General features: G+C 44.2%; 1 pseudogene; it reads left to right on the top strand.

Annotated features, from left to right (window-relative positions):
* The first annotated feature begins 40630 nt into the window (after window positions 1–40630).
* LOC147959645 (uncharacterized) lies at window positions 40631–112015 on the top strand (annotated as a pseudogene).
* Window positions 112016–144179: the final 32164 nt, after the last annotated feature.

Genomic DNA, 144179 nt, shown 5'->3' with positions numbered 1-144179 from the left:
CCAGAGTCCTCATGAAGAAATCATTGTAGTTGATTGGAACTCCATGGATGATATTGAAAAGCAGATTCTTCATGATGCCAACAACCTCTTCTTCATTAGAGTTGTGGCCTTTGATTGGACTCAACGTCTTGGTCAGAATGCGATAGATAGTTTGTGGCACATACAACAATTCCTTCACGAGGAATTTGGTCCTTGGGGATTGACCAGGCTTCAGCGGTTTCATCAGCACTTCCATGTAGTGACCAGAAAGCTCAGGTTCATGATAAATCAGTTGCGCACCTTCAAGGGGAGGACTGACAGGCAGGGCATGAAGCAATTCAGAGGCCGGTGATTTGAAGTGAGTGTTATCGGTCATTCAGTCCAACACCCAAGAATTCACATCTTCAGCATTTCCTGTGATGTGCAGCGTCGCGTAGAATTAAAGAATTAGTTTTTCATTCCAATCTATGATGTCGGTGCAGAAGTTGAGCAGCCCAACTTCATGAAGAACACTAAGGACTGGTGTGAAGCAAGGCAGTGGTTCCATGTCCACATGAGGAATATGTGCATGATCAAACACTTTGTCCTTGTCGAAAAGCGGTGAAGAATAGAAGTTGGCTTGGCTTGCGGTCCAGAAGCGCTTCCTTCGCAGATGACCTGAGTCATACGGATTGTAATCTGTGAAGAATATGTGCTCATGGAAGAAGTCATCAGCCTTGAACTTTTGCTTCTTGGAGAAGGGATTCTTCGGCTTGGGCTGAGGAATGTCAGTCAAAGTCATCACAACCTCAGGAATCACAATCTCCGGAATCACAGACAGAGGAATTTCAGTTTCTGCTTCAGTAGCAGCCTGGGTCTTCAATTCTTCATCAACATTAACATCAGCACTAGTGGCTGGAATTTCTTCATGAATGGAAGGAGTGGAGTGATGATCTGCAGAGCCCATTTGAACTTCAATGTGCACTGGGACTGAGGGATTTGTTGCAGAGGCGTGAAGAGCGGAGAGTTGGGGTGCTGACTATCCCAATAATCATCATTCAACACTGGAGTGGAGCACCCAATGTCCGCGTCTTCATCTTTCTCATTAAATTCTTCAACACATGCCTCTTTAGCTGTGAATTGAGGCATAGGCGGTGACATAACTGGGGTTGAAGGGATATTATCCACTTCAATTTCTTCGTCCAACTGCTCTGAAGAAGCAGCAGAAGGAACATCTTCATGAGATCCGCTTGGGATCTCATAATCTTCACCAAAGGGAACGAGTTCCTTTGATGGCATGCTTGAAACGGGAACAACATCTATGGGATTCTCAAAAGAGCTTCTCAATATCTTCATCTTCTTCGGTGCTGAAGAATTTGATGAAGCAGATGCCTTCCTCCTTTTCACTGCTGCTCGCTCTGTAGCTCTGGTTTTCTTCGCTTCTGTTGCAGAAGGAAGAACTGTACTTGGTGTTGGTGCAGGAGGAGCAGAGGAAATTGGTTTAGTTTCTTCAGGCACAACTGTTTCAGTTTTCCTGGTTGGTTCAGATTCTTCAGGCTCAGCAGTTGATGCCTTAGCTGGCCTGGCTTGTTCTTCAGGCGCAACACGAGTGGTTGCCCTGGCAATGTCATCAGCGGTTGGAATGCAGTCATCAGCCCTGGTACTCTCATTTTCTTCAGCAGCCTGATTTTCATCAGCGGTGTTGGCATGTTCTTCAGTCGGATGAGCAGATGCTTCAGCTTGAGGAATTTCAATGTGCGTTTGAGTAGCAACATTGGAGGTGAATGTCTTTGCCAATTTCAAAAATCTGACTTTGGCTCACTTCCAATCTGCATGATAGGCATCAAATTCATCACTGATGTTTTTGATTTCAGGTTGAACAGCCACAAGTTCATAAGTTGTCATCTTGACAACGTTCTTCTTCAGATAGCGCTCTTTCTTGTACCACGCTTTCTTCAATTTTCTGGCATTTTCAAATTTCCATTTTCCTCGCCTATGAAGGCGGTCAACATGTGACTTTGGCCAGGAGTGAGGTTGAGGTCAGGCATAGGAGTGTTGGGATCCTTGTGCCAGACTTCAATGAAGTTGAGGATCAACTTTGGAACCAAAAGCAGAGGCACGTTTGTGCCTTTGGCTCTAGCGGTCCTTTCTTGCCTGTCTCTAATGATTTCGGCGAGTTCATCAACATCAGCTTCGTCATCAGAGGACGGTACTTGGAAGGCGACCTGTTTCTTTTGAGGACTTGGTCTAGTGCCTCGTCCAGCAATGGCCTTGGTCTTCAGCAATGTGGGGCCTGTTGAGGAATGAAGAGGAGCTGAAGAACTTGCAGAGGCTCCTGAGGCAATTGATTTGCCTGTGGTCCTTTAACACAAGGCGATATGCACAGGTGCTGAGGACTTTGCCGGAGGAGCTGAGGGTTTTGGAGCTTGAGGAACTGGGGCAGTTGTGGAATTGGCCGTGAGGGCTTAACTGAACTGGGTCGTGAGGGCATTAAAGCAAAAGCACTGGGCTTATGTGTGGTCTTCTTAGGCATAGCCTTCTTGGGCTTGCTAGCAGAGACCTCATCAGTGGCAGCAGCAACAGCAAAGTCTTCATCGAATTTCTTCACTGCCTCTGTTGCCATTTTGGCCAGTTTAGCTTGACGCTTTGCCCATTCAGCAGGAAATTCCTCACCTCTCCTGATGCTAGAGGAATCAGCAACTTGGCCTACTTCCAATGGAGGTCTTGGGCATGGAGGGTGTACAGTGAATCTCTTCATGTACTTGGGAGTCACATATCTGTACTCCCTCCATTATCTGGCCCATCTCCTCTCTATCTTCTGAATGCGCACTTTGCGCTCATTCTTCGTTTCATGAGGAGGAGTGCAATATCCTGCATAGATGTCATCAGGAATCTCAAACGTAGTGTTGACTTCCAGTTTCTTTCCTCCCTTCTGAGGTTTCTTGGTATCTATCATTTTCTTCAGCTGAGGATTTTGAACTATCAAGTTATCTGAAGAGGTATGCAGTCTTTCTTCGAGGAACGCTACAAATGAGTTAAGTTGATGAGAACCTAGTGATTCAGTAGCAGACATGAGTACCTGTGAACAAAGTATATGTGCGAAGAATTTGGAGAGGTCATATGCGTTCTCAGAAGTTTTTGCAAATAAGAGCAAGTTTGAGGAATTTCACTAAGCGTTGTTTGACTTAGGTTCCAAAGTTCTATAGATTGAAAATCCACACAACTGAGGAATCTTGAAGAAAAATGTTGCTTAGGGAAAAAATCAAGAACAAATGTGTGTACGAGGTGTTTAGAGTGTGAAGATTGAAGAATAAACACCTTTTGAAGGTTTTGAAGAAATCACTGGAATCACTAAGGGCAGAAAAAGTAGCTTTTAATTACCCTTGATGAAGAACATGACGAACTGGGAATGTAGATTGGAAGTTTGTCAGTCCAGATCTTCCACACCCTAACTTGGCAGAGGAAGACAACTACGGCGGTGACAAAGTGAAGAAATCCATGGCTGGCGTGAGTACGACGACGACGAGGTTGAGGCAGCGAAGCTCTTCCTCACCAGCGACGATGGAAGTAGCGGCTGTGCTCGGTTTTGAGAGCTCGAGTGAGGGAGTGAGGTCGAGCGGAGTAAAAACAGTATCAGGAGGGTGAGGGGTATTTATAGCCATGGTGAAAAACTGCTCGTCCGAAGAAAATGGACGAACGTGCCCGTGACCTTTCTCATCCTTGTGACATGTGTCACCCACGTACAGAGAGGTGGAGATCGTGTGAGATCATGGGTGAATAGATAAGTATTATCGTGGGATGTGGAACGGTTTAGGCGGCAACAGCCGAAAATTCAGATTAGAATGTTTTGAAGTTTCGTTCGCAGATTCTTCAGCTGACAAGGACACGGTGAAGATTTTGAACGGGTTTGAAATAGAATGCACATGAAGAATTTGTGAACAGACTGGGTTGAGTATATCATAGAGGGGGAAGGGTCCGATCACATTCACTTAGCAAAAAGATCAACTTGAAGAAATAACTATAAGTGAATGCCGTAGAGGACATAAACTCATATATATATATAGTATATATATATAGTGTTACTATTCATCACCCAGGGTGCAGAATAAGTTATTCTTCACCGGAGGTAATCTTACGATCATTTCATAATTAAATTACGTTTGGAATTCAAATAGTTACATTTCTATTGATTCACTACGTAAAATTTGATATAAGAAAATAAAAATATAGGTCATAAGACAAGAAAATTTGCAGTTTATGTGTATTTTATACTATGTTTTTAAGTTTGTAATTTTACATCACATAAAATATTTTTTACGCCGATTATATATTTTCTTACGATCTCTTTTTGCATCGGAAATAAGACAAAAACTTACGAAACGTAAAATTACGATGCATTGATGGTAAAATAGAGGGGGTGAAGAATAACTATTCCTCACCCAGGGTGTTACTATTTATCACCCAGGGTGCAGAATAAGTTATTCTTCATCCGAGATAATCTTATGATCATTTCATAATTAAATTACGTTTGGAATTCAAATAGTTACATTTCTATTGATTCACTATGTAAAATTTGACATAAGAAAATAAAAAATATAGGTCATAAGACAAGAAAATTTGCAGTTTATGTGTATTTTAGACTATGGTTTTACGTTTGTAATTTTACATAACATAAAATATTTTTTACGACGATTATATATTTTCTTACCGTCCCTTTTTTCATCGAAATAAGACAAAACTTACAGAATGTAAAATTACGGTGCATTGATGGTAAAATCGAGGGGGGTGAAGAATAACTATTTCTCACCCAGAGTGACGAATAGCGCGACCCTATATATATATATATATACATTGCAAAGTTGAAGAAATCAACTAAGGAAATTCAAGATGAAGAAATACTCAAATTGAAGATTTTCAACTTTTGTTGGTGGCGTGACCCATCGTATATGAATGATGATTTCGGAGGCCGCGTAAAATTGTCGTAGGGCTCTGAGAATCAAATTCTTTGTTAATTTATTCACACTTAGAGGGTTAGTCTTCATTGATTGAAGAAAAACATTACTTCGTGTGTTGCACATCTACGTCATCAATTTTGCATAGGTGTTAGGATGTGTGTCCTTCTCAAAGGAAATTCAAAGATTCTAAGATATTTAGCTCACAACGCAACTTGCTAAATCTCTTCTCATCCAAGGGCTTTGTGAAGATATCAGCTAGCCGTTCTTCAGTCTTCACGTGCTCGATGGAGATGTCGCCCTTTAACACATGATCACGAAGACAATGATGACGAATCTGAATGTGCTTTGTCTTTGAGTGCTGAATTGGGTTATGAGCAATCTTGATGGCACTCTCATTGTCACAATAGAGTGGCACTCTGACAGCCTGGGTTTTGCCCTTTCTCATTTGCTTGATTTTTCATTTGAAAGTTTTTGAAACTTGGAGTTTCTGAATCTTTTCATATGGACTTAAACACTTGGGCATCCTTGGCTTTCACCCAAGTGCTTCACTTCCCTCCTAAATCATCATTTCACTTCTGACCCACCCAAAAATAATCTTTGGAATATTTTTCTTAAATGAAAAATATTCATTTTCTTTCCAAAAACCCTAAGCCAGATCTATTTGCTTCAAAGAAACCCCAATTTTTATGGCTCAGAAAAATCTGAGATAATTCACAAATATTCTGTGAACCCTAGTGCACCTTCCTGAGCAAAAATATATCATCACTTTTTGGAATATTTTTGCTACAGAAAATCTTTTCTATTTTGGACAGAAATTGTAGTTTCTACAGCAACTACCATTTTACTTGCTCCATTTGACCTGAACTTTCTTGTGCATCTTTACCTTAGTAACTTATCACTAGCCTCCAAAGCACAGCTTCAAACTCCAAGCCATTTGACCACAGTAACATCACCAAGTTACTGACCAGAAACTTACTTGGTGTGTGAAAACTTCTCTACTGCACCTGGATCCAAACCAAATCATGGTAACACTCAAAACTACCACGAACAACATGCCAGACATTGAGTTTTTGCTTAGATCGACCTGATGTCATAGTTCACATGGTGACCGCGTTCGTCCAGGCGTGCTGGCATGCAGCCGACGCGCTCTGCGATGCGCCCGAGCCTCTGTTGCTCGCGTTCTCGCTTCCCCGCCTGCCCAACCATGCCAACTCTCGCCACCACCATCGTCTCAACATTCTCAACTCCTCCTTGGCGCTCACCGACGCCAGAGCTCACCGCAGCGAGCACGGGCAAGGTCCGGCCAGCCCAACAGTGCGGAGCGCACTGTGCTCGTCGCCATCCTCTTGATCCTGTGCTCGTCTCCGCCCGCCCATAGTGGCCGCGTGACCTCCGTCGCCTTCTCCCCCTCTCACTGACGCCGCTCGTCACCGGGCACCGTGGACAGGTGTCCACCGGCGGAGCCCGGAGCACCCTCGCTGCTCGCCTATAAATAGAGCCCTCCCCAGCCTCCTCGAGCACCATCCAGCACTCACACACACCCCACGATCGAGTAGGAAGCCGGAGCCCGGCCGGGCAGGCCTCGGGCCGCCGTCCCCGAGCTTGAGCTCGCCGGCGATCCCCTCTGGTCGCTATAGTAGCTCCAGGCCTGGGCGACCCCTCCAGGGCCTCCGCCTCTCTCCGGTGAGGCCGTCTCGCCCGCTTGGAGCCCCTGGAGGGGCCTCTGCTCGCCGTCTTCCTCAACTCCGGCGACCTCCATGTTCTGCCTCCGCTTGCGAGGTTGATTCCGACGCCGTCCGACCGCCCCTAGCTACGCTACAGGTACGGGCAGGTGCGCCTCAACCCCCTCTTGCCATCCCTCCCTCTCTTTTGGGCCAAGGAGCCCTAGTCGTCGGCGAGAGCTCCGGCGAAGCCGCGGCCCCCTCTGTTTCCTTCTCCCTCTTCCCCCACCTGACTAGCGGGGCCCTCTAGTCAGCCACTCAGTATGCGCGTGAAGCGGTATGAGTGGTGGCGCCCCTGGGCTTTACGCCTTCGATGTCACCCCCCAATCTATTTCTTTTATTCAAATTCATTTGAATTTACAGAACATTTCAAACATTTATAACTTTTCAACCATAAGTCCAAATGAATTGATTCTTTTTGCGTTGTGTTCTTTGATAAGAAATCTAGCAGCTCACCAAATATGAGATTTTTCTGAGCTGTCTAGAATTTCTGGTGATTTTCATAAGTGTTCTTGATATTTCATTTTTGTGTTTAAAACTATTTTTAGAAGGTGAAGCTTGTCTTGAGGATGACCAGGAGGCTTGTGAACCTCATCTGCACTAAGGCAAGCCACAACAACATTTTCATGGTGTCACTTCAATATTTGTGATTATCTTACTTGAATGAAATGATTAATCCATGCATTCAAATGATTATGGAGTTATTTATATTCTGTTAAACATTGGTTAGTTGTTATGCTTGATCTACAGAATGGGTGAAACTAGTTTAGCGGATAAAGCAAGATAAGATTTATTTGAGGTGATTTAGAAATAATTTTGTTACGCATGTTAGCAATTATTTAAAGCTATGTTTTTGCCCTCTTAGATTGATAAAAATTTGTTAGAAAATGTCCTTTTAAATACTTTTTGATGAGGACATCAATACCATTGTTACACCCACAGCCCCTACTGTTACATATACTGGACCAATTACTAGAGCTCGCGCACGCCAATTAAATTACCAGGTACTTTCGTTTCTTGGTAATGATTCTAATGTTCATGAGATTATGATGCTGCCTAAATTGGATACATTTGTTTTGCTTTCAAATGAAGGGCCTAGCTTGGAGAAGGATGAACATTGGAGCAAGAACACGCATGAAGTTGATGGCATGCGCAAGGGGATCAAGAACGGAGTTACAAGTGATGATTTCAGGACTTTGAAGCCGCCATAAGGAGTGCATGAAGCCATGGACGAAATATACAAGATGCCACTTCATAATATTCGTCCATAGGCTATTCTAGGTGCTGCGTCACCTTATTAATGGGCCAGGCCCATGTAATTTCGAAATACTTAAGTATAGGCTATTTTTAGAGTCCGTATGTGTGGGGAAACAAGAGTTAGGGTTGGTTTCGGACCCCACCCTCAAGGGCCACGAAATTCCCCTCTCTTCCTCCATATATACAGCCATTAGGGCGTCGTTTAGACTTTGGGTTTTTGTTTAGATTAAAAGTTCGCCATAGCTGCAACTTCGCGTACTTCGTTTGTGTCCAACGACCAGACCAAGACGTCACAGAACCCCACCTTGATCAATAAAGCTTTCATCTTATATTCGCAATATCCAGATTGCAATCTCAGTTTCTTGCTTGTTCTTCGTTTGCTCGCAGGAAACAGGCCCTCGTGGTCAGGTTGATCGTGCTCCGGCGTGGTCAATAACCCCTCGGAAGTTGGTTTAGCGATTGCTAAGGCGCGACGTCTCGCACGTTCGTAGTCGGATCGTCAAGGTTGACTCCCACAGAAAACGAAAGCCACCATCTCATCGAAACATCGGGACACCTTTGCCTCTATCAAGTGGTATCAGATTTCCAGGTTGCTCGGTGAGATTTTACAGTTTTTCGTAGATTAGATCGAGTCTGTTCTTCATACCTACAGTCCACGAAAAAGCCACACAAAAAAATTAGGGTTAGTTCATCATATCCGAACCAATCTGAGCCTTTGCATAATCTTTTTAGGGTTTTTGCTTTGTTGAATTTGCGGTTGCATCGTCGTGTCAAGTTGCTGGTCTTAGAGTCTAGTCTTTTAGAGTTTCGAGTTCTGGTCATAAGTTGTCACGCCGCCGCCGCACCATCATCATCGCCCATCTACCAGTTTTGCTTATCCGCCACCGCTCTGAATCCTTATCCATATACCACTACCAATCCGTATCCATATACCACCATCAATCTCTATCCATATACCACCACCGCTACCATATACCACCACCGCTGCCATATACCACAACCATATATCCACCACCAATCCGAGTTCTTCTCATATTAGGTTTGTTCTTGAGATCAATCTCAATTCCTGATGAGGACATCAATACCATTGTTACACCCACAGCCCCTACTGTTACATATACTGGACCAATTACTAGAGCTCGCGCACGCCAATTAAATTACCAGGTACTTTCGTTTCTTGGTAATGATTCTAATGTTCATGAGATTATGATGCTGCCTAAATTGGATACATTTGTTTTGCTTTCAAATGAAGGGCCTAGCTTGGAGAAGGATGAACATTGGAGCAAGAACACGCATGAAGTTGATGGCATGCGCAAGGGGATCAAGAACGGAGTTACAAGTGATGATTTCAGGACTTTGAAGCCGCCATAAGGAGTGCATGAAGCCATGGACGAAATATACAAGATGCCACTTCATAATATTCGTCCATAGGCTATTCTAGGTGCCGCGTCACCTTATTAATGGGCCAGGCCCATGTAATTTCGAAATACTTAAGTATAGGCTATTTTTAGAGTCCGTATGTGTGGGGAAACAAGAGTTAGGGTTGGTTTCGGACCCCACCCTCAAGGGCCACGAAATTCCCCTCTCTTCCTCCATATATACAGCCCTTAGGGCGTCGTTTAGACTTTGGGTTTTGTTTAGATTAAAAGTTCGCCATAGCTGCAACTTCGCGTACTTCGTTTGTGTCCAACGACCAGACCAAGACGTCACAGAACCCCACCTTGATCAATAAAGCTTTCATCTTATATTCGCAATATCCAGATTGCAATCTCAGTTTCTTGCTTGTTCTTCGTTTGCTCGCAGGAAACAGGCCCTCGTGGTCAGGTTGATCGTGCTCCGGCGTGGTCAATAACCCCTCGGAAGTTGGTTTAGCGATTGCTAAGGCGCGACGTCTCGCACGTTCATAGTCGGATCGTCAAGGTCGACTCCCACAGAAAACGATAGCCACCATCTCATCGAAACATCGGGACACCTTTGCCTCTATCAAGTGGTATCAGATTTCCAGGTTGCTCGGTGAGATTTTACAGTTTTTCGTAGATTAGATCGAGTCTGTTCTTCATACCTACAGTCCACGAAAAAGCCACACAAAAAAAAAATTAGGGTTAGTTCATCATATCCGAACCAATCTGAGCCTTTGCATAATCTTTTTAGGGTTTTTGCTTTGTTGAATTTGCGGTTGCATCGTCGTGTCAAGTTGCTGGTCTTAGAGTCTAGTCTTTTAGAGTTTCGAGTTCTGGTCATAAGTTGTCACGCCGCCGCCACACCATCATCATCGCGCATCTACCACTTTTGCTTATCCGCCACCGCTCTGAATCCTTATCCATATACCACTACCAATCCGTATCCATATACCACCATCAATCTCTATCCATATACCACCACCGCTACCATATACCACCACCGCTGCCATATACCACAACCATATATCCACCACCAATCCGAGTTCTTCTCATATTAGGTTTGTTCTTGAGATCAATCTCAATTCCTGATGAGGACATCAATACCATTGTTACACCCACAGCCCCTACTGTTACATATACTGGACCAATTACTAGAGCTCGCGCACGCCAATTAAATTACCAGGTACTTTCGTTTCTTGGTAATGATTCTAATGTTCATGAGATTATGATGCTGCCTAAATTGGATACATTTGTTTTGCTTTCAAATGAAGGGCCTAGCTTGGAGAAGGATGAACATTGGAGCAAGAACACGCATGAAGTTGATGGCATGCGCAAGGGGATCAAGAACGGAGTTACAAGTGATGATTTCAGGACTTTGAAGCCACCATAAGGACTGCATGAAGCCATGGACGAAATATACAAGATGCCACTTCATAATATTCGTCCATAGGCTATTCTAGGTGCTGCGTCACCTTATTAATGGGCCAGGCCCATGTAATTTCGAAATACTTAAGTATAGGCTACTTTTAGAGTCCGTATGTGTGGGGAAACAAGAGTTAGGGTTGGTTTCGGACCCCACCCTCAAGGGCCACGAAATTCCCCTCTCTTCCTCCATATATACAGCCCTTAGGGCGTCGTTTAGACTTTGGGTTTTGTTTAGATTAAAAGTTCGCCATAGCTGCAACTTCGCGTACTTCGTTTGTGTCCAACGACCAGACCAAGACGTCACAGAACCCCACCTTGATCAATAAAGCTTTCATCTTATATTCGCAATATCCAGATTGCAATCTCAGTTTCTTGCTTGTTCTTCGTTTGCTCGCAGGAAACAGGCCCTCGTGGTCAGGTTGATCGTGCTCCGGCGTGGTCAATAACCCCTCGGAAGTTGGTCTAGCGATTGCTAAGGCGCGACGTCTCGCACGTTCGTAGTCGGATCGTCAAGGTCGACTCCCACAGAAAACGATAGCCACCATCTCATCGAAACATCGGGACACCTTTGCCTCTATCAAGTGGTATCAGATTTCCAGGTTGCTCGGTGAGATTTTACAGTTTTTCGTAGATTAGATCGAGTCTGTTCTTCATACCTACAGTCCACGAAAAAGCCACACAAAAAAAATTAGGGTTAGTTCATCATATCCGAACCAATTTGAGCCTTTGCATAATCTTTTTAGGGTTTTTGCTTTGTTGAATTTGCGGTTGCATCGTCGTGTCAAGTTGCTGGTCTTAGAGTCTAGTCTTTTAGAGTTTCGAGTTCTGGTCATAAGTTGTCACGCCGCCGCCGCACCATCATCATCGCCCATCTACCACTTTTTCTTATCCGCCACCGCTCTGAATCCTTATCCATATACCACTACCAATCCGTATCCATATACCACCATCAATCTCTATCCATATACCACCACCGCTACCATATACCACCACCGCTGCCATATACCACAACCATATATCCACCACCAATCCGAGTTCTTCTCATATTAGGTTTGTTCTTGAGATCAATCTCAATTCCTGATGAGGACATCAATACCATTGTTACACCCACAGCCCCTACTGTTACATATACTGGACCAATTACTAGAGCTCGCGCACGCCAATTAAATTACCAGGTACTTTCGTTTCTTGGTAATGATTCTAATGTTCATGAGATTATGATGCTGCCTAAATTGGATACATTTGTTTTGCTTTCAAATGAAGGGCCTAGCTTGGAGAAGGATGAACATTGGAGCAAGAACACGCATGAAGTTGATGGCATGCGCAAGGGGATCAAGAACGGAGTTACAAGTGATGATTTCAGGACTTTGAAGCCGCCATAAGGAGTGCATGAAGCCATGGACGAAATATACAAGATGCCACTTCATAATATTCGTCCATAGGCTATTCTGGGTGCTGCGTCACCTTATTAATGGGCCAGGCCCATGTAATTTCGAAATACTTAAGTATAGGCTACTTTTAGAGTCCGTATGTGTGGGGAAACAAGAGTTAGGGTTGGTTTCGGACCCCACCCTCAAGGGCCACGAAATTCCCCTCTCTTCCTCCATATATACAGCCCTTAGGGCGTCGTTTAGACTTTGGGTTTTGTTTAGATTAAAAGTTCGCCATAGCTGCAACTTCGCGTACTTCGTTTGTGTCCAACGACCAGACCAAGACGTCACAGAACCCCACCTTGATCAATAAAGCTTTCATCTTATATTCGCAATATCCAGATTGCAATCTCAGTTTCTTGCTTGTTCTTCGTTTGCTCGCAGGAAACAGGCCCTCGTGGTCAGGTTGATCGTGCTCCGGCGTGGTCAATAACCCCTCGGAAGTTGGTTTAGCGATTGCTAAGGCGCGACGTCTCGCACGTTCGTAGTCGGATCGTCAAGGTCGACTCCCACAGAAAACGATAGCCACCATCTCATCGAAACATCGGGACACCTTTGCCTCTATCAAGTGGTATCAGATTTCCAGGTTGCTCGGTGAGATTTTACAGTTTTTCGTAGATTAGATCGAGTCTGTTCTTCATACCTACAGTCCACGAAAAAGCCACACAAAAAAAAATTAGGGTTAGTTCATCATATCCGAACCAATCTGAGCCTTTGCATAATCTTTTTAGGGTTTTTGCTTTGTTGAATTTGCGGTTGCATCGTCGTGTCAAGTTGCTGGTCTTAGAGTCTAGTCTTTTAGAGTTTCGAGTTCTGGTCATAAGTTGTCACGCCGCCGCCGCACCATCATCATCGCCCATCTACCACTTTTGCTTATCCGCCACCGCTCTGAATCCTTATCCATATACCACTACCAATCCGTATCCATATACCACCATCAATCTCTATCCATATACCACCACCGCTACCATATACCACCACCGCTGCCATATACCACAACCATATATCCACCACCAATCCGAGTTCTTCTCATATTAGGTTTGTTCTTGAGATCAATCTCAATTCCTGATGAGGACATCAATACCATTGTTACACCCACAGCCCCTACTGTTACATATACTGGACCAATTACTAGAGCTCGCGCACGCCAATTAAATTACCAGGTACTTTCGTTTCTTGGTAATGATTCTAATGTTCATGAGATTATGATGCTGCCTAAATTGGATACATTTGTTTTGCTTACAAATGAAGGGCCTAGCTTGGAGAAGGATGAATATTGGAGCAAGAACACGCATGGAGTTGATGGCATGCGCAAGGGGATCAAGAACGGAGTTACAAGTGATGATTTCAGGACTTTGAAGCCGCCATAAGGAGTGCATGAAGCCATGGACGAAATATACAAGATGCCACTTCATAATATTCGTCCATAGGCTATTCTAGGTGCTGCGTCACCTTATTAATGGGCCAGGCCCATGTAATTTCGAAATACTTAAGTATAGGCTACTTTTAGAGTCCGTATGTGTGGGGAAACAAGAGTTAGGGTTGGTTTCGGACCCCACCCTCAAGGGCCACGAAATTCCCCTCTCTTCCTCCATATATACAGCCCTTAGGGCGTCGTTTAGACTTTGGGTTTTGTTTAGATTAAAAGTTCGCCATAGCTGCAACTTCGCGTACTTCGTTTGTGTCCAACGACCAGACCAAGACGTCACAGAACCCCACCTTGATCAATAAAGCTTTCATCTTATATTCGCAATATCCAGATTGCAATCTCAGTTTCTTGCTTGTTCTTCGTTTGCTCGCAGGAAACAGGCCCTCGTGGTCAGGTTGATCGTGCTCCGGCGTGGTCAATAACCCCTCGGAAGTTGGTTTAGCGATTGCTAAGGCGCGACGTCTCGCACGTTCGTAGTCGGATCGTCAAGGTCGACTCCCACAGAAAACGATAGCCACCATCTCATCGAAACATCGGGACACCTTTGCCTCTATCAAGTGGTATCAGATTTCCAGGTTGCTCGGTGAGATTTTACAGTTTTTCGTAGATTAGATCGAGTCTGTTCTTCATACCTACAGTCCACGAAAAAGCCACACAAAAAAAAATTAGGGTTAGTTCATCATATCCGAACCAATCTGAGCCTTTGCATAATCTTTTTAGGGTTTTTGCTTTGTTGAATTTGCGGTTGCATCGTCGTGTCAAGTTGCTGGTCTTAGAGTCTAGTCTTTAAGAGTTTCGAGTTCTGGTCATAAGTTGTCACGCCACCGCCGCACCATCATCATCGCCCATCTACCACTTTTGCTTATCCGCCACCGCTCTGAATCCTTATCCATATACCACTACCAATCCGTATCCATATACCACCATCAATCTCTATCCATATACCACCACCGCTACCATATACCACCACCGCTGCCATATACCACAACCATATATCCACCACCAATCCGAGTTCTTCTCATATTAGGTTTGTTCTTGAGATCAATCTCAATTCCTGATGAGGACATCAATACCATTGTTACACCCACAGCCCCTACTGTTACATATACTGGACCAATTACTAGAGCTCGCGCACGCCAATTAAATTACCAGGTACTTTCGTTTCTTGGTAATGATTCTAATGTTCATGAGATTATGATGCTGCCTAAATTGGATACATTTGTTTTGCTTACAAATGAAGGGCCTAGCTTGGAGAAGGATGAATATTGGAGCAAGAACACGCATGGAGTTGATGGCATGCGCAAGGGGATCAAGAACGGAGTTACAAGTGATGATTTCAGGACTTTGAAGCCGCCATAAGGAGTGCATGAAGCCATGGACGAAATATACAAGATGCCACTTCATAATATTCGTCCATAGGCTATTCTAGGTGCTGCGTCACCTTATTAATGGGCCAGGCCCATGTAATTTCGAAATACTTAAGTATAGGCTACTTTTAGAGTCCGTATGTGTGGGGAAACAAGAGTTAGGGTTGGTTTCGGACCCCACCCTCAAGGGCCACGAAATTCCCCTCTCTTCCTCCATATATACAGCCCTTAGGGCGTCGTTTAGACTTTGGGTTTTGTTTAGATTAAAAGTTCGCCATAGCTGCAACTTCGCGTACTTCGTTTGTGTCCAACGACCAGACCAAGACGTCACAGAACCCCACCTTGATCAATAAAGCTTTCATCTTATATTCGCAATATCCAGATTGCAATCTCAGTTTCTTGCTTGTTCTTCGTTTGCTCGCAGGAAACAGGCCCTCGTGGTCAGGTTGATCGTGCTCCGGCGTGGTCAATAACCCCTCGGAAGTTGGTTTAGCGATTGCTAAGGCGCGACGTCTCGCACGTTCGTAGTCGGATCATCAAGGTCGACTCCCACAGAAAACGATAGCCACCATCTCATCGAAACATCGGGACACCTTTGCCTCTATCAATTCCGATTCGTGTTTCCTTGCCTGCGTAGGTCTCGGAAAAAAAGAGTCTGGAGACCCCCGGGCAGTTTTTAGGCCAAAATTTTCACGGGCAAAAATATTTTTTCCCTATGCTATTTTTAGGCTTTTCTGAGTCTTTTGAGCCACGTGCCATCATAGTGATTTTTTGTCGCACTTTTTCGTCGTCGCTGCCCTGATTTCCGAAAAAAAAGTGAAAAAAAAAATTTCGTGCCCATCCTATCAGTTTGACGAGGGAAGAGTTTTGAGACACTCGCCATTATAGTAATTTTTCGCAAAAAAAAGAGCGCAAAAAAAAGAGGAGCGCAAAAAAAAAAGAGGAGCGCAAAAAAAAAGCGAAAAAAAAAGTTCCAGAGTGTGCTTTTCCCTTATTTACGTGCAGCGCCGTGATTTTGTTAGTGTTCTAGGCTCGCGTCTCTAGCACGGTCTAGCCTAGGACCAGCACAGTACCGTCGTTGAGCGTTTATTCAACTTTGCATCTCTGAATTGATTATTGCTGACCCTTTTTGCTACCATACTATAAGCCTTCCCAGCTCCACATACCTCTACGTCGTGCGTTTGACTCTCCCTGGCAATCGCTCTATCCAAGCTTTTGAGAGTTTTGACTACAACGGTTGCCGATCACCGCCTGCTGCTGGGTAAGAACTGGTAAGAATTTGAGATTTGCTTGACGGATTTGTGACACCCGCCACCACCACCTCTTGTTAGTATTCTGTAGGATCATATTCTTGTGTGTTTTCTATTGTTGCTAACCATGGCAGGATCACAAGCCGACGAGACTGACTGGGAGAACATGACGAATCAGGAGTTGCATGATAAATTTCAGCAAATGATGAATGGACAGGTGCAGGATGTGCTAAACAGATTTGAAGAGGCCATGGAGAAGATAGATGACATGGAGAAGACGTTCGAAACAAAGCTCGATAACAGGTTTAATGAATTGCTCGCGCGTCTTCCACCACCACCACCGGCTGCACCTAACGCACCTCTACAACAACAACAACGACGACTACCTACACATCGTGAAACAGCCCTCCGCCGAGCGAGCCGTCTCCCTCTTGCACCTGGCCAAACTGTTGGTGCTCCTGTTGCTACTTCTGTGGCTCCTGCTGCTGATGCGGAGGAGGATGATTTTTCTGGCGATTACGAGGATGAGGTTGATCAAAATCGGAACTACGTGCCACCACCAGCACAGCAACCATCAGGTCGTCCACATGCAAATAATGACAATGGTAGGGCTCACCCTCAGGTACGAGATCATGACCATCTCCCTAAACTAAAATTGAATATTCCACCATTTGAGGGTAGATATGTTCCTGATATATATCTTACTTGGGAGTTAGAAACTGAACAACGATTTACATGTTTACAATATCCCGAGGAGAGACGTGTTCCTGCTGCTGCTTGTGCATTCACTAGTTTTGCATGTGTTTGGTGGTCTGAGCATTGTAGATTATATCCCATTCCTGCTACTTGGGCTGCTTTGAAAACTGCTATGCGTACTCATTGGGTTCCACCATATTATCAACGTGAATTCCTTCAAAAATTGCAGCGCTTAAGACAGGGAAAAAATTCTGTAGAAGAATATTATCAGGAATTACAAACTGGCATGATTAGATGTGGTATTGTTGAGGAGAATGAAGCTATGCTTGCACATTTTATGGGTGGATTAAATAGAGAGATTTAGACGATTCTAGAGTATAAGGAGTATACTAATATCACTCGTTTATTCCATCTTGCTTGTAAAGCTGAACGTGAAGTGCAGGATCGACAGGCATTGGCGCGGACTAACTTTTCTGCAGGTCGACCTTCTTCATGGACACCACGTGCATCATCTACTTCCACACGTTCTGCTTCACCGGCGCCTCCGTCGGCTGCCACCTCCAACCGTGATACAATAAAGCAGGCACAATCACCACTATCTGCCAAGAGCACACCTTCTGGGCCTGCAAAGAGCTCTTCTTCATCCATGGCATCAACAGGGCAGACACATGATATTATTTGTCGACGTTGCAAGGGTGGAGGTCATTATGCGAGAGAATGCCCATCTAAGCGTGTGATGATTGTTACTGAGGATGGTGGGTATGAGTCCGCTAGTGACTATGATGAGGAGACTTTGGCTCTTATTACACGTGACGAACACGGTGGAGACGATTCTGATCATGAGACGCAATACATGGCTCCTGAAGATGCTGACAGGTATGAATGTTTAGTTGCTCAACGTGTTTTGAGTGTGCAGGTTACACAAGCTGAGCAAAATCAGAGGCATAATTTGTTCCATACAAAGGGAGTTGTGAAGGAACGTTCTGTTCGCGTGATCATAGATGGAGGGAGTTGCAACAACTTGGCTAGCATCGAGATGGTGGAGAAGCTATCTCTCACCACAAGACCACATCCACATCCTTACTACATCCAATGGTTCAACAACAGCGGCAAGGTTAAGGTAACACGTACTGTTCGTGTGCATTTTAGTATCTCTACATATGCTGATTATGTTGATTGTGATGTGGTACCTATGCAAGCATGTTCCTTATTACTTGGTAGACCATGGCAATTTGATAAAAATTCTATTCACCATGGTAGAAACAATCAGTATACTCTTGTTCATAAGGATAAAAATATTACTTTGCTTCCTATGACTCCTGATTCCATTTTGAAAGATGATATTAATAGAGCTAATAAAGCAAAACAGGAGAAAACTAAGAGTGAAAATCAGATTGTGGCAAAAGAATTTGAGCAACAAATGCAGCCTAATAATAATAAACAATCTAGTGTTGCTTCTGAAATTAAATTGAAAAGTGCATGTTTACTTGCCACCAAATCTGATATTGATGATCTAGATTTTAGCAAATCTGTTTGCTATGCTTTTGTGTGCAAAGAGGCATTATTTTCATTCGAGGACGTGCCTTCCTCTTTGCCTCCTGCTGTCACTAACATTTTGCAGGAGTTCGCCGACGTCTTTCCACAAGACGTGCCACCGGGATTACCACCTATTCGCGGGATTGAGCATCAAATTGACTTAATTCCCGGTGCATCATTACCCAACCGGGCACCATACCGTACCAATCCAGAGGAGACGAAGGAGATTATGCGTCAAGGACAAGAACTGCTCGACAAAGGTTATATACGCGAATCCCTTAGTCCTTGTGCTGTTCCTATCATTTTAGTGCCGAAAAAGGATGGTACGTCGCGTATGTGCGTTGATTGTAGAGGCATTAATAATATTACTATTCATTATCGTCATCCTATTCCTAGGCTAGATGATATGCTTGATGAATTGAGTGGCTCTACAATATTCTCCAAAGTTGATTTGCGTAGTGGTTACCATCAAATTCGTATGAAATTGGGAGATGAATGGAAAACAGCATTTAAAACTAAGTTTGGATTATATGAGTGGTTAGTCATGCCTTTTGGGTTAACTAATGCACCTAGTACTTTCATGAGGTTAATGAACAAAGTTTTACGTGCTTTCATTGGACGATTTGTGGTAGTTTACTTTGATGACATATTGATTTATAGCAAATCTTTGGAGGAACATTTGGAACATTTACGTGCTGTTTTTATTGCTCTACGTGATGCACGTTTGTTTGGTAACCTTGGAAAGTGCACCTTTTGCGCCGACCGAGTATCTTTTCTTGGCTATGTTGTTACTCCACAGGGAATTGAAGTTGATAAAGCCAAGATTGAAGCTATTGAGAGTTGGCCGCAGCCCAAAACGGTCACCTAAGTGAGGAGTTTCCTTGGCCTCGCTGGTTTCTATAGGCGTTTTGTGAGAGATTTCAGCACCATTGCTGCACCTCTCAACGAGCTTACAAAGAAGGATGTACCTTTTGTTTGGGGTACCGCACAGGAAGAAGCCTTCACGGTATTGAAAGATAAGTTGACACATGCTCCTTTACTCCAACTTCCTAATTTCAATAAGACTTTTGAGCTTGAATGTGATGCTAGTGGAATTGGATTAGGAGGTGTGTTATTACAAGATGGAAAACCTGTTGCATACTTGTCTGAAAAATTGAGTGGGCCTAGTCTGAACTATTCTACTTATGATAAAGAATTATATGCTCTTGTTCGGACCTTAGAAACATGGCAACATTATTTATGGCCCAAGGAATTTGTTATACATTCTGATCATGAATCTTTGAAACACAATTAAAGTCAAGCAAAACTGAACCGTCGACATGCTAAATGGGTTGAATTCATTGAGACTTTCCCTTATGTGATTAAACACAAGACGGGTAAAGAAAATGTTATTGCTGATGCCTTGTCTCGTCGTTATACTATGCTTTCACAACTTGACTTTAAAATATTTGGTTTGGAGACCATCAAAGATCAATGTGTTAATGATGCTGAATTTAAAGATGTATTGCAGAATTGTAAGGAAGGGAGAACTTGGAACAAGTTCGTTCTTAACGATGGATTTGTGTTTCGTGCTAACAAGCTATGCATTCCAGCTAGCTCCGTTCGTCTTTTGTTGTTGCAGGAGGCGCATGGAGGAGGATTAATGGGACACTTTGGCGTCAAGAAGATGGAGGATATACTTGCTACACATTTCTTTTGGCCAAAGATGAGACAGGATGTTGAGCGTTTTGTTGCTCGCTGCACTACATGTCAAAGAGCTAAGTCACGACTCAATCCTCATGGTTTATATATGCCTTTGCCTGTACCTAGTGTTCCTTGGGAGGATATATCTATGGACTTTGTTTTAGGTTTACCTAGAACAAAGAAGGGGAGGGATAGCATATTTGTTGTCGTGGATAGGTTCTCGAAAATGGCACACTTTATACCATGTCATAAAAGCGATGATTCTGTAATGTTGCTGATTTGTTCTTTCGTGAAATTATTCGCTTACATGGTGTGCCAAATACTATTGTTTCAGATCATGATACTAAATTTCTTAGCCACTTTTGGAGATGTTTATGGGCTAAGTTGGGGACTAAGCTGCTTTTTAGTACTACTTGTCACCCCCAAACTGATGGACAAACTGAAGTAGTCAATAGAACATTGTCTACTATGCTTAGGGCTGTTTTGAAGAATAACAAGAAAATGTGGGAAGAATGCTTGCCTCATATTGAATTTGCTTATAATCGTTCATTGCATTCTACTACTAAGATGTGCCCTTTTGAAATTGTGTATGGTTTCCTACCTCGTGCACCTATTGATTTGTTGCCTCTTCCATCTTCGGAGAAGGTTAATTTTGATGCTAAAGAACGTTCTGAATTGATTTTAAAAATGCATGAGTTAACTAAGGAAAACATTGAGCGTATGAATGCTAAATATAAACTTGCTGGAGATAAGGGTAGAAAACATGTTGTGTTTGCACCTGGAGATCTTGTTTGGTTACATTTGCGTAAAGATAGATTTCCTAATCTGCGCAAGTCAAAGCTAATGCCACGTGCTGATGGTCCTTTTAAGGTTTTAGAGAAAATAAATGATAATGCATATAAACTTGAGCTACCTGCAGATTTTGGGGTTAGTCCCACTTTTAATATTGCAGATTTGAAGCCTTATTTGGGTGAGGAAGATGAGCTTCCGTCGAGGACGACTTCATTTCAAGAAGGGGAGGATGATGAGGACATCAATACCATTGTTACACCCACAGCCCCTACTGTTACATATACTGGACCAATTACTAGAGCTCGCGCACGCCAATTAAATTACCAGGTACTTTCGTTTCTTGGTAATGATTCTAATGTTCATGAGATTATGATGCTGCCTAAATTGGATACATTTGTTTTGCTTTCAAATGAAGGGCCTAGCTTGGAGAAGGATGACCATTGGAGCAAGAACACGCATGAAGTTGATGGCATGCGCAAGGGGATCAAGAACGGAGTTACAAGTGATGATTTCAGGACTTTGAAGCCGCCATAAGGAGTGCATGAAGCCATGGACGAAATATACAAGATGCCACTTCATAATATTCGTCCATAGGCTATTCTAGGTGCTGCGTCACCTTATTAATGGGCCAGGCCCATGTAATTTCGAAATACTTAAGTATAGGCTATTTTTAGAGTCCGTATGTGTGGGGAAACAAGAGTTAGGGTTGGTTTCGGACCCCACCCTCAAGGGCCACGAAATTCCCCTCTCTTCCTCCATATATACAGCCCTTAGGGCGTCGTTTAGACTTTGGGTTTTTGTTTAGATTAAAAGTTCGCCATGGTTGCAACTTCGCGTACTTCGTTTGTGTCCAACGACCAGACCAAGACGTCACAGAACCCCACCTTGATCAATATAGCTTTCATCTTATATTCGCAATATCCAGATTGCAATCTCAGTTTCTTGCTTGTTTTTCGTTTGCTCGCAGGAAACAGGCCCTCGTGGTCAGGTTGATCGTGCTCCGGCGTGGTCAATAACCCCTCGGAAGTTGGTTTAGCGATTGCTAAGGCGCGACGTCTCGCACGTTCGTAGTCGGATCGTCAAGGTCGACTCCCACAGAAAATGAAAGCCACCATCTCATCGAAACATCGGGACACCTTTGCCTCTATCACTTTTTTAATAATATTACTTGTCTTATAGAATGTTTGAACCCAACTTAGTGATAAAGAAAGTAAGAGTTGTCGATAGTGAAATCTTTTTGACAAGCATAAGAGAAATTTATCGGAGTTACTTTCTTGCGTAAGAAATCAATAAAACTTGTTGCAAAATATTTTGGTTAAGTTGTGAGTTATTTGAGCAAGTAGAGTAATTTGAGTTGTTGACGTTATGCTTGGTGTGTATAAGGATGACATCGGTCATTTTTATCACTATATGATGCATGTGTTGCATTTCATGGCATGCTATGACACCGGTCAATTTTAGTTTAAGGTTAAACCTGAATATAACTCAACTTGAATATACTGTTGACTGGGTCATGGTGCCGCTGAATCGAGTTTCTTTCCAGTGCAAGCACATTTGCCTTTGTGGGAAGGCCTTGATTCGGTCCATTGACACGGCCTCTGGTCGGTGCCTCCATCTAGGGAAGGTTATGTCGTGCTTGCCCTGGCCCGGTAAGAAGACATAATCTTGCGTGCTCGTTGACGAGATTATGGTACCGAGTCCCCAAGTGGGAGTATTTTGACCACGACGGTGGTTGGGGTGTCTTTGGTAGACACGGGGCCACCCAGGACCAGCCCGTTGGGGATTTGGTTCGGAGTGGCCAGGAGAGTGCTGTGGCAATGGAGGGGTTTTGACGGAATGCCGTTGGTCCACCCATAATCTTGTGTGCTCGTTGATGAGATTATGGTACCAAGTCCCCGAGTGGGAGTGTCCCTGTGTGGGAGTATTTTGACCACGACGGTGGTTGGGGTCTCTTTGGTAGACACGGGGCCACCCAGGACCAGCCCGTTGGGGATTTGGGTCGGAGTGGCCGGGAGAGCGCTGTGGCAATGGAGGGGTTTTGACGGAATGCCGTTGGTCCACCCGAATGGGAGTGCGAGGCCATGGGTTCTGTGGTGTGGGTATGGTGTGCTACCTCTGCAGAGTGTGTAATCTATCGATAGTTGAGTCCACGGTTACGGACACCTCGTAGTAAGTCCCACCATGAGTCAACGTTTAATAAAAATTGCACACTAAGCTATGAACTTTGCATTATTGATGGATGGCAGAAAGGCCATCGAGGCATTTGGGACCAAATGATGGTCGTGGTTGTGATCTCCGTAAGGATCACGAGTTGTTCTTGAGAAAGACCACTTTGGTGGTGTGTTTGTAATCTGACCACTTTGGGGGTGTGTTTGTAATCTGACCACTTTGGTGGTGTGTTTGTGATCTAGAGATGATCACGGTTGGTAAGCTGTCCCGAGGGACGTTCGAGCATGATCACAGCATGTTGACATATAGTGTTGCATTTTTAATAATTGGTTAAATATCATGATATTGTTTGTCATTATGATTATGCCTGTTGTGAGCTTGCAAGTACATTCAATGTACTGACCTGGCGTGTCATGCCAGATTTCAGGAAAGTATCGTTGGAGAGGAGCGCTGTTCGAGTCTAGATCGTGTCCACATCGGTGTCCCTGTGATATGGAGCTTCTGCCAGGACGTTATTCCGCTGCCACGTAGTTGTTCTGATCGAGGCCCCTTTATGTTCACTAAATAATGTACATATTGTTCAGCCGCACTGAGTGTGCCGCTTGGCCTCGACAGCTGTTGTAATGTAACTCTGTTCCGCTAGCATCAATAAAGCGGTTGTTATTCTGTACCAAGATATTGTGTGTTGCCAGAAGACATGGTCTCTGGGCTGGCAATGCATGGTAAACCGGTCGCTCTGAGCCGGGGTGCCACAATGCTTGGTATCAGAGCCGCGCTGACTGTAGGCCATGCTAGACTACGACGCGCTAGATACGAGTTTTAGTTGAGTACCGGTAGTAATTTGTGCTGATTATTGAGTTGCATGCATTCGGTTTATATATTTATGCTAACCTGCTAATGGTTGTGGGTGTAGATGGCTCCGGTGCCGTATCCGTTCTAGTTGCAGCTAATTCCGTACATGTCACCGCACCTCCTTCGCAATGTGTGGCGTCGGCTGTACCCTCTCGGAGATGACCCAGTCTATCGTGTGTACCGGGAGCATCTAGCTGATTCAGTATATGAGTATCACGCAGTGGTCACTCTGCGCACTAGTTCCGATTCCAGCTCTTACACTCGCACTTCTCAGAGCGGTTATGCCTGCACCGCTTCGCAGGCTGTCTAGTTTGCTGCATTTGAGGTCCTTGTCGAACTTCGCTACAACGAGGTACGAATGCAGAACCACCCAGGTTTCTACTACTACCCATCTCTGCACGACAACGGTCGTGTCCGTTTCCCTCTCATTGATCCGGAGTTTGATAGTGTTGCTAGCCACCTTGCTCGTTATATCACTGCTAGCTATCTCATGATCCAGGAGCTGGCTCGAGAGCTGACTCGTACTCGTACTGCTTTAGCCACTACTTTGGCCACTTCTAGATCTGCCACTACTCCGTCTTCACTGGGATTTACCCCTTATGTCCCAGTCAGTTCTAGCTCCCCTATTTCGCCGGTTACTCCCCCGAGTAGCACGGGCGTCTCGGCCGCGAACCCTCTCAGTACTCCTTCCGAGTGGGTCTCACTTCTCGCTACTCCTGTAGCCCCGATGCTTCATCCTACCCCTACCCCTGAGGGAGAGCTCTCCAGGCAGCACCGTCGTGTTACCTTTAACCCGGAGGTTTCCGTTAACCACGTCAGTTCGGGATCCGAGACCACTTCAGGGGAGGACGCCGCAGCACCAGCAGAGCAGTAGTATATTTGAGTATTCGCAGTTGTCTGGATGATGTATGGATGTAGTCGTACGAGTCATGATGTTTCATTGCGTGTATGAGAGTAGTGAACCAGTCATGTTGTTTACTTTTCATGTATGAGTCTATGTATAATTATGTTGGGACTTTATTCGCCGCATTTTTCGCTCCTCTGCTTTCTTCCGGGATTTGTCGCTGGCTTTTCCCCAATTTATTTTTGGGTGTTTCTCATCTCGATTGTGTTGTCTTGGGAAAAATCACAATAGGATGACGCGGGGAGGCAGCAGTAGAAACGTTCGTGAGGGAACTCATGTTCGTCGTTTCGCACGACAGGCAGGACATTCTCCCGAGCCGTACGTTCGGCCACCACATCCACCGCCTGATCCTCCCTCCACCGAGCAAATTCTGCGTATGTTTGAAGAAAAAAAGGAACAATGATCTGATTGAAATATTGAGAAGTGTTCAAGCTATGGTTGGACAGAATGGAAATCAAAATGGTCATCACTCAAAGCTGTCAGACTTTTAGAGGACCAATCCACCCAGTTTCAGTGAGATTGTTGACCCAATGGATGCAGATGATTGGTTACGCACAATGGAGAAAAAGCTTGAGATTGCCCGTACTGAAGGAAATGATAAAGTTCCATTTGTAACTCATTACCTTGAAGGCGCAGCTACCATATGGTAGGAAAATACAAAGGCCATGTGGCCGATTGATGAGGAAATCACCTGGGAGAAATTTAAGGATAAGTTTCAAAAATATCATATCCCTACTGGAGTTATGAAGGCCAAGCAGCGTGAATTTCTTGCGCTCGTCCAAGGAAATCAGTCTGTGGCTGAATATCTGCAAAAATTCAATCATTTGGCCCGTTACTCTCGGTATGACGTGGCCACCGAAGAAAGGAAGATTGACAGATTTCTTGGAGGTTTAAATCCGCAACTTCAGTGTGCTCTCAGTATGTTTGATTTCACGGACTTACAAACTCTGGTGGACAAGGCGTTCATTGCTGAACGGGAGCACATGCTTATCTCCGATAATAGGCCTGCTAACGACAACAAGCGCAAGTTTGAGCCAAAGAAGGATGGGCCACCTGTGCAAAAGGCTCGTACCTGGCACCAGACTCAGGTGGAATACATGCCAAATTGGCAGCAGAATGTCAACAAGACCACCACTCAAGTCAAGAATATTGTGACCAATCCAATGCATGAGGAGCGTCAGCGCAATAATTCTTGTTTCATTTGCGGGCAGCATGGACATTATGCCAAGCAGTGCCCCAAGAACAACAAGACGAATGCCCTAAGCCGGCCGCAAGTCAATTTTATGGAGTCGCGGCCAAACCAGCAAAACTTCACCGGGCACGTGCATCATATCTCCGCCGATGAAGCCCAACAAAAGCCAGAAGTCGTCATTGGTATGTTTTCTGTTAATGACATACCTGCCATAATTTTATTTGACTCTGGGCTTCCCATTCTTTTATTTCTCGGAGTTTTGCCGCCCAAAACAATTTTCCTTGCACCATTTTGGGCAAAAATATGATGGTACAAACCCCGGGATCCATAATCAAGAGCAATCTGGTCTGCCGTGATCTGGAGATCAATATCAACAGGGTCCGCTTTCCAACATCTCTGATAATCCTTGAGTCTGAAAGGTTGGATATTATATTGGACATGAATTGGTTGACCAAATATCAAGTTTGCATAAACTGTGCAACCCGAGAAGTCAATCTGACCAGTCTGGATGGACAGCTCACCAAATTCTATGCTCGCAAGAATATACCCAAGCCAGAATTAGTGTGCACTGCTGTGGTTGAATTGGAATTTATTCATGTGGTCAGTGAGTACCCTGATGTGTTTCTAGAAGAACTGCCAGGCATGCCACCAGATCGGGAACTGGAGTTTGCCATAGATCTTGTGCCCGGAACCGCACCATTATACAAGAAGTATTACCGGATGCCCTCATCAGAATTAGTGGAGCTAAAGAAAGAGCTTGATGAATTACTCCAGAAAGGTTATATTCGTACCAGCTCCTCACCGTGGGGATCACTTGCAATTTTCGTGGGCAAAAAGGATGGTAGTCTCCGTATGTGCGTAGATTACCGCCAGCTGAATGAGGTCACCATCAAAAATAAATACCCGCTGCCAAGGATTGACGATCTGTTTGATTAGCTAAGTGGGGCCAAGGTATTCTCTAAAATCGATTTACAGACCGGATATCATCAGCTCAAGATTAAAAAGGAAGATATTCCTAAGACCGCATTCACTACTCGGTACGGTCTTTACGAATATACCGTGATGTCCTTTGGTCTCACCAATGCCCCTGCTTTCTTCATGCGTATGGTGAACAACGTATCTATGGATTTCCTCGACAAATTCATGGTAGTCTTCATCGATGACATCCTCATTTACTCCAAAGGTGAAGAAGAACACAAGGATCACCTCCGAGCAGTACTACAACGGCTCCGCGATCATCAGCTATACGCCAAGTTCAGTAAGTGCGAATTTTGGCTCAAGAAGGTTGGATTTCTCGGACATGTACTATCCGCCGAAGGTATAGCCGTGGACCCGAGCAAATTAAAGGATGTGCTCGATTGGGTACCACCCACGACCTTGACACAGATCCGGAGTTTCCTCAGATTAGCTGGATACTATCGTCGTTTTATTGAAGGGTTTTCCAAAATTGCTAAACCCATGACGGAGCTGCTCAAAAAGGATACAAAGTTTAAATGGACAAAGGATTGTGAGAAGAGTTTTAATGAGCTGAAGATACGACTGACAACCGCACCTGTATTGACTCTTCCAGACATTTATCGTAGCTTTGATGTGTACTGCGATGCCTCCAGACAAGGTATTGGTTGCATGTTGATGCAAGACAGCAAGGTAGTAGCATATGCATCGCGACAGTGGTGCATGCATTAAAAATTTGGAGACACTACCTCATTGGAAAAAGGTGCCAAATTTTTACCGACCACAAAAGCCTCAAGTACATTTTCACTCAGCCAGATTTGAATCTCCGTCAGTGAAAATGGTTAGAGTTGGTCAAGGATTATGACCTTGGAATAAATTACCATCCAGGCAAGGCCAACGTCATTGCTGATGCGCTCAGTCGAAAGCCCGTCAGCTTAAATGTCATGTTAAAATCAGTGCCCACTAAACTCCAAGAGGAGATCGCTCAGCTCAACTTGGTCATCATAGAGGCTGACCTCGCTAATATTTTGGAAGTTACCCCCACACTTGAGATGGAGATCTTCCAGGCACAGCCAGCTGACACCAACGTATAGAGACGTGCCAAGGGCCAGATGGCAAAGCAGGCCTCTGACTTCTCCAAGGACAACTTCGGTACCCTCCGATTCCGTGGACGCATTTGTGTGCCAAATCAACTGGACTTGAAGAAGAAAATCATGTCAGAAGCCCATGAATCCGTATATTCCATTCACCCGGGAGGTACGAAAATGTATGAGGACCTTAGACAAATATTCTGGTGGGATGGAATGAAGAAAGACATTGCTTATTTTGTAGCCTGTTGCGACATATGCAACAAGGTGAAAGCAGATCATCAGAAACCAGCCGGACTTCTCCAACCGCTGCCAGTTTCATAGTGGAAATGGGATGATGTTTGCATGGATTTCATCACAGGATTGCCTAGGACTCAGCGAGGCAAGGATGCAATCTGGGTTATAATAGACACCCTGACCAAGGTTGCTCAGTTCATTCCGATCAGCACCAGATATAGAGCAAATGAACTTGCACAACTGTATGTATCCCGGATCGTCAGTCTGCATGGAGTACCCCGAAGTATCACTTCCGACCGAGGTTCTTTGTTTACCTCTGCTTTTTGGTCCCGTCTCCATCAAGCCTTGGGGACAGCACTGAAATATAGTACTGCCTATCACCCTCAGACAGATGGACAGACAGAGCGGGTAAACCAAATACTCGAAGATATGTTGCGAGCCTGTGTGCTAGCCAAAGGTGTTAAATGGGAAGACTGTTTGCCGTATGCCGAGTTCTCGTATGACAACAATTTCCAGACCAGTCTAAAGATGTCAACATACGAAGCTCTGTATGGCCGTAAGTGCTGCACTCCTCTAAATTGGTCTCAGATTGGAGATAGTCGTATCTTCGGAACGGATCTCATGCTGGAAGCTGAGAAACAAGTTAGGGAAATCCGAGACAGACTGCAATTGGCCAAATCTCGACAGAAGAGTTATTATGATGCCAAACATCGGCAGGTCAGTTTTGAACCCGAAGAACACGCATACCTCCGAGTCACTCCTATGAAAGGAGTCAAGAGATTTCAGACTCATGGAAAGCTGGCACCCAGATTCATTGGTCCATTCCCGATTATGTCTCGAGTGGGAACAGTTGCATATCAATTGGAACTACCCCCGGAATTGGCAGACATACACAACGTGTTCCATGTTTCGCAATTGAGACGATGCATATCCCCGCCTGAGAAAAGAACTACACAGCTGAGATAGAATTGGCAAAAGATTTAACTTATGAAGAGAGACCGTTCAAAATTTTGGATCAGATGAAAAGGGTCACTCACAGTAAAGTCAGAAAATTTTACAAGGTTTAGTGGGAGCATCACACAGAGTCAGAAGCAACTTGGGAGCAGGAAGAATTCCTTAGGGATCAGTATCCAGAGTGGTTTTCCCAAGCAACCGAATCTCGAGGACGAGATTCATTCTAAGTGGGGGAGGTTTGTGACAGCCTGGGTTTTGCCCTTTCTTATTTTCTTGAATTTTCATTTGAAAGTTTTTGAAACTTGGAGTTTTTGAATCTTTTCATATGGACTTAAACACTTGGGCATCCTTGGCTTTCACCCAAGTGCTTCACTTCCCTCCTAAATCATCATTTCACTTCTGACCCACCCAAAAATAATCTTTGGAATATTTTTCTTAAATGAAAAATATTCATTTTCTTTCCAAAAACCCTAAGCCAGACTTGTTTGCTTCAAAGCAACCCCAATTTTTATGGCTCAGAAAAATCTGAGATAATTCACAAATATTCTGTGAACCCTAGTGCAACTTCCTGAGCAAAAATATTTCATCACTTTTTGGAATATTTTTGCTACAGAAAATCTTTTCTATTCTGGACAGAAATGGTAGTTTCTACAGCAACTACCATTTTACTTGCTCCATTTGACCTGAACTTTCTTGTGCATCTTTACCTTAGTAACTTATCACTAGCCTCCAAAGCACAACTTCAAACTCCAAGCCATTTGACCACAGTAACATCACCAAGTTACTGACCAGAAACTTACTTGGTGTGTGAAAACTTCTCTACTGCACCTAGATCCAAACCAAATCGTGGTAACACTCAAAACTACCACGAACAACATGCCAGACATTGAGTTTTTGCTTAGATTGACATGATGTCATAGTTCACGCGGTGATCGCGTATGTCCAGGCATGCTGGCATGCAGCCGACGCGCTCTGCGACGCGCCCGAGCCTCTGTTGCTCGCGTGCTCGCTTCCCCGCCTGCCCAACCATGCCAACTCTCGCCACCATCATCGTCTCAATGTTCTTAACTCCTCCCTGGCGCTCGCCGACGCCGGAGCTCGCCGTAGCAAGCACGAGCAAGGTCCGGCCAGCCCAATAGTGCAGTGCGCACTATGCTCGTCGCCATCCTCTTGATCCTGTGCTTGTCTCCGCCCGCCCACAGTGGCCGCATGACCTCCGTCGCCTTCTCCCCCTCTCACTGACGCCGCTCGTCGCCAGGCGCCGTGGACAGGGGTCCACCGACGAAGCCCGGAGCACCCTCGCTGCTCGCCTATAAATAGAGCCCTCCCCAGCCTCCTCGAGCACCATCCATCACTCACACACACCCCACATTCGAGTAGGAAGCCGGAGCCCGGCCGGGCAGGCCTCGGGCCGCCGTCCCTGAGCTTGAGCTCGCCGACGATCCGCTCTGGTCGCCGTAGTAGCTCCAGCCCCTCCTAGGCCTGGGCGACCCCTCCAAGGCCTCCGCCTCTCTCCGGTGAGGTCGTCTCGCCCGCTTGGAGCCCCTGGAGTGGCCTCTGCTCACCGTCTTCCTCAACTCCGGCGACCTCCATGTTCTGCCTCCACTTGCGAGGTTGATTCCGACGCCGTCCGACGGCCCCTAGCTATGCTACGGGTACGGGCAGGTGCGCCTCAACCCCCTCTTGCCATCCCTCCCTCTCGTTTGGGCCAAGGAGCCCTCATCGCCGGCGAGAGATCCGGCGAAGCCGCGGCCCCCTCTGTTTCCTTCTCCCTCTTCCCCCACCTGACTAGCGGGGCCTGCTAGTCAGCCACTCAGTACGCGCGCGAAGCGGTACGAGTGGTGGCGCCCCTGGGATTTACGCCTTCGACGTCACCCCCAGTCTATTTCTTTTATTCAAATTCATTTGAATTTACAGAACACTTCAAACAGTTATAAATTTTCAACCATAAGTCAAAATGAATTGATTCTTGTCTTGAGAAGGTGAAGCTTCTCTTGAGGATCACCAGGAGGCTTGTGAACCTCATCTGCACTAAGGCAAGCAACAACAACATTTTCATGGTGTCACTTCAATATTTGTGATTTTCTTACTTGAATGAAATGATTAATCCATACATTTAAATGATTATGGAGTTATTTATATTCTGTTAAACATTGTTTAGTTGTTATGCTTGATCTACAGAATGGGTGAAATTAGTTTAATGGATAAAGCAAGATAAGATTTATTTGAGGTGATGTTAGAAACAATTTTGTTACGCATGTTAGCAATTATTTAAAGCTATGTTTTTGCCCTCTTAGATTGATAAAAATTTGTTAGAAAATGTCCTGTTAAATACTTGTTTAATCATATTACTTTTCTTACAGAATGTTTGAACCCAACTTAGTGATAAAGAAAGTAAGAGTTGTTGATAGTGAAATCTTTTTGACAAGCATAAGAGAAATTTATCGGAGTTACTTTCTTGCGTAAGAAATCAATAAAACTTGTTGCAAAATATTTTGGTTAAGTTGTGAGTTATTTGAGCAAGTAGAGTAATTTGAGTTGTTGACGTTATGCTTGGTGTGTATAAGGATGACATCGGTCATTTTTATCACTATATGATGCATGTGTTGCATTTCATGGCATGCTATGACACTGGTCAATTTTAGTTTAAGGTTAAACCTGAATATAACTCAACTTGAATATACTGTTGACTGGGTCATGGTGCCGCTGAATCGAGTTTCTTTCCAGTGCAAGCACATTTGCCTTTGTGGGAAGGCCTTGATTCGGTCCATTGACACGGCCTCTGGTCGGTGCCTCCATCTAGGGAAGGTTATGTCGTGCTTGCCCTGGCCCGGTAAGCAGACATAATCTTGCGTGCTCGTTGACGAGATTATGGTACCGAGTCCCCGAGTGGGAGTATTTTGACCACGACGGTGGTTGGGGTGTCTTTGGTAGACACGGGGCCACCCAGGACCAGCCCGTTGGGGATTTGGTTCGGAGTGGCCAGGAGAGTGCTGTGGCAATGGAGGGGTTTTGACGGAATGCCGTTGGTCCACCCGAATGGGAGTGCGAGGCCATGGGTTCTGTGGTGTGGGTACGGTGTGCTACCTCTGCAGAGTGTGTAATCTATCGATAGTTGAGTCCACGGTTACGGACACCTCGTAGTAAGTCCCACCATGAGTCAACGTTTAATAAAAATTGCACACTAAGCTATAAACTTTGCATTATTGATGGATGGCAGAAAGGCCATCGAGGCATTTGGGACCAAATGATGGTCGTGGTTGTGATCTCCGTAAGGATCACGAGTTGTTCTTGAGAAAGACCACTTTGGTGGTGTGTTTGTAATCTGACCACTTTGGTGGTGTGTTTGTGATCTAGAGATGATCACGGTTGGTAAGCTGATGAGGACATGACTACCTTGGATACGACCAAAAATATTGCATACATGCATATTTGTCAGGTGATTTCTAATGCAAACTATTCAATAATCTATTTATGTTATCCAGAACAAAAATACTTCACACACTTTTGTGTTTTGTCTAATTGCAGGTGTATGGGACATTTGTACAATCCACATATGAAGACAAGGGAAAAGGAGAAGTTTAGGTTGTGTTCAAAAAGTCCTCTCACGTCACTTTTGGGCCAAGAGAAGATAGAGTCCAAGTCTCTCACGTTCTGGATTCAGATTCGGACTGCACAGACATACCTGACTCAAAACGCCAACAACTTTTTCATACGGACTCCGAATTGGGTGATTCTTTTTTTGTTGGAAACTAGATTTCGTGCTCTTTCCAACCCAATTGGATTCACCTTCAAATTCATCCGGAGCGTTGAGTTACGGACGAAACAATCTGATGTTGCAGCAGAATCCGAGTCAAACTACAAGCCCAAAGGTGTTGCATCACCTCCACTTGGGCCCATGAGCCTTGTACGACCTAGGGTTAGTTTTAGGCTGCCTTGGGACGTCCTCCCACCTCCTTGGCCACCACCCCTTGCTCCTATATAAGTAGATCCATCTAGTAGCTTTTTCCTGGAGGATTTGTTTAGTTAAAAGTTAGCCATTGCAACTTCGTGTACTTCGTTTGTGTCCAACGACCAGACCAAGACCGCTTACGGATCCCCACCATTATCAATACCTCATATATATTTGCAATATTCAGATTGCTTTATCATATTCTTGCTCGTTCTTCGATTGCTTGCAGGAATAGACCTTCGTGGTCAGGCTGACCGTGCTTCCGGCATCGTCAGTAACCTCAGGAGATTGGTTTAGCGATTGCTAAGGCGCAACGTCGTGCACGTTTGTAGTCGGATCGTCAAAGTCGTCTCCACCAAATCAATAGTTATCATCTCATCGAAAGATCGGGACACCCTCGCCTCTATCAAGTGGTATCAGTTTTCAGGTTGCTCGGTGAGAATTTCCAGTTTTCCTAGATTAGATTTATTTTCTTACCTATTGTCCAAGAAAAAGCCACAAAAAAGAGTTAGATCTATTCATCCTTGGTCCAAGCCAGTCTGAGCCTTTGCAATTTTCTTTTCATTGCTTGTATAGTTGAATTATCGGTTGCATCGTCGTGTCGAGTTGCTGGTCTTAGTGTCTAGTTTGTTTAGAGTTTCGAGTTCTGTTTACATTAGTCACGCCACCGCTGCATCATTATCTCTTCCGTTGTCCACCACCCATCCATCAATTTCCACCACATGCTACCCACCATTCATTGTCATAATAATAGTTGAGATCGTTCACATCTTCGCTTGATCCAATCTGCATCTTATCTAGTTTGTTCTGAAAAGAGGGAGAAAAAAAACGAGAGAAAAAAAAAGAGAAAAAAAGTCAGAAAAAAAGGAGAGAAAGAAAAAAAGTGTGAGGAAAAAAAAGAGAGAAGAAAAAAAACAAAATTCGGATCTTTTTAGACTCAATCTCGTAGTTGAATTCGGATTGGAATCTGTTTTGTGCACTGTTCAGTAAAACAGGCATAACTTCCTCATACGAAGTCCGTTTTGCCTCCGCGAGTACTCAAACGAAAGCTAGCGACGACCCGCATCTAAATAGTTGAAGAAGCTAGTTCAATATTTGGCACCTCAAAATCGGCTTCTAAATAGGTCTTTTTGCCCTCCGAAGTTCATGAACACAGCTTATTCCAGTTTTTCAGGACAGTTTTCGAATTTTTTGACTCCTCATATCAACTCGGAATTGAGTGATTCCTTTTGTGTTTTAAAGATTGAGTCAATACCATTCTTGAAAAAAACAAACAAATCGGCACAAACTTTTTCAGAGGAAAGTTGGAGACAAAGTTGTTGATATATCCTGCTTGGCTGTTGTTTCACATCATTATCTTTACTGCCGTTGTGATCTTCACTTATATCTTGCTGTCCAGAGCTACTTAGTATCCTTCATTGATGCTAGTTGTGCTACGACGTGACCTCATTAGTGTTCTAGGCTCGCGTCTCTAGTTCGGTCTAGCCTAGGACCAGCACAGTACCATCGTTGAGCGTTTATTCAACATTGCATCTCTGAATTGATTATTGCTAATCTTTTGCTACCATATATAGCCAACCCAGCTCCACATATTTCTACACCGTGTATACGCATGTTCCCCTGGCAATCGCTTTACACAATCTTCGGAGTTATTTGACACCGCTAGTTGCCTCTCACCACCTGCTGCATGGTAAGAACTTGTAAGATATTGATATTTGCTTTACTGTGAGCACTTTACAACCACATCCTAGTAGTTCATAGGAACATTATTCTCGAATTTTGGTTCTTGTTTCTACTAATCATGACAGGTTCCAGAGATAGAAGTTCTTGGACGACGGACACATCTTCACCATCACGAGAGTTGGGACAACACACACAAGCATATGGTCAGGTTATCTCTTTACCATCATTTGAGGGTAGATTTAATCCTGCTATTTATCTAGCTTGGGAGCTTGAAGTAGAACAAGTTTTTAGTCACCATGATTTTTCTGAACTTGAGAGAGTACGAGCTACCATTAGAGCATTTACTGGTTTTGCTTCTATTTGGTGGAGTGTACATTGTAAGAAAAACATTGATAACCAACCCACAACTTGGAAAGTTTTGAAAGCTGTAATGAGACAACAATTTTTTCCTCCTTACTATCGTCGTGAATTGCGTCGCAAATTGGAGCAATTAAAACAAGGCAGTAACACTGTTCATGCTTACTACCAAGAGTTCAAATCTTATATGCATCATTGTGACATAGAAGAATTTGAGGATGATACAATGAATAGATTTTTTGGTGGTTTGAACCATGATATTCAGGCAAGATTTCAGTATATTCCTTGTTGCATTACTGGTATGTATGTCCGTGCTTGTACCTTTGAGAGACAGATACAGGAGGATGCATTGGGTGACTACAACAACTACTATTCCAGTTCATGCTCACCATCGCCGGTTGGTTACTCCACTATTGCACCTACTAGAGCATCCCCACCTCGGATTGTGAGCGCAATATCATCTCAAGAGTATGGTACATTGTCAACGTCCGTACCTACATCAGCTACATCTCTGCGAGGTAACAGTAAAGGTATTGATGATATAACTTCACATGAGAATGAAGCATGCCTAGTTAACTTGAATGCATCATGTGTTGAGTTACCTGTTGATTTGAGCACACCACCTATTTTAGAGACTCTTGTTACTGTCATGAATGCGTCATGTGATCAAACAACTGAAATATCAACAATTTTGAGTGCACCCATTGAATTAACTGTTGACGCAAAAGAACCAATGTTTAATCATTTTGATATGACCTCTAATCTTGATGATGATTCTGTGTCCAATGACTTATTGCATGTTTGCTTATTTAAGCATGTTGTAGCATGTAAATTTGATGCAAGTAAGGTTTATTCATCGAAGTTAGGATGGTTTAATGATGAACATTGCCAATCTTTTGAAGAGAATAAGAGCTTCACTTATATGTGCAAACTGAGTTCCAATATTTTCATGCCTTCTACTTCCTGCGATAATTTTTTGGCTTTAGATTTTATGAACAATGAAAGTTACTCATGTATACATGTGACATATGTGCAAAAATCAAGGGAAGTTAAAATGGATGACATATACATATACAACATGTACACCTTGTCTCTTTTGTTAGCCACATTTCAGATTAAGCAATGCCGAGGACGGCTTTATTTTCAAAAAGGGGAGGATGATGAGGACATGACTACCTTGGATACGACCAAAAATATTGCATACATGCATATTTGTCAGGTGATTTCTAATGCAAACTATTCAATAATCTATTTATGTTATCCAGAACAAAAATACTTCACACACTTTTGTGTTTTGTCTAATTGCAGGTGTATGGGACATTTGTACAATCCACATATGAAGACAAGGGAAAAGGAGAAGTTTAGGTTGTGTTCAAAAAGTCCTCTCACGTCACTTTTGGGCCAAGAGAAGATAGAGTCCAAGTCTCTCACGTTCTGGATTCAGATTCGGACTGCACAGACATACCTGACTCAAAACGCCAACAACTTTTTCATACGGACTCCGAATTGGGTGATTCTTTTTTTGTTGGAAACTAGATTTCGTGCTCTTTCCAACCCAATTGGATTCACCTTCAAATTCATCCGGAGCGTTGAGTTACGGACGAAACAATCTGATGTTGCAGCAGAATCCGAGTCAAACTACAAGCCCAAAGGTGTTGCATCACCTCCACTTGGGCCCATGAGCCTTGTACGACCTAGGGTTAGTTTTAGGCTGCCTTGGGACGTCCTCCCACCTCCTTGGCCACCACCCCTTGCTCCTATATAAGTAGATCCATCTAGTAGCTTTTTCCTGGAGGATTTGTTTAGTTAAAAGTTAGCCATTGCAACTTCGTGTACTTCGTTTGTGTCCAACGACCAGACCAAGACCGCTTACGGATCCCCACCATTATCAATACCTCATATATATTTGCAATATTCAGATTGCTTTATCATATTCTTGCTCGTTCTTCGATTGCTTGCAGGAATAGACCTTCGTGGTCAGGCTGACCGTGCTTCCGGCATCGTCAGTAACCTCAGGAGATTGGTTTAGCGATTGCTAAGGCGCAACGTCGTGCACGTTTGTAGTCGGATCGTCAAAGTCGTCTCCACCAAATCAATAGTTATCATCTCATCGAAAGATCGGGACACCCTCGCCTCTATCATAAGCTGTCCCGAGGGACGTTCGAGCATGATCACAGCATGTTGACATATAGTGTTGCATTTTTAATAATTGGTTAAATATCATGATATTGTTTGTCATTATGATTATGCCTGTTGTGAGCTTGCAAGTACATTCAATGTACTGACCTGGCGTGTCATGCCAGATTTCAAGAAAGTATCGTTGGAGAGGAGCGCTGTTCGAGTCTAGATCGTGTCCACATCGGTGTCCCTGTGATATGGAGCTTCTGCTAGGACGTTATTCCGCTGCCACGTAGTTGTTCTGATCGAGGCCCCTTTATGTTCACTAAATAATGTACATATTGTTCAGCCGCACTGAGTGTGTCGCTTGGCCTCGACAGCTGTTGTAATGTAACTCTGTTCTGCTAGCATCAATAAAGCGGTTGTTATTCTGTACCAAGATATTGTGTGTTGCCAGAAGACATGGTCTCTGGGCTGGCAATGCATGGTAAACCGGTCGCTCTGAGCCGGGGTGCCACAGGCACATTCTTCACATTGATGCCGTAGTCCTTGAGAGTTTGCTTCATCCATAGCAACTGAGCACAAAACGATCCAGCAACAATGTACTCAGCTTTAGCAGTAGAAAGTGATACGCAGTTCTATTTCTTTGAAGACCAACAAACCAAAGATCGTCCGAGGAAATGGCATGTGCCTAGTGTTGACTTGCGGTCCACACGATCACCAGCATAGCCAGAGTCTGAATATCCAGTGAGATCAAAATCCGAGCCCTTGGTATACCATAATCCAAGTGTTGGAGTGTGAGCTACATATCAAAGAATATGCTTCACATCCTTATGGTGTGATTCCTTTGGTGTAGCTTGAAAACGGGCACACATGCAAACACTAAGCATAATATCTGGCCTAGATGCACATAAATACAATAAAGAGCCAATCCTGGAGCAGTATACCTTTTGATCAAAGTCAATACCATTTTCATTAGTGTAGAGATGGCCATTTGTGGGCATAGGGATTTTGACGCCTTTGCAATCTTGCATGCCGAATTTCCTCAACACATCCTTGAGGTATTTCTCATGCGATATGAAGATGCCATTTTGTTGTTGACGAACCTGAAGACCTAAGAAGAATTTCAATTCTCCCATCATAGACATTTGATATTCTTCACTCATCATATAGGCAAATTCATCACTGTAACATTGGTTAGTAAAGCCAAAAATGATATCATCAACATATATTTGACACACAAATAATTCATCATCATAAGCTTTGGTGAAAAGAGTTGGATCAAGTGAACCAGGTTTGAAGCCTTTCTTCATGAGGAACTCCTTCAAAGTGTCATACCACGCCCGAGGGGCCTGCTTGAGGCCATAGAGGGCCTTATTGAGTCTGAAGACTTTGTCGGGATGCTTTGGATCCTCAAAACCTAGGGGTTGAGCAACATATACTTCTTCCTCAAGCTTACCATTGAGGAATGCACTTTTCACATCCATTTGATATAAGATGATATTATGATGGTTAACATAAGCAAGTAATATGTGAATAGCCTCAAGTATAGCAACAGGTGCAAAAGTTTCATCGAAATCAATTCCTTCAACCTGTGTGTAGCCTTGAGCTACAAGTCATGCCTTATTCCTCACCACAAACGCCATTTTCATCTTGCTTGTTGCGGTAGATCCATTTTGTGCTGATGTAAGTGCATCTAGTGCCCCTTAGTGATTTTAGTGTATTGAAGACTTATAGGTTAAGGGACTAATGTGTTTTTGAGTGTACACAGGTCTATAAGTCTATGAGGAGTTTGATATTTACAGAGAAAGTCGACCCCTAAAAATGAAGTTCTTCGCCTAAAGACTTTGGATTTCTGAAGACATTCTGAAGACTTTGAAAGTGAAGAAATTGGTGCAATCCTGAAGACTTGGTATTCATTCGAGGAACATGAAGCATGAAGACTTTTGTTTTTGTAGTTTCATTTTCTCTTTCTTGAGTCATAGGAAACACCGTACTGTTAAAGGGGGTCGAGGAAATACTAAGGAAAAATTTCCATGTGATGCTCAACTCAAAATCCTACACCTACCAATCCCTTCGAGTGAAGCCATTGGAAATCTCATATAGTTCAGTCATATTCTTTAGTGACAGAGATGAAGTTCTTCTGGTCTCTGAGGAATTTGTTCTAACTGAGGAGTTAGGAATTCGCCAGTGCGGATTGCCTACACAGTGAGGAACATGATAGCCCTGAGGAATTTGATACTCAAATTTCCAACCGTTGTTGTGCCTTGTGCCAGCTATCCCAAAATATCTACCCACCTAACGGTCATATCATTGAAGGGCATTTATGTCTTATCATGTCGGGCTGCTCCCTAGGCTATAAATAGCCGCCCCCTACAACCACTAGCTGGTTGGTTGCTCCGAGAGAAACTGACACTTGTCATTTGAGAGCATCCCAACCTCCGAGGACTTTGAGCGAAAATCATCAAGTGAGGAAAACCCAAACCCAAACACCTACAAACCCCAAGTGATTGAGCATCACTGAAGAGATTGATCCTGCGTGGATCCGACGCTTGTTACTTTTGAAGACTGTGCTTCTTCCAGACGGTTAGGCGTAAAGGTCTAGAGCATCCAAGAGGAATTGTGGATCGTCGAGTGACCAAGTTTGTGAAGGTTCGGAAGTCACCTGAAGACTTACCACGAGTGATTGGGCGAGGTCTGTGTGACCTTAGATCAAGGAGAATACGGTGAGGACTGTGTGTCCGGGACTGTGTGTCCTTAGGTTTAAATACCTAGCCGCTCCAACCAGACGTACAACTGAGACAACAGTTGGAACTGGTTTACCAAATCATTGTCTTCACCAAGCTCACTGGTTCTATTTCCTCAACTCTTTCATTTCCTCATAACTGTGTTGAGTGCTTGTTCGTATATGTGTTTGAAGACTTTGACTAAAGACTTTTTCAATTTCCTCAGTTCAATTTCTTCAGTCTGTTTGTCTTCATCCTGTGTTATACTGTGTTTACGCTTTCTGTACTCTGTGCTTGTCTTCATTTCATCATGATGACTATGCTTGTGCTCTGTTATGTTTACTTTTGAGTACTTATTCTGCTGCTACTAGTTCTTCGCTAAGGAATTTCCTCACCTGCAAATTCCTCAGTGAAGAATTCATAAAAATCGCCTATTCACCCCCCCTCTAGTCGATATAACGCACTTTCAATTGGTATCAGAGCAAGTTACTCCCTTGTTCTGTGTGATTTTGGTTTAACCACCTGGAGTTTTAGTTACGTCGACCGCAGGTATGATCAAGGTCTCTGCTGGGTGTCCTACCTTTGATGGGACGGACTACCCCTACTAGAAGAATAAGATGCGAATGCATCTTGAGGCAATTGATAACGATCTCTGGTATGTTGTGGAAAATGGTGTTCCCTCAATCACACCTTCTCTGAATGCTGCTGATGTGAAGAGATTCAAGCAACCTGACTCTCAAGCGAAGAATATCATATGTGGCCATCTGAGCAAAGGACAGTATGGAAGAGTGGGTGCTTTGGAAACTGCTAAGCTTATCTGGGATAGGCTGTCCAAAGTCAATGAAGGAGTATCAACACAGCGTGACTCTCGAGTTGATGTTCTTCGCAATCTCTTCAATCTCTTCAAAAGACTCGACAATGAAAATGTTCAACAAACCTTCGATCGTCTCACTGACATCTCAAATGAGCTTCAAGCACTTGGTGCCACTGACATCACCGACCATGAGGTGGTGAAGAAATTGTTGAGATCGCTTGATTCCTCATTTGATACTCTAACATTGATGATACAAGAACGTGTTGATTACAAGTCAATTGATCCCACTGATATCCTCGAGAGGCTAAATACTCATGAGTTCCAGCTTGCTGAGAAGAGAGATCTCTATGGTTCGAGCTATGGAAGATCACGTGCCCTGAAGGCCAAGGCAGTGTCTGAATCTGAAGATGAAGATTCTGGTAGCAGCCTTGGTGATCCTGAAGAACTGAGCCATGAGCTAGCACTGCTCATGAAGAAATTCCAGAAGTTCTCAAGACGTGGTCGCTTTGGAAAATCCTCAAGGAGCAATGATTCCTCATCCAGTGACTACAAGAAGAGGCTTTGTCACAAATGCAAGAAACCTGGACACTACATTAAAGATTGTCCTCAGTGGGAAAAGGAATCAAAGAAGAAGAAATACAAGGATTACAGTTCTGATGATGCGAAGAAAAAGAAGAAATCCTCAAAATCTTCATCATCAAAATCCTCGAAGTCTTCGTCTTACAAGAAGAGCAACTCCAAGAAGGATCGGGCGTTCATTGGCAAGGAAATGGACTCTGAGGCTGAATCTGAGGAACATGAGGAAGAGGAGGCATCTGAGGAGTCTGAGTCTGGTGTGGCGAGCCTGGCTCTTGCTACTGCTTTCGTCAGCAAGTCCATCTTCAAATCTGAAGAAAATGGCTTCACCAACATGGCTGATGGACACAATGATGACTACGCTCCCACCTATTGCTTCATGGCAAAAGGTGCCAAGGTACTCAAATACCCCTCCTCTGAATCAAGTGAGAATGAATCTGATGAAAACCTCAAACCCAGCTACTCCAAACGTGCTAAGATTGCTGTAAAACAATAAAAGGCTTTTGAAAAGGTTCAAAACATGCTTGACAAAAGTGATGATATGTTGGGTGAAGAAATGGATCACACTAAAACCTTGACTGAAAATCTTCAGAGTCTTCAGTCTAAGTTTGACAACCTTCAAGGTTATCATAACACTCTCTTATCTGATCATGAGAAGCTTTCATATGAATTTCTTCAAAGAAAGCAAGATCTTGAAAAGCTAAGAGTGAGTTATGAAGATCTTTAGAAGGAGCGTGATTCATTACTTGCTCAACAAATCAGCGTGATAAAGGCAAAGGTGTCCCGATGTTTCGATGAGATGGTGGCTATCATTTTCTGTGGGAGTCGACCTTGACGATCCAACTACGAACGTGCGAGACGTCGCGCCTTAGCAATCGCTAAACCAACTTTCGAGGGGTTATTGACCATGCCGGAGCACGATCAACCTGACCACGAGGGCCTGTTTCCTGCGAGCAAACGAAGAACAAGCAAGAAACTGATATTGCAATCGGGATATTGCGAATATAAGATGAAAGCTTTATTGATCAAGGTGGGGTTCTGTGACGTCTTGGTCTGGTCGTTGGACACAAACGAAGTACGAGAAGTTGCAGCTTTGGCGAACTTTTAATCTAAACAAAACCCAAAGTCTAAACGACGCCCTAAGGGCTGTATATATGGAGGAAGAGAGGGGAATTTCGTGGCCCTTGAGGGTGGGGTCCGAAACCAACCCTAACTCTTGTTTCCCCACACATACGGACTCTAAAAATAGCCTATACTTAAGTATTTCGAAATTACATGGGCCTGGCCCATTAATAAGGTGACGCAGCACCTAGAATAGCCTATGGACGAATATTATGAAGTGGCATCTTGTATATTTCGTCCATGGCTTCATGCACTCCTTATGGCGGCTTCAAAGTCCTGAAATCATCACTTGTAACTCCGTTCTTGATCCCCTTGCACATGCCATCAACTCCATGCGTGTTCTTGCTCCAATGTTCATCCTTCTCCAAGCTAGGCCCTTCATTTGAAAGCAAAACAAATGTATCCAATTTAGGCAGCATCATAATCTCATGAACATTAGAATCATTACCAAGAAACGAAAGTACCTGGTAATTTAATTGGCGTGCGCGAGCTCTAGTAATTGGTCCAGTATATGTAACAGTAGGGGCTGTGGGTGTAACAATGGTATTGATGTCCTCATCACAGCGCTTCTCAGGAAGAATTTGTTCCTCCATGCTTGAAGTGCATTGAACGTGAACCTGCTAATTCTTCACCTGAATGTTCAAATGCTGCTAAGGTTTCAAATTCTTCACCTGCCTCTGCTATCACTAATTCCTCATCTGAGGGCACTGCTAGTATCACTGACGATGCAGGGCTGAAGGAATTGTACATGACAGGCATGTACAAAAGCCTCAAAGGGCATCATACTCTTTGTGATGTGCTTAAAAAGCAGATCCTCAATAGAAACCCTAGGAAAGAGGGTATTGCCTTTGAGAGGAAACTCAATGTTGATGGTACATATTGGAAGCCTGAGCAGTACCCCAAAACCTCATGGGTTGCTGCAAAGGGACCTCCAGTTGATCCATCTAACTTTCTGGCTTTGCATGTGAATCTCCTCGTTCTGATGATGAGTCATTTGACTCCAACTATATACTGTTCAAAAATCAGAATGGTGAAATATTTGCTAGATATGCTGGCACTAACTGCAGGAATGGTCCTCCTATGAAGAAAATCTGGGTTCCCAAAAGGTGCCTTGAAAGTCTTCAGGTGAATGTCCTCAGGACACCACCTGTGAAGAATAGGAACCCCAGATCAAATTCTTCATATGGACCAAATTCCTCAAAAGGATCAAAGTCCTCATATGAATATCATCGTGCTAACAACTCTATTTCACAGGGAAGAGCTAAGGGCTATGAATATGAGCATTATTCTTCTAATCATTATGTTCATAAGTCCCCGAAGAATTTCTCTTCTTATTCATATGCTTATCCTAACCCCTCTTATGTGAAACGAAATGGACTGGCTTCTATGCCACCTTTCTCGTATGGAGCTCGCAGAGTGATGAACTCTTTGCCACCCCTTCAGATGTGGGTGGTGAAGAAAAAGAACTAATCTCTTCTGCAGGGTCAGGTCTCCAGACATACGTAATCGTCTAAAGAATTTGCTGGAGACCTGAATGTGCCTGAAAGGACACAGGCTAATCATGAAGAAATGAACTTTCATTTCTCACGTCCTCATACTGCTTTATCTATTCTGTTTCTTGATGAAATTGATCTGATGAATTGATGTCATATTCTTCACCGATGAAGTATACGAGTTCGTAAGTTGCACTAATTCATCTTCAGGATGATCAACCCAAAGCCACTGAGTGGGTCCTCGATAGTGGATGTACAAATCACATGACTGGTGACAAGTATCTATTGATGGATGCTCCCTTATCACCATCGCATCTGAAGCATATCATCTTCGCTGACAAAGGCAAAAGTCAGGTATTGGGTCTAGGTAAGGTTGCGATCACAAAGGATCGACACATGGACAAAGTCATGCTCGTCGAGTCCTTAGGATACAACCTCATGTATGTCTCAATGCTTTGCGATCTTGATATGGTTGTTGTCTTTGGCAAGTACCGTTGTGTTGTGGTTATGGAAGATGACAATTCCAAAGTCTTCGAAGGCTTTAGGAGAGGAGACCTGTATATTGTTGATTTCTCTACAGGACCGCAACCAGCCGTGTGTCTACTTGCAAAAGCTTCAGAAGGCTGGCTCTGGCATCGATGACTTGGTCATGCAGGCATGAGGAATTTGCACACGCTTGCAAAGAAGAAGCATGTCATTGGCATCGAGAATGTCAAATTCCTCAAGGATCACTTATGCGGAGCCTGTGAAGCTGGGAAGATGACAAAGGCTAAGCATCCAGCGAAGACTATCATGACCACCACTCGTCCATTTGAATTGCTTCACATGGATCTCTTTGGTCCTAACCATTATTCCGCAGTCTCAAATGATGCATCTCAATATGGCTTTGTTATTGTTGATGATTACTCTCGATACATGGGTACACATTGTTACTTACAAACATGAAGTGCAGGAAGTCTTCAAACATTTTCCTCAAGGGCTTCAACCAACTTTGGTGTGAAGATCAAGCACATCAGACGTGACAATGGAACTGAGTTCAAGAATTCTGGTCTTGATGACTATCTTGATGAACTTGGTATTACTCATGAGTTATCTGCTCCTTATACTCCTCAGCAGAATGGCGTCGTGGAGTGCAAGAACATGACTCTTGCTGAGACGGCTCGCACTATGCTTGACGAATACAAAACGCCTTGTCGTTTTTGGATTGAGGCAATTGATACTGTGTGCCACATCATCAACAGAGTATATCTTCACAAATTCTTCAAGAAGACAGCCTATGAACTCCTCACCGATAAGAAACCCAATATGAACCAGCACCTGCAGAAACTATCAAGTTCAAGGCTACTGAGGATGTCATTCCTACTGAAGAATCTGCTGAAGAATTCATTCTAGAACAGGAAGAACGTCGAGCTAATGCACCTGAAGAAAATACTGAAGAAAATGGTGCTGAAGAAAATGCTGATCAAATTCCTCAACGACAACCAGCTCATCCTCGCGTTGCAAAAGAAGTGCAAGTTGAAAAGATCATCAATGACATCAAAGCGCCAGGTCCTGTCACATGCTCAAAAGCTTCACATTTATCTAACTTTTGTGGGCACTATGCTTTTGTCTCTATCACAGAGCCCACTAAGGTAGATGAGGCATTTCTGGAGCCTGAGTGGATTCAGGCCATGCAAGAAGAATTACATCAGTTCGAGCTCAACAACATTTGGGAACTGGTCAAACGTCCAGATCCTCGCAAGCACAATATCATTGGCACAAAATGGAGCTATCGCAACAAGCAAGATGAAAATGGCATTGTGGTAAGGAATAAGGCACGGCTTGTAGCTCAAGGCTACACACAGGTTGAAGGAATTGATTTCGATAAAACTTTTGCACCTGTTGCTAGACTTGAGGCTATTCGCATATTACTTGCTTATGCTAACCATCATGATATCACTCTATATCAAATGGATGTGAAAAGTGCATTCCTCAATGGTAAGCTTGAGGAAGAAGTATATGTTGCTCAACCCCCAGGTTTTGAAGATCCAAAGCATCCTGACAAAGTCTTCAGACTCAATAAGGCCCTCTATGGCCTCAAGCAGGCCCCACGGGCGTGGTATGATACTTTGAAGGAATTCCTTATGAAGAAAGGCTTCAAACCCGGTTCACTCGACCCTACTCTTTTCACTAAATCTTATGATGGTGAATTGTTTGTGTGCCAAATATATGTTGATGATATTATCTTTGGCTGTACTGACCAACGTTATAGTGATGAATTTTCCTATATGATGAGTGAAGAATATCAAATGTCTATGATGGGAGAATTGAAATTCTTCTTAGGTCTTCAAATTCGTCAACAACGCAATGGCATATTCATATCTCAGGAGAAATACCTCAAGGATGTACTGAGGAAATTCGGCATGCAAGATTGCAAAGGCGTCAAAATTCCTATGCCCACAAATGGTCATCTGTGCACTGATGAAAATGGTATCGACTTCGATCATAAGGTATACGGCTCCATGATTGGTTCTTTATTGTACTTATGTGCATCTAGGCCAGATATTATGCTTAGTGTTTGCATGTGTGCCCGATTTCAAGCTACACCGAAGGAATCACACCATAAGGCTATGAAGCATATTCTTCGATATCTAGCTCACACACCAACACTTGGATTATGGTACCCCAAGGGCTCGGCTTTTGATCTCATTGGATATTCTGACTCTGACTATGCTGGTGATCTTGTGGACCGCAAGTCAACATCTGGTAGATGTCATTTCCTCGGACGATCTTTGGTCTGTTGGTCCTCGAAGAAACAAAACTGTGTATCACTATCTACTGCTGAAGCTGAGTACATTGCCACTGGTTCTTGCTGTGCTCAATTGCTATGGATGAAGCAAACTCTCAAGGACTACAGCGTCAACATGAAGAATGTGCTCTCTTCTGTGACAATGAGAGTGCTATCAAGATTGCTCACAACCTAGTTCAACACTCGAAGGCAAAGCACATTCAGATTTGTCATCATTTTCTTCATGATCATGTGTTGAAGGGCGACATTTCTATTGAGCATGTGAAGACTGAAGAATAGCTAGCCGATATCCTCACTAAGCCCTTGGATGAGAAGAGATTTAGCAAGTTGCGGTGTGAGCTAAATATCTTAGAATCTTCGAATGTTCTTTGAAAAGGACACTCATCCTAACACTTGTGCAAAATTGATGACTTAGATGTGCAACACATGAAGAAACGTTTTTCTTCAATCAATGAAGAATAACACTCTAAGTGTGAAGAAATTAACGAAGAATTTGATTCTCAGAACCCTACGACAATTGTACGTGGTGTCTGAAATCATCATTCTTATACGGTGGGTCACGTCACCACCAAAAGTTGAAAATCCTCAATTTGAGTTTTTTTGTGTTGAAATTCCTCAGTTGTTCAAATTCTTCAACTTTGCTTAGTCTTCACTGTTTCCGTCGTTTTTCTTCATTGGCTATATATATATGAGTTTATGTCCTCTACAACACTCACTTATGGCTATTTCTTCAAGTTGATTTTTCTGCTAAGTGAATGTGATCGAACCCTTCCCCCTCTATGCTATACTCAACCCAATCTGTTCACAAATTCTTCATGTGCGTTCTATTTGAAACTCGTTCAAAATCTTCACTGTGTCCTTCTCAGCTGAAGAAATTGCGAACGGAACTTTAAAACCTATCTTATCTAAATTTTCGGTTTTGCCACTCAAACCTTTCCGCATCCCAGGATATACTTATCTATTCATCCACGATCGCACACGATCTCCACTTCTCAGTACGTGGGTGACACATGTCAAGCGAATGAGAAGGGTCAGGGGCACATTCGTCCAAATTCTTCGGGCGAACAATTTTTCACCGTGGCTATAAATACCCCCTTTCCCTTCCTCACTTCCTTTACTCCGCTCGACCTCTCTCCAGCTCGAGCTTCTCAAACCCTAGCGCCTTCGCTACATCATCGTCGCCGGTGAGGAAAGCTTCACTGCCTCGACCTCATCGCCTTAGTGAAATTTTTCAAGACTCATGTGGTCAAATTCCTCAAACTTGTTCTTTATAAAAACCTTCTGAGAACGCATATGACCTCTCCAAATTCCTCGCAACTATACTCTGTTCACAGGTACTCATGTCAGCTGCTGAATCACTAGGTTCTCATCAACTTAACTCATTTGCAGCATTCCTCGAAGAAAAGTTGCATACCTCTTCAGAGATTTCAATTGTTCAAATTCCTCAACTGAAGAAAATGGCTGATGGTAAGAAGCCACAGAAAGGAGGAAAGAGGCCTGAGGTCAACACTGCCTTTGAAATACCTGAGGACATCTATGCTGGGTACTGCACACCCCCCTGAGGAAGACAAAAATCAGCGCAAGGTGCGCATTCAAAAGATTGAGAGGAGACGGGCAAGAGAGCGGAGGGAGTAAAAATATGTCACTCCCAAATATATGAAGAAATTTGCACTAAATCCTCCATGCCCAAGACCTCCGCTGGCACATGGTCAAATAGCTGATCCCACCAGCCTCAAGCGTGGTGAGGATTATCCCGATGAATGGGCCAAGCACCAGGCCAAGTTGGCCAAACAAGCAAAAGATGCAGTGAGGAAATTCAACGAAGACTCTGCTGCCGCTGCTGCTGTTGAGGCCTCTGTAAAGCCGAAGAAGGCCATGCCTAAGAAGCCTGCTCACAAGCCCAATGCTTCACCAGCAATGCCCTCAGGGCCAAGTTCCTTAGCTATGCCCTCACGGCCAGATTCCTCAAAGCCCTCACGGCCAATTCCTCACACTGCTCCTGCTTCTACAAAATCCTCAGCTCCTCCGCCAAAGTCTTCGGCTGCTCCGACCAAATCCTCAGCACCTATGCATCTCGCCACATGCCAAAGGACCACAGGCATATCTATTGCCTCAGGAGCCTCTGCAAGTTCCTCAGCTGCTCCAAGTTCCGTAGCTATTCCCACTCTTCTGAAGAAGAAGACCACTGCTGGACGAGGTCCTCGACCAAGTTTGATAGAGGCAAAGGTGTACCGATGTTTCGATGAGATAGATATCGTTTTTTGTGGGAGTCGACTTTGACGATCCGACTACGAATGTGTGAAGACATCGCGCCTCAGCAATCGCTAAACCAACTTCCGAGGGTTATTGACCACGCCGGAGCACGATCAACCTGACCACGGGGGTCTATTTCCTGCGAGCAAACGAAGAACAAGCAAGAAACTGAGATTGCAATCTAGATATTGCGAATAAAAGAGGAAAGCTTTATGAATGAAGGTGGGGTTTTGTGACGTCTTGGTCTGGTTGTTGGACACAAACGAAGGACGCGAAGTTGCAGCTATGGCGAACTTTTAGTCTAAACAAAACCCAAAGTCTAAACGGTTCCCTAAGGGCTGTATATATGGAGGAAGAGGGGGGGGTGGGAATTTCGTGGCCCTTGGGGAAGGGGTCCGAAACCAACCCTATCTCTTGTTTCCCCACACATACGGACTCTAAAAACAGCCTATACTTATGTATTTCGAAATTACATGGGCCTGGCCCAATAATAAGGTGACGCAGCACCTAGAATAGCCTCTGGACGAAGTTTATGAAGTGGCATCTTGTATATTTCGTCCAAGGCTTCATGCACTCATTATGGTGGCTTCAATGTCCTGAAATCATCACTTGTAACTCCATTCTTGTTCCCCTTGTGCATGCCATCAACTCCATGCTTGTTCTTGCTCCAATGTTCATCACTCTTATCCATGCCAGGCCCTTCATTTGTAAGCAAAACAAATGTATCCAATTTAGGCAGCATCATAATCTCATGAACATTAGAATCATTACCAAGAAACGAAAGTACCTGGTAATTTAATTGGCGTGCGCGAGCTCTAGTAATTGGTCCAGTATATGTAACAGTAGGGGCTGTGGGTGTAACAATGGTATTGATGTCCTCATCATCCTCCCCTTCTTGAAATGAAGTCGTCCTCGACGGAAGCTCATCTTCCTCACCCAAATAAGGCTTCAAATCTGCAATGTTAAAAGTGGGACTAACCCCAAAATCTGTAGGCAGCTCAAGTTTATATGCATTATCATTTATTTTCTCTAACACCTTATGATGAGGACATCAATACCATTGTTACACCCACAGCCCCTACTGTTACATATACTGGACCAATTACTAGAGCTCGCGCACGCCAATTAAATTACCAGGTACTTTCGTTTCTTGGTAATGATTCTAATGTTCATGAGATTATGATGCTGCCTAAATTGGATACATTTGTTTTGCTTACAAATGAAGGGCCTAGCTTGGACAAGGATGAACATTGGAGCAAGAACACGAATGGAGTTGATGGCATGCGCAAGGGGATCAAGAACGGAGTTACAAGTGATGATTTCAGGACTTTGAAGCCGCCATAAGGAGTGCATGAAGCCTTGGACGAAATATACAAGATGCCACTTCATAATATTCGTCCATAGGCTATTCTAGGTGCTGCGTCACCTTATTAATGGGCCAGGCCCATATAATTTCGAAATACTTAAGTATAGGCTATTTTTAGAGTCCGTATGTGTGGGGAAACAAGAGTTAGGGTTGGTTTCGGACCCCACCCTCAAGGGCCACGAAATTCCCCTCTCTTCCTCCATATATACAGCCCTTAGGGCGTCGTTTAGACTTGGGTTTTGTTTAGATTAAAAGTTCGCCATAGCTGCAACTTCGCGTACTTCGTTTGTGTCCAACGACCAGACCAAGACGTCACAGAACCCCACCTTGATCAATAAAGCTTTCATCTTATATTCGCAATATCCAGATTGCAATCTCAGTTTCTTGCTTGTTCTTCGTTTGCTCGCAGGAAACAGGCCCTCGTGGTCAGGTTGATCGTGCTCCGGCGTGGTCAATAACCCCTCGGAAGTTGGTTTAGCGATTGCTAAGGCGCGACGTCTCGCACGTTCGTAGTCGGATCGTCAAGGTCGACTCCCACAGAAAACGATAGCCACCATCTCATCGAAACATCGGGACACCTTTGCCTCTATCAAGTGGTATCAGATTTCCAGGTTGCTCGGTGAGATTTTACAGTTTTTCATAGATTAGATCGAGTCTGTTCTTCATACCTACAGTCCACGAAAAAGCCACACAAAAAAAAATTAGGGTTAGTTCATCATATCCGAACCAATCTGAGCCTTTGCATAATCTTTTTAGGGTTTTTGCTTTGTTGAATTTGCGGTTGCATCATCGTGTCAAGTTGCTGGTCTTAGAGTCTAGTCTTTTAGAGTTTCGAGTTTTGGTCATAAGTTGTCACGCCGCCGCCGCACCATCATCATCGCCCATCTACCACTTTTGCTTATCCGCCACCGCTCTGAATCCTTATCCATATACCACATACCACCACCGCTACCATATACCACCACCGCTGCCATATACCACAACCATATATCCACCACCAATCCGAGTTCTTCTCATATTAGGTTTGTTCTTGAGATCAATCTCAATTCCGATTCGTGTTTCCTTGCCAGCGTAGGTCTCGGAAACAAAAAAAAAAGAGTCTGGAGACCCCCGGGCAGTTTTTAGGCCAAAATTTTCTCGGGCAAATTTTTTTTCCATATCCTATTTTTAGGCTTTTCTGAGTCTTTTGAGCCACATGCCATCATAGTGATTTTTTGTCGCACTTTTTCGTCGTCGCTGCCCTGATTTTCGAAAAAAAAAAGTGGAATTTTTTTTTTCGTGCCCATCCTATCAGTTTGACGAGGGAAGAGTTTTGAGACACTCGCCATTATAGTAATTTTTCGCAAAAAAAAAGAGGAGCGCAAAAAAAAAAAAGAGGAGCGCAAAAAAAAAGAGGAGCGCAAAAAAAAAGCGAAAAAAAAAGTTCCAGAGTGTGCTTTTCCCTTATTTACGTGCAGCGCCGTGATTTTGTTAGTGTTCTAGGCTCGCGTCTCTAGCACGGTCTAGCCTAGGACCAGCACAGTACCGTCGTTGAGCGTTTATTCAACTTTCCATCTCTGAATTGATTATTGCTGACCCTTTTTGCTACCATACTATAAGCCTTCCCAGCTCCACATACCTCTACGTCGTGCGTTTGACTCTCCCTGGCAATCGCTCTATCCAAGCTTTTGAGAGTTTTGACTACAGCGGTTGCCGATCACCGCCTGCTGCTGGGTAAGAACTGGTAAGAATTTGAGATTTGCTTGACGGATTTGTGACACCCGCCACCACCACCTCTTGTTAGTATTCTGTAGGATCATATTCTTGTGTGTTTTCTATTGTTGCTAACCATGGCAGGATCACAAGCCGACGAGACTGACTGGGAGAACATGACGAATCAGGAGTTGCATGATAAATTTCAGCAAATGATGAATGGACAGGTGCAGGATGTGCTAAACAGATTTGAAGAGGCCATGGAGAAGATAGATGACATGGAGAAGACGTTCGAAACAAAGCTCGATGACAGGTTTAATGAATTGCTCGCGCGTCTTCCACCACCACCACCGGCTGCACCTAACGCACCTCTACAACAACAACAACGACGACTACCTACACATCGTGAAACAGCCCTCCGCCGAGCGAGCCGTCTCCCTCTTGCACCTGGCCAAACTGTTGGTGCTGCTGTTGCTACTTCTGTGGCTCCTGCTGCTGATGCGGAGGAGGATGATTTTGCTGGCGATTACGAGGATGAGGTTGATCAAAATCAGAACTACGTGCCACCACCAGCACAGCAACCATCAGGTCGTCCACATGCAAATAATGGCAATGGTAGGGCTCACCCTCAGGTACGAGATCATGACCATCTCCCTAAACTAAAATTGAATATTCCACCATTTGAGGGTAGATGTGTTCCTGATATATATCTTACTTGGGACTTAGAAACTGAACAACGATTTACATGTTTACAATATCCCGAGGAGAGACGTGTTCCTGCTGCTGTTTGTGCATTCACTAGTTTTGCATGTGTTTGGTGGTCTGAGCATTGTAGATTATATCCCATTCCTGCTACTTGGGCTGCTTTGAAAACTGCTATGCGTACTCGTTGGGTTCCACCATATTATCAACGTGAATTACTTCAAAAATTGCAGCGCTTAAGACAGGGAAAAAATTCTGTAGAAGAATATTATCAGGAATTACAAACTGGCATGATTAGATGTGGTATTGTTGAGGAGAATGAAGCTATGCTTGCACGTTTTATGGGTGGATTAAATAGAGAGATTCAGACGATTCTAGAGTATAAGGAGTATACTAATATCACTCGTTTATTCCATCTTGCTTGTAAAGCTGAACGTGAAGTGCAGGATCGACAGGCATTGGCGCGGACTAACTTTTCTGCAGGTCGACCTTCTTCATGGACACCACGTGCATCATCTACTTCCACACGTTCTGCTTCACCGGCGCCTCCGTCGGCTGCCACCTCCAACCGTGATACAATAAAGCAGGCACAATCACCACTATCTGCCAAGAGTACACCTTCTGGGCCTGCAAAGAGCTCTTCTTCATCCATGGCATCAACAGGGCAGACACATGATATTATTTGTCGACGTTGCAAGGGTGGAGGTCATTATGCGAGAGAATGCCCATCTAAGCGTGTGATGATTGTTACTGAGGATGGTGGGTATGAGTCCGCTAGTGACTATGATGAGGAGACTTTGGCTCTTATTACACGTGACGAACACGGTGGAGACGATTCTGATCATGAGACGCAATACATGGCTCCTGAAGATGCTGACAGGTATGAATGTTTAGTTGCTCAACGTGTTTTGAGTGTGCAGGTTACACAAGCTGAGCAAAATCAGAGGCATAATTTGTTCCATACAAAGGGAGTTGTGAAGGAACGTTCTGTTCGCGTGATCATAGATGGAGGGAGTTGCAACAACTTGGCTAGCATCGAGATGGTGGAGAAGCTATCTCTCACCACAAGACCACATCCACATCCTTACTACATCCAATGGTTCAACAACAGCGGCAAGGTTAAGGTAACACGTACTGTTCGTGTGCATTTTAGTATCTCTACATATGCTGATTATGTTGATTGTGATGTGGTACCTATGCAAGCATGTTCCTTATTACTTGGTAGACCATGGCAATTTGATAAAAATTCTATTCACCATGGTAGAAACAATCAGTATACTCTTGTTCATAAGGATAAAAATATTACTTTGCTTCCTATGACTCCTGATTCCATTTTGAAAGATGATATTAATAGAGCTAATAAAGCAAAACAGGAGAAAACTAAGAGTGAAAATCAGATTGTGGCAAAAGAATTTGAGCAACAAATGCAGCCTAATAATAATAAACAATCTAGTGTTGCTTCTGAAATTAAATTGAAAAGTGCATGTTTACTTGCCACCAAATCTGATATTGATGATCTAGATTTTAGCAAATCTGTTTGCTATGCTTTTGTGTGCAAAGAGGCATTATTTTCATTCGAGGACGCGCCTTCCTCTTTGCCTCCTGCTGTCACTAACATTTTGCAGGAGTTCGCCGACGTCTTTCCACAAGACGTGCCACCGGGATTACCACCTATTCGCGGGATTGAGCATCAAATTGACTTAATTCCCGGTGCATCATTACCCAACCGTGCACCATACCGTACCAATCCAGAGGAGACGAAGGAGATTATGCGTCAAGTACAAGAACTGCTCGACAAAGGTTATATACGCGAATCCCTTAGTCCTTGTGCTGTTCCTATCATTTTAGTGCCGAAAAAGGATGGTACGTCGCGTATGTGCGTTGATTGTAGAGGCATTAATAATATTACTATTCGTTATCGTCATCCTATTCCTAGGCTAGATGATATGCTTGATGAATTGAGTGGCTCTACAATATTCTCCAAAGTTGATTTGCGTAGTGGTTACCATCAAATTCGTATGAAATTGGGAGATGAATGGAAAACAGCATTTAAAACTAAGTTTGGATTATATGAGTGGTTAGTCATGCCTTTTGGGTTAACTAATGCACCTAGTACTTTCATGAGGTTAATGAACGAAGTATTACGTGCCTTCATTGGACGATTTGTGGTAGTTTACTTTGATGACATATTGATTTATAGCAAATCTTTGGAGGACCATTTGGAACATTTACGTGCTGTTTTTATTGCTCTACGTGATGCACGTTTGTTTGGTAACCTTGGAAAGTGCACCTTTTGCACCGACCGAGTATCTTTTCTTGGCTATGTTGTTACTCCACAGGGAATTGAAGTTGATAAAGCCAAGATTGAAGCTATTGAGAGTTGGCCGCAGCCCAAAACGGTCACACAAGTGAGGAGTTTCCTTGGCCTCGCTGGTTTCTATAGGCGTTTTGTGAGAGATTTCAGCACCATTGCTGCACCTCTCAACGAGCTTACAAAGAAGGATGTACCTTTTGTTTGGGGTACCGCACAGGAAGAAGCCTTCACGGTATTGAAAGATAAGTTAACACATGCTCCTTTACTCCAACTTCCTAATTTCAATAAGACTTTTGAGCTTGAATGTGATGCTAGTGGAATTGGATTAGGAGGTGTGTTATTACAAGATGGAAAACCTGTTGCATACTTTTCTGAAAAATTGAGTGGGCCTAGTCTGAACTATTCTACTTATGATAAAGAATTATATGCTCTTGTTCGGACCTTAGAAACATGGCAACATTATTTATGGCCCAAGGAATTTGTTATACATTCTGATCATGAATCTTTGAAACACATTAAAAGTCAAGCAAAACTGAACCGTAGACATGCTAAATGGGTTGAATTCATTGAGACTTTCCCTTATGTCATTAAACACAAGAAGGGTAAAGAAAATGTTATTGCTGATGCCTTGTCTCGTCGTTATACTATGCTTTCACAACTTGACTTTAAAATATTTGGTTTGGAGACCATCAAGGATCACTATGTTAATGATGCTGAATTTAAAGATGTATTGCAGAATTGTAAGGAAGGGAGAACTTGGAACAAGTTCGTTCTTAACGATGGATTTGTGTTTCGTGCTAACAAGCTATGCATTCCAGCTAGCTCCGTTCGTCTTTTGTTGTTGCAGGAGGCGCATGGAGGAGGATTAATGGGACACTTTGGCGTCAAGAAGACGGAGGATATACTTGCTACACATTTCTTTTGGCCAAAGATGAGACGGGATGTTGAGCGTTTTGTTGCTCGCTGCACTACATGTCAAAGAGCTAAGTCACGACTCAATCCTCATGGTTTATATATGCCTTTGCCTGTACCTAGTGTTCCTTGGGAGGATATATCTATGGACTTTGTTTTAGGTTTACCTCGAACAAAGAAGGGGAGGGATAGCATATTTGTTGTCGTGGATAGGTTCTCGAAAATGGCACACTTTATACCATGTCATAAAAGCGATGATGCTGTTAATGTTGCTGATTTGTTCTTTCGTGAAATTATTCGCTTACATGGTGTGCCAAATACTATTGTTTCAGATCGTGATACTAAATTTCTTAGCCACTTTTGGAGATGTTTATGGGCTAAGTTGGGGACTAAGCTGCTTTTTAGTACTACTTGTCACCCCCAAACTGATGGACAAACTGAAGTAGTCAATAGAACATTGTCTACTATGCTTAGGGCTGTTTTGAAGAATAACAAGAAAATGTGGGAAGAATGCTTGCCTCATATTGAATTTGCTTATAATCGTTCATTGCATTCTACTACTAAGATGTGCCCTTTTGAAATTGTGTATGGTTTCCTACCTCGTGCACCTATTGATTTGTTGCCTCTTCCATCTTCGGAGAAGGTTAATTTTGATGCTAAAGAACGTTCTGAATTGATTTTAAAAATGCATGAGTTAACTAAGGAAAACATTGAGCGTATGAATGCTAAATATAAACTTGCTGGAGATAAGGGTAGAAAACATGTTGTGTTTGCACCTGGCGATCTTGTTTGGTTACATTTGCATAAAGATAGATTTCCTAATCTGCGCAAATCAAAGCTAATGCCACGTGCTGATGGTCCTTTTAAGGTTTTAGAGAAAATAAATGATAATGCATATAAACTTGAGCTACCTGCAGATTTTGGGGTTAGTCCCACTTTTAACATTGCAGATTTGAAGCCTTATTTGGGTGAGGAAGATGAGCTTCCGTCGAGGACGACTTCATTTCAAGAAGGGGAGGATGATGAGGACATCAATACCATTGTTACACCCACAGCCCCTACTGTTACATATACTGGACCAATTACTAGAGCTCACGCACGCCAATTAAATTACCAGGTACTTTCGTTTCTTGGTAATGATTCTAATGTTCATGAGATTATGATGCTGCCTAAATTGGATACATTTGTTTTGCTTACAAATGAAGGTCCTAGCTTGGAGAAGGATGAACATTGGAGCAAGAACACGAATGGAGTTGATGGCATGCGCAAGGGGATCAAGAACGGAGTTACAAGTGATGATTTCAGGACTTTGAAGCCGCCATAAGGAGTGCATGAAGCCTTGGACGAAATATACAAGATGCCACTTCATAATATTCGTCCATAGGCTATTCTAGGTGCTGCGTCACCTTATTAATGGGCCAGGCCCATGTAATTTCGAAATACTTAAGTATAGGCTATTTTTAGAGTCCGTATGTGTGGGGAAACAAGAGTTAGGGTTGGTTTTGGACCCCACCCTCAAGGGCCACGAAATTCCCCTCTCTTCCTCCATATATACAGCCCTTAGGGCGTCGTTTAGACTTGGGTTTTGTTTAGATTAAAAGTTCGCCATAGCTGCAACTTCGCGTACTTCGTTTGTGTCCAACGACCAGACCAAGACGTCACAGAACCCCACCTTGATCAATAAAGCTTTCATCTTATATTAGCAATATCCAGATTGCAATCTCAGTTTCTTGCTTGTTCTTCGTTTGCTCGCAGGAAACAGGCCCTCGTGGTCAGGTTGATCGTGCTCCGGCGTGGTCAATAACCCCTCGGAAGTTGGTTTAGCGATTGCTAAGGCGCGACGTCTCGCACGTTCGTAGTCGGATCGTCAAGGTCGACTCCCACAGAAAACGATAGCCACCATCTCATCGAAACATCGGGACACCTTTGCCTCTATCAAGGGAGAACTTGGAACAAGTTCGTTCTTAACGATGGATTTGTGTTTCGTGCTAACAAGCTATGCATTCCAGCTAGCTCCGTTCGTCTTTTGTTGTTGCAGGAGGCGCATGGAGGAGGATTAATGGGACACTTTGGCGTCAAGAAGACGGAGGATATACTTGCTACACATTTCTTTTGGCCAAAGATGAGACGGGATGTTGAGCGTTTTGTTGCTCGCTGCACTACATGTCAAAGAGCTAAGTCACGACTCAATCCTCATGGTTTATATATGCCTTTGCCAGTACCTAGTGTTCCTTGGGAGGATATATCTATGGACTTTGTTTTAGGTTTACCTCGAACAAAGAAGGGGAGGGATAGCATATTTGTTGTCGTGGATAGGTTCTCGAAAATGGCACACTTTATACCATGTCATAAAAGCGATGATGCTGTTAATGTTGCTGATTTGTTCTTTCGTGAAATTATTCGCTTACATGGTGTGCCAAATACTATTGTTTCAGATCGTGATACTAAATTTCTTAGCCACTTTTGGAGATGTTTATGGGCTAAGTTGGGGACTAAGCTGCTTTTTAGTACTACTTGTCACCCCCAAACTGATGGACAAACTGAAGTAGTCAATAGAACATTGTCTACTATGCTTAGGGCTGTTTTGAAGAATAACAAGAAAATGTGGGAAGAATGCTTGCCTCATATTGAATTTGCTTATAATCGCTCATTGCATTCTACTACTAAGATGTGCCCTTTTGAAATTGTGTATGGTTTCCTACCTCGTGCACCTATTGATTTGTTGCCTCTTCCATCTTCAGAGAAGGTTAATTTTGATGCTAAAGAACGTTCTGAATTGATTTTAAAAATGCATGAGTTAACTAAGGAAAACATTGAGCGTATGAATGCTAAATATAAACTTGCTGGAGATAAGGGTAGAAAACATGTTGTGTTTGCGCCTGGAGATCTTGTTTGGTTACATTTGCGTAAAGATAGATTTCCTAATCTGCGCAAATCAAAGCTAATGCCACGTGCTGATGGTCCTTTTAAGGTGTTAGAGAAAATAAATGATAATGCATATAAACTTGAGCTACCTGCAGATTTTGGGGTTAGTCCCACTTTTAACATTGCAGATTTGAAGCCTTATTTGGGTGAGGAAGATGCGCTTCCGTCGAGGACGACTTCATTTCAAGAAGGGGAGGATGATGAGGACATCAATACCATTGTTACACCCACAGCCCCTACTGTTACATATACTGGACCAATTACTAGAGCTCGCGCACGCCAATTAAATTACCAGGTACTTTCGTTTCTTGGTAATGATTCTAATGTTCATGAGATTATGATGCTGCCTGATAGAGGCAAAGGTGTCCCGATGTTTCGATGAGATGGTGGCTATCGTTTTCTGTGGGAGTCGACCTTGACGATCCGACTACGAACGTGCGAGACGTCGCGCCTTAGCAATCGCTAAACCAACTTCCGAGGGGTTATTGACCACGCCGGAGCACGATCAACCTGACCACGAGGGCCTGTTTCCTGCGAGCAAACGAAGAACAAGCAAGAAACTGAGATTGCAATCTGGATATTGCGAATATAAGATGAAAGCTTTATTGATCAAGGTGGGGTTCGGTGACGTCTTGGTCTGGTCGTTGGACACAAACGAAGTACGCGAAGTTGCAGCTATGGCGAACTTTTAATCTAAACAAAACCCAAAGTCTAAACGACGCCCTAAGGGCTGTATATATGGAGGAAGAGAGGGGAATTTCGTGGCCCTTGAGGGTGGGGTCCGAAACCAACCCTAACTCTTGTTTCCCCACACATACGGACTCTAAAAATAGCCTATACTTAAGTATTTCGAAATTACATGGGCCTGGCCCATTAATAAGGTGACGCAGCACCTAGAATAGCCTATGGACGAATATTATGAAGTGGCATCTTGTATATTTCGTCCATGGCTTCATGCACTCCTTATGGCGGCTTCAAAGTCCTGAAATCATCACTTGTAACTCCGTTCTTGATCCCCTTGCGCATGCCATCAACTTCATGTGTGTTCTTGCTCCAATGTTCATCCTTCTCCAAGCTAGGCCCTTCATTTGAAAGAAAAACAAATGTATCCAATTTAGGCAGCATCATAATCTCATGAACATTAGAATCATTACCAAGAAACGAAAGTACCTGGTAATTTAATTGGCGTGCGCGAGCTCTAGTAATTGGTCCAGTATATGTAACAGTAGGGGCTGTGGGTGTAACAATGGTATTGATGTCCTCATCATCCTCCCCTTCTTGAAATGAAGTCGTCCTCGACGGAAGCTCATCTACCTCACCCAAATAAGGCTTCAAATCTGCAATATTAAAAGTGGGACTAACCCCAAAATCTGCAGGTAGCTCAAGTTTATATGCATTATCATTTATTTTCTCTAAAACCTTAAAAGGACCATCAGCACGTGGCATTAGCTTTGATTTGCGCAGATTAGGAAATCTATCTTTACGCAAATGTAACCAAACAAGATCTCCAGGGGCAAACACAACATGTTTTCTACCCTTATCTCTAGCAAGCTTATATTTAGCATTCATACGCTCAATGTTTTCCTTAGTTAACTCATGCATTTTTAAAATCAATTCAGAACGTTCTTTAGCATCAAAATTAACCTTCTCCGAAGATGGAAGAGGCAACAAATCAATAGGTGCACGAGGTAGGAAACCATACACAATTTCAAAAGGGGACATCTTAGTAGTAGAATGCAATGAACGATTATAAGCAAATTCAACATGAGGCAAGCATTCTTCCCACATTTTCTTGTTATTCTTCAAAACAGCCCTAAGCATAGTAGACAATGTTCTATTGACTACTTCAGTTTGTCCATCAGTTTGGGGGTGACAAGTAGTACTAAAAAGCAGCTTAGTCCCCAACTTAGCCCATAAACATCTCCAAAAGTGGCTAAGAAATTTAGTATCACGATCTGAAACAATAGTATTTGGCACACCATGTAAGCGAATAATTTCACGAAAGAACAAATCAGCAACATTGACAGCATCATCGCTTTTATGACATGGTATAAAGTGTGCCATTTTCGAGAACCTATCCACGACAACAAATATGCTATCCCTCCCCTTCTTTGTTCTAGGTAAACCTAAAACAAAGTCCATAGATATATCCTCCCAAGGAACACTAGGTACAGGCAAAGGCATATATAAACCATGAGGATTGAGTCATGACTTAGCTCTTTGACATGTAGTGCAGCGAGCAACAAAACGCTCAACATCCCGTCTCATCTTTGGCCAAAAGAAATGTGTAGCAAGTATATCCTCCGTCTTCTTGATGCCAAAGTGTCCCATTAAACCTCCTCCATGCGCCTCCTGCAACAACAAAAGACGAACGGAGCTAGCTGGAATGCATAGCTTGTTAGCACGAAACACAAATCCATCGTTAAGAACGAACTTGTTCCAAGTTCTCCCTTCCTTACAATTCTGCAATACATCTGTAAATTCAGCATCATTAACATATTGATCCTTGATGGTCTCCAAACCAAATATTTTAAAGTCAAGTTGTGAAAGCATAGTATAACGACGAGACAAGGCATCAGCAATAACATTTTCTTTACCCTTCTTGTGTTTAGTACATAAGGGAAAGTCTCAATGAATTCAACCCATTTAGCATGTCGACGGTTCAGTTTTGCTTGACTTTTAATGTGTTTCAAAGATTCATGATCAGAATGTATAACAAATTCCTTGGGCCATAAATAATGTTGCCATGTTTCTAAGGTCCGAACAAGAGCATATAATTCTTTATCATAAGTAGAATAGTTCAGACTAGGCCCACTCAATTTTTCAGAAAAGTATGCAACAGGTTTTCCATCTTGTAATAACACACCTCCTAATCCAATTCCACTAGCATCACATTCAAGCTCAAAAGTCTTATTGAAATTAGGAAGTTGGAGTAAAGGAGCATGTGTCAACTTATCTTTCAATACCGTGAAGGCTTCTTCCTGTGCGGTACCCCAAACAAAAGGTACATCCTTCTTTGTAAGCTCGTTGAGAGGTGCGGCAATGGTGCTGAAATCTCTCACAAAACGCCTATAGAAACCAGCGAGGCCAAGGAAACTCCTCACTTGTGTGACCGTTTTGGGCTGCGGCCAACTCTCAATAGCTTCAATCTTGGCTTTATCAACTTCAATTCCCTGTGGAGTAACAACATAGCCAAGAAAAGATACTCGGTTGGTGCAAAAGGTGCACTTTCCAAGGTTACCAAACAAACGTGCATCACGTAGAGCAATAAAAACAGCACGTAAATGTTCCAAATGTTCCTCCAAAGATTTGCTATAAATCAATATGTCATCAAAGTAAACTACCACAAATCGTCCAATGAAAGCACGTAAAACTTCATTCATTAACCTCATGAAAGTACTAGGTGCATTAGTTAACCCAAAAGGCATGACTAACCACTCATATAATCCAAACTTAGTTTTAAATGCTGTTTTCCATTCATCTCCCAATTTCATACGAATTTGATGGTAACCACTACGCAAATCAACTTTGGAGAATATTGTAGAGCCACTCAATTCATCAAGCATATCATCTAGCCTAGGAATAGGATGACGATAACGAATAGTAATATTATTAATGCCTCTACAATCAACACACATACGCGACGTACCATCCTTTTTCGGCACTAAAATGAGAGGAACAGCACAAGGACTAAGGGATTCGCGTATATAACCTTTGTCGAGCAGTTCTTGTACTTGACGCATAATCTCCTTCGTCTCCTCTGGATTGGTACGGTATGGTGCCCGGTTGGGTAATGATGCACCGGGAATTAAGTCAATTTGATGCTCAATCCCGCGAATAGGTGGTAATCCCGGTGGCACGTCTTGTGGAAAGACGTCGGCGAACTCCTGCAAAATGTTAGTGACAGCAGGAGGCAAAGAGGAAGGCACGGCCTTGAATGAAAATAATGCCTCTTTGCACACAAAAGCATAGCAAACAGATTTGCTAGAATCTAGCTCATCAATATCAGATTTGGTGGCAAGTAAACATGCACTTTTCAATTTAATTTCTGAAGCAACAGTAGATGGTTTATTATTAGGCTTCATTTCTTGCACAAATTCTTTTGCCACAATCTGATTTTCACTCTTATTTTTCTCCTGTTTTGCTTTATTAGCTCTATTAATATCATCTTTCAAAATGGAATCAGGAGTCATAGGAAGCAAAGTAATATTTTTATCCTTATGAACAAGAGTATACTGATTGTTTCTACCATGGTGTACAGAATTTTTATCAAATTGCCATGGTCTACCAAATAATAAGGAACATGCTCGCATCGGTACCACATCATAATCAACATAATCAGCATATGTAGAGATACTAAAATGCACACGAACAGTACGTGTTACCTTAACCTTGCTGCTATTGTTGAACCATTGGATGTAGTAAGGATGTGGATGTGGTCTTGTGGTGAGAGATAGCTTCTCCACCATCTCCATGCTAGCCAAGTTGTTGCAGCTCCCTCCATCTATGATGACGCGAATAGAACGTTCCTTCACAACTCCCTTGTATGGAACAAATTATGCCTCTGATTTTGGTCAGCTTGTGTAACCTGCACACTCAAAACACATTGAGCAACTAAACATTCATACCTGTCAGCATCTTCAGCAGCCATGTCGTCTCATGATCAGAATCATCTCCACTGTGTTCTTGATGTGTAATAAGAGCCAAAATGTCCTCATCATAGTCACTAGCGGACTCATACCCACCATCCTCAGTAACAATCATCACACGCTTAGATGGGCATTCTCTCGCATAATGACCTCCACCCTTGCAACGTTGACAAATAATATCATGTGTTTGCCCTGTTGATGCCATGGATGAAGAAGAACTCTTTGCAGGCCCAGATGGTGTGCTCTTGGCAGATAGTGGTGATTGTGCCTGCTTTATTGTATCAAGGTTGGAGGTGGCAGCCGACGGAGGTGCCGGTGTAGCAAAACGTGTGGAAGTAGATGATGCACGTGGTGTCCATGATGAAGGTCGACTGCAGCAAAGTTAGTCCGTGCCAATGCCTGTCGATCCTGCACTTCACGTTCAACTTTACAAGCAAGATGGAATAAACGAGTGATATTATTATAATCCTTATAGCCTAGAATGGTCTGAATCTCTCTATTTAATCCACCCAGAAAACGTGCAAGCATAGCTTCATTCTCCTCAACAATACCACATCTAATCAAGCCAGTTTGTAATTCCTGGTAATATTCTTCTACCGAATTTTTTCCTTGTCTTAAGCGCTGCAATTTTTGAAGTAATTCACGTTGATAATATGGTGGAACCCAACGAGTACGCATAGCAATTTTCAAAGCAGCCCAAGTAGCTGGAACAAGATATAATCGACAATGTTTAGACCACCAAACACATGCAAAGCTAGTGAAAGCACAAACAGCAGCAGGAACACTTCTCTCCTCAGGATATTGTAAACATGTAAATAGTTGTTCAGTTTCTAACTCCCAAGTAAGATATATATCAGGAACATATCTACCCTCAAATGGTGGAATATTCAATTTCAGTTTAGGGAGATGGTCATGATCTCGTACCTGAGGGGGAGCCCTAACATTGCCATTATTTGCATGTGGACGACCTGGTGGTTGTGGTGCTGGTGGTTGCACGTAGTTCTGATTTTGATCAACCTCATCCTCGTAATCTCCCACATAATCATCCTCCTCCACATCAGCAGCAGGAGCCACAGAAGTATCAACAACAACGCCAGCAGTTTGGCTAGGCTGAAGAGGGACACGGCTCGCTCGACGGAGGGCTGTTTCCCGACGTGGAGGTAGTCATTGTTGTTGTTGTTGTTGTTGTTGTTGCAGAGGTGCGACAGGTGCAGCCGGTGGTGGTGGTGGCGGAAAACGCGAAAGCAATTCAGCAAACTTGTTATCGAGCTTTGTTTCAAACGTCTTCTCCATGCCATCTATCTTCTCCATGGCCTCGTCAAATTTGTTTAGCACATCTTGCACCTGTCCACTCATCATTTGCTGAAACCTATCATGAAGCTCCTTGTTCGTCAAGTTCTCACAGTCAGTCTCATGGGCTTGTGATCCTGGCATGGTTAGCAGCAATAGAAACACACAAGAATATGATCCTACAGACTACTAACAAGTGGTGGTGGTGGCGAGTGTCACAAATCCGTCAAGCAAATCTCAAATTCTTACCAGTTCTTACCCAGCAGCAGGCGGTGATCGGTAACCGATGTAGTCAAAACTCTCAAAGCTTGGATAGAGCGATTACCAGGGAGAGTCAAACGCACGATGTAGATGTATGTGGAGCTGGGAAGGCTTATAATATGGTAGCAAAAAGGGTCAGCAATAATCAATTCAGAGATGCAAAGTTGAATAAACGCTCAACGACGGTACTGTGCTGGTCCTAGGCTAGACCGTACTAGAGACGCGAGCCTAGAACACTAACAAAATCATGGCGCTGCACGTAAACAAGGGAGGAGCACACTCTGAATTTTTTTTCACTTTTTCCCTCTTTTTTTACTTTTTTCCTCTTTTTTTTGCTCCGCAACAATTTTTTTTCAAAGTCTACAAATGTCCTAAAAACTGCCTAGCCAAAATTTTCCAGACTTAGTTTTTTTTTGAAACTGGAACTATTTTTCTTCTACAGATGGCTCGGAAGTTGGGGAGTATGGCGTGATCTGGAAATCCAAAATAGAGTAACAAAATACAGGACTCGGAATAGGACTGGTGGCGGAGATGAATCTGGTGGAACTCGGACTGGTGGCGGATATATGTTGCGGGTGGACTCAGATTGGTGTGATGGCGGCGGATATGTGGTGGCGTATATGGACTCGGATTGGCGGTGAATATGTGGTATATGGCAGCAGCGATGATGATGATGCGGTGGTGATATATGGCAGCGGCGACGTGACAACCTGTGAACAGAACTCGAAACTCTAAAGGACTAGACACTAAAACCAGCAACTTGACACGATGATGCAACCGCAAATTCAACAAAGCAAATACAGAAAAAGATTATGCAACGGCTCAGATTGGTTCGGATGGGATGAAGTAACCCTAATTTTTTTTGGCTTTTTCGTGGACTATAGGTATGAAGAACAGACTCGATCTAAACTACGAAAAACTGTAAAATCTCACCGAGAAACCTTGAAATCTGATACCACTTGATAGAGGCAAAAGGTGTCCCGATGTTTCGATGAGATAGATATCGTTTTCTGTGGGAGTCGACTTTGACGATCCGACTACGAACGTGCGAAGACGTCGCGCCTTAGCAATCGCTAAACCAACTTCCGAGGGTTATTGACCACGCCGGAGCACGATCAATCTGACTACGAGGGTCTATTTCCAGCGAGCAAACGAAGAACAAGCAAGAAACTGAGATTGCAATCCTGATATTGCGAATAAAAGAGGAAAGCTTTATTAATGAAGGTGGGGTTCTGTGACGTCTTGGTCTGGTCGTTGGAGACAAACGAAGGACGCGAAGTTGCAGCTATGGTGAACTTTTAGTCTAAACAAAACCCAAAGTCTAAACGGTGCCCTAAGGGCTGTATATATGGAGGAAGAGGGGGGAATTTCGTGGCCCTTGGGGAAGGGGTCCGAAACTAACCCTATCTCTTGTTTCCCCACACATACGGACTCTAAAAACAGCCTATACTTATGTATTTCGAAATTACATGGGCCTGGCCCAATAATAAGGTGACGCAGCACCTAGAATAGCCTCTGGACGAAGTTTATGAAGTGGCATCTTGTATATTTCGTCCAAAGCTTCATGCACTCATTATGGTGGCTTCAATGTCCTGAAATCATCACTTGTAACTCCATTCTTGTTCCCCTTGCGCATGCCATCAACTCCATGCTTGTTCTTGCTCCAATGTTCATCACTCTTATCCATGCCAAGCCCTTCATTTGTAAGCAAAACAAATGTATCCAATTTAGGCAGCATCATATTCTCATGAACATTAGAATCATTACCAAGAAACGAAAGTACCTGATAATTTAATTGGCGTGCGCGAGTTCTAGTAATTGGTCCAGTATAGGTAGTAGTAGGGGCTGTGGGTGTAACAATGGTATTGATGTCCTCATCAAAGTCCTCACAAGAAACAAGTTGCTTTCCAAGTGCCCTCTGATGATGATGAAGCTGATGATGAAGAACTTGCTGAAATCATCAGGGACAGGCAACTCAGGGCCGCTAGAGCCAAAGGCAGTAATCTGCCATTAATGCTGGATTCGGAGTTGATCCTAGACTTCATTGACTTGTGGCACAAGGACCCCAACACACCTCTGCCTGAGCCGAACCTCACTCCCGGTCAAAGTCATGTACTGACTCACTTCATTGATGAAGAAAAATGGAAATTTGAACAAGGAAGGAGGGTGAAGAAAGCGCAGTACAAGAAAGAGCGCTTTCTGAAGCAAAACATTCTGAAGCTTTCACCTGAAGAACTTGTTGCTCTTCAATCTGAAATCAAGAAACTGAGTGATGAATTTGATCGCTACTATGCTGACTGGCTAGGAGCCAAAGTCAGATTTGTAAAGATAACTGAACAGTTCACTTCCAATGTTGCAGCCCCAATGCAACAGGAAATTCCTCAGGCTGAAGCATCTGCTCGGCCGACTAAAGAAAATGCCAGCCCCGCGGATGAAAATCAGGTTGCCGAAGAAAATGTGAGTTCCAGTGCTGATGACTGCATTCCAAGCGCTGATGAAATTGCCAGGGCATCCACTAGTGGTGCGCCTGAAGAAAATGAAGAAGTCAGGGCAACTGCATCAGTTGTACCTGAAGAAATTCAACTGAATTCCTCTGCTCCTGCGCCTTCACCAACTCCGATCCTTCCATCTGCATCAGATGTGAAGAAGACTAGGGCTGCAGAGCGTGCAGCGGTGAAGAAAAGGAAGGCATCAACTACATCAGATTCTTCAGCTCAGAAGAAGATAAAGCCATTGACTAGCTCATTTGCAAACCCCATTGATGTTGTTCCTATCTCAACCATGCCATCAAAGGACCTTGTTCCTTTTGATGAAGAATATGTGATTCCAAGTGAATCTGATGAATAGAATCCCTCTGCTGCTTCATCAGAGCAGATGGATGAAGAAATTGAAGTGGATACAATCCCTTCAACACCAGTTGTCTCCTCGCCTATGCCTCAGTTTACTGCTGAAGAGGCCGGCGTTGAAGAAATGGGAGATGAAGATGTGGACATTGGCTGTACCACACCCGTGCTAAGTGATGAATTTTGGGAAAGTCAGCACCCCAACTCTCCACTCTTCACACCATTGCAACAAATTCCTCAGTCCCCAGTAACTACTGTACAAATAGGATCTGATGAACCACATGCCACACCGTCTGTCCATGAAGAAATTCTAGCCACTAGTGCTGAAGATCATGTAGATGAAGAATTGAAGTCCCACGCTGCCACTGAAGCAGCACCTGGAATTCCTTAGCATGTGGAACCTGAGATCGAGATTCCGGAGGTTGTGATGCAATTGACTGACACTCCTCACCCCAAGACAAAGGATCCATTCTCAAAGAAGCAGAAATTCAAGGCTGATGATTTCTTCGGCGAGCACTTGTTCTTCACTAACTACAATCCTTATGACTTTTCTCGTCTAAGGTGGAAGCGTTTCTGGACTGCAAGCCAGGCCAACTTCTATTCTTCACTGCTTTTCAACAAAGAAGAAATCTTCTACCATGAGCATATTCCTCATGTGGACATGGAATCATTACATTGCTTCTCTCCTGTGCTCAGTGTTCTTCATGATGCAGGCCTCCTCAACTTTGCTCTGACATTGTTGATTGGAATGAAGAGCTTATTCTTCAGTTCTACGCTACATTGCACATCACAGGTGATCTTGAAGATATCAACACCTGGGTCTTGGACTGGATGACCGAAAATACTCACTATAAGGCACCGGCCTCTGAATTGCTTCACGCCCTGCCATCAGTCCACCTAGTGAAGGAGCTCGCTGCCTGTATCATGAACCAGAACTCACAGCCCATTACATGCAAGTGTTAATGAAGCCTTTGAAGCCCGGTCAAGCCCCAAGGACCAAATTCCTCGTGAAGGATTTACTCTATGTGCCCAGAACCATCTATCGCATTCTGACGAGGACAATGAGTCCGATCAAAGGCCACGACTCATCCGATGAGGAAATAGTTGGCATCATGAATTATCTGCTATTCAACATCATTCATAGCATTCCTATCAACTATCACGATTTCTTCATGAGGACTCTCGCAAATGCTGCACTTTCTCCGTTTGAGCTGAAACCTTATGCTCCTTGGATTATGAGATTCCTCAGGACAAGGTCTTCACTCAACTACAAGGCTGATTTTCAGAATCACCTTAGCTATCGGCCCCCGATTGAAGACCTCAAGCAGGCTTTTACTTCAACTGATGAAAAGGGCAAGGCTCGTGCAGTCATTGATGAAGGCATTCATCCATTCGATGGTCAGTTTCGCAAAGCTGCATCTTATTCCACCAATGATGACTCTGCCACACATGACTCTGCTGCCAATGCACCCAAGTCTACTCCTCAAGCCACTGCTCCTCGTGTGATGACTGACCGTGAGCTTCTGCTTAGTCTTCACCAGAAGGTGGATCGAAACCATAAATGGGTTAAGCGTCAGTTTGGTTCATTTCATCACAACATGACTGCTACACACAATGCAGTGAACAAAAACCATTACTACCTCCATGAAGTCTTCGGTCGTACCTGGGCCATTCTATCACATTTGTATGGTGAAGAAGATCTCAAGAAAATGGGTCTCAAGGAATATTTTGACTGGTCTGCACCTCCACCGAAGAAATTCAAGAAGGTCAAGGTTCCTTCGTTGGTGTCCAGCTCATATTCTTCATCACGCGATACCGATGAGTATGAAGACTTGGACGACACTGCGGCATGCCCTTCAACGACAAACGACCCCAACAAAGCTGGCGCTGCTTCATCAACTTGACATTCTTCACGGGCGTTAGTCCTCATTTTTGATCCTTTTGGTCATTCGATGACAAGGGGAGAGAATTTTGAGTTAGTCTTCAAGCGGGTCTGTCTATATGGGCGTTTTTTTTTGCTAAGTTACAACTCTCGTTCTTCTGAAACTTTATTGGATCGAGTGGTAAACTTAAACCCGATGGTGCTCTGATACTTTTGATGTTTTTCTGCATGCTTATTCCTCATATATGTTAATGCACGCATGCTGAATTACATCAGTCACCATATTTCATCATGCATTTCAAATTCCTCATTATGATATGTCAAATGTGTTGGGGATCGTAGCAGAAATTTAAAATTTTCTACGCATCACCAAGATCAATCTATGGAGTAATCTAGCAATGAGGGGAAGGATAGTGCATCTACATACCCTCGTAGATCGCTAAGCGGAAGCGTTCAAGTGAACGGGGTTAATGGAGTCATACTCGTCGTGATCCAAATCACCGATGATCCTAGCGCCGAATGGACGGCACCTCCGCTTTCAACACACGTACGGAATGGAGACGTCTCCCATGCCTTTATCCAGCAAGGAGGAGGGAGAGGTTGAGGAAGAGAGTCCAACAGCAGCACGACGACGTGGTGGTGATGGAGCGGCAGTTCTCCGGCAGGGCTTCACCAAGCTCACGCGGAGGAGGAGAGGTATTGGAGGGAGGGGTTGCGCCAGGTTCAAGGGTGTGGCCGCCCTCCCACCCCTCCACTATTTATAGGTGGGGAGAGACGGGGTCGGCCCCCCTAGATCCCATGTAGGGTTGGGGGCGGCGGCCAAGGGGGGGAGGAGTGCCTCCCAAGTCAAGTGGAGGCCCTCCCCCTTAGGGTTTCCCCTCTCCCATGCGCATGGGCCTTGGGGGGGGCTGGTGCCCTTGGCCCATTAAGGTTAGGGCGCCCCCTTACAGACCACGCTGCTGTATTGGACGTGGTGGAACATTTTCCAGACCTCCGGACCCCTCCGGAATCCTCCGGAACCTTCCGGAAGCTTCCCAGTACAATACCGGAAAAACCGAACTTTTCCCGGAACCCGAACAACAACTTTCCATATATAAATCTTTACCTCCGGACCATTCCGGAACTCCTCGTGACGTCCGGGATCTCATCCGGGACTCCAAACAACATTCGGTAATCACATACAAGTCTAACTAATAACCCTAGCGTCATCGAACCTGAAGTGTGTAGACCCTACGAGTTCGGGAACCATGCAGACATGACCAAGACAACTCTCCGGCCAATAACCAACAGTGGAATCTGGATACCCATGTTGGCTCCCACATGTTCCACGATGATCTCATCGGATGAACCACGATGTCGAGGATTCAATCAATCCCGTATTCAATTCCCTTTGTCCAGCGGTATTGTACTTGCCCGAGATTCGATCGTCGGTATCCCGATACCTTGTTCAATCTCGTTATCGGCAAGTCTCTTTACTCGTTCCATAACACATCATCCTGTGATCAACTCCTTGGTCACATTGTGCACATTATGATGATGTCCTACCGAGTGGGCCCAGAGATACCTCTCCGTTTACACGGAGTGAGAAATCCCAGTCTCGATTCGTGCCAACCCAACAGACACTTTCGGAGATACCTGTAGTGTACCTTTATAGCCACCCAGATACGTTGTGACGTATGGCACACCCAAAGCACTCCTACGGTATTCAGGAGTTGCACAATCTCATGGTCTAAGGAAATGATACTTGACATTAGAAAAGCTTTAGCATACGAACTACACGATCTTGTGCTAGGCATAGGATTGGTTCTTGTCCATCACATCATTCTCCTAATGATGTGATCCCGTTATCAACGACATCCAATGTCCATGGTCAGGAAACTGTAACCATCTATTGATCAACGAGCTAGTCAACTAGAGGCTTACTAGGGACATGGTGTTGTCTATGTATCCACACATGTATCTGAGCTTCCTATCAATACAATTCTAGCATGGATAATAAATGATTATCATAAACAATGAAATATAATAATAATAAGTAATTTATTATTGTCTTTAGGGCATATTTCCAACAGTCTCCCACTTGCACTAGAGTCAATAATCTAGTTCACATCGCCATGTGATTAACACTCACAGGTCACATCGCCAGGTGACCAACATCCAAAGAGTTTACTAGAGTCACTAATCTAGTTCACATCACTATGTGATTAATACTCAATGAGTTCTGGGTTTGATCATGTTATGCTTGTGAGAGATGATAGAGGCGAGGGTCCCGATCTTTCGATGAGATGATAACTATCGATTTGGTGGAGACGACTTTGACGATCCGACTACAAACGTGCACGACGTTGCGCCTTAGCAATCGCTAAACCAATCTCCTGAGGTTACTGACGATGCCGGAAGCACGGTCAGCCTGACCACGAAGGTCTATTCCTGCAAGCAATCGAAGAACGAGCAAGAATATGATAAAGCAATCTGAATATTGCAAATATATATGAGGTATTGGTAATGGTGGGGATCCGTAAGCGGTCTTGGTCTGGTCGTTGGACACAAACGAAGTACACGAAGTTGCAATGGCTAACTTTTAACTAAACAAATCCCAAGGAAAAAGCTACTAGATGGATCTACTTATATAGGAGCAAGGGGTGGCGGCCAAGGAGGTGGGAGGACGTCCCAAGGCAGCCTAAAACTAACCCTAGGTTGTACAAGGCTCATGGGCCCAAGTGGAGGTGATGCAACACCTTTGGGCTTGTAGTTTGACTTGGATTCTGCTGCAACGTCAGATTGTTTCGTCCGTAAATCAACGCTCCGGACGAATTTGAAGGTGAATCCAATTGGGTTGGAAAGATCACGAAATCTAGTTTCCAACAAAAAAAGAATCACCCAATTCGGAGTCCGTATGAAAAAGTTGTTGGCGTTTTGAGTCAGGTATGTCTGTGCAGTCCGAATCTGAATCCAGAACGTGAAAGACTTGGACTCTATCTTCTCTTGGCCCAAAAGTGACGTGAGAGGACTTTTTGAACACAACATAAACTTCTCCTTTTCCCTTATCTTCATATGTGGATTATACAAATGTCCCATACACCTGCAATTAGACAAAACACAAAAGTGTGTGAAGTATTTTTGTTCCGGATAACATAAATAGATTATTGAATAGTTTGCATTAGAAATCACCTGACAAATATGCATGTATGCAATATTTTTGGTCGTATCCAAGGTAGTCATGTCCTCATCATCCTCCCCTTTTTGAAAACAAAGCCGTCCTCGGCGTTGCTTAATCGGAAATGTGGCTAACAAAAGAGACAAGGTGTACATGTTGTATATGTATATGTCATCCAGTTTAACTTCCTTTGATTTTTGCACGTATGACACATGTATACATGAGTAACTTTCACAGTTCATAAAAACTAAAGCCAAAACATTATCACAAGAAGTAGAAGGCATGAAAATATTAGAACTCGGTTTGCACATATAAGTGAAGCTCTTATTCATTTCAAAAGATTCGCAATGTTCATCATTAAACCATCCCAACTTTGGTGAATAAACCTTACTTGCATCAAATTTACATGCTACGACATGCTTAAATAAGCAAACATGCAATAAGTCATTGGACACAGAATCATCACCAAGATTGGAGGCCATATCAAAATGATTAAACATTAGTTCTTTTGCATCAACAGTTAATTCAATGGGTGCACTCAAAATTATTGATATTTCAGTTGTTTGATCACATGACGCATTCATGACAGTAACAAGATTCTCTAAAATAGGTGGTGTGCTCAAATCAACAGGTAACTCAATACATGACGCATTCAAGTTAACTAGACATGCATCATTCTCATGTGAAGTTATATCATCAATACCTTTACTGTTACCTTGTGGCAAAGATGTAGCTGATGTAGGTATGGACGTTGACAATGTACCATACCCTTGAGATGATGCCATGCTCATAATCCGAGGTGCAATGCTGGAGGAACCCACCGGCGGTGGTGAGCATGTACTGGAATAGTAGTTGTCATAGTCACCTAATGCATCCTCCTGTATCTGTCTCTCAAAGGTACAGGCACGGACATACATACCAGTAATGCAACGAGGAATATACTGAAATCTTGCCTGAATATTATGGTTCAAACCACCAAAAAATCTATTCATTGTATCATTCTCAGATTCTTCTATGTCACAATGATGCATATAAGATTTGAACTCTTGGTAGTAAGCATGAACAGTGTTGTTGCCTTGTTTAAATTGTTCAAATTTGCGAAGCAATTCACGACGATAATAAGGAGGGAAAAATTGTTGTCTCATTACAGCTTTCAAAACTTTCCAAGTTGTGGGTTGGTTATCAATGTTTTTCTTACAATGTACACTCCACCAAACAGAAGCAAAACCAGTAAATGCTCTAATGGTAGCTCGTACTCTCTCAAGTTCAGAAAAATCATGGTGACTAAAAACTCGTTCTACTTCAAGCTCCCAAGCTAGATAAATAGCAGGATTAAATCTACCCTCAAATGATGGTAAAGAGATAACCTGACCATATGCTTGTGTGTGTTGTCCCAACTCTCGTGATGGTGAAGATGTGTCCGTCGTCCAAGAACTTCTATCTCTGGAACCTGTCATGATTAGTAGAAACAAGAACCAAAATTCGAGAATAATGTTCCTATGAACTACTAGGATGTGGTTGTAAAGTGCTCACAGTAAAGCAAATATCAATATCTTACAAGTTCTTACCATGCAGCAGGTGGTGACAGGCAACCAGCGGTGTCAAATAACTCCGAAGATTGTGTAAAGCGATTGCCAGGGGAACGTGCGTATACACGGTGTAGAAATATGTGGAGCTGGGTTGGCTATATATGGTAGCAAAAGATTAGCAATAATCAATTCAGAGATGCAATGTTGAATAAACGCTCAACGACGATACTGTGCTGGTCCTAGGCTAGATCGAACTAGAGACGCGAGCCTAGAACACTAATGAGGTCACGTCGTAGCACAACCAGCATCAATGAAGGATACTAAGTAGCTCTGGACAGCAAGATATAAGTGAAGATCACAACGGCAGTAAAGATAATGATGTGAAACAACAGCCAAGCTGTTTTACTGAACAGTGCACAAAACAGATTCCAATCCGAATTCAACTACGAGATTGAGTCTAAAAAGATCCGAATTTTGTTTTTTTTCTGTTTTTTTTCCTCACACTTTTTTTTTCTTTCTCTCCTTTTTTTCTCTGACTTTTTTTTCTCTTTTTTTTCTCTCGTTTTTTTCTCTCTCTTTTTTTCTCCCTCTTTCCAAAACAAACTAGATAAGATGCAGATTGGATCAAGTGAAGATGTGAACGATCTCAACTATTATTATGACAATGAATGGTGGGTAGCACGTGGTGGAAATTGATGGATGGGTGGTGGACAGCGGAAGAGATAATGATGCAGCGGTGGCGTGACTAATGTGAACAGAACTCGAAACTCTAAACGAACTAAACACTAAGACCAGCAACTCGACACGATGATGCAACCGATAATTCAACTATGCAAGCAATGAAAAGAAAATTGCAAAGGCTCAGACTGGCTTGGACCAAGGATGAATTGATCTAACTCTTTTTTGTGGCTTTTTCTTGGACAATAGGTAAGAAAATAAATCTAATCTAGGAAAACTGGAAATTCTCACCGAGCAACCTGAAAACTGATACCACTTGATAGAGGCGAGGGTCCCGATCTTTCGATGAGATGATAACTATCGATTTGGTGGAGACGACTTTGACGATCCGACTACAAACGTGCACGACGTTGCGCCTTAGCAATCGCTAAACCAATCTCCTGAGGTTACTGACGATGCCGGAAGCACGGTCAGCCTGACCACGAAGGTCTATTCCTGCAAGCAATCGAAGAACGAGCAAGAATATGATAAAGCAATCTGAATATTGCAAATATATATGAGGTATTGGTAATGGTGGGGATCCGTAAGCGGTCTTGGTCTGGTCGTTGGACACAAACGAAGTACACGAAGTTGCAATGGCTAACTTTTAACTAAACAAATCCCAAGGAAAAAGCTACTAGATGGATCTACTTATATAGGAGCAAGGGGTGGCGGCCAAGGAGGTGGGAGGACGTCCCAAGGCAGCCTAAAACTAACCCTAGGTCGTACAAGGCTCATGGGCCCAAGTGGAGGTGATGCAACACCTTTGGGCTTGTAGTTTGACTTGGATTCTGCTGCAACGTCAGATTGTTTCGTCCGTAAATCAACGCTCCGGACGAATTTGAAGGTGAATCCAATTGGGTTGGAAAGATCACGAAATCTAGTTTCCAACAAAAAAAGAATCACCCAATTCGGAGTCCGTATGAAAAAGTTGTTGGCGTTTTGAGTCAGGTATGTCTGTGCAGTCCGAATCTGAATCCAGAACGTGAAAGACTTGGACTCTATCTTCTCTTGGCCCAAAAGTGACGTGAGAGGACTTTTTGAACACAACATAAACTTCTCCTTTTCCTTTATCTTCATATGTGGATTATACAAATGTCCCATACACCTGCAATTAGACAAAACACAAAATGTGTGAAGTATTTTTGTTCCGGATAACATAAATAGATTATTGAATAGTTTGCATTAGAAATCACCTGACAAATATGCATGTATGCAATATTTTTGGTCGTATCCAAGGTAGTCATGTCCTCATCAAGAGAGGTTGTAGTCAACGGGTCTTGCCATATTCAGATCCCTATGTATTTCGCAAAACTTTATGTCATATCGTAGATGCTGCTACCACATTCCACTTGGAGCTATTCCAAATTGTTGCTCCATTATACGTATCTGGTATCTCTACTCAGAGCTATCCAGATAGGTGTTAAGCTTGCATCGACGTAACTCTTTACGTCGAACTCTTTATCACCTCCATAACCGAGAAACATTTCCTTATTCCTCTAAGGATAATTTTGACCGCTATCTGGTGATCCAATCCTAGATCACCTTTGTACCCTCTTGCCAGACATGTGGCAAGGCACACATCTGGTGCGGTACTCAGCATGGCATACCGTATAGAGCCTATGACAAAAGCATAGGGGACGATCTTTGTCCTTCCTCTTTCTTCTGCCATGGTCAATCTTCGAGTCTTACTCAACTTCACACCTTACAACTCAGGTAAGAACCCCTTCTTTGACTGATCTATTTTTAAATCCTTCAAAAAACATGTCAAGGTGTGCGTTCTTTGAAAGTGTCATCAGGCGTCTTGATCTATCTCTATAGATCTTGATGCCCAATATGTAAGCAGCTTTATCCAGGTCTTCCATTGAAAAACACTCCTAAAACAACCGTTTATGCTTTCCAGAAATTCTACATTATTTCGGATCAACAATATGTCATCCACATATACTTATCAGAAATTTTGTAGTGCTCCCACTCACTTTCTTGTAAATACAAGTTTCTAGCAAACATTGTATAAACCTAAAAGCTTTGATCACTCCATCAAAGCATATATTCCGACTCCGAGATGCTTGCTCTAGTCCATAGAAGGATCGCTGGAGCCAGCATACCTTTTAGCTCCTTAGGATGGACAAAACCTTTTATTGCATCACATACAACTTTTTCTTACAAAAACTGGTAAGAAAACTTGTTTTGACATCCATCTGTTAGATTTCATAATCGAAAAAACAGCTAATGCTAACATGATTCCGACGGACTTAAGCATCGCTACGGGTGAGAAATTCTCATCATAGTCAACTCCTTGAACTTGTGAAAAGACTCTTTCCCATAAGTCGAGCTTCATAGATGGTAACATTACCGCCCACGTCCATCTTCTTCTTAAAGATCCATTTATCTCAATGGCTTGTCGATCATCGGGCAAGTCCACCAAAGTCCATACTTTGTTCTGATACATGGATCCTATCTCGGATTTCATGGCTTCTAACCATTTGTCAGAATACGGGCCCACCATCGCTTCTCCATAGCTCGTAGGTTCATTGTTGTCTAACAACATGATATTTAAGACAGGATTACCGTACCACTCAGGAGTAGTACATATCCTTGTCGACCTATGAGGTTCGATAGCAACTTGATCTGAAGCTTCATGATCACTATCATCAACTTCCTCTTCAACAGACGTAGGCGCCATAGAAAACATCTTTCTGTGTCACATCACTCTCTGGTTGAAGTAAAGGTTCGACAACCTCATCAAGTTCTATCTTCCTCCCACTCAATTCTTTCGAGAGAAACTCCTTCTCGAGAAAGGACCCGTTCTTAGCGACAAACAATTTGCCCTCGGATCTGAGATAGAAGGTATACCCACCTGTCACCTTTGGGTATCCTATGAAGATGTGTTTGTCCGCTTTGGGTTCGAGCTTCTTCGGCTGAAGCCTTAAGCATCGCAGCCTCAAACATTAAGAAACAACAACTTTGGTTTCTTGCCAAACCAATGTTCATACGGCGTCGTCTCAACAGACTTATATGGTGTCCTATCTAAAGTGAATGCAGCTGTCTCTAATGCATAACCTCAAAATAATAGCGGTAGATCGGTAAGAGACATCATAGATCGCACCATATTTCATAAGGTTCGATTACAACGTCCGGACACACCATTACCCTGTGGTGTTCCAGGTGGCTTCAACTGTGAAACAATTCCACAATGTCTAAAGTGTTTGCCAAACTCATAACTCAGAAATTCTCATTGATCAGATCGTAGGAATTTTATCTTCTTGTTATGATGATTCTTAACTTCACTCTAAAATCGCTTGAACTTTTCAAACGTTTCAGACTTGTGCTTCATTTAGTAAATATACCTATATCTACTCAAATCGTCAGTGAAGATGAGAAAATAGCGATATCCACCGCACGCTTCAATTCTCATTGGATCACACGCATCAGCATGTATGATTTCCAACAAGTCACTTGCCTGTTTCGTTGTACCTGAAAATGGGGTCTTAGTCATCCTGCCCATGAGGCATGGCTCGCATGTGTCAAGCGATTCAAAATCAATTGACTCCAAACATCCATCGATATGGAGTTTCTTCATGCATCTTACGCCAATATGACCTAAGCGGCAGTGCCACAAGAAAGGGGTACTATCTACATCTTTTGGTGTGAACATGTGTATTACTACGACCGAGATTCACTGAACCATTCACATAGGGTGCATGACCATGGAAGGTATTATTCATGTAAACAGAATAACCATTATTCTCTAACTTAAATGAATAACCGTATTGCAATGAACATGATCTAATCATATTCATGCTCAACGTAGACACCTGATAACATTTATCTAGGTTCAATACTAATCCCGAAGGCAGATGGAGCGTGCGATGGTGATCTCATCAACTTTGGAAACACTTCCAACACACATCGTCACCTCGCCCTTAGCCAGTCTCCGTTTGGTCCGTAGCTTTTGCTTCAAGTCACCAATAATAGCAACTGAACCGGTATCCAATACCCAGGTGCTACCAGGAGTACTAGTGAGGTACACATTAATAACACGTATATACTTTGTTGAAGTTGCCAGCCTTCTTATCTACCATGCATTTGGGGTAATTCTGCTACCAGTGACCGTTCCCCTTACAATAGAAGCACTTAGTCTCGGGTTTGGGTTCAACCTTGGGTTCCTTCACTGGAGCGGCAACTGGTTTGCCATCCATGAAGTTTCCCTTCTAGCCCTTGCCCTTCTTGAAACTAGTGGTCTTGTTAAACCATCAACACTTGATGCTCCTTCTTGATTTCTACCTTTGGCGGTCTTAAGCACCGCGAACAGCTCCGGGATCAACTCCATCCCTTGCATGTCATAGTTCATCACGAAGATCTAGCAGCTTAGTGATAGTGGCTAGAGAACTCTATCAATCACTATCTTATCTGGAAGTTTAACTCCCACTGCTTTAAGTGATTGTAGCACCCAGACATTCTGAGCACATGCTCACTAGCTGAGCTATTCTCCTCCATCTTGTTGGCAAAAGAACTTGTCAGAGGTCTCACACCTCTCAACATGGGCATGAGCCTGAAATCCCAATTTCAGCTCTTGGAACATCTCATATGTTCTATGGCATTCAAAACGTCATTGGAATCCTGATTCTAAGCCATAAAGTATGGTGCACTAAACTATCAAGTAGTCATCAGGATGTGTCTGTCAGGTGTTCACAACATCCACAGACGACGTTGTAGGGGTTTGCACAACGAGCGGTGCATCAAAGACGTAAGCCTTCTGTGTAGCAGTGAGGACACTCCTCGGACTACGAACCTAGTCCGCATCATTGCTTACAATATCTTTCAACTTAATCTTGCTCTAGGAACGTATTGAAACAGGGAGCTACAACGTGAGCTATTTATCTACAACATATTTGCAAAGACAATTTAGACTATGTTCATGATAATTGAGTTCGTCTAATCAAATTATTTAATGAACTCCCACTCAGATAGACATCCCTCTAGTCATCTAAGTGAAACATGATCCGAATCGACTAGGCCGTGTCCGATCATCACGTGAGACGGACTAGTCATCAACGGTGAACATCTCATGTTGATCGTATCTTCTATACGACTCATGTTCGACCTTTCGGTCTTCGTGTTCCGAGGCCATGTCTGTACATGCTAGGCTTGTCAAGTCAACCTAAGTTTTTCGCATGTGTCCCGAGGCCATGTCTATACATGCTAGGCTCATCAACACCCGTTGTATTCAAACGTTAGAATCTATCACACCCGATCATCACGTGGTGCTTCGAAACAACGAACCTTCGCAATGGTGCACAATTAGAGGGACACTTTTCTTGAAATTTTAGTGAGGGATCATCTTATTTAGGCTACCATCGTTCTAAGCAAATAAGATGTAAAACATGATAAACATCACATGCAATCAAATAGTGACATGATATGGCCAATATCATTTTGCTCCTTTTGATCTCCATCTTCGGGGCTCCATGATCATCGTTGTCACCGGCATGACACCATGATCTCCATCATCGTGTCTTCTTGAAGTTGTCTCGTCATCTATTACTTCTACTACTATGGCTAATGCTTTAGCAATGAAGTGAAGTAATTACATGACATTTATGTTGACACACAGGTCATAAATAAATTAAGACAACTCCTATGGCTCCTGCCGGTTTTCATACTCATCGACATGCAAGTCGTGATTCCTATTACAAGAACATGATCAATCTCATACATCACATATATCATTAATCACATCCTTTTGGCCATATCACATCACAAGGCATATGCTGCAAAAACAAGTTAGACGTCCTCTAATTATTGTTGCAAGTTTTTACGTGGCTGCTATAGGTTTCTACCAAGAACGTTTCTTACCTACGCGAAAACCAGAACGTGATATGCCAATTTCTATTTACCCTTCATAAGGACCCTTTTCATCGAATCCGATCCGACTAAAGTGGGAGAGACAGACACCCGCTAGCCACCTTATGCAACTAGTGCATGTCAGTCGGTGGAACCAGTCTCACGTAAGCGTACGTGTAAGGTCGGTCCGGGCCGCTTCATCCCACGATGCCGCCGAATCAAGATAAGACTAGTAACGGCAAGTAAATTGACAATATCGACGCCCACAACAGCTTTGTGTTCTACTCGTGCATAGAAACTACGCATAGACCTAGCTCATGATGCCACTGTTGGGGATCGTAGCAGAAATTTAAAATTTTCTACGCATCACCAAGATCAATCTATGGAGTAATCTAGCAACGAGGGGAAGGATAGTGCATCTACATACCCTTGTAGATCGCTAAGCAGAAGCGTTCAAGTGAACGGGGTTGATGGAGTCGTACTCGTCGTGATCCAAATCACCGATGATCCTAGCGCCGAACGAACGGCACCTCCGCGTTCAACACACGTACGGAACGGTGACGTCTCCCACGCCTTGATCCAGCAAGGAGGAGGGAGAGGTTGAGGAAGAGAGTCCAACAGCAGCACGACGCCATGGTGGTGATGGAGTGGCAGTTCTCCGGCAGGGCTTCGCCAAGCTCACGCGGAGGAGGAGAGGTATTGGAGGGGAGGGGCTGCGCCAGGTTCAAGGGTGTGGCCGCCCTCCCACCCCTCCACTATTTATAGGTGGGGAGAGAGGGGGCCGGCCCCCCCTAGATCCCATCTAGGGTTGGGGGCGGTGGCCAAGGGGGGGAGGAGTGCCTCCCAAGTCAAGTGGAGGCCCTCCCCCTTAGGGTTTCCCCTCTCCCATGCGCATGGGCCTTGGGGGGGCTGGTGCCCTTGGCCCATTATGGTTAGGGCGCCCCCTTACAGCCCACGCTGCTGTATTGGACATGGTGGAACATTTTCTGGACCTCCGGACCCCTCCGGAATCCTCCGGAACCTTCCGGAAGCTTCCCGGTACAATACCGGAAAAAATCGAACTTTTCCCGGAACCCGAACAACAACTTTCCATATATAAATCTTTACCTCCGGACCATTCCAGAACTCCTCGTGACGTCCGGGATCTCATCTGGGACTCCGAACAACATTCGGTAATCACATACAAGTCTTCCTAATAACCCTAGCATCATCGAACCTTAAGTGTGTAGACCCTACGGGTTCGGGAACCATGCAGACATGACCGAGACAACTCTCCGGCCAATAACCAACAGCGGGATCTGGATACCCATATTGGCTCCCACATGTTCCATGATGATCTCATCGGATGAACCACGATGTCGAGGATTCAATCAATCCCGTATTCAATTCCCTTTGTCCAGCGGTATTGTACTTGCACGAGATTCGATCGTCGGTATCCCGATACCTTGTTCAATCTCGTTACCGGCAAGTCTCTTTACTCGTTCCGTAACACATCATCCCATGATCAACTCCTTGGTCACATTGTGCACATTATGATGATGTCCTATCGAGTGGGCCCAGAGATACCTCTCCATTTACACGGAGTGACAAATCCCAATCTCGATTCGTGCCAACCCAACAAACACTTTCGGAGATACCTGTAGTGTACCTTTATAGCCACCCAGTTATGTTGTGACATTTGGCACACCCAAAACACTCCTACGGTATCCGGGAGTTGCACAATCTCATGGTCTAAGGAAATGATACTTGACATTAGAAAAGCTTTAGCATACGAACTACACAATCTTGTGCTAGGCTTAGGATTGGGTCTTGTCCATCACATCATTCTCCTAATGATGTGATCCCGTTATCAACGACATCCAATGTCCATGGTCAGGAAACTGTAACCATCTATTGATCAATGAGCTAGTCAACTAGAGGCTTACTAGGGACATGGTGTTGTCTATGTATCCACACATGTATCTGAGTTTCCTATCAATACAATTCTAGCATGGATAATAAACGATTATCATGAACAATGAAATATAATAATAATAACTAATTTATTATTGTCTCTAGGGCATATTTCCAACAAAATGCAAGTATGTATTACAAGATATAGGGGGAGATCTCCATGATTCTACTCTTCAAGTGTGCAATGCTTCAAAAGAAAATTCCTCATCATGCACATCTTCAGGGCGAGTTCTTCTATATCTTGCAATCAAATTCCTCAATATTAGTATTTACACTTCGTATGTTCATCCCCATTGAAAACTTAACCTATATTGTCATCAATCACCAAAAAGGGGGAGATTGTAAGTGCATCTAGTGCCCCTTAGTGATTTTGGTGTATTGAAGACTTATAGGTTAAGAGACTAATGTGTTTTTGAGTGTACATAGGTCTATAAGTCTATGAGTAGTTTGATATTTACAGAGAAAGTCGACCCCTGATAGAGGCAAAGGTGTCCCGATGTTTCGATGAGATGGTGGCTATCGTTTTCTGTGGGAGTCGACCTTGACGATCCGACTACGAACGTGCGAGACGTCGCGCCTTAGCAATCGCTAAACCAACTTCCGAGGGGTTATTGACCACGCCGGAGCACGATCAACCTGACCACGAGGGCCTGTTTCCTGCGAGCAAACGAAGAACAAGCAAGAAACTAAGATTGCAATCTGGATATTGCGAATATAAGATGAAAGCTTTATTGATCAAGGTGGGGTTCTGTGACGTCTTGGTCTGGTCGTTGGACATAAACGAAGTACGAGAAGTTGCAGCTATGGCGAACTTTTAATCTAAACAAAACCCAAAGTCTAAACGACGCCCTAAGGGCTGTATATATGGAGGAAGAGAGGGGAATTTCGTGGCCCTTGAGGGTGGGGTCCAAAACCAACCCTAACTCTTGTTTCCCCACACATACGGACTCTAAAAAAGCCTATACTTAAGTATTTCGAAATTACATGGGCCTGGCCCATTAATAAGGTGACGCAGCACCTAGAATAGCCTATGGACGAATATTATGAAGTGGCATCTTGTATATTTCGTCCATGGCTTCATGCACTCCTTATGGCGGCTTCAAAGTCCTGAAATCATCACTTGTAACTCCGTTCTTGATCCCCTTGCGCATGCCATCAACTCCATGCGTGTTCTTGCTCCAATGTTCATCCTTCTCCAAGCTAGGCCCTTCATTTGAAAGCAAAACAAATGTATCCAATTTAGGCAGCATCATAATCTCATGAACATTAGAATCATTACCAAGAAACGAAAGTACCTGGTAATTTAATTGGCGTGCGCGAGCTCTAGTAATTGGTCCAGTATATGTAACAGTAGGGGCTGTGGGTGTAACAATGGTATTGATGTCCTCATCATCCTCCCCATCTTGAAATGAGGTCGTCCTCGACGGAAGCTCATCTTCCTCACCCAAATAAGGCTTCAAATCTGCAATGTTAAAAGTGGGACTAACCCCAAAATCTGCAGGTAGCTCAAGTTTATATGCATTATCATTTATTTTCTCTAAAACCTTAAAAGGACCATCAGCACGTGGCATTAGCTTTGATTTGCGCAGATTAGGAAATCTATCTTTACGCAAATGTAACCAAACAAGATCTCCAGGTGCAAACACAACATGTTTTCTACCCTTATCTCCAGCAAGTTTATATTTAGCATTCATACGCTCAATGTTTTCCTTAGTTAACTCATGCATTTTTAAAATCAATTCAGAACGTTCTTTAGCATCAAAATTAACCTTCTCCGAAGATGGAAGAGGCAACAAATCAATAGGTGCACGAGGTAGGAAACCATACACAATTTCAAAAGGGCACATCTTAGTAGTAGAATGCAATGAACGATTATAAGCAAATTCAATATGAGGCAAGCATTCTTCCCACATTTTCTTGTTATTCTTCAAAACAGCCCTAAGCATAGTAGACAATGTTCTATTGACTACTTCAGTTTGTCCATCAGTTTGGGGGTGACAAGTAGTACTAAAAAGCAGCTTAGTCCCCAACTTAGCCCATAAACATCTCCAAAAGTGGCTAAGAAATTTAGTATCATGATCTGAAACAATAGTATTTGGCACACCATCCATCGTTAAGAACGAACTTGTTCCAAGTTCTCCCTTCCTTACAATTCTGCAATACATCTTTAAATTCAGCATCATTAACATATTGATCCTTGATGGTCTCCAAACCAAATATTTTAAAGTCAAGTTGTGAAAGCATAGTATAACGACGAGACAAGGCATCAGCAATAACATTTTCTTTACCCTTCTTGTGTTTAATCACATAAGGGAAAGTCTCAATGAATTCAACCCATTTAGCATGTCGACGGTTCAGTTTTGCTTGACTTTTAATGTGTTTCAAAGATTCATGATCAGAATGTATAACAAATTCCTTGGGCCATAAATAATGTTGCCATGTTTCTAAGGTCCGAACAAGAGCATATAATTCTTTATCATAAGTAGAATAGTTCAGACTAGGCCCACTCAATTTTTCAGAAAAGTATGCAACAGGTTTTCCATCTTGTAATAACACACCTCCTAATCCAATTCCACTAGCATCACATTCAAGCTCAAAAGTCTTATTGAAATTAGGAAGTTGGAGTAAAGGAGCATGTGTCAACTTATCTTTCAATACCGTGAAGGCTTCTTCCTGTGCGGTACCCCAAACAAAAGGTACATCCTTCTTTGTAAGCTCGTTGAGAGGTGCAGCAATGGTGCTGAAATCTCTCACAAAACGCCTATAGAAACCAGCGAGGCCAAGGAAACTCCTCACTTGTGTGACCGTTTTGGGCTGCGGCCAACTCTCAATAGCTTCAATCTTGGCTTTATCAACTTCAATTCCCTGTGGAGTAACAACATAGCCAAGAAAAGATACTCGGTCGGTGCAAAAGGTGCACTTTCCAAGGTTACCAAACAAACGTGCATCACGTAGAGCAATAAAAACAGCACGTAAATGTTCCAAATGTTCCTCCAAAGATTTGCTATAAATCAATATGTCATCAAAGTAAACTACCACAAATCGTCCAATGAAAGCACGTAAAACTTCGTTCATTAACCTCATGAAAGTACTAGGTGCATTAGTTAACCCAAAAGGCATGACTAACCACTCATATAATCCAAACTTAGTTTTAAATGCTGTTTTCCATTCATCTCCCAATTTCATACGAATTTGATGGTAACCACTACGCAAATCAACTTTGGAGAATATTGTAGAGCCACTCAATTCATCAAGCATATCATCTAGCCTAGGAATAGGATGACGATAACGAATAGTAATATTATTAATGCCTCTACAATCAACGCACATACGCGACGTACCATCCTTTTTCGGCACTAAAATGATAGGAACAGCACAAGGACTAAGGGATTCGCGTATATAACCTTTGTCGAGCAGTTCTTGTACTTGATGCATAATCTCCTTCGTCTCCTCTGGATTGGTACGGTATGGTGCACGGTTGGGTAATGATGCACCGGGAATTAAGTCAATTTGATGCTCAATCCCGCGAATAGGTGGTAATCCCGGTGGCACGTCTTGTGGAAAGACGTCGGCGAACTTCTGCAAAATGTTAGTGACAGCAGGAGGCAAAGAGGAAGGCACGTCCTCGAATGAAAATAATGCCTCTTTGCACACAAAAGCATAGCAAACAGATTTGCTAAAATCTAGATCATCAATATCAGATTTGGTGGCAAGTAAACATGCACTTTTCAATTTAATTTCAGAAGCAACACTAGATTGTTTATTATTATTAGGCTGCATTTGTTGCTCAAATTCTTTTGCCACAATCTGATTTCCACTCTTAGTTTTCTCCTGTTTTGCTTTATTAGCTCTATTAATATCATCTTTCAAAATGGAATCAGGAGTCATAGGAAGCAAAGTAATATTTTTATCCTTATGAACAAGAGTATACTGATTGTTTCTACCATGGTGAATAGAATTTTTATCAAATTGCCATGGTCTACCAAGTAATAAGGAACATGCTTGCATAGGTACGCCATCACAATCAACATAATCAGCATATGTAGAGATACTAAAATGCACACGAACAGTACGTGTTACCTTAACCTTGCCGCTGTTGTTGAACCATTGGATGTAGTAAGGATGTGGATGTGGTCTTGTGGTGAGAGATAGCTTCTCCACCATCTCGATGCTAGCCAAGTTGTTGCAACTCCCTCCATCTATGATCACGCGAACAGAACGTTCCTTCACAACTCCCTTTGTATGGAACAAATTATGCCTCTGATTTTGCTCAGCTTGTGTAACCTGCACACTCAAAACACGTTGAGCAACTAAACATTCATACCTGTCAGCATCTTCAGGAGCCATGTATTGCGTCTCATGATCAGAATCGTCTCCACCGTGTTCGTCACGTGTAATAAGAGCCAAAGTCTCCTCATCATAGTCACTAGCGGACTCATACCCACCATCCTCAGTAACAATCATCACACGCTTAGATGGGCATTCTCTCGCATAATAACCTCCACCCTTGCAACGTCGACAAATAATATCATGTGTTTGCCCTGTTGATGCCATGGATGAAGAAGAGCTCTTTGTAGGCCCAGAAGGTGTGCTCTTGGCAGATAGTGGTGATTGTGCCTGCTTTATTGTATCACGGTTGGAGGTGGCAGCCGACGGAGGCGCCGGTGTAGCAGAACATGTGGAAGTAGATGATGCACGTGGTGTCCATGAAGAAGGTCGACCTGCAGAAAAGTTAGTCCGCGCCAATGCCTGTCGATCCTGCACTTCACGTTCAGCTTTACAAGCAAGATGGAATAAACGAGTGATATTAGTATACTCCTTATACTCTAGAATCGTCTGAATCTCTCTATTTAATCCACCCATAAAACGTGCAAGCATAACTTCATTCTCCTCAACAATACCACATCTAATCATGCCAGTTTGTAATTCCTGATAATATTCTTCTACAGAATTTTTTCCCTATCTTAAGCGCTGCAATTTTTGAAGTAATTCACGTTGATAATATGGTGGAACCCAACGAGTACGCATAGCAGTTTTCAAAGCAGCCCAAGTAGCAGGAATGGGATATAATCTACAATGCTCAGACCACCAAACACATGCAAAACTAGTGAATGCACAAACAGCAGCAGGAACACGTCTCTCCTCGGGATATTGTAAACATGTAAATCGTTGTTCAGTTTCTAACTCCCAAGTAAGATATATATCAGGAACATATCTACCCTCAAATGGTGGAATATTAGGGAGATGGTCATGATCTCGTACCTGAGGGTGAGCCCTACCATTGCCATTATTTGCATGTGGACGACCTGATGGTTGCTGTGCTGGTGGTGGCACGTAGTTCTGATTTTGATCAACCTCATCCTCGTAATCGCCAGCAAAATCATCCTCCTCCGCATCAGCAGCAGGAGCCACAGAATTAGCAACAGCAGCACCAACAGTTTGGCTAGGTGCAAGAGGGAGACGGCTCGCTCGGCGGAGGGCTGTTTCACGATGTGTAGGTAGTCGTCGTTGTTGTTGTTGTAGAGGTGCGTTATGTGCAGCCGGTGGTGGTGGTGGAAGACGCGCGAGCAATTCATTAAACCTATTATCGAGCTTTGTTTCGAACGTCTTCTCCATGTCATCTATCTTCTCCATGGCCTCTTCAAATCTGTTTAGCACATCCTGCACCTGTCCATTCATCATTTGCTGAAATTTATCATGCAACTCCTGATTCGTCATGTTCTCCCAGTCAGTCTCGTCGGCTTGTGATCCTGCCATGGTTAGCAACAATAGAAAACACACAAGAATATGATCCTACAGAATACTAACAAGAGGTGGTGGTGGCGGGTGTCACAAATCCGTCAAGCAAATCTCAAATTCTTACCAGTTCTTACCCAGCAGCAGGCGGTGATCGGCAACCGTTGTAGTCAAAACTCTCAAAGGCTTGGATAGAGCGATTGCCAGGGAGAGTCAAACGCACGACGTAGAGGTATGTGGAGCTGGGAAGGCTTATAGTATGGTAGCAAAAAGGGTCAGCAATAATCAATTCAGAGATGCAAAGTTGAATAAACGCTCAACGACGGTACTGTGCTGGTCCTAGGCTAGACCGTGCTAGAGACGCGAGCCTAGAACACTAACAAAATCACGGCGCTGCACGTAAATAAGGGAAAATCACACTCTGGAACTTTTTTTTTCGCTTTTTTTTTTGCGCTCCTCTTTTTTTTTGCGCTCTTTTTTATTGCGAAAAATTACTATAATGGCGAGTGTCTCAAAACTCTTCCCTCGTCAAACTGACAGGATGGGCACGAAATTTTTTTTTCACTTTTTTTCGAAATCAGGGCAGCGACGACGAAAAAGTGCGACAAAAAATCACTATGATGGCACGTGGCTCAAAAGACTCAGAAAAACCTAAAAATAGGATAGGGAAAAAATATTTTTGCCCGTGAAAATTTTGGCCTAAAAACTGCACGGGGGTCTCCGGACTCTTTTTTTTTTCCGAGACCTACGCAGGCAAGGAAACACGAATCGGAATTGAGATTGATCTCAAGAACAAACCTAATATGAGAAGAACTCGGATTGGTGGTGGATATATGGTTACAGATTGGTGGTGGTATATGGATACAGATTGGTGGTGGTATATGGATACGGATTGGTGGTGGTATATGGATACGGATTCAGAACGGTGGCGGATAAGCAATGGTGGTAGATGGGCGATGATGATGGTGCGGCGGCGGCATGACAACTTATGACCAGAACTCGAAACTCTAAAAGACTAGACTCTAAGACCAGCAACTTGACATGACGATGCAACCGCAAATTCAACAAAGCAAAAACCCTAAAAAGATTATGCAAAGGCTCAGATTGGTTCGGATATGATGAACTAACCCTAATTTTTTTTGTGGCTTTTTCGTGGACTGTAGGTATGAAGAACAGACTCGATCTAATCTACGAAAAACTGTAAAAATCTCACCGAGCAACCTGGAAATCTGATACCACTTGATAGAGTAAAAGGTGTCCCGATGTTTCGATGAGATGGTGGCTATCGTTTTCTGTGGGAGTTGATAGAGGCAAAGATGTCCCGATGTTTCGATGAGATGGTGGCTATCGTTTTCTGTGGGAGTCGACCTTGACGATCCGACTACGAACGTGCGAGACGTCGCGCCTTAGCAATCGCTAAACCAACTTCCGAGGGGTTATTGACCACGCCGGAGCACGATCAACCTGACCACGAGGGCCTGTTTCCTGCGAGCAAACGAAGAACAAGCAAGAAACTGAGATTGCAATCTGGATATTGCGAATATAAGATGAAAGCTTTATTGATCAAGGTGGGGTTCGGTGACGTCTTGGTCTGGTCGTTGGACACAAACGAAGTACGCGAAGTTGCAGCTATGGCGAACTTTTAATCTAAACAAAACCCAAAGTCTAAACGACGCCCTAAGGGCTGTATATATGGAGGAAGAGAGGGGAAATTCGTGGCCCTTGAGGGTGGGGTCCGAAACCAACCCTAACTCTTGTTTCCCCACACATACGGACTCTAAAAATAGCCTATACTTAAGTATTTCGAAATTACATGGGCCTGGCCCATTAATAAGGTGACGCAGCACCTAGAATAGCCTATGGACGAATATTATGAAGTGGCATCTTGTATATTTCGTCCATGGCTTCATGCACTCCTTATGGCGGCTTCAAAGTCCTGAAATCATCACTTGTAACTCCGTTCTTGATCCCCTTGCGCATGCCATCAACTTCATGCGTGTTCTTGCTCCAATGTTCATCCTTCTCCAAGCTAGGCCCTTCATTTGAAAGCAAAACAAATGTATCCAATTTAGGCAGCATCATAATCTCATGAACATTAGAATCATTACCAAGAAACGAAAGTACCTGGTAATTTAATTGGCGTGCGCGAGCTCTACTAATTGGTCCAGTATATGTAACAGTAGGGGCTGTGGGTGTAACAATGGTATTGATGTCCTCATCATCCTCCCCTTCTTGAAATGAAGTCGTCCTCGACGGAAGCTCATCTTCCTCACCCAAATAAGGCTTCAAATCTGCAATATTAAAAGTGGGACTAACCCCAAAATCTGCAGGTAGCTCAAGTTTATATGCATTATCATTTATTTTCTCTAAAACCTTAAAAGGACCATCAGCACGTGGCATTAGCTTTGATTTGCGCAGATTAGGAAATCTATCTTTACGCAAATGTAACCAAACAAGATCTCCAGGTGCAAACACAACATGTTTTCTACCCTTATCTCCAGCAAGTTTATATTTAGCATTCATACGCTCAATGTTTTCCTTAGTTAACTCATGCATTTTTAAAATCAATTCAGAACGTTCTTTAGCATCAAAATTAACCTTCTCCGAAGATGAAAGAGGCAACAAATCAATAGGTGCACGAGGTAGGAAACCATACACAATTTCAAAAGGGCACATCTTAGTAGTAGAATGCAATGAACGATTATAAGCAAATTCAATATGAGGCAAGCATTCTTCCCACATTTTCTTGTTATTCTTCAAAACAGCCCTAAGCATAGTAGACAATGTTCTATTGACTACTTCAGTTTGTCCATCAGTTTGGGGGTGACAAGTAGTACTAAAAAGCAGCTTAGTCCCCAACTTAGCCCATAAACATCTCCAAAAGTGGCTAAGAAATTTAGTATCATGATCTGAAACAATAGTATTTGGCACACCATGTAAGCGAATAATTTCACGAAAGAACAAATCAGCAACATTAACAGCATCATCGCTTTTATGACATGGTATAAAGTGTGCCATTTTCGAGAACCTATCCACGACAACAAATATGCTATCCCTCCCCTTCTTTGTTCTAGGTAAACCTAAAACAAAGTCCATAGATATATCCTCCCAAGGAACACTAGGTACAGGCAAAGGCATATATAAACCATGAGGATTGAGTCGTGACTTAGCTCTTTGACATGTAGTGCAGCGAGCAACAAAACGCTCAACATCCCGTCTCATCTTTGGCCAAAAGAAATGTGTAGCAAGTATATCCTTCGTCTTCTTGACGCCAAAGTGTCCCATTAATCCTCCTCCATGCGCCTCCTGCAACAACAAAAGACGAACGGAGCTAGCTGGAATGCATAGCTTGTTAGCACGAAACACAAATCCATCGTTAAGAACGAACTTGTTCCAAGTTCTCCCTTCCTTACAATTCTGCAATACATCTTTAAATTCAGCATCATTAACATATTGATCCTTGATGGTCTCCAAACCAAATATTTTAAAGTCAAGTTGTGAAAGCATAGTATAACGACGAGACAAGGCATCAGCAATAACATTTTCTTTACCCTTCTTGTGTTTAATCACATAAGGGAAAGTCTCAATGAATTCAACCCATTTAGCATGTCGACGGTTCAGTTTTGCTTGACTTTTAATGTGTTTCAAAGATTCATGATCAGAATGTATAACAAATTCCTTGGGCCATAAATAATGTTGCCATGTTTCTAAGGTCCGAACAAGAGCATATAATTCTTTATCATAAGTAGAATAGTTCAGACTAGGCCCACTCAATTTTTCAGAAAAGTATGCAACAGGTTTTCCATCTTGTAATAACACACCTCCTAATCCAATTCCACTAGCATCACATTCAAGCTCAAAAGTCTTATTGAAATTAGGAAGTTGGAGTAAAGGAGCATGTGTCAACTTATCTTTCAATACCGTGAAGGCTTCTTCCTGTGCGGTACCCCAAACAAAAGGTACATCCTTCTTTGTAAGCTCGTTGAGAGGTGCAGCAATGGTGCTGAAATCTCTCACAAAACGCCTATAGAAACCAGCGAGGCCAAGGAAACTCCTCACTTGTGTGACCGTTTTGGGCTGCGGCCAACTCTCAATAGCTTCAATCTTGGCTTTATCAACTTCAATTCCCTGTGGAGTAACAACATAGCCAAGAAAAGATACTCGGTCGGTGCAAAAGGTGCACTTTCCAAGGTTACCAAACAAACGTGCATCACGTAGAGCAATAAAAACAGCACGTAAATGTTCCAAATGTTCCTCCAAAGATTTGCTATAAATCAATATGTCATCAAAGTAAACTACCACAAATCGTCCAATGAAAGCACGTAAAACTTCGTTCATTAACCTCATGAAAGTACTAGGTGCATTAGTTAACCCAAAAGGCATGACTAACCACTCATATAATCCAAACTTAGTTTTAAATGCTGTTTTCCATTCATCTCCCAATTTCATACGAATTTGATGGTAACCACTACGCAAATCAACTTTGGAGAATATTGTAGAGCCACTCAATTCATCAAGCATATCATCTAGCCTAGGAATAGGATGACGATAACGAATAGTAATATTATTAATGCCTCTACAATCAACGCACATACGCGACGTACCATCCTTTTTCGGCACTAAAATGATAGGAACAGCACAAGGACTAAGGGATTCGCGTATATAACCTTTGTCGAGCAGTTCTTGTACTTGACGCATAATCTCCTTCGTCTCCTCTGGATTGGTACGGTATGGTGCACGGTTGGGTAATGATGCACCGGGAATTAAGTCAATTTGATGCTCAATCCCGCGAATAGGTGGTAATCCCGGTGGCACGTCTTGTGGAAAGACGTCGGCGAACTCCTGCAAAATGGTAGTGACAGCAGGAGGCAAAGAGGAAGGCACGTCCTCGAATGAAAATAATGCCTCTTTGCACACAAAAGCATAGCAAACAGATTTGCTAAAATCTAGATCATCAATATCAGATTTGGTGGCAAGTAAACATGCACTTTTCAATTTAATTTCAGAAGCAACACTAGATTGTTTATTATTATTAGGCTGCATTTGTTGCTCAAATTCTTTTGCCACAATCTGATTTTCACTCTTAGTTTTCTCCTGTTTTGCTTTATTAGCTCTATTAATATCATCTTTCAAAATGGAATCAGGAGTCATAGGAAGCAAAGTAATATTTTTTTCTTTATGAACAAGAGTATACTGATTGTTTCTACCATGGTGAATAGAATTTTTATCAAATTGCCATGGTCTACCAAGTAATAAGGAACACGCTTGCATCGGTACCACATCACAATCAACATAATCAGCATATGTAGAGATACTAAAATGCACACGAACAGTATGTGTTACCTTAACCTTGCCGCTGTTGTTGAACCATTGGATGTAGTAAGGATGTGGATGTGGTCTTGTGGTGAGAGATAGCTTCTCCACCATCTCGATGCTAGCCAAGTTGTTGCAACTCCCTCCATCTATGATCACGCGAACAGAACGTTCCTACACAACTCCCTTTGTATGGAACAAATTATGCCTCTGATTTTGCTCAGCTTGTGTAACCTGCACACTCAAAACACGTTGAGCAACTAAACATTCATACCTGTCAGCATCTTCAGGAGCCATGTATTGCGTCTCATGATCAGAATCGTCTCCACCGTGTTCGTCACGTGTAATAAGAGCCAAAGTCTCCTCATCATAGTCACTAGCGGACTCATACCCACCATCCTCAGTAACAATCATCACACGCTTAGATGGGCATTCACTCGCATAATGACCTCCACCCTTGCAACGTCGACAAATAATATCATTTGTTTGCCCTGTTGATGCCATGGATGAAGAAGAGCTCTTTGCAGGCCCAGAAGGTGTGCTCTTGGCAGATAGTGGTGATTGTGCCTGCTTTATTGTATCACGGTTGGAGGTGGCAGCCGACGGAGGCGCTGGTGAAGCAGAACGTGTGGAAGTAGATGATGCATGTGGTGTCCATGAAGAAGGTCGACCTGCAGAAAAGTTAGTCCGCGCCAATGCCTGTCGATCCTGCACTTCACGTTCAGCTTTACAAGCAAGATGGAATAAACGAGTGATATTAGTATACTCCTTATACTCTAGAATCGTCTGAATCTCTCTATTTAATCCACCCATAAAACGTGCAAGCATAGCTTGATTCTCCTCAACAATACCACATCTAATCATGCCAGTTTGTAATTCCTGATAGTATTCTTCTACAGAATTTTTTCCCTGTCTTAAGCGCTGCAATTTTTGAAGTAATTCACGTTGATAATATGGTGGAACCCAACGAGTACGCATAGCAGTTTTCAAAGCAGCCCAAGTAGCAGGAATGGGATATAATCTACAATGCTCAGACCACCAAACACATGCAAAACTAGTGAATGCACAAACAGCAGCAGGAACACGTCTCTCCTCGGGATATTGTAAACATGTAAATCGTTGTTCAGTTTCTAACTCCCAAGTAAGATATATATCAGGAACATATCTACCCTCAAATGGTGGAATATTCAATTTTAGTTTAGGGAGATGGTCATGATCTCGTACCTGAGGGTGAGCCCTACCATTGCCATTATTTGCATGTGGACGACCTGATGGTTGCTGTGCTGGTGGTGGCACGTAGTTCTGATTTCGATCAACCTCATCCTCGTAATCGCCAGCAAAATCATCCTCCTCCACATCAGCAGCAGGAGCCACAGAAGTAGCAACAGCAGCACCAACAGTTTGGCCAGGTGCAAGAGGGAGACGGCTCGCTCGGCGGAGGGCTGTTTCACGATGTGTAGGTAGTCGTCGTTGTTGTTGTTGTAGAGGTGCGTTAGGTGCAGCCGGTGGTGGTGGTGGAAGACGCGCGAGCAATTCATTAAACCTGTTATCGAGCTTTGTTTCGAACGTCTTCTCCATGTCATCTATCTTCTCCATGGCCTCTTCAAATCTGTTTAGCACATCCTGCACCTGTCCATTCATCATTTGCTGAAATTTATCATGCAACTCCTGATTCGTCATGTTCTCCCAGTCAGTCTCGTCGGCTTGTGATCCTGCCATGGTTAGCAACAATAGAAAACACACAAGAATATGATCCTACAGAATACTAACAAGAGGTGGTGGTGGCGGGTGTCACAAATCCGTCAAGCAAATCTCAAATTCTTACCAGTTCTTACCCAGCAGCAGGCGGTGATCGGCAACCGTTGTAGTCAAAAATCTCAAAAGCTTGGATAGAGCGATTGCCAGGGAGAGTCAAACACACGACGTAGAGGTATGTGGAGCTGGGAAGGCTTATAGTATGGTAGCAAAAAAGGGTCAGCAATAATCAATTGAGAGATGCAAAGTTGAATAAACGCTCAACGACGGTACTGTGCTGGTCCTAGGCTAGACCGTGCTAGAGACGCGAGCCTAGAACACTAACAAAATCACGGCGCTGCACGTAAATAAGGGAAAAGCACACTCTGGAACTTTTTTTTTTCGCTTTTTTTTTGCGCTCCTCTTTTTTTTTGCGCTCCTCTTTTGTTTTTTTTTTGCGAAAAATTACTATAATGGCGAGTGTCTCAAAACTCTTCCCTCGTCAAACTGATAGGATGGGCACGAAAAAAAAAATTTCACTTTTTTTTTCGGAAATCAGGGCAGCGACGACGAAAAAGTGCGACAAAAAATCACTATGATGGCACGTGGCTCAAAAGACTCAGAAAAGCCTAAAAATAGGATAGGGAAAAAATATTTTTGCCCGTGAAAATTTTGGCCTAAAAATTTTGGCCTAAAAATTTTTTTCCGAGACCTACGCAGGCAAGGAAACACGAATCGGAATTGAGATTGATCTCAAGAACAAACCTAATATGAGAAGAACTCGGGTTGGTGGTGGATATATGGTTACAGATTGGTGGTGGTATATGGATACAGATTGGTGGTGGTATATGGATACGGATTCAGAACGGTGGCGGATAAGCAATGGTGGTAGATGGGCGATGATGATGGTGCGGCGGCGGCGTGACAACTTATGACCAGAACTCGAAACTCTAAAAGACTAGACTCTAAGACCAGCAACTTGACACGACGATGCAACCGCAAATTCAACAAAGCAAAAACCCTAAAAAGATTATGCAAAGGCTCAGATTGGTTCGGATATGATGAACTAACCCTAATTTTTTTTGTGGCTTTTTCGTGGACTGTAGGTATGAAGAACAGACTCGATCTAATCTACGAAAAACTGTAAAAATCTCACCGAGCAACCTGGAAATCTGATACCACTTGGTAGAGGCAAAGGTGTCCCGATGTTTCGATGAGATGGTGGCTATCGTTTTCTGTGGGAGTCGACCTTGACGATCCGACTACGAACGTGCGAGACGTCGCGCCTTAGCAATTGCTAAACCAACTTCCGAGGGGTTATTGACCACGCCGGAGCACGATCAACCTGACCACGAGGGCCTGTTTCCTGCGAGCAAACGAAGAACAAGCAAGAAACTGAGATTGCAATCTGGATATTGCGAATATAAGATGAAAGCTTTATTGATCAAGGTGGGGTTCTGTGACGTCTTGGTCTGGTCGTTGGACACAAACGAAGTACGAGAAGTTGCAGCTATGGCGAACTTTTAATCTAAACAAAATCCAAAGTCTAAACGACGCCCTAAGGGCTGTATATATGGAGGAAGAGAGGGGAATTTCGTGGCCCTTGAGGGTGGGGTCCGAAACCAACCCTAACTCTTGTTTCCCCACACATACGGACTCTAAAAATAGCCTATACTTAAGTATTTCGAAATTACATGGGCCTGGCCCATTAATAAGGTGACGCAGCACCTAGAATAGCCTATGGACGAATATTATGAAGTGGCATCTTGTATATTTCGTCCATGGCTTCATGCACTCCTTATGGCGGCTTCAAAGTCCTGAAATCATCACTTGTAACTCCGTTCTTGATCCCCTTGCGCATGCCATCAACTCCATGCGTGTTCTTGCTCCAATGTTCATCCTTCTCCAAGCTAGGCCCTTCATTTGAAAGCAAAACAAATGTATCCAATTTAGGCAGCATCATAATCTCATGAACATTAGAATCATTACCAAGAAACGAAAGTACCTGGTAATTTAATTGGCGTGCGCGAGCTCTAGTAATTGGTCCAGTATATGTAACAGTAGGGGCTGTGGGTGTAACAATGGTATTGATGTCCTCATCAACCCCTAAAAATGAAGTTCTTCGACTAAAGACTTTGGATTTTTGAAGACTTTCTGAAGACTTTGAAAGTGAAGAAATTGGTGCGATCCTGAAGACTTGGTATTCATTCGAGGAACATGAAGCATGAAGACTTTTTTTTCGTAGTTTCATTTTCTCTTTCTTGAGTCATAGGAAACACCATATTGTTAAAGGGGGTCGAGGAAATACCAAGGAAAAATTTCCATGTGATGCTCAACTCAAAATCCTACACCTACCAATCCCTTCGAGTGAAGCCATTGGAAATCTCATATAGTTCAATCATTTTCTTCAGTGACAGAGACGAAGTTCTTCTGGTCTCTGAGGAATTTGTTCTGACTGAGGAGTTAGGAATTCGCTAGTGCAGATTGCCTACATAGTGAGGAACATGATAGCCCTGAGGAATTTGATACTCAAATTTCCAACCATTGCTGTGCCTTGTGCCAGCTGTCCCAAAATATCTACCCACCTAACGGTCATATCATTGAAGGGCATTTATGTCTTATCATGTCGGGCTGCTCCCTAGGCTATAAATAGCCGCCCCTACAACCACTAGCTGGTTGGCTGCTCCGAGAGAAAATGACACTTGTCATTTGAGAGCATCCCATCCTTCGAGGACTTTGAGCGAAAATCATCAAGTGAGGAAAACCCAAACCCAAACACCTACAAACCCCAAGTGATTGAGCATCACGGAAGAGATTGATCCTACGTGGATCCGACACTTGTTACCTTCGAAGACTGTGCTTTTTCCAAACGGTTAGGCGTAAAGGTCTAGAGCATCCAAGAGGAATTGTGGATCGCCGAGTGACCAAGTTTGTGAAGGTTCGGAAGTCACCTAAAGACTTACCACGAGTGATTGGGCGAGGTCTGTGTGACCTTAGCTCAAGTAGAATACGGTGAGGACTGTGTGTCCTCAGGTCTAAATACCTAGCCGCTCCAACCAGACGTACAACCGAGACAGCAGTTGGAACTGGTCTACCAAATCATTGTCTTCACCAAGCTCACTGGTTCTATTTCCTCAACTCTTTCATTTCCTCATAACTGTGTTGAGTGCTTGTTCATATCTGTGTTTGAATACTTTGACTGAAGACTTTCTCAATTTCCTCAGTTCAATTTCTTCAGTCTGTTTGTCATCATCCTGTGTTATCCTGTGTTTACACTTTCTGTACTCTGTGCTTGTCTTCATTTCATCATGATGACTATGCTTGTGCTCTGTTATGTTTACTTTTGAGTACTTATTCCGCTGCTACTAGTTCTTCGCTAAGGAATTTCCTCACCTGCAAATTCCTCAGTGAAGAATTCATAAAAATCACCTATTCACCCCCTCTAGTCGATATAACGCACTTTCAGCCGATGATATTGTGCTTGCGAGGGTCTAGTCACTTAAGAAGTTCGCAGACGTTGTTGAGCTCGAACCGATGTAATTCCTCTTGCATTGCTTGAATCCACTCAGGCTCCAGAAATTCTTCATCTACCTTAGTGGGCTCTGTGAGAGAGACGAAAGCAAAGTGCCCACAAAAGTTAGACAAATGTGAAGCTTTTGAGCTTGTGAGAGGACCTGGTGTGTTGATGTCGCCCATGATTTTCTCAATCTGCACTTCATTAGCAACGCGAGGATGAGCTGGTTAACGATGAGGAATTTTCTCAGCATTTTCTTCAGAGCCATTTTCTTCAAGTGCACCAGCATGATGTTCTTCATATTCTGGAATGACTTCTTCAGCAGATTCTTCGGTAGGAACGACATCCTCAGTAGCCTTGAACTTAATGGATTCCTCAGGAAGTATTTCATCTAGCACAGGAGGTAGGTGCTCTCTTTGCGAGCCATTAGTTTCATCGAACCGCAAATCTACAGTTTTAACAACCTTGTGGTGATAGGTGTTGAAGACTCTGTAGGTGTGCGAGTCCTTACCATAACCAAGCATAAAACCTTCATGTGCTTTCGGTGCAAATTTAGAATTGTGATGCGGATCTCTAATCCAACATTTAGCACCGAAGACTCTGAAATAACTCACATTGGGTTTCTTGTCCGTGAGGAGTTCATATGAGGTCTTTCTAAAGAATTTGTGAAGATATACCCTGTTGATGATGTGGCATGTAGTATCAATTGCCTCAGGCCAGAATCGAGGAGGCGTCTTGTACTAATCAAGCATAGTGTGGACCATCTCAACAAGAGTCCTATTCTTGCGCTCCACGACGCCATTCCGCTGAGGGGTATAAGGAGCAGATAACTCATGAGTAATACCAAGTTCATCAAGATAGTCATCAAGACCAGTGTTCTTGAACTCAGTTCCACTGTCACTTCTGATGTGCTTGATCTTCACACCAAAGTTGGTTGAAGCCCTCGAGGAAAATTGTTTGAAGACTCCCTGCACTTCAGTTTTGTAAGTGATGATATGCACCCATGTATAACGAGAATAGTCATCAACAATGATGTCAGGACCCCGATTCCAAGTCACATCGATCTAGCCGGTAACACCTCATATCACTTTGTGGCCTCACGCATGGTATTCCATGGGTGTCGCCTTACCATGGCCCGGGACCGTTTGCGCCTTTTGGCTCACGTATATGATAGTGTCGCAAGCTTCCATATGACAGAGAACCCGGGCCGACATGGCTAGTCGTTAACCCAAAGCGACACTAACCTATGGGAACAGGCATATATGAATCACATCGAGCATGTCGGTCAGCGGCGTGTGAATCCGGGCTGTAGCACTGGGCTAACAGGACTCCGGGAACCCGAGCTGTAGCAGGCTAGGAAGGACTCCGGATGTCACCGCGTGACATTTCCCCGAAGGGACAGACACAGGAACGAAGTGAAACACATGCCGGCCAATCAAGTGTCCTGAGCAGTAGTGCTGGGCTAACAGGACTCCGGTGAACTGGGCTGTAGCGGACTACTATGGCTCATGGAAGCACTAGACTACATTTCCCCATAAGAGAGGCTGCCAAGGGTAAACAACTAGATTGCCGGATCCCACACATACCAAGCATTTCAATCATACACAGAATATGCTCGATATGTGTAAATACAACATGGCATCACAACATAACTCTATGACTCAAGTATTTATTCACTAGGCTCCGAGGAGCGAGAAATTACAAACATGGGTCTCATGACCCAACAATCATAGCATACAATTCAAAGCACATGCGGAAGCTTAACATGTCTGAGTACAGACACCTACAAATGAAAAAGGCTAAGAAGCCTGACTATCTACCAGATCCAGCCGAGGGCACAAGATCGTAGCTGAGGTATCAAGCTAAACGTCGAAGTCCACACAGAACTACTAGCGAAACTGAAGTCTCTCTACAAAACATAAATTAAGCAAACGTGAGTACAAAGGTACCCAGCAAGACTTACATCAGAACTAGCTACATATGCATCGGTATCAACAAAGGGGGATGGTGGAGTTTAACTGCAGCAAGCCAGCTTTGACTCAGTGGCTAACCTGAACTATGACTGCACGCAACTCTTTTGAGGTGGGACACACGAGTCCACATATTCACCATTCAATACACCACTATGGATCCGCTCTCGTCTCCCTACGAGAAGGCCATCCATAGCACTCACACTTATCTTGCGAGTTTTAGAATATCCACTTTCACTTGTCTATGAACTATGCAAGGGGTCCAAATTTCCATATCCGAGGAATCCGGCTATTCGAATAGATAATGATAACCCTGCAGGGGTGTACTTCTTCACACACGCTCCCACCACTTACCACCATATACACGTCATGTATCACGGCAACCTTCAAGCGGAAGCCTGGCGAGGGTGTCGGCCATGGCCTACCTAAACACTTAAGTCTCTAGTCCAGGTTTATAGCCTATCCAGGTTCCATCCGCAGGGAGTCCGGCCGAGGTTTCCACATACGGCCCCGAACGATGTGAACAGGGTTCCTGAGTCACCAAACGGGCGCCCGGTACACCGTGCCACGGTGTATCTACCGCAACATAGCCCACCCCTAGGGTCAGCGCTACGCACGGCCGCCAACACATAACCTACAAACACCAGAAACTAGTTGCAACTCCTGGACAAAGTACTAGGGTGATTAAGAAGCCGAGAGGGTCAATTAAGGATCCCAATGAGTGGTAGTAGCTGTTCATGGATCACAGACACAGAACTCAGTTCCTGAGGACGGTTTCAATGAGACAGCCCACCATGTACTCCTACATGGCCTCTCACCGCTACCTTTACCAAAACATGTTCACACACTTAGCTCACACACAGTAGGACATGTTCACACACCTCCGATTCATTCCCGATGAATCAGACCTGACACAACTCTATGCAATAGCAGGCATGACAAACAAGCATGAATGAGTAGGCACATCAGGGCTCAAACAACTCCTAATCATGCTAGTGGGTTTCATCTATTTACTTTGGCAATGACAGGTCATGCAGAGGATAAGGGGTTCAACTACCGCAACAAGTAACAGATGAATCGTTGTTGTCCTAATGCAGTAAAAGAGAGCAGGAGCGAGAGAGTGGGGTTGTATCGGAATGAACAAGGGGGTTTTGCTTGCCTGACACTTCTGAAGATATCATTTGGTCTTCATCAGTGTCAACGATCACCGCGTCGGTAGAACGTCTATCGAGAGGGGACAACCACCGGCAATAGAGAAGGAACACAATCAATGCAATGCACAACATGATGCATGATAATGACATGGCAATATGTTGTTGATTGAGCTAATGCAACTAGCAACACAATTAAATGAAGTTGGTTTGAACACTAGGTTCAAATTCAAACTATGAATTCAAATAGTGCATTATCATGTTTTGGACTAGACAGTGAGGTTAAGTTGTTCAAACATGCATGGAAATGCCATATTCAGATTCCTTGGATTTTTCAGATCATTTTTCATATATAATTTATTTCATTTGGAGTTACGGTTGAATTTCTATGAATTTTAGAAGTTTATACTAATTTCTGGAATTTTCTGAATTATAATAAATCCAGGAAATGAGTTATTGCGTCAGCATTAGGTCATGCTGACCTCAGCAGGTCAACAGGCGGGTCCAAGTCAAACCTGACGTGTGGGATCCACACGTCAGTGATATAGGCTGGTTTGGTGGATGACAGGTGGGCCTAGTCAACTGCCACGTCAGCCGGATCAACACTGACGTGTGGGGTCGATCAACGTGTGACGTGGCAAAGTCAAAATGACAGGTGGGGCCCTCCTGAGATCGGTGCTAATCTAACAGAGTAGTTAACTAACTAATTGGGCACTAGGGCCCACATGGCAGTGGCTCTAGAGGGGTTGGTTAGTGGGATGTTTAACCGCTAATGATGGCCACGTCAGCTACCGGCGTTTAGCCGCCGGCGACCAAATCCACGGCGGAGGGAGTCGGGATTTCGCTGCAGGGCCCTATTTGGCGCGCGGGGAGCATCTACGTGAAGCTGGGGGGCTGCCGCGTCGAGTGGTGGTGGTGTTTGGGCTCGGGGTGGTCGGAAAAGACGGCGATGGCGGTGCTGCGGTGCGTCCCGGCTTGCTTGACTTGGCGGAGAGGTCGGGGACGATGTGGCGGAGCGCCTGGACTGGTGGGGGAAGCGAGGGGGAGGCGGTGGACACGGCAACGACGAGCGGCGGCGATGGCTCCGCTCGGCTTTGGGAGAGAGAGTGAGAGAGAGCGAGGCAGGGAGAGAGGGGAGCGGTCGAGGGGGTCCAGGGGGTAGCGTGGCGTCGTAGAGGGAGTCCAGGGCGACGAGGGGGCAGCCAGGCAGGCAGCTGCCGGTGTGGCACGCCGCGGCGCCATGGCAAGCTTCTCCTCTGCCTTCTGGCGAGAGGAGGAAGACAACTGGCAGGGGGGTGGCTGGGGTGGGCCGGCTTCAACAGCAGGCCGCACAGGTAGGTGGGCCGAGGTAAGTTCCAGGTTAGTCCTTCTCTCTCTCTCTCTCTTTTAATTAAATTTTGTTTTCTATTTTTCTGTTATTTGTTTTGATTTAGTTTTAGACACTAAATCATTTTTGTTGCTTCTGATAATTCTTGTAGGGACTAGTTGGGTTATTCCAAAGCCCTTCACCAAAGATCAGAATTATTGGACATATATTAATTATTTAATAAATATATATCCAATGCAAATAGTTATTGATTTAATTCAAAGGCCCAAAATAAATATCTCTGAGATTCCAAAAATATTGTTTTAAGTTTTACCTCTTGCCAATATTTTCAGAGACTAAGAGGAACATTTTCTTGGACTTCTTTGAAAAGATTTTAATGTTGATTATTTTTGAAGTGATTTATGAGGGTTTCAACTAACCTCAATTCAACTTTCAGAATTTAGACATGATGCATGAGTGGAGATGCAACTATTTCACTCAGGTACTCTAGGGCTGTGACAACTCACCCCCACTAAACAAGAATCTCGTCCCGAGATTCAAGACGTGAGGTAAGAAGACAGAGGGGCACAAGACCAACACAATCTTCACGATCCAGGTTGCACCTCTTAGGGTTGTTGATTCGTTGCATACGTTGACTCTGGCATCCTTGCTTTTCAGATCTTCATCCACGCGATGACGAGAAGAAAAGAAACTCTCGAAGAATCGATCTTCTTGAAGATCGAGCAACCGACGATCAACTCACAGAACGAGACATAGCGACATCTGTCGAGATGAGACACGATACACACATCAAGAATGATGGAAATGAGCATATGACAAGGTTTAAGTAAGTAGCGAAATTCCCACACCTAGGAGGGTGGTGAACGGTGTCAACGTAGCGAGGGGTTGGGTTGCCATGATACCATAGCGAGACATCTTAAGGAAGGTGACTCACAGAAATATTCCCTTAAGTGGCAAAAAGAATTACTTTTGATTCAGAGATCATTGAGACTTTTTATACCAGTCTAAGGCAAATCACAACAATCGCTTAGAGGAGTACGAAGGGATGGCATACCCGGACTAGAATGGATGATGTGAACTACCTTGTTGAAGGCAGCGCAATGGATGATTTTTGCTTATCATCGGAAATGGATGGAACCTATGGTAGTACCACTGTTGAAGATGATCCTGACCAGGAATTACCGGGAAGGTAGTCCAAGATAGAATGGCACAATGGCGGTGCAAGCTGGGAACAAAATGCAAATGTGGGAATGATTCTAGTAACTGGGGATACACTCAACAGTAGAGAGTGATTCCACTGTTTGAATGGTTCTAGCATAATCGAGGGAACCGAGAGCACAACGACCCCTGAGGAACAACTTCTAGAATAAGTTGCACTAAATCCTCATGGAGAAGATGGGCAAATAGCTCGATCAAGATTCTACAACGATAGATCTTCCGGCTAGGTGTGTCGGCCAGAACAACAACCTTGTCGGGCCTACATCATAAATCTTGGAATAGCTCCAACCATCATATCTGCCTGAGATTCAGATCTGGTTGGTAACGGGATATTTCAGACAACATGTCCGGAAAGAAAGTTTGCAACACAAACCAACGAGATGGCGTTGCGAGATTCTCGGGAGATGAACTACAATAGCAAGCTCCAAAACATGAGCTGGTTCTGCTACAACATGTGAACACGTTGTCCCAGACAAGTATGACCACATGGTAGTCTTATAACAAAATACTACCGAGTTCAGGTGGGGAACCATCATTGAGGATATCGAGGTCCTTGTGCATGAACTAGTATTCGCACAACAACCCCTTTTCCTTGAACAAATCAATCAGTGGCTTGGTGTGCTAGGGAGTACATATGGAGTGGAGGTAATTAATCTACCAAACCATAGAATACTTCGCACGTATGCATGACTGATTTGGGATGATTCCAGGGGAAACATAAAAAAACCTTCCTCAAATTCATGGCGGCAACTTACATCAGATACATGTGAATTAGAGGAAGTCACTTCTCTCATCCAAACATATACCTCAGGGACGGGTCTCGAAGGCATTGTTTACAAAGTTTCCAACACTAGCTTAATGTCCAACAAAATCATGGAGAAGATAAGGATGTTGTCGATGGGCTCAACAACAATTTATCCAGGTTTCCATATAAGTGGAATTCCATAATTATGTGAACAAGATGACAGCACTGGTCAGACCCAAGGATATAATGGTGTATGCTCGAGGAAACAACCACGAGTAAGACAACATTACTAACATCGTTGGTTCTGATTTGATTTGATGATAACCCATACTCAAACCAAGAATTGGATAAGACAATAGGTCTGGCAATTGATCACAGGGACCAATCGATGAAGATATCTTTCTTCAACACACACACACGAAAGGATATCCCTTAACATGAACTAAGATAGGCAAGCTTCTATCTTCCAACTCTCCAAGTTGTTGTTTAGCTTAACCAAGTAGCTCAGGGGTATCCAACATGGATTCTTGGAGAAGGAGTGGTTTATAAGAAACCAACGTGATCACGAGCTCAACATAGCGGTCAGGTAACAACCTGGTAATACATCCGAGAAGATTTTCGGAAAATCACGAAACACCGATATGTTATTAAGTTCGAGAACAATCTTGCTTTTTAGGGCAAGATGATATGATCAAAAGAGTGAGGGATTGAATAATCCTAACTCATTGATCGAGGAGTGCACCAGAAATAAGGACTAGGTAGCACGATAAACCTTGGGGTGATGATTCGATACTCAACACGCTAAGGATAAGATTATTGTCCATTAACTACCAAGCAACACAATTGCTAGGAGTATTGATTTCACGCATCAGGGTGAACTTGTCGGTGATCCGGTTACAATAACACGGAAACCGAGGAATGAACAATGATGGCAAGAGTTATTACTGCGTCGAGAATTCATAAGAGGTGGTGCAATTCTCATGACACTCTTGACATAAAGATAGTAACACTCCAAGGTAGAACAGACCAAAAGCTTGATTGCATTTGATCCGCGGAATACAACTGCTTTGACCCAATCCTAGAAATGGATGAGGTACTGGAGTTTGTTTCTCCTAGTCATTCCGGAATAGAATGGCTTGACAGACCACTAGAGTAATAGGCATCGATAAACACGATTGCCAACTACTCCTTACTATCAATTGATAGATGAAGGTCGGAATATAAATGAAGAGGAACAACTCAAGGGAACATATATCTTTTTGAGTTGTGGATGCATAGATTAATATGTCGAACCAAGTTCAACAGGTTTCTTCCAGATAACCCATGCAGAAAGGTAGAACTGGCAGAGTCACAATATGAATGGAGTACTCCTCAAGAGCACCCTGGTTGTGATCTTTTGATTCAAAGAACTTCTGCCATAGTGGTTCATGGTATTGGAAGAACGATATACCACGGACCTCGAGGACTATCGCAAAAGTTACTAATATCCTAAAGGGACTAGCAAACACTATCAACATGAAGTAAGTAGGGCGAATCTCGTGTTCATGAACCCCGGAGTAGAATACCTACTAACTAATAACATCACGGGATGCTTTCAAGAAGAATGGCTAGAATCATCACACTAGGAATATAAAGCATTGCTAGATTACTGGGTGATTCTTTAAGACACCTAGGGTCATAATAATAACTCCAACATATATGTCGATGCAATAGAATACCTCAACTCACAATTAGTGTGATTAACCTGTCCTAGAGGAACATCGAAAACCAGAGGGAAAAGGATTCTGCAAATGCATCAGATTGTTTGGAAACCTGGGACGACTCAGACAACATAACGGTTGTAAATGCTCGAAAAGATTTGAGACATCCTGCAAAACGGTGGCATAACCACTCAACATCACAATATCGAAGTCCCGGGATCAAGGGTCAACATACAGAAGTAGTAGGAACTGAACTGAGGCTTAATCCATCAATCCTATATGTCTCTATCATAGTAACTCGTCATCCTGATAGATAGATGAGAAGGCCTAGTTCTTAATCCCCGTAGAAGAGAAGAGGTTGACTCAGATCAGAAGGCCATGAGGTATAAGAAGTAAAAAGAGCCTTACGTTCCCTTCCACAATCAATTCCCTTATATAACTAAAGCATTTCTAGACTCAACTTCGACCAGAATGGCTTGGTAATCCTACAGGCAGTCAGGCTCTGATACCAAAGCTGTCAGGACCCCGATTCCAAGTCACATCGATCTAGCCGGTAACACCTCATATCACTTTGTGGCCTCATGCACGATATTCCACGGGTGTCGCCTTACCATGGCCCGGGACCGTTTGCGCCTTTTGGCTCATGTATATGATAGTGTCGCTAGCTTCCATATGACAGAGAACCCGGGCCGACATGGCTAGTCATTAACCCAAAGCGGCACTAACCTATGGGAACAGGCATACATGAATCACATCGAGCATGTCGGTCAGCAGCGTGTGAATCCGGGCTGTAGCACTGGGCTAACAGGACTCCGGGAACCCGGGCTGTAGCAGGCTAGGCAGGACTCCGGATGTCACCGCGTGACATTTCCCCGAAGTGACAGACACAGGGACGAAGTGAAACACATGCTGGCCAGTCAAGTGTCCTGAGCAGTAGTGCTGGGCTAACAGGACTCCGGTGAACCGGGATGTAGCGGACTACTATGGCTCATGGAAGCACTAGACTACATTTCCCCATAAGAGAGGCTGCCAAGGATAAACAACTAGATTGTCGGATCCCACACATACCAAGCATTTCAATCATACACACAATATGCTCGATATGTGTAAATACAACATGGCATCACAACATAACTCTACGACTCAAGTATTTATTCACTAGGCTCCGAGGAGCGAGAAATTACAAACATGGGTCTCATGACCCAACAATCATAGCATACAATTCAAAGCACATGCGGAAGTTTAACATGTCTGAGTACAGACATCTACAAATGAAAAAGGCTAAGAAGCCTGACTATCTACCAGATCCTGCCGAGGGCACAAGATCGTAGCTGAGGTATCAAGCTAAATGTCGAAGTCCACACGGAACTACTAGCGAAACTGAAGTCTCTCTACAAAACATAAATTAAGCAAACGTGAGTACAAAGGTAGTCAGCAAGACTTACATCAGAACTAGCTACATATGCATCGGTATCAACAAGGGGGGGGGTGGTGGAGTTTAACTGCAGCAAGCCAGCTTTGACTCAGTGGCTAACCTGAACTACGACTGCAAGCAACTCTTTTGAGGTGGCGCACACGAGTCCACATATTCACCATTCAATACACCACTATGGATCTGCTCTCGTCTCCCTACGAGAAGGCCATCCATAGCACTCACACTTATCTTGCGAGTTTTAGAGTATCCACTTTCACCTGTCTATGAACTATGCAAGGGGTCCAAATTTCCATATCCGAGGAATCCGGCTATTCGAATAGATAATGATAACCCTGCAGGGGTGTACTTCTTCACACACGCTCCCACCACTTACCACCATATACACGTCATGTATCACGGCAACCTTCAAGCGGAAGCCTGGCGAGGGTGTCGGCCATGGCCTACCTAAACACTTAAGTCTCTAGTCCAGGTTTATAGCCTATCCAGGTTCCATCCGCAGGGAGTCCGGCCGAGGTTTCCACATACGGCCCCGAACGATGTGAACAGGGTTCCCGAGTCACCAAACGGGCGTCCGGTACACCGTGCCACGGTGTATCTACCGCAACATAGCCCACCCCTAGGGTCAGCGCTACGCACGGCCGCCAACACATAACCTACAAACACCAGAAACTAGTTGCAACTCCTGGACAGAGTACTAGGGTGATTAAGAAGCCGAGAGGGTCAATTAAGGATCCCAATGAGTGGTAGTAGCTGTTCATGGATCACAGACACAGAACTCAGTTCCTGAGGACGGTTTCAATGAGACAACCCACCATGTACTCCTACATGGCCTCTCACCGCTACCTTTACCAAAACATGTTCACACACTTAGCTCACACACAGTAGGACATGTTCACACACCTCCGATTCATTCCCGATGAATCAGACCTGACACAACTCTATGCAATAGCAGGCATGACAAACAAGCATGAATGAGTAGGCACATCAGGGCTCAAACAACTCCTACTCACGCTAGTGGGTTTCATCTATTTACTGTGGCAATGACAGGTCATGCAGAGGATAAGGGGTTCAACTACCGCAACAAGTAACAGATGAATCGTTGTTGTCCTAATGCAGTAAAAGAGAGCAGGAGCGAGAGAGTGGGGTTGTATCGGAATGAACAAGGGGGTTTTGCTTGCCTGACACTTCTGAAGATATCATTGGGTCTTCATCAGTGTCAACGATCACCGCGTCGGTACAACGTCTATCGAGAGGGGACAACCACCGGCAATAGAGAAGGAACACAATCAATGCAATGCACAACATGATGCATGATAATGACATGGCAATATGTTGTTGATTGAGCTAATGCAACTAGCAACACAATTAAATGAAGTTGATTTGAACACTAGGTTCAAATTCAAATTCAAACTATGAATTCAAATAGTGCATTATCATGTTTTGGACTAGACAGTGAGGTTAAGTTGTTCAAACATGCATGGAAATGCCATATTCAGATTCCTTGGATTTTTCTGATCATTTTTCATATATAATTTATTTCATTTGGAGTTACGGTTGAATTTCTATGAATTTTAGAAGTTTATACTAATTTCTGGAATTTTCTGAATTATAATAAATCCAGGAAATGAGTTATTGCGTCAGCATTAGGTCATGCTGACCTCAGCAGGTCAACAGGCGGGTCCAGGTCAATCCTGACGTGTGGGATCCACACGTCAGTGACACAGGCTGGTTTGGTGGATGACAGGTGGGCCTAGTCAACTGCCACGTCAGCCGGGTCAACACTGACGTGTGGGGTCGGTCAACGTGTGACGTGGCAAAGTCAAAATGACAGGTGGGGCCCTCCTGAGATCGGTGCTAATCTAACAGAGTAGTTAACTAACTAATTGGGCACTAGGGCCCACATGGCAGTGGCTCTAGAGGGGTTGGTTAGTGGGATGTTTAACCGGTAATGACGGCCACGTCAGCTACCGACGTTTAGCCGCCGGCGACCAAATCCGCGGCGGAGGGAGTCGGAATTTTGCTGCAGGGCCCTATTTGGCGCGCGGGGAGCATCTACGTGAAGCTGGGGGGCTGCCGCGTCGAGTGGTGGTGGTGTTTGGGCTCGGGGTGGTCAGAAAAGACGCCAGCGACGACGTTGGCGGCTGCCGGAGCTCGGGCGAGCTCGGGGTCGTCGCTAGGAGGCACAGCAGGAGGTGCGAAGGGGTGCTGCAGGCTCCTGGGGACAGAGCGAGTGCGGTGAAGTGCTCGGTTGCGAGCTTGCGCGGCTGTGGCCACGGCTACGCCATGGCCGCCGGCGAGATGCTCTCGGGATCGAAGAGGGCGGCGACTACACGGCGCAAACGAGCAAGGGGGAAGTGGGGATCTAAGGAGAAGCTCACGGGGAGTGCAGCGGTGGTCTTGGGGAGCTCGGGGAAGCAACAGAGCGGGCGCACGGTCGCCGGCAATCTCGGCGGACCGAGGTTGAAGAAGACGGCGATGGCGGTGCTGCGGTGCGTCCCGGCTTGCTTGACTTGGTGGAGAGGTCGGGGACGATGTGGCGGAGCGCTTGGACTGGTCGGGGAAGCGAGGGGGAGGCGGTGGACACGGCAACGACGAGCGGCAGCGATGGCTCCGCTCGGCTTTGGGAGAGAGAGCGAGGCAGGGAGAGAGGGGAGCGGTCGAGGGGGTCCAGGGGGGTAGCATGGCGTCGCAGAGGGAGTCCAGGGTGACGAGGGGGCAGCCAGGCAGGCAGCTGCCGGCGTGGCACGCCGCGGCGCCGTGGCTAGCTTGTTCTCTGCCTTCTGGCGAGAGGAGGAAGACAACTGGCAGGGGGGTGGCTGGGCTGGGCCGGCTTCAACAGCAGGCCGCACAGGTAGGTGGGCCGAGGTAAGTGCCAGGTTAGTCCTTCTCTCTCTCTCTCTCTTTTAATTAAATTCTGTTTTCTATTTTTCTGTAATTTGTTTTGATTTAGTTTTAGACACTAAATCATTTTTGTTGCTTCTGATAATTCTTGTAGGGACTAGTTGGGTTATTCCAAAGCCCTTCACCAAAGATCAGAATTATTGGACATATATTAATTAATTAATAAATATATATCCAATGCAAATAGTTATTGATTTAATTCAAAGGCCCAAAATAAATATCTTTGAGATTCCAAAAATATTGTTTTAAGTTTTACCTCTTGCCAATATTTTCAGAGACTAAGAGGAACATTTTCTTGGACTTCTTTGAAAAGATTTTAATGTTGATTATTTTCGAAGTGATTTATGAGGGTTTCAACTAACCTCAATTCAACTTTCAGAATTTAGAGATGATGCATGAGTGCAGATGCAACTATTTCACTCAGGTACTCTAGGGCTATGACAAATGACAAAGCCATATAGAGATGTAGCATTTGTGAATGTGGCATAATGAGTAGGGCCAAAGAGATCCATGTGAAGCAATTCAAATGGACGAGTGGTAGTCATGATGGTCTTTGAGGGATGCTTGGCCTTGGTCATCTTTCCGGCTTCACAAGCTCCACACAAATGGTCCTTGTGGAATTTCACACCCTCGATGCCAATGACAAGCTTCTTCTTCGCGAGCGTGTGCAAGTTCCTCATGTCAGCATGACCAAGTCGTCGATGCCATATCCAGCCTTCTGAAGCTTTTGCAAGTAGACATGCAGCAGGTTGTGGTCCTTGCTTTTGCCTTTCTCAGTGTAGGTGATATGCTTCAGATGCGATGGAGATAAATCAGTATCCATCAATAAGCTCCTGTCACCGGTCATGTGATTCGTACATCCACTATCGAGGACCCACTCAGTGGCTTTGGGTTGATCATCCTGCAGATGAATTAGTGCAGCTTACGAACTCATATACTTCATCAGTGAAAAATAAGACATCAAATTCATCAGATCAGTTTCATCAAGCGATAGAGCAGGTAAAGTAGTGTGAGGACATGAGAAATGAAAATTCATTTCTTCATGATTAGCTTGTGTCCTTTCAAGCATATTCAGGTCTCCAACAAGTTCTTCAGACGCTTTAGGTTCGTCTGGATACCTGACCCTGCATAAGAAGTTAATTCTTTTTCTTCACCACCCACATCTGAAGGGGTGGCAAATAGTTCATCATTCTGCGAGCTCCATAAGAGAAAGGTGGCATAGATGCCAATCCACTTCCTTTCACATAAGAGGCGTCAGGGTAAGTATATGAGTAAGCAGAGAAATTCTTTGAGGATTTATGAACATAATGAGTTGAAGTATAATGCACATATCCAAAACCCTTAGCCTTTCCATGTGAAACAGAGGTGTTAGCACGATGATGTTCATATGAGGACTTTGATCCATGTGAGGAATGTGGTCCATATGAGGACTTGGATCCATATGAAGACTTTGGTCCATATGAAGAATTTGATCTGGGATTCCTATTCTTCACAGGTGGTGTCATGATGACATTCACCTGAAGACTTTCAAGGCACCTTTTGGGAACCCAGATTTTCTTCATAGGAGGAGCATTCCTGCAGTTAGTGCCAACATATCTAGCAAATACTTCACCATTCTGATTTTTGAACAGTTTATAATTGGAGTCAAATGACTCATCAGAAGAATATGAAGATTCATATGTAATTCCAGATAAAGTAGATGGATCCACTGAAGGTCCCTTTGCAGCAACCCATGAGGTTTTGGGATACTGCTTAGGTTTCCAGTAGGTCCCATCAGCATTAAGTTTCCTCCCAAAGGCAATACCCTCTTTCCTAGGGTTCCTGTTGAGGATCTGCTTCTTAAGCACATCACAAAGAGCCTGATGCCCTTTGAGGCTTTTGTACATGCCTGCCACATACAATTCCTTCAGCCCTGCATGGTCAGTGATACTAGCAGCATCCTCAGCTGAGGAATTAGTGATAGCAGAGACAGGTGAAGAATTTACAGAAATAGAAGCATTTGAACTTTCAGGAGAAGAATTAGCAGATTCACGTTCAATGCACTTCAAACATGGAGGAATAAATTCTTCCTGAGTAGCACTGATTTTTTGAGCAAGTAATGAATCATGCTCCTTCTGAAGATCTCCATAACTCACTCTTAACTTCTCAAGATCTTGCTTTCTTTGAAGAAATTCATAAGAAAGCTTCTCATGATCAGATAAGAGAGTGTTATGATGACTCTGAAGGTTATCAAACTTAGTCCGAAGTCTCTGAAGACTTTCAGCCAAAGCTTTCGACTGATTCATTTCTTCACCCAACATATCATCGCTCTCATCCAGCATGTTTTGTATTTTTTCCAAAACTCTTTGTTGTTTAGTGGCAAGGGAAGCAAGTTTGGTATAGCTGGGTCCAAATTCATCATCACTGGACTCAGATAGATAGCATTCAGTTACCTTGGCTCCTTTTGCCATAAGGCATGGTGAAGAGGATGATGATTTCGGATTGAAGGTCATAGCCTTTCGCGATTCCATGAATTCCCCAAACCAGGGATCATGATGAGTTCGATGACCTTCATAGACCTCAGATAGACGGTCCCAGATGAGCTTCGCATGGCAGAGATGCATAACGTTCCTCAACTGGTTTTGCGACAAGCCAGAGCAGATGATGTCTTTCGCCGTGAGGTTAAGTAGAGTGTACTTGTGAATATCGTCAACCTCTGCCATCTTGCATAGGTCAGTAAGACCAATCTCAGTGACGATCCAAAGTTCGCTGTTCATCGCCATGAGGCACTTCTTCATCATGGCCTTCCACCTGGGATAATCATGACCGTCAAAGATGGGGCATGTCACTGTCTTCATTCCCGCAGTCGTCATAACTAAAACTCTAGGCGGTTAAACCAAAATCACACAGAACAAGGGAGTACCTTGCTCTGATACCAATTGAAAGTGCGTTAAGTCGACTAGAGGGGGTGAATAGGCGATTTTTAAGAATTCTTCTGTGAGGAATTTCAGAGTGAGGAAATTCTTAAGCGAAGAACTACTTGCCGCGGAAAAAGTACTCAGATACAGACATGACATAACATAAGCATGGACATCATGATGAATAGGAAACAAACACAGAGTACAGAAAGCGTAAGCACATGATAAAACAGAATGAAGACAAACAAACTGAAGAAATTGAACTGAGGAAATTGAGAATGTCTTCAGTCAAAGTCTTCAAACAGATATGAACAGGTACACAACACAGTAATGAAGAAATGAAAGGGTTGAGGAAATAGAACCAGTAAGCTCGGTGAAGACAATGATTTGGTAGACCAGTTCCAACTGCTGTGACAGTTGTACGTCTGGTTAGAGCGGCTAGGTATTTAAACCTGAGGACACACAGTCCCCGACACATAGTCCTCACTGTATACTCCTTGAACTAAGGTCAAATAGACCTCGTCCAATAACTCGTGGTAAGTCTTCAGGTGACTTCCAAACCTTCACAAACTTGGTCACCCGGTGATCCACAATTTCCTCTTGGATGCTCTAGACCATGACGCCTAACCGTCTGAAGGATGCACAGTCCTCAAAGGTAACAAGCGTCGGTTCCACACAGGAACAATCTCTTCAGTGATGCTCAATCACTTTGGGTTTGTAGGTGTTTGGTTTGGGGTTTTAGGTTATTTCCTCACTTGATGATTTTTGCTCAAAGTCCTCGGAGGATGGGATGCTCTCAATGACAAGTGTCAGTTTCTTGCGGAGCAGCCAAGCAACTAGTGGTTGTACGGGGCGGCTATTTATAGCCTAGGGAGCAGCCCGACATGATAAGACATAAATGCCCTTCAATGATATGACCGTTAGGTGGATAAGATATTTTGGGACAGCCGGCGCATAGCACAACAACGGTCGGAAATTTGAGGTTCAAATTCCTCAGGGCTATCATGTTCCTCACTTGTAGGCAATCCCCACTGGTGAATTCCTAACTCCTTAGTCAGAACAAATTCCTCAGAGACCAGAAGAACTTTGTCTCTGTCAATGAAGAAATTGACTAAACTGTATGAGATTTCCAATGGCTTCACTCGTAGGGATTGGTAGGTGTAGGATTTTGAGTTGAGCATCACCTGGAAAATTTTCCTTAGTTTTACCTCGACCCCCTTTAACAGTACGGTGTTTCCTATGACTCAAGAAAGAGAAAATGAAACTACCAAAACAAAAGTCTTCACGCTTCATGTTCCTCGCATGAACATCAAGTCTTCACGGTCACACCAATTTCTTCACTTTCAAAGTCTTCGAAAAGTCTTCAGATCCAAAGTCTTCGGTTGAAGTCATCCATTTTTAGGGGTCGGCTTTCTCTGTAAATATCAAACTCCTCATAGACTTATAGACCTGTGTAAACTCACAAACGCATTAGTCCCTTAACCTATTAGACTTCAATACAGCAAAATCACTATGGGGCACTAGATGCACTTACAGTTATGATCCGGTAACCCTGGAGTGACAATAACCGGGACTTCTTCCGGTGATTACCATAGTTTGAGGAGTTCATGTATTCACTATCTGTTAATGCTTTGTTCCGGTTCTCTATTAAAAGGAGGCCTTAGTTTCCAATATGGACCCCGCTGCCACGGGAGGGTAGGACAAAAGATGTCATGCAAGTTCTTTTAATAAAGCACGTATGACTATTTACAGAATACATGCCTACATTATATCGATGAACTAGAGCTAGTGCCGAATAGCCCTAGGTTATAACTGTCACATGATGAATATCATCCAACAAGTCACCGATCCAATGCCTACGAATTTATCTTTTATTGTTTCTGCTAAGATACTACTGCTATCATCACTGTTACACTTGCTACAAAAATACTGCTATCACTGTTACCATTACTATTGCTGCTGTCACTACTATCAAAACTATCATATTACTTTGCTACTGATCATGTTGCTGCAGATAATTAATCTCCAGGTGTGGTTGAATTGACAACTCAGCTGCTAATACCTTCAAGTATTCTTTGGCTCCCCTTGTGTCAAATCTATAAATTTGGGTTGAATACTCTACCCTCGAAAACTGTTGCGATCCCCTATACTTGTGTGTTATCATCTCACTATCCTGAACCTTATCTGCATTACTTCCTCTACCATTCCTTAATAAGGCACTCTTCCCCATATTCTATCAGCATTCTAAAATAAGAAACAAGAAGACGCATAACAAGTTTAGCATGTACTAGTATATGAAACTCATTTCCGTGAACTAGTTCATTAGTAAGGTGGACAGGATTAAACTACCAAGTCTTCTATTGCCAGGTAGTACATAATAAAAGCATCAAACAAACATATATTTATGTCCTATGGTCACTGCATTGTCTTGCAAATCAAAATAGAGACACGGTTCAAATCATATCAGTTCAAGACAAAGCAGCACTGAAAGAATACAAAGCATGGGAAACTACACGACACAACAAGATTTTAGATGGGTACCACAGGTCTACATGTACAACAACACTATTGTCTTTGTTGTGATGCTAGTAATGTGCATGATATGAGAAGTCAACTGTATACACAATTGAAATTGAAATCGATAGAGCTATTTATAAGATCAAACCTGTTAAAGAAACACTGTTGTGCCATTGGAGTTCCGATTGGATCCTTCAATTTAAAAATAAGTTTGTGTGAGTAAATACAGTGATACAAGAGTAAATCAGTACGCACGATAGCAATGGAATCTTAAATGAGAACAGTTGTTCTTCAGGTTTAAGTACTTGTTCTACATGAACAGAGTACAATAAGACGCAGACATATAGTACTTAAAAATGAAAAATGAGCTCATAGACCTTACCACATTCTTGGTTCGGGACTAGTACAGAACAAGGCATTCCCAGCAAGGTTGTCAGAATTGTGATTCTGAATCGAATTGGAGCTCCAATGGCAGGATCACAAATAGTAGAATCTTCACTATCAGGATCGTAAAAACGTAGATTCTATGAACCAAAATCGTAGAATCAGAGGGGTTAGTTTGGATCGTAAAGTCGTAGAATCATACAACAGAATCGCGATTCTAACAACCTTGATTCCCAGTCATCGTCCAGTCAATGCGTCTCAGGAGAATGTAAGGGAATTTGATGAGTTTCTTTGCCAGTGAAGTACATTTTCTTCAGGTAATTCCGATACTGCCACCAAGCATTCTTGAAGATAGCAGAGGTATTAGCACAGCTCATCCTCAGTTTCCAAATCGGTCCTTCTCTATAGAGAAAAATGGGAAAATTTGCTGTATTATCATCATCATGGAGGTAGAATGTATGGGACAAGGCAAATTAATTGCCATGAATAACATTACTTACACATAACTCCTAGACAAACACCTGCAACTAGCATTTTCCTTCATCTTCAGTATAATATTTCCATGATGGGAAGATACACACATAGGATTTAACAACATCAAATGCGATAGATGCTAAACTACGAATGGCTGGTTGTGCTTCCTCCACAGGAATAGGTGTACTAACTGGTGGAGTTGGGGTTCGCCATGGTAGTACTAGCATTCTGGGCACGAGAGCTGCCTTACTAACTGAAAGTGCGTTATATCGACTAGAGGGGGGGGGGTGAATAGGCGATTTTTATGAAAGTCTTCAAAACATGGAAGTTTCAAAGACAAACGATAGAAATAGACCTATTACCATGCAGCGGAAGGTAGACTACACTAGGAAAACCATAGTCAAGTATTCAATGAAGTGAAAGCACAATGACCTATAGCAGCTAGGTAGTTAGGATCAGGTATGAAGATATTATGAAGCCAAACAGAACTGATGAGGACATCAATACCATTGTTACACCCACAGCCCCTACTGTTACATATACTGGACCAATTACTAGAGCTCGCGCACGCCAATTAAATTACCAGGTACTTTCGTTTCTTGGTAATGATTCTAATGTTCATGAGATTATGATGCTGCCTAAATTGGATACATTTGTTTTGCTTTCAAATGAAGGGCCTAGCTTGGAGAAGGATGAACATTGGAGCAAGAACACGCATGAAGTTGATGGCATGCGCAAGGGGATCAAGAACGGAGTTACAAGTGATGATTTCAGGACTTTGAAGCCGCCATAAGGAGTGCATGAAGCCATGGACGAAATATACAAGATGCCACTTCATAATATTCGTCCATAGGCTATTCTAGGTGCTGTGTCACCTTATTAATGGGCCAGGCCCATGTAATTTCGAAATACTTAAGTATAGGCTATTTTTAGAGTCCGTATGTGTGGGGAAACAAGAGTTAGGGTTGGTTTCGGACCCCACCCTCAAGGGCCACGAAATTCCCCTCTCTTCCTCCATATATACAGCCCTTAGGGCGTCGTTTAGACTTTGGGTTTTGTTTAGATTAAAAGTTCGCCATAGCTGCAACTTCGCGTACTTCGTTTGTGTCCAACGACCAGACCAAGACGTCACAAAACCCCACCTTGATCAATAAAGCTTTCATCTTATATTCGCAATATCCAGATTGCAATCTCAGTTTCTTGCTTGTTCTTCGTTTGCTCGCAGGAAACAGGCCCTCGTGGTCAGGTTGATCGTGCTCCGGCGTGGTCAATAACCCCTCGGAAGTTGGTTTAGCGATTCCTAAGGCGCGACGTCTCGCACGTTCGTAGTCGGATCGTCAAGGTCGACTCCCACAGAAAACGATAGCCACCATCTCATCGAAACATCGGGACACCTTTGCCTCTATCAAGTGGTATCAGATTTCCAGGTTGCTCGGTGAGATTTTTACAGTTTTTCGTAGATTAGATCGAGTCTGTTCTTCATACCTACAGTCCAAGAAAAAGCCACAAAAAAAATTAGGGTTAGTTCATCATATCCGAACCAATCTGAGCCTTTGCATAATCTTTTTAGGGTTTTTTGCTTTGTTGAATTTGCGGTTGCATCGTCGTGTCAAGTTGCTGGTCTTAGAGTCTAGTCTTTTAGAGTTTCGAGTTCTGGTCATAAGTTGTCACGCCGCCGCCGCACCATCATCATCGCCCATCTACCACCATTGCTTATCCGCCACCGTTCTGAATCCGTATCCATATACCACCACCAATCCGTATCCATATACCACCACCAATCTGTATCCATATACCACCACCAATCTGTAACCATATATCCACCACCAATCCGAGTTCTTCTCATATTAGGTTTGTTCTTGAGATCAATCTCAATTCCGATTCGTGTTTCCTTGCCTGCGTAGGTCTCGGAAAAAAAAAAGAGTCTGGAGACCCCCGGGCAGTTTTTAGGCCAAAATTTTCACGGGCAAAAATATTTTTTCCCTATCCTATTTTTAGGCTTTTAGAGTTTAGTCTTTTAGAGTTTCGAGTTCTGGTCATAAGTTGTCACGCCGCCGCCGCACCATCATCATCGCCCATCTACCACTTTTGCTTATCCGCCACCGCTCTGAATCCTTATCCATATACCACTACCAATCCGTATCCATATACCACCATCAATCTCTATCCATATACCACCACCGCTACCATATACCACCACCGCTGCCATATACCACAACCATATATCCACCACCAATCCGAGTTCTTCTCATATTAGGTTTGTTCTTCAGATCAATCTCAATTCCGATTCGTGTTTCCTTGCCTGCGTAGGTCTCGAAAAAAAAAAGAGTCTGGAGACCCCCGGGCAGTTTTTAGGCCAAAATTTTCACGGGCAAAAATATTTTTTCCCTATCCTATTTTTAGGCTTTTCTAAGTCTTTTGAGCCACGTGCCATCATAGTGATTTTTTGTCGCACTTTTTCGTCGTCGCTGCCCTGATTTCCGAAAAAAAAGTGGAAATTTTTTTTTCGTGCCCATCCTATCAGTTTGACGAGGGAAGAGTTTTGAGACACTCGCCATTATAGTAATTTTTCGCAAAAAAAAAGAGGAGCGAAAAAAAAAGAGGAGCGCAAAAAAAAAGAGGAGCGCAAAAAAAAAGTTCCAGAGTGTGCTTTTCCCTTATTTACGTGCAGCGCCGTGATTTTGTTAGTGTTCTAGGCTCGCGTCTCTAGCACGGTCTAGCCTAGGACCAGCACAGTACCGTCGTTGAGCGTTTATTCAACTTTGCATCTCTGAATTGATTATTGCTGACCCTTTTTGCTACCATACTATAAGCCTTCCCAGCTCCACATACCTCTACGTCGTGCGTTTGACTCTCCCTGGCAATCGCTCTATCCAAGCTTTTGAGAGTTTTGACTACAACGGTTGCCGATCACCGCCTGCTGCTGGGTAAGAACTGGTAAGAATTTGAGATTTGCTTGACGGATTTGTGACACCCGCCACCACCACCTCTTGTTAGTATTCTGTAGGATCATATTCTTGTGTGTTTTCTATTGTTGCTAACCATGGCAGGATCACAAGCCGACGAGACTGACTGGGAGAACATGACGAATCAGGAGTTGCATGATAAATTTCAGCAAATGATGAATGGACAGGTGCAGGATGTGCTAAACAGATTTGAAGAGGCCATGGAGAAGATAGATGACATGGAGAAGACGTTCGAAACAAAGCTCGATGACAGGTTTAATGAATTGCTCGCGCGTCTTCCACCACCACCACCGGCTGCACCTAACGCACCTCTACAACAACAACAACGACGACTACCTACACATCGTGAAACAGCCCTCCGCCGAGCGAGCCGTCTCCCTCTTGCACCTGGCCAAACTGTTGGTGCTGCTGTTGCTACTTCTGTGGCTCCTGCTGCTGATGCGGAGGAGGATGATTTTGCTGGCGATTACGAGGATGAGGTTGATCAAAATCAGAACTATGTGCCACCACCAGCACAGCAACCATCAGGTCGTCCACATGCAAATAATGGCAATGGTAGGGCTCACCCTCAGGTACGAGATCATGACCATCTCCCTAAACTAAAATTGAATATTCCACCATTTGAGGGTAGATATGTTCCTGATATATATCTTACTTGGGAGTTAGAAACTGAACAACGATTTACATGTTTACAATATCCCGAGGAGAGACGTGTTCCTGCTGCTGTTTGTGCATTCACTAGTTTTGCATGTGTTTGGTGGTCTGAGCATTGTAGATTATATCCCATTCCTGCTACTTGGGCTGCTTTGAAAACTGCTATGCGTACTCGTTGGGTTCCACCATATTATCAACGTGAATTACTTCAAAAATTGCAGCGCTTAAGACAGGGAAAAAATTCTGTAGAAGAATATTATCAGGAATTACAAACTGGCATGATTAGATGTGGTATTGTTGAGGAGAATGAAGCTATGCTTGCACGTTTTATGGGTGGATTAAATAGAGAGATTCAGACGATTCTAGAGTATAAGGAGTATACTAATATCACTCGTTTATTCCATCTTGCTTGTAAAGCTGAACGTGAAGTGCAGGATCGACAGGCATTGGCGCGGACTAACTTTTCTGCAGGTCGACCTTCTTCATGGACACCACGTGCATCATCTACTTCCACACGTTCTGCTTCACCGGCGCCTCCGTTGGCTGCCACCTCCAACCGTGATACAATAAAGCAGGCACAATCACCACTATCTGCGAAGAGCACACCTTCTGGGCCTGCAAAGAGCTCTTCTTCATCCATGGCATCAACAGGGCAAACACATGATATTATTTGTCGACGTTGCAAGGGTGGAGGTCATTATGCGAGAGAATGCCCATCTAAGCGTGTGATGATTGTTACTGAGGATGGTGGGTATGAGTCCGCTAGTGACTATGATGAGGAGACTTTGGCTCTTATTACACGTGACGAACACGGTGGAGACGATTCTGATCATGAGACGCAATACATGGCTCCTGAAGATGCTGACAGGTATGAATGTTTAGTTGCTCAACGTGTTTTGAGTGTGCAGGTTACACAAGCTGAGCAAAATCAGAGGCATAATTTGTTCCATACAAAGGGAGTTGTGAAGGAACGTTCTGTTCGCGTGATCATAGATGGAGGGAGTTGCAACAACTTGGCTAGCATCGAGATGGTGGAGAAGCTATCTCTCACCACAAGACCACATCCACATCCTTACTACATCCAATGGTTCAACAACAGCGGCAAGGTTAAGGTAACACGTACTGTTCGTGTGCATTTTAGTATCTCTACATATGCTGATTATGTTGATTGTGATGTGGTACCGATGCAAGCATGTTCCTTATTACTTGGTAGACCATGGCAATTTGATAAAAATTCTATTCACCATGGTAGAAACAATCAGTATACTCTTGTTCATAAGGATAAAAATATTACCTTGCTTCCTATGACTCCTGATTCCATTTTGAAAGATGATATTAATAGAGCTAATAAAGCAAAACAGGAGAAAACTAAGAGTGAAAATCAGATTGTGGCAAAAGAATTTGAGCAACAAATGCAGCCTAATAATAATAAACAATCTAGTGTTGCTTCTGAAATTAAATTGAAAAGTGCATGTTTACTTGCCACCAAATCTGATATTGATGATCTAGATTTTAGCAAATCTGTTTGCTATGCTTTTGTGTGCAAAGAGGCATTATTTTCATACGAGGACGTGCCTTCCTCTTTGCCTCCTGCTGTCACTAACATTTTGCAGGAGTTCGCCGACGTCTTTCCACAAGACGTGCCACCGGGATTACCACCTATTCGCGGGATTGAGCATCAAATTGACTTAATTCCCGGTGCATCATTACCCAACCGGGCACCATACCGTACCAATCCAGAGGAGACGAAGGAGATTATGCGTCAAGTACAAGAACTGCTCGACAAAGGTTATATACGCGAATCCCTTAGTCCTTGTGCTGTTCCTATCATTTTAGTGCCGAAAAAGGATGGTACGTCGCGTATGTGCGTTGATTGTAGAGGCATTAATAATATTACTATTCGTTATCGTCATCCTATTCCTAGGCTAGATGATATGCTTGATGAATTGAGTGGCTCTACAATATTCTCCAAAGTTGATTTGCGTAGTGGTTACCATCAAATTCGTATGAAATTGGGAGATGAATGGAAAACAGCATTTAAAACTAAGTTTGGATTATATGAGTGGTTAGTCATGCCTTTTGGGTTAACTAATGCACCTAGTACTTTCATGAGGTTAATGAACGAAGTTTTACGTGCTTTCATTGGACGATTTGTGGTAGTTTACTTTGATGACATATTGATTTATAGCAAATCTTTGGAGGAACATTTGGAACATTTACGTGCTGTTTTTATTGCTCTACGTGACGCACGTTTGTTTGGTAACCTTGGAAAGTGCACCTTTTGCACCGACCGAGTATCTTTCTTGGCTATGTTGTTACTCCACAGGGAATTGAAGTTGATAAAGCCAAGATTGAAGCTATTGAGAGTTGGCCGCAGCCCAAAACGGTCACACAAGTGAGGAGTTTCCTTGGCCTCGCTGGTTTCTATAGGCGTTTTGTGAGAGATTTCAGCACCATTGCTGCACCTCTCAACGAGCTTACAAAGAAGGATGTACCTTTTGTTTGGGGTACCGCACAGGAAGAAGCCTTCACGATATTGAAAGATAAGTTGACACATGCTCCTTTACTCCAACTTCCTAATTTCAATAAGACTTTTGAGCTTGAATGTGATGCTAGTGGAATTGGATTAGGAGGTGTGTTATTACAAGATGGAAAACCTGTTGCATACTTTTCTGAAAAATTGAGTGGGCCTAGTCTGAACTATTCTACTTATGATAAAGAATTATATGCTCTTGTTCGGACCTTAGAAACATGGCAACATTATTTATGGCCCAAGGAATTTGTTATACATTCTGATCATGAATCTTTGAAACACATTAAAAGTCAAGCAAAACTGAACCGTCGACATGCTAAATGGGTTGAATTCATTGAGACTTTCCCTTATGTGATTAAACACAAGAAGGGTAAAGAAAATGTTATTGCTGATGCCTTGTCTCGTCGTTATACTATGCTTTCACAACTTGACTTTAAAATATTTGGTTTGGAGACCATCAAGGATCAATATGTTAATGATGCTGAATTTAAAGATGTATTGCAGAATTGTAAGGAAGGGAGAACTTGGAACAAGTTCGTTCTTAACGATGGATTTGTGTTTCGTGCTAACAAGCTATGCATTCCAGCTAGCTCCGTTCGTCTTTTGTTGTTGCAGGAGGCGCATGGAGGAGGATTAATGGGACACTTTGGCGTCAAGAAGACGGAGGATATACTTGCTACACATTTCTTTTGGCCAAAGATGAGACGGGATGTTGAGCGTTTTGTTGCTCGCTGCACTACATGTCAAAGAGCTAAGTCACGACTCAATCCTCATGGTTTATATATGCCTTTGCCTGTACCTAGTGTTCCTTGGGAGGATATATCTATGGACTTTGTTTTAGGTTTACCTAGAACAAAGAAGGGGAGGGATAGCATATTTGTTGTCGTGGATAGGTTCTCGAAAATGGCACACTTTATACCATGTCATAAAAGCGATGATGCTGTTATTGTTGCTGATTTGTTCTTTCGTGAAATTATTCGCTTACATGGTGTGCCAAATACTATTGTTTCAGATCGTGATACTAAATTTCTTAGCCACTTTTGGAGATGTTTATGGGCTAAGTTGGGGACTAAGCTGCTTTTTAGTACTACTTGTCACCCCCAAACTGATGGACAAACTGAAGTAGTCAATAGAACATTGTCTACTATGCTTAGGGCTATTTTGAAGAATAACAAGAAAATGTGGGAAGAATGCTTGCCTCATATTGAATTTGCTTATAATCGTTCATTGCATTCTACTACTAAGATGTGCCCTTTTGAAATTGTGTATGGTTTCCTACCTCGTGCACCTATTGATTTGTTGCCTCTTCCATCTTCGGAGAAGGTTAATTTTGATGCTAAAGAACGTTCTGAATTGATTTTAAAAATGCATGAGTTAACTAAGGAAAACATTGAGCGTATGAATGCTAAATATAAACTTGCTGGAGATAAGGGTAGAAAACATGTTGTGTTTGCACCTGGAGATCTTGTTTGGTTACATTTGCGTAAAGATAGATTTCCTAATCTGCGCAAATCAAAGCTAATGCCACGTGCTGATGGTCCTTTTAAGGTTTTAGAGAAAATAAATGATAATGCATATAAACTTGAGCTACCTGCAGATTTTGGGGTTAGTCCCACTTTTAATACTGCAGATTTGAAGCCTTATTTGGGTGAGGAAGATGAGCTTCCGTCGAGGACGACTTCATTTCAAGAAGGGGAGGATGATGAGGACATCAATACCATTGTTACACCCACAGCCCCTACTGTTACATATACTGGACCAATTACTAGAGCTCGCGCACGCCAATTAAATTACCAGGTACTTTCGTTTCTTGGTAATGATTCTAATGTTCATGAGATTATGATGCTGCCTAAATTGGATACATTTGTTTTGCTTTCAAATAAAGGGCCTAGCTTGGAGAAGGATGAACATTGGAGCAAGAACACGCATGAAGTTGATGGCATGCGCAAGGGGATCAAGAACGGAGTTACAAGTGATGATTTCAGGACTTTGAAGCCGCCATAAGGAGTGCATGAAGCCATGGACGAAATATACAAGATGCCACTTCATAATATTCGTCCATAGGCTATTCTAGGTGCTGCGTCACCTTATTAATGGGCCAGGCCCATGTAATTTCGAAATACTTAAGTATAGGCTATTTTTAGAGTCCGTATGTGTGGGGAAACAAGAGTTAGGGTTGGTTTCGGACCCCACCCTCAAGGGCCACGAAATTCCCCTCTCTTCCTCCATATATACAGCCCTTAGGGCGTCGTTTAGACTTTGGGTTTTGTTTAGGTTAAAAGTTCGCCATAGCTGCAACTTCGCGTACTTCGTTTGTGTCCAACGACCAGACCAAGACGTCACAGAACCCCACCTTGATCAATAAAGTTTTCATCTTATATTCGCAATATCCAGATTGCAATCTCAGTTTCTTGCTTGTTCTTCGTTTGCTCGCAGGAAACAGGCCCTCGTGGTCAGGTTGATCGTGCTTGATGAGGACATCAATACCATTGTTACACCCACAGCCCCTACTGTTACATATACTGGACCAATTACTAGAGCTCGCGCACGCCAATTAAATTACCAGGTACTTTCGTTTCTTGGTAATGATTCTAATGTTCATGAGATTATGATGCTGCCTAAATTGGATACATTTGTTTTGCTTTCAAATGAAGGGCCTAGCTTGGAGAAGGATGAACATTGGAGCAAGAACACGCATGAAGTTGATGGCATGCGCAAGGGGATCAAGAACGGAGTTACAAGTGATGATTTCAGGACTTTGAAGCCGCCATAAGGAGTGCATGAAGCCATGGACGAAATATACAAGATGCCACTTCATAATATTCGTCCATAGGCTATTCTAGGTGCTGCGTCACCTTATTAATGGGCCAGGCCCATGTAATTTCGAAATACTTAAGTATAGGCTATTTTTAGAGTCCGTATGTGTGGGGAAACAAGAGTTAGGGTTGGTTTCGGACCCCACCCTCAAGGGCCACGAAATTCCCCTCTCTTCCTCCATATATACAGCCCTTAGGGCGTCGTTTAGACTTTGGGGTTTTGTTTAGATTAAAAGTTCGCCATAGCTGCAACTTCGCGTACTTCGTTTGTGTCCAACGACCAGACCAAGACGTCACAGAACCCCACCTTGATCAATAAAGCTTTCATCTTATATTCGCAATATCCAGATTGCAATCTCAGTTTCTTGCTTGTTCTTCGGTTGCTCGCAGGAAACAGGCCCTCGTGGTCAGGTTGATCGTGCTCCGGCGTGGTCAATAACCCCTCGGAAGTTGGTTTAGCGATTGCTAAGGCGCGACGTCTCGCACGTTCGTAGTCGGATCGTCAAGGTCGACTCCCACAGAAAACGATAGCCACCATCTCATCGAAACATCGGGACACCTTTGCCTCTATCAGTGCTCCGGCGTGGTCAATAACCCCTCGGAAGTTGGTTTAGCGATTCCTAAGGCGCGACGTCTCGCACGTTCGTAGTCGGATCGTCAAGGTCGACTCCCACAGAAAACGATAGCCACCATCTCATCGAAACATCGGGACACCTTTGCCTCTATCAAGAACACGCAGTCACTCAGTGAAGACAAAAGATAGTGCAATCATACAATGACTACACAAGGACCAACAACAAGTAAAGGGAAAGGAAGGATGAAACCAGTGACTCGTTGAAGACAATGATTTGTTAGACCAGTTCCAGTTGCTGTGACAACTGTACGTCTGGTTAGGGTGGCTAGGTATTTAAACCTGAGGACACACAGTCTCGGACACCCAGTCCTGAACACGCAGCTCAGGACACCCAGTCCTCACCGTATTCCCCTTGAGCTAAGGTCACACAGACCTCGCCCAATCACTCTGGTAAGTCTTCAAGGTAGACTCCCAAACCTTCACAGACTTCGTTCACCGGCGATCCACAATGACTCTTGGATGCTCAGAACGCGACGCCTAACCGGCTGGAGGATTCACAGTCCTCAAGTGTAATAAGTCTTCAGATCACGCAGACAGGAAGACTTAAGTGATGCCTAACACCCTTTGGCTCTGGGTGGTTAGGGCTTTATCCTCACAAGGAATTCTCTCTCAAAGGCTTCGAGGTGTGTTGCTCTCAAACGACAAAAGCCGTACTCTAACTCTGAGTAGCCAACCATTTATGGTTGTAGGGGGTGGGCTATTTATAGCCACTAGACAACCCGACCTGATTTCTCCGAAATGACCCTGGGTCACTAAGGAACTAACACGTGTTCCAACGGTCAGATTTCAAACACACACGGCAACTTTACTTGGGCTACAAGCAAAGCTGACTTGTCCGACTCTGGACAAGATTCGCTCTCATAGTCTTCACTCGAAGACATAGGTTTTGGTTAAGCATCACTTCAGTCATTCTGACTGGTTCTCTTGGACCCCACTTAACAGTACGGTGGTTCCTATGACTCAACAAAGAAGAAAAAGAACTACGAAAGATCGAAGTCTTCGAGCTCCATAGGCTTCATGCGATGTCTTCTCTTGTCATAGTCTTCAATGTGAATATCTTCACATACCACCTTTGACATCAATGTCTTCATACATTTTTAGGGGTCATCTCTGGTAGGAAAACCGAATCAATGAGGGACTTCTACCTGTGTTATCCTGCAATTCTCACAAACACATTAGTCCCTCAACTAGGTTTGTCATCAATACTCCTAAACCAACTAGGGGTGGGACTAGATGCACTTACACTAACTACTCTTGTTTGGGAGCTCTGTCATGGAGATGGTGCTGTGTCAACATGAACTGGGTTACTATCTGCTGAGGTTGGGGTTAGATTCGGTGAAGCTGGATCTCTGTCCATCGTAGTAGGGGTACAATCTGCGAGAGTCTGGGTTATGTGTGGTAGGGATGGTTCTCGTGCATGTACAACCGGGGTGCTATCTCCACCAAGAGGTAGCACTGTTTTATTTGAAGACCGTGTTTTTACTCCGCTAGATACTGCCATCACCCGCTCCAATTCAAATGGCTGATAAACAGGAAACATAGTTGAATGTACAAACAATGTATGAGAGACAGGTGTAATAGATACTGTGGAAAAAAGAGGGCATGAAATAGTTGACATGTATATTGTTTAACTAAAAAGGATAGCATGACATAATTTCACATATATGATGACTAACTAAATAGGATGGCATGAGATAATTATATGATGTCTTTAGTAAATAGGTTCGCATGACATAATTCATATACATGTTATCTAAGTAATCAAGATCGCATGATTTAATTCACATATGTGATTTATATGCTAAGCAGAGGGCATTCACATATATGATGCCTGAACTAAGAACATGGTGTTGAATATTGTGTATATGATGTCTAAACTATGTGATAGAGGCTAAGGTGTCCCGATGTTTCGATGAGATGGTGGCTATCGTTTTCTGTGGGAGTCGACCTTGACGATCCGACTACGAACGTGCGAGACGTCACGCCTTAGCAATCGCTAAACCAACTTCCGAGGGTTATTGACCACGCCGGAGCACGATCAACCTGACCACGAGGGTCTGTTTCCTGCGAGCAAACGAAGAACAAGCAAGAAACTGAGATTGCAATCGGGATATTGCGAATATAAGATGAAAGCTTTATTGATCAAGGTGGGGTTCTGTGACGTCTTGGTCTGGTCGTTGGACATAAACGAAGTACGCGAAGTTGCAGCTATGGCGAACTTTTAATCTAAACAAAACCCAAAGTCTAAACGACGCCCTAAGGGCTGTATATATGGAGGAAGAGGGGGGAATTTCGTGGCCCTTGAGGGTGGGGTCCGAAACCAACCCTAACTCTTGTTTCCCCACTCATACGGACTCTAAAAATAGCCTATACTTAAGTATTTCGAAATTACATGGGCCTGGCCCATTAATAAGGTGATGCAGCACCTAGAATAGCCTATGGACGAATATTATGAAGTGGCATCTTATAAATTTCGTCCAAGGCTTCATGCACTCCTTATGGCGGCTTCAAAGTCCTGAAATCATCACTTGTAACTCCGTTCTTGATCCCCTTGCGCATGCCATCAACTCCATGTGTGTTCTTGCTCCAATGTTCATCCTTCTCCAAGCTAGGCCCTTCATTTGTAAGCAAAACAAATGTATCCAATTTAGGCAGCATCATAATCTCATGAACATTAGAATCATTACCAAGAAACGAAAGTACCTGGTAATTTAATTGGCGTGCGCGAGCTCTAGTAATTGGTCCAGTATATCTAACAGTAGGGGCTGTGGGTGTAACAATGGTATTGATGTCCTCATCACTATGCAATGCAAGAAACCATTTGCATGATATGAGCAGTATAACCATGCCAAGTTAGAGCATACACCTTAGTGGGGGAATAGGACTGATCATCTGTCTCTGAATCCATCTCTGAGGAGCTATCGAGACCCAGCAAGAGAGCAGCTTCGACATGTAGCACTGTCTACTATAAAGACCTTGTTTTCACTCCAGATTTTCCCATCACCCACTCAAATGGCTGATTCATAGGAAGAGTAGTTTAATGTACAAACATTGTCGACAAATGGAAATTTAACGAAGAAAGGATGGGCAAGATATCATTGAAATATATGATGCCTAGTTAAACAGGATGGCATTGCATATTTCACATATATTATGGCTGGCTAAAAGAGACGAGATTGCATAATTCCCATATATGATATAGAAACTAAACAGGTGGCATTACATAACATGTCTAAACTAAGCAGATGACATATATGATGTCGAAAGTAGGCACTGCAAGGGAACATATGCATGATATGACCAACATCATCATGCCAAGTTAGAGCAAACACCTCGGGGTGTAAATAGGAGTGGCCAGCTGCGTCTGAATCCACCTCAGAACAGATATCTTCCTCTAGATAATAATCAGGAGAGGGAGGGGGGGTTTGCCATTGAACCCACCATGGAGCCATGTCTGCATGACATTGTATTCCCGCGCAAAACTCTTCTCTTTTCATCTACATGTTCAGCATGACTGTGTACAATATCTAACATGCATACGAAAAAATATAGCGAGATTATGTAAGGAGAGCATGCAAAAATCTAGAGTGATGGTAACAACGAGTGGATGGATCCACAAATAATGATAGCTTTAATTTAATAAAAATACAGATGATGATTTCTTTACTATTTGTTTCCCACCCAAGATGAACAACTTAGGCATACCCTAGGTGAACCAGATAATAGACAGATACTATTCATTGCTGCCTCGATATGTGACCCACAAGTAATTTTAAAACTCAAGTTTGGACATTAATTTGGACCTGACTTGGAGTCTAAGAGGTGAACCTGACGATAAAGTAGCATGTAATATTAAGCAATGCATAACATAATCAGAAACAAAAGAGTGTGACTGAGGGAGTCCTGGATTAGGGGGTGTTCGGATAGCCGGACTATACCTTCAGCCAGACTCCTGGACTATGAAGATACAAGATTGAAGATTCCGTCCCGTGTCCGGAAGGGACTTTCCTTGGCGTGGAAGGCAAGCTTGGTGATACGGATATGAAGATCTCCTACCATTGTAACCGACTTCGTGTAACCCTAACCCTCTCCGGTGTCTATATAAACCGGAGGGTTTTAGTCCGTAGGACGACATACACATCAACAATCATACCATAGGCTAGCTTCTAGGGTTTAGCCTCCTCGATCTCGTGGTAGATCTACTCTTGTACTACCCATATCATCAATACTAATCAAGTAGGACGTAGGGTTTTACCTCCATCGAGAGGGCTCGAACCTAGGTAAAACTTCCTGTCCCTTGCCTCATGTTACCATCCGGCCTAGACGCATAGATCGGGACCCCCTACCCGAGATCCGCCGGTTTTGACACCGACATTGGTGCTTTCATTGAGAGTTCCTCTGTGTCGTCGCCGTCAGGCTCGATGGCTCCGACGATCATCGATAGCGATGCAGTCCAGGGTGAGACCTTCCTCCCCGGACAGATCTTCGTCTTCGACGGGCCAATTCGCTTGGCCGTCTGGAGCAGATCGAAAGCTACGCCCCTGGCCGTCAGGTCAGATTTGGAAGTTTAAACTACACGGCTGACATCTGCAGGGACTTGATCTTCGACGGATTCGAGCCACTGCCGAGCGCGCCGTACTATCACGACGAGCATGGTCTAGCTCTGCCGCCGAACAGTGCCCTGGAGGCCGCACCCACATCGGCTCCGACCCTTAATTCGGAGCCAACTGCGCCGATCGAGGATGGGCGGTTGGATGCCACCTCGGGGGCTGCGACCCCAACGACAATTGAGCCAAGCACCAGCCCCGTACTCTGCGAGACTCGTGACTCCAAGGAGCCGGACTCCTCTCCGGACTCCGAACCCTCCGCGCCCCTGCCGATCGAATCCGATTGGGCGCCGATCATGGAGTTCACTGCCGCGGACATCTTTCAGCACTCGCCTTTCGGCGATATCCTAAAGTCACTGAAGTCTCTCTCTTTATCAGGAGAGCCCTGGCCGGACTACGGTCAGCAAGGTTGGGGTACAGACGATGAAGAAATTCAAAGCCCACCCACCACCCACTTTGTAGCCACTATCGACGACTTAACCGACATGCTCGACTTCGACTCCGAAGATATCGACGGTATGGACGCCGATGAAGGAGATGATGAAGAACCAGCGCCTACTAGGCCCTGGAAAGCTACCTCGTCATATGACATATACATGGTGGACACCCCAAAAGAGGGAGATGGCGATGGAACAGCGGAGGATGACCCCTCCAAGAAATAGTCTAAGCGCCGGCGTCAGCGGTGCCACTCAAAATCCCGCCAAAACAAACAAGGCGATTCCAGCACGGGAGATAATAAATTAATAATACTCCGGAAAGCGCCAAAGAAAACCCCCTCCAGTAAGATTTAGCATAGGAGGATGGAGAAACCAGCCCTCACGAGAGAGCGGCAGACAGAGAGGTCGAGGACGATAATTATATGCCTCCCTCCAAAGACGAGGCAAGCCTCGACGACGACGAATTCGTCATGCCAGAGGATCCCGTCGAGCAAAAGCGTTTTCAACGCAGGCTTATGGCCACGGCAAGAAGCCTCAAGAAAAAACAACAACAACTTAGAGCTGATCAAGATTTGCTAGTCGACAGATGGACTGAAGTCCTCGCGGCCGAAGAGCATAAACTCGAACGCCCCTCCAAGAGCTACCCAAAGCGCAGGTTGCTACCCCGATTAGAGGAGGAAGCACTTGATGCGGCCGACCGGCCACCTCGTGGTCGCGACAGAGAGGCCTCTCGGCCCTCCACTCAAGCCGCACCCCATACCAAGGCACGGGGATATGCGCCAGACTTACGAGACATGTTGGAGGACAAGGCAAGGCAAACAAGATCGACCTACGGATCGCGTGGGCGCCCCACGGCTCGAGACGGTAACCGTCATGCCGGCCACAAATTCGGCGGGGCCGAACACAGTAGACAAGGCTCATTGGAGCTACGTCACGATATAGCCCAGTATAGAGGCGCCACACACCCACTCTACTTTACAGACGAAATAATGGATCATCAAATCCCCGAGGGTTTCAAACCCGTAAACATCGAATCATATGATGGCACAACAGATCCTGCGGTATGGATCGAGGATTATCTCCTTCATATCCACATGGCCCGCGGCGATGATTTCCACGCCACCAAATACCTCCCACTCAAGCTTAAAGGACCAGCTCGGCATTGGCTTAACAGCTTGCCAACAGGATCAATCAGTTGTTGGGAGGACCTGGAAGCCGCATTCCTCGACAATTTCCAGGGACTTATGTGCGACCCCCAGACGCCGATGACCTAAGTCACGTAATTCAGCAGCCAGAGGAATCGGCCAGGCAATTCTGGACACGGTTCCTAATAAAGAAAAATCAAATAGTCGACTATCCGGACGCTGAGGCCCTAGCAGCCTTCAAACACAATATCCGTGACGAGTGGTTGGCCAGACACCCTAGTAATTCGGACACCAGGGACAGTAGTGGCAGGTCGTGTCGCAACAAGCAGAAGCGCCGCATTAACGACGACAATGCTGGGGATACGGCAGTACATGCCGGATTCAGAGGCTCTAAATCCGGTCAGCGGAAAAAGCCATTCAAAAGGAATCCTAGGGGCCCGTCCAGTTTGGACCGAATACTCGACCGCTCGTGCCAGATACATGGCACCCCCGAAAAGCCAGCTAATCACACCAACAGGGATTGTTGGGTGTTCAAGCAGGCAGGCAAGTTAAACGCCGAAAATGAAGACAAGGGGCTGCATAGCGATGACGACGAGGAGCCCGGGCCGCCGAACAACAGTGGACAGAAGGGTTTTCCCCCACAAGTGCGGATGGTGAACATGATATACGCAACCCATGTCCCCAAAAGGGAGCGGAAGCATGCGTTAAGGGACGTATACGCGGTAGAGCCAGTCGCCCCAAAGATCAACCCATGGTCCTCCTGCCCGATTACCTTTGATCGAAGGGACCACCCCACCAACATCCGTCATGGCGGACTCGCCGCATTGGTTCTAGACCCAATTATTGACGGATTTCATCTCACTAGAGTCCTTATGGACGGCGACAGCAGCCTGAACCTGCTTTACCAGGATACAGTGTGGAAAATGGGCATAGATCCCTCGAGGATTAAGCCCACCAAAACGACCTTTAAAGGCGTAATACCAGGTGTAGAGGCCAACTGTACAGGCTCAGTCACACTTGAAGTGGTCTTCGGATCCCCGGATAATTTCCGAAGCGAGGAGTTAATCTTCGACATAGCCCCGTTTCGCAGTGGTTATCACGCACTGCTCGGGCGAACCGCATTCGCTAAGTTCAATGCGGTACCGCACTACGCATACCGTAAGCTCAAGATGCCAGGCCCTCGAGGAGTAATTACGATCAATGGAAACACCGAACGCTCCCTCCGAACGGAGGAGCACACGGCGGCCCTTGTAGCGGAAGTACAAAGCAGCCTCTCCAGGCAGTTCTCCAGCCCGGCCACTAAACGACCGGACACCGTCAAGCGCGCCCGGAGTAACCTACAACAAGACCGCCTGGCACGATCCGAGCAGGCATAGCAATGCGGCCCTAACCCCAACCCTCGCAAAAAGGCGACGCCAGTACTTCGCGTACATAACTACGCTCTAGAGATAGCATGGGTACAGGGGAGGGGCACCATCACGGCACGCCCAAAACACGGCTTAAACCGTACCAGGGGCTGCCGATTTTTTAATTTTCTTTTACTTCCAGGACTCCATCCTTCGGAAGGCCTATTCGGCAATTCAATTGCCGCACAAACGATGCAAGAACCAGGGAAGCAGACAAGCCACGCCGCATTATGGAACTCCCAGGTGGTCTCTATCACGAGCAGTATACCCGTTCCGCATACTATTCCGCAGCTTGCCCCTGGAACAGACATGTTAACTAGGCCAACCTTCCACTTATCGCATTATTTGTATCGTTCTGCTTTGATCGCAGCCCTTTTTAATAAACAATGCATAGCTTTCGTCTATTTTTGCATTACCTTTTTTCTTTATATATGTTCCTTAATGACATGTTGCCCCCGTACACGTTGGTACGACCAAAATACGCCAGGGGCTTTAGTACCCCTCAATATGGTGTAAGAAGTCCGAACACTTTAACAAGTGCGGCACCCCGAACTTATAGCATTATATGCATCGGCTCCGAATCATGTCTTGGGTCAATAGTTGGGTTTGCCCGGCTCCTATGTTTTGGTGCCTTACGTTCTGCTATATCGGCTAAGGTAGCACTAGGAGAACCACTGCGATTGTGCCCTAGTTGAGCTGGGTCGAGCACCTCAGTGGAGAAAGCTAAAACTGACTGTCATGATGAAGCGAGAGCTGGTCGCTGTTCGAGAGGTTTTTTCGAGTCCCTAAAGACTTATGCCGCTTAGGGCGAGGAGCCGGCTCTGTCCGCCCAAGGCGTGGATAGCGCCCCGAACTCGGTCTTCCAAATACCAGGGGCTTCGCTGAAATTTAAAATTATAGAATTCTATGGCTAAGTGAGAGTGTTCACGCATTATAGTCCGATTGCCTTGTTCGTTGGGCTGAGCGCCTCCCTCGAAGGACCCAAACATGGGAAAAAGAGCGCTCAGGTTTATCCCCGAACACCCCAGCACTAGCGGCACGGGGGCAGAAGCCGACCACTCGCCATCTCTCAGAATTGATAAACAGCCGCACAGAAGGTAATATTTTAAATTCCAACAGCATTGCTTAGCGCATATAAACAAGTTTTCAGCGCACAGGACAAAACGAGCAAGTTTCACTCAAAAATTACATCCCTAGAACATTCATCCGCCACAAGGCGGGCACCCTTCAGAACATCCTTATAGTAATTCTCGGGCTTGCGATGCTCTTTCCCCGGCGGTGGCCCATCCTTCACAAGCTTCTCAGCATCCAGCTTGCCCCAGTGCACCTTAGCACGGGCAAGGGCCCTACGGGCACCCTCAATGCAGACGGAGCGCTTGATGACTTCGAGCCTTGGACAGGCCTCCACCAGCCGCCGCACCAGCCCGAAATAGCTCCCAAGCAGAGCCCCTCCAGGCCACAGCCGAACAATGAGGCCCTTCATGGCCTGTTCGGCCGCCTTGTGGAGCTCGACCAGTTGCTTCAGCTGGTCGCTCAGGGGCACGGGATGTCCGGCCTCAGCATACTGAGACCAGAACACCTTATCCATCGAGCTGCCCTCCTCGGCTCGATAGAATATAGCGGCATCGGACACACTCCGGGGAAGATCTGCAAACGCTCCTGGAGAGCTCCGGATTCGGGTAAGTAACAAGTAACTCGCGTTTATGTGTTTGCTTTGCATAAAGAATGCCTTACCCGCCACTATCTTCTTCACCTCATCCAACTCTTGGAGGGTCTTCTGGGATTCGGCCTTGGCAGACTTGGCATTTTCAATAGCCACCGCGAGCTCGGATGCTCGCGTCTTTGAGTCAAGCTCCAAACTCTCATGTTTTTCCATGAGAGCCTGGAGCTCTTGCCGCACCTTGCCAACCTCGGCCTCATACTTCTCCCGCTCGGTGCGCTCCGAGGCCGCACTCTTCTTGGCCTCGACCAGCGCTCGCTTAAGGGTCACCACCTCAGACGTGGCCCCTACAATAGCCACGATAATCCTGTTATTCTTTGCAACTGCACCTTTTTATATATATTTCTAACAAGGTATTTCTTACCTTCGTTGTCCTCGAGCTGCTTCTTGGCACGACCGAGCTCTTGCTCGGACCGCTCGAGGTTCTGCTTTAGCGTGTCCACTTCCATAGTCAGTGCGGCGGACGCAAGCAAAGAAGCCTGCATACGCATATTGACTCCTTTTGTTAGACTCCTGTGAATTTTATTTGATCCTCTATTCGGCTTTTCTTCCCGAATGCCAAACAGAGCATCAGGGGCTGCTGTCTATGCGGTAATATTATTTACACATTCTTTACATACCTCAAAGCCTGTCAAAAGGCTAGTACAAGCTTCAGTCAGTCCGCTCTTGGCGGACTGAACCTTCTGGACCACCGCACTCATAATGGCACGGTGCTCCTCGTCGATGGAGGCGCCTTGGAGTGCCTCCAACATATTGTCCGGCGCCTCTGGTTGGACGGGGGCCACCGGCATGGCGGACTTGCTCCTCTTGGAAGGAGGTCCCCCGCCGGACTCTGGAACCTCTGAAGGTTTCGGAGCGGTGTCCGGCCTAGGGCCGGACTTGGAGCCCCGAGGGGTTTCATCCCCTTTACTCCTGGAGTCCGGGAGGTTGCCTTGCGGCACCTCCAGGACCACCTCCTCCCAGCTTGGAACCTGTTGAGACAACACTTCGGTGTCATCCGTAGGGCGGGGGGAGGAAGCCGTCGAAAGCGAGTTCACATCCGACGAGTCCAGTGAGCCGCTCGACAACGCGTCGAGCCGGTCTTTGGGTGGGCTGCATAAACATATTCGACATGAGCGAAAGCTGTGCAATAAACGAATACTATGAATTACTCTGGTATCCGGATACTTACGATTTGGCCAGGGGCTTGGCCCTAGGCGCCGACTCCTCTCCGCCGCCGTCAGCGTCGGGGGAGCAGTCCGGAGGAAGGGTTTTCCCCTTCTTGGACCCTTCGGCCTCCCTAGTTGGGGCGGCCTTCCTTTTCTTCCCTTCCCCTGCTGGAGGGGGAGGGGTCTCTTCTTCCTCCTCCTCGTCTTCGCGGGAGGAGTGCGTCTTGGATTCGTCGGATGATGAATCCGACACCTCCGGGCGTCGGGCACTCTTTCGAGTCCCCGTGACCTTCTTCTTGACCTTCTTCTCCGGCACCACATAGGGTGCCGGAACCAGTAGCTTCGCCAAGCGAGCATCCGCTGGGCCTTCGGGCAAAGGAGCTGGACAATTGATCTGTCCGGAGGTCACCTGCCAATCTTGTCAAAGGTAAGGGAGTTTAGATCCCGCATGGAGTCAAACTATGAAAAACTGGTACCCTGTAAAAGGAAAAAAAAAGCTTACCGCGAGAGCGTGACGCTGCGCACTGAATCCGCGATCCTCAGTAGCGGATGCGGGAGCCTCGGCGCCCTTGAAAAGCACCTTCTAGGCATCTTCGTATGTCATGTCGAAGAGCCTGCTCAGAGTTTGGTGCAGCGTCGGGTCGAACTCCCACAGGTTGAAAGCCCGTTGTTGGCACGGGAGGATCAAGCGGATGAGCATAACCTGGACTACGTTGACAAGTTTGAGCTTCTTGTCCACCAGGGTTTTGACGCATGTTTGGAGTCCGGTTAGCTCTCCTTTTTTACCCCACGATAGGCCTGACTCTTTCCAGGACGTGAGCCGCGTTGGGGGTCCGGACTAGAACTCGGGGGGTGCGACCCATTCGGCGTCGCGTGGCTTGGTGATGTAAAACCACCCCGATTGCCACCCCTTCAGGGTCTCCACAAAGGAGCCCTCGAGCCAGAGGACGTTGGCCATCTTGCTCACCATGGCGCCTCCGCACTCCGGCTGGCTGCCGCGCACCACCTTCGGCTTGACGTTGAAAGTCTTGAGCCAGAGCCCGAAATGGGGGCGGATGCGGAGGAAGGCCTCGCACACGATGATAAATGCCGACATGTTGAGGACGATGTTCGGGGCCAGATCATGGAAATCCAGGCCGTAGTAGAACATGAGCCCTCGGACAAATGGGTGGAGAGGGAAGCCCAGTCCGCGGAGGAAATGGGGGAGGAACACCACCCTCTCATGGGGCCTAGGGGTGGGGATGAGATGCCCCTTTTCGGGGAGCCGGTACGCGATGTCGTTAGATAGGTATCCGGCCTTCCTCAGCTTTTTGATATGTCCCTCCGTGACGGAGGAGACCATCCACTTGCCTCCCGCTCCGGACATGGCTGGAGAAGGTTGAGGTGGGGGGTGCGGACTTGGGCGCTGGAGCTCGAGTGCGCAAGAATGGATAGGCGAAGGAGGAAGAAGGTGTAGGTGAAAAGGTGGATCCTTATCCCCTTATATGGGTGGACGCAATTACATGTCCCCACCAGCCTGGTAAATCTCGCTTATCTCCAAGCGCCGTAATCAATGGCGCGGTTGGGTTACCCACACCCGTATTGATGAGAATCCCGAAATAAGGGGACACGATCTCTGCTTTAACAAGACGTGCCAAGGAAACCGCCTCGCATAACGCGCTGAGATGGGACAGTAAAACGGTTTGAATAAAAGCTTGGCCGTGGTGTGATGTCACACTACGGAATACGTCAGCAGATTAGATTTGTGTAAATATTATTCTCTCTATGGCAATATGTGGAAACTTATTTTGCAGAGCCGGACACTATCTTTGTGTTCAAAACCTTCTATGAAGTACTCGGAGGAGGAACCCGCCTTGCAATGCCGAAGACAATCTGTGCGCCAGACTCATCGTCATTGAAGCCTGGTTCAGGGGCTACTGAGGGAGTCCTGGATTAGGGGGTGTTCGGATAGCCGGACTATACCTTCAGCCGGACTCCTGGACTATGGAGATACAAGATTGAAGATTCCGTCCCGTGTCCGAAAGGGACTTTCCTTGGCGTGGAAGGCAAGCTTGGCGATACGGATATGAAGATCTCCTACCATTGTAACCGACTTTGTGTAACCCTAACCCTCTCCGGTGTCTATATAAACCGGAGGGTTTTAGTCCGTAGGACGACATACACATCAACAATCATACCATAGGCTAGCTTCTAGGGTTTAGCCTCCTCGATCTCGTGGTAGATCTACTCTTGTACTACCCATATCATCAATACTAATCAAGAAGGACGTAGGGTTTTACCTCCATCGAGAGGGCCCGAACCTGGGTAAAACTTCGTGTCCCTTGCCTCCTATTACCATCCGGCCTAGACGCACAGGTCGGGACCCCCTACCCGAGATCCGCCGGTTTTGACACCGACAGTGACCTCTCTTCTGGACCCGTGTACTCCTCAGGTTCATCTGCTGAGTTGATGATGGTGATGCAGTTGCGGTGGGTGCCGGCGGTAGGGAAGGAGATATGAGTCGGTGAAAGACGGCCAGGAGTCGTGATGTCTGGTTTGGTGGATGCTTCTGTCGATGGAGCAGCTCAGGTGAGGTGGACGACGTCGCGGCATGAGCAGGACAAACCACACAAAGTTTTCTTCGACACCTACCTATAACTGAAGTAATTCTGTAAGGGCTCCTTTGGCTTGCAGAATTCTAAAAACGTAGGGATAGGAAAAACACCGGAATAGGTTAGGAATGCACGTGGAAAACAGAGCATTGTAAACACAGGATTTCTGTCAACTTGTGTGTTTGGTTCATAGTTATTGTAAGAGCAGAGGAATGCAAAGAAACATGGCCAAATTAAAGTGAAACCATATGAAAGCGTGTACAGTTAGAATGTTATTCTGCCACTAATGCACTTGGTCTTGTTTTCGTGCATTGGATTTTGAAAAGTAGGTCCAGGTGGATGTTTTGCTCCATTCCTTTCAACAAAGTGCATGAATAATTAGAGTGCCATAGGAAAATTTCCTATTGCTATGTTTTTCCTTCACTTTTTCCTTTGAACCAAAATAGCCCTAATGGATCAACATGAATGTAGAGTAATAAGTGATGTGACAAGTGTACAACCTCTTTGCCATAGCCGTGTCGACCTTAGCATCATTGGGTTGGTTGCTGAAGAAGTTGAGGCAGAGGTGGCTGTCGGAGGTGTGGAGGAAGATCTGGGGAATCTATAGGCAGCGTCTAGGGCACTGCTCTGTTGTGATGGATGGTTTCGTCGTTGGAGCAGCTCCGGCGAGCTGTAAGATGTCAAGGCTGAAGCAGTACAAGACAGACATCATTAATCTCAAGTGGGATTCTAATAGCATCTGCAATAGATGATGTAAAATACATTACCAAAAAGCGATCGATGTAAAATTTACATCACCAAAAAACACCTGACTACAATAGATGAGGTAAAAACCGTTGACTCTGAACTTAACTGTTGAAACTAAATTTATGTGGAATCTAAATGTTACTCCCGAAACTGAACACACTGGTAGCAGAGAGGGACTTCACATGTAGTTTAGGCCGCTCGAGCACTAGTAGTAGAGAAACAATGATCTAAATCAACAGGCGATCGACGGGGAATACAGTAGCAGATAGAAGCTGGAGCAGCAATGCTTGGAGGAGCAGCACGAACTAGAGCCAGAGCAGCAATTCATGTAGCTAGAGCAGCTCGTGTTCCAGCATCTGCAGCGCGAGTGAGAGCAAGAGCAGAGCAGCAGCACGAGCAAGGGGGAGAGCAAAGCAGAAGCACGAGCGAGAGCCAGAGCAGCAGCAGCGCGAGTGAGCAAGCGAGAGCTGGAGCAGCAGCAGCAGATCCGGTTGGTATGGACACCATGACCGAAAGGGCCTGCACTGAGGGAGAGCTACCATGGAGATGTCGCCGGCGGCGCCGGCTTCGAGGTATCCGCGCCATGGGGGTGCGGGATGGAGCACCGTCGGCGCTGGGAGGTCGAGTTAAGGAGAAGGTGCGATGCAATGAGTGTATAATACGTCTCCAACGTATCCATAATTTTTGATTGCTCCATGCTGTTATATTATCAATCTTGAATGTTTTACAATCATTTTATAGAAACTTAATATCATTTTTTGGGACTAACCTATTGACATAGTGCCCAGTGCCAGTTGCTGTTTTTTGCTTGTTTTTTACTTTGCAGAAAATCAATACCAAACAGAGTCCAAACACAGCTAAACTTTTCGGAGATTTTTTTCTGGACCAGAAGACACCAATTGGGCCAAGAAAGTACCTGAGGGGAGCTTCGAGGGGAGCACAACACACCAGGGCACGCTTGGGGGCCCAGGCACGCCTAGGTGGGTTGTGCCCACCTCGGTGGCCTCCCGCACTGCCTCTTTGCTCTATAAATACCCCAACATTTCAGAAACCCTAGGGGAGTCGACGAAAATCAATTCCAGCCGCTGCAAGTTCCAGAACCACCGGATCCAATCTAGACACCATCACAGAGGGGTTCATCATCCTCATTGGTGCCTTTCCGATGATGCGTGAGTAGTGCATTGTAGACCTACGGGTCCATAGTTAGTAGCTAGATGGCTTCCTCTCGCTCTTTCTATTCTCAATACAATGGTCTCTTGGAGGTCTATTGATGTAACTCTTTTTGCGGTGTGTTTGTTGGGATCCGATGAACTTTGAGTTTATGATCAGATCTATGTTTTTATCCATGAAAGTTATTTGAGTCTTTTGATCTCTTATATGCATGATTACTTATAGCCTCGTATTTCTTCTTCGAATATTTGGTTTAGTTAGGCCAACTAGATCGGTTTTTCTTGCCATGGGAAGAGGTGCTTTGTGATGGGTTCGGGTTCGATCTTACGGTGCTTGATCCCAGTGATACAAGGGGAACCGACACACATGTATCGTTGCTATTAAGGATAACAAGATGGGCTCTATTTGCTTCTAACACATGCATGCATGTATACCTACCGATCTCCCTACATATAGCTAGGTCGACTATAATTCTTTATCCCCACGCATCGATCAACGTACCTCACTAGTTATGTCTCTCCCTTTCTCCGACACATGACGATTGATCTTCCTATGTAGTTACATCTGCTTACCACAAACATACCAACCCCCTCATCATCCTTGCATACCTCCCGACCCGTCTCTCACATGCACGTGCATAAACAGGCAGACATCTCCTCTCTTATTGATATTGCACTCGTACCCTCCATTTGTCTAGCAGGCCTCTTCGTGAGAAGCAACTCCACCACCAACCCTTCGGCACTCTACCTTTGTCTCTCTCCCAACCTTATTCCTCTGCTACACATATGCATGGATGCCGATTGATCTCCCTCAATACATAGCTAGGTCTCTCTCCTTCTCCACACATATACGAGTTCATCTACCTCTCTATAGTTAGGTCTCTGCCCCTCCCTGATAGAGGCATAGGTGGCCCGTCTTTCGATGAGATGGTGGCTATCATTTTGGAGGAAATCGACTTTGACGATCCGACTACGAACGTGCGAAGACGTCGCGCCTTAGCAATCGCTAAACCAACTCCGAGAGGTTATTGACCACGCCGGAGCACGATCAACCTGACCCCGAAGGTCTGTTTCCTGCAGGCAAACGAAGAACAAGCAAGAAACTAAGATTGCAATCTGGATATTGCGAATATAAGAGGAAAGCTTTATTGATCAAGGTGGGGTTATGTGACGCCTTGGTCTGGTCGTTGAACACAAACGAAGTACGCGAAGTTGCAACTATGGCGAACTTTTGATCTAAACAAAACCCAAAGTCTAAACGGTGCCCTAAGGGCTGTATATATGGAGGAAGAGGGGGGGGGGGATTTCGTGGCCCTTGGGGAAGGGGTCCTAAACCAACCCTATCTCTTGTTTCCCCACACATACGGACTCTAAAAACAGCCTATACTTATGTATTTCGAAATTACATGGGCCTGGCCCA

Source organism: Triticum urartu, chromosome 7A, assembly GCF_056163025.1.
Source record: "Triticum urartu cultivar PI428250 chromosome 7A, HENAU_Tu73, whole genome shotgun sequence".
NCBI lineage: Eukaryota > Viridiplantae > Streptophyta > Magnoliopsida > Poales > Poaceae > Triticum > Triticum urartu.
Note: the sequence above shows the minus strand (reverse complement) of the source record. Positions and strands in the feature narration are given on the sequence as shown.